At 41.8% G+C, this 121,896-nt stretch overlaps 2 protein-coding genes and 1 non-coding gene across 7 annotated transcripts; all 3 read left to right on the forward strand.

Annotated features, from left to right (window-relative positions):
* Window positions 1–18,796: 18,796 nt before the first annotated feature.
* Window positions 18,797–35,789, forward strand: nifk (nucleolar protein interacting with the FHA domain of MKI67). The gene is made up of 6 exons (XM_088383925.1): window positions 18,797–19,050; window positions 19,294–19,422; window positions 23,135–23,243; window positions 23,804–24,015; window positions 34,996–35,055; window positions 35,317–35,789. Exons 1-6 carry the CDS (start codon window positions 18,934–18,936, stop codon window positions 35,497–35,499), a joined length of 810 nt encoding a protein of 269 aa, XP_088240051.1. The 5' UTR covers window positions 18,797–18,933; the 3' UTR covers window positions 35,500–35,789.
* On the forward strand, window positions 35,093–35,224 carry LOC148394618 (small nucleolar RNA ACA64). Its single transcript, XR_015860129.1, has one exon. It is a non-coding gene; the product is annotated as a small nucleolar RNA ACA64 (small nucleolar RNA).
* Window positions 35,790–36,170: 381 nt separating the features above from the next.
* On the forward strand, window positions 36,171–115,938 carry clasp1a (cytoplasmic linker associated protein 1a). 5 transcript variants are annotated; one of them, XM_088383919.1, is made up of 44 exons: window positions 36,171–36,330; window positions 38,605–39,249; window positions 51,975–52,053; window positions 52,567–52,670; window positions 52,796–52,887; window positions 53,391–53,466; window positions 54,500–54,597; window positions 58,209–58,279; window positions 69,794–69,928; window positions 70,019–70,092; window positions 70,178–70,270; window positions 70,444–70,589; window positions 74,589–74,724; window positions 74,895–74,965; window positions 75,217–75,276; window positions 75,642–75,719; window positions 75,822–75,989; window positions 76,503–76,549; window positions 76,881–77,051; window positions 77,797–77,820; window positions 79,170–79,277; window positions 80,181–80,207; window positions 83,811–83,975; window positions 85,192–85,353; window positions 86,312–86,371; window positions 87,253–87,356; window positions 87,571–87,594; window positions 88,835–89,079; window positions 91,478–91,541; window positions 91,809–91,972; window positions 92,061–92,139; window positions 92,233–92,376; window positions 93,464–93,559; window positions 95,113–95,262; window positions 96,785–96,891; window positions 97,772–97,897; window positions 98,651–98,798; window positions 101,435–101,681; window positions 106,110–106,151; window positions 109,313–109,503; window positions 110,394–110,522; window positions 111,424–111,630; window positions 113,652–113,768; window positions 114,153–115,938. In XM_088383919.1, exons 2-44 carry the CDS (start codon window positions 39,055–39,057, stop codon window positions 114,237–114,239), a joined length of 4,911 nt encoding a protein of 1,636 aa, XP_088240045.1. In that variant the 5' UTR covers window positions 36,171–36,330; window positions 38,605–39,054; the 3' UTR covers window positions 114,240–115,938. The 5 variants fall into 5 exon arrangements, with proteins under 5 accessions (XP_088240045.1, XP_088240047.1, XP_088240048.1 ...); XM_088383921.1 differs by lacking the exon at window positions 93,464–93,559 and having other exon boundaries at window positions 36,174–36,330; XM_088383922.1 differs by lacking the exons at window positions 80,181–80,207; window positions 93,464–93,559 and having other exon boundaries at window positions 36,175–36,330; window positions 85,249–85,353.
* The last annotated feature ends 5,958 nt before the right edge of the window (window positions 115,939–121,896 follow it).

Below are 121,896 nucleotides of genomic sequence, written 5' to 3' on the forward strand. Positions count from 1 at the left end.
TGCCAAAGCTTTTCAGCCCAATTTCGAAGCTGGGATATGTACACGTGAATTTCATAATTTATACACAGCAACAGGGCGTTTTTTGAAAGATCTACCTCTTTGTATCGATCAACAGGATTTTAGTCAAGGCTACTCACTTTTTGTTTTTAATTTAAATCAGGCAGATGATTCTGGCGCATTAACACCCATAAACAATGGAGTTTTAAGACTAGATTTGCGTTTCCGTGCGCCGCTGCCACACACAGCAACACTCATCGTATACGCTGCATACGATTCGCTTATTGAGATTAATGCTAAGAGGGAAGTATTGATGGACTATTATTAACGCTATGAACGGTCGTGAATTGGACATGATTATGACTCGGATGCAGAGAACCTTATTTGGAGGTGTTTTCGCATCGGATGAGTTAGCTGACGTCAGAGACCCGCCTCCAAAATATTACATTGTCAACACCCATCCAAGACATTTACCCGGAGAGCATTGGCTCGCTTTGACTTTAGAATCGGACGGTTCGGCCACATTCTTCGATCCTTTTGGTCTGCCACCGGACAGCCCGTACTACCCATCGAGTATATACAAATTTTTAAAGAAGCATTCGAATCGGGTAGAATACCAGAACGGCCAACTGCAACACGAGCTGACAGACACCTGTGGTCAACACTGTGTGTATTATCTAAGTCAACGTGGGTGGGGGCTCACCTATCGTGAAGTGCTGACTCATTACAATTCCGATCCTCTCCATAACGACGCCATGGTTAGTGAGTTTGTCAAAAAATGTCGAAGGCCAGACCGGATGTGCGGCGGGCAAACATCATGTTCATTGCATAAATTTAAAAAATGTCATTGTCTGAAACCGTGTTAATGTTTTATAAAAATCTCTTTTATTCAATAAACATTGTTAAAGAGAGTTACAGAGTCATGCGTTTTTTCTTCACTAACAACAATAGAGTATCATCTAATAACTAACCCATTTTATAACCGGCGATGTCCTCTTTCTTTTTTTTTTCTTCATCACGCTTACATCTTCTACATAAGAAACATCCTCATCTTCACCTGTAGCGTATTTTAAACGTTTAAAATCTGCGCGAGCCAAGGGGTTGGAGATGATTGTTTCCGGTAAGTTTAACCGGGCTAGCGTCCGAAGAAATTCACTCCATCCTACCGGTTTCTCGTTGATTTTTTTCCCGCTCGCACACAAATGTCTCAACAAATCGCTCATATGGGAGCCTTTGATAGTTTTTCCTCTAAAAATAAATTCACTTAACGGCGTCCAGCTTACATCTTCTGCCGACAGTCTTTTCAGCACATAGTTGGCGTTGCGGCGGAAACGTGGACCAATGGCGTCCAAAATATCCTCATAGCGTCTACCTGTCACCTCAATTGTGGTCTCATCTGCGGTCTTTCTTTCACCCCCCTCATTGGCTTCGTTGCGAATCGTAATAGGAATTTGCTCGGAGTCTTTTTGTTTGACCAACCCCATGTAACGCTGCATTAAGGTTTGATAAATTTTGATCTTTTCATATTGATTTGAATTTTTATTATCCAAAACCTGTTTCATCTCTTCATCCAAAGAATGCTCTGCTGTATCACGGATGGTCGGAGTGGGTCGATTCAGCCTCTCGAGCTAATAAGGTGAAATCAGGAACATTTTCTGAGCCGTTTTCAAACTCATTTAAACTCATTCAAACTCATATAATTTGTTCATAAAGCCACTAATGACACTTCCGAGAACAGGTGCGAAAGCGGCCAGTAACGGCAATATAAAACCACCTTTCTGAACTAACACAGCTCTTTTCTTCTTCAAAGTATTTTTCTTATCAGCCAAAAAGCGGATATTTTTCTTTTGCTTTTTAAGTCTCTTGTAAAGTTTTGATTTTAAGGGTACATGTCCTTTAAGAAGATTTAGAGCAATCTCACATAATGCTTTCACCAAACTACTGGGGCCTCTGAGTAGCAAATGCTTACGTTTGGCCGGTTTGGATGTAAACAGAGATTCGAGTAACGGTGCGTTTGTTTTTAAAAGCTTCGTCATCGTTTTATTGTTTGGGTATATAAACGACAGGCCACTGGTTATGTAGTACACCTGTACGTAGTCTATATTGTTCTGGGCATGAAGGTGTCAAATCTACCAGTAAATACCCATGCGGCTCTCTTGTAGCATCTTCAAAGCATTCCAGGAAAAACTTCCGGTTGCTGGGAGAAATTTGATTTGCCAGGACACTCACCTGCAGGTTATCGTGGGGGTTTTTGAACAAAATCAAATAATTACTGTTTAAACTAATAGTACGGCTGAATTTGCCCTGATGGAATACATTCTGCGTTAGCATTATAACGCTTAAATTTTTATGATGTCTATATTGGGTGAATATTCGGACCACATCCGGGTTATCCGAAGCTTGGAAGATGATGTCATCCAAAATCAGTAGATGCTGCTGCTGTGGCGGGAACAGCTTCTCATCATCAAAAGATTCAGGCAGCCCCTTGATAAAAACAATGTCTTTATTCAGGTTTTTGAGCTCATCGTACATTGGTTGATATGAAGTATAAACCCAGACAATATTATCAGTTTTTTTTCTCATAACATGTTCAGGATTTTCCAATACATTTTTTACAAAGAAAGTCTTGCCACAACCTGAAGGCCCTGCTACTAGAGATGAAAAAGGAAGTTCTAATCTAGGGTCAAATTCAATCTGGTTTAAAGCCATTTCCACACACACACAGACACACGTATGGATAGATAGATAGAAATATCAGTAGCCAAACGGTTCAGTGGTGCCTCGCTCTAGCAGCCTTCTTTTATCGTACACCACACGAAGCCGCTTGGAAAATGACATGTTTCTGAGATGGAACCCTCTCTTATCGCGAACGATATTATGTTGAGGAGCGTATAGCACATCTGAGGTTGCACCTGCTGTATCGATGTACCCTTGAACCAAACTGAGCATGCTATCGAGATTGATGCTCTGACCGCTTTCGTGACTTTGTGTGATCCCCTTTACCTTCATGACAGTCTGAGATGATCGTCGTGTTTTGTAAGCGTATGTTTTGGGGCCGGCTGAGACAAATTCTAAAATGCTGTCATTCGAAAGCTCATCTTTCAAATCACCCAGATAATCCCCTAGAGGGAGAACACTTTCGCCCGGTTTAACCGTGTACACGAGGCTGTCTGTATCGGTGTAAAGGACACGCCTCTGTAAAATTTCTAAATAGCTGTACATTTTTAGGCGTGCATAGGCTGTTGTGAAACACGCTGCAGCCACGTTTGATGTTTTTGAGGCGGGGATCTCATTGTTTATGTTGATACAATACTGCACAATTGAAAGCTTCTCACTGATAAAATGGAAGAATTTCACATTGTGCAGACCTGAAAACAGAAGTTCAAAAAAATCCTCAGATTTTGTCACAATTTTTGTGTTTGCCATGTTGTCACATTGCGCGAGTTTTCCCCACAGATTGTTAAGACAGAGTTTTGACACTTGCCTTTTGCCGGGGTTTACAGCAATTTTGGAAGGGTCTAGTTGGATACCCTGATGAATGCCGTACTCCTGCATATATCTTTCTCTATCAGCCTGGTTGACCACGTGAGCCGGATAACCTGAAGATTCCTGTTTACCTTTTAGAAATGTTCGCATGTAATCACGGAAAATTGTGTCACTCGTTCTTGTGTAATGCCACACTTCTGTAATTTCTGCAACTGTGTACCCGAGATCAAGTGCATTAACAAATTCAGGGGTTGTCCAAACACCTGTTAACGATCTTTGCTCATCATTATGTGTACAAGCAGTTTGGTGGTTGTTACACTCGGCACATGTACGGCACAGTGTGAAGACGAGTTTACCTTTAGCTGTTTTGAAGGGTAGAACGGGAAAATACAAACCACGGGGTGGGTTGACTGTGGCACTGATGAAACCGAAATACGACCTAGGGTCTTTAAAATCACCGTGGATAATCGTTGGATGACCGATAGGGTAGGTGCCTGTACTGTTGATGAAAGGGTATAATGACGTCACATCAACATACAACACACGCTCGTTTGGCTCTGCTGTGTATCTTAAAACGAATGCGTTTGTTTGGCCCCCAAAAAGAGCCTGCCTCGGTTTGAGCGGTGTAGGAAATTTGTTTTTTTTAAGGAATTCCTTCACCTCTATGTCCATCTTTTTCATTTGCAACCATTCATGCTCCCACATAATTACAAGGTACACATCCTGTCTAAGCTGTAGATCCTGAATTTTCTTTTGTGTTTTATCAAACCTCTCCTGAAAAGGGCGTTTGGTTGTCGGGCATATTTTAGAGAGGTCGAAGCATTCTGCGCAGCCGTGGTGATAACAACCAAAATACTCAAACACTATTTTTACGCCCCCAATTTCAGAATAGCCGTCTACAGTGTAGTTGCCTAATATAACTTCGCCCCCGTTCAATGCAAGTGTAATTTGGATATTTTGGCTGTGCATGATCCATTGCATATACTGAATAGAATCATGCGAGAAAGCTTTGTGCTGACACATATAATTGTCTGATGGTGTAATGGCTAGTGTTTGTGGGGTTAGAAAATTAGTGCGAAAAACTTTCATGCACGCCGACGCAATTGTTACCGCATTGAATGGATCTGTTCCGGTGGCCTCAAAAAACTCGCTCCTGAATTTTTTACACCCTTGCATTAACAGATCAACATCATTCTCGCAGTAGGCTATTGCCTGTTTAGCAAAATCAAACACATTGTTAGCTTCTTTGGCATACCACTCGTCAAACTTTGATCGTTGGGAGGGTGACATTCGCTCTGTACCGTAGCACGCGGGGTCAGGGTGAGACCCTACGTAGTTTAGATGCTTTAAAGAGCTGAATTTGTGTGGGAAGTAACCCTTTGATTTGTCTTCAAACCCCAGGGCCTTAGGCATTGCACTTAGAGGCATCGTCAAGAATGAGAGAGAGTCTATGAATCGAGATTTTGTGTCTAAATCGACAAATGATAGAACTTTACTCCCTTGCATCAGAATCTCAAGTTTGAGACCTAATTCAAGCATTCTCCTTATCAGTATGTATGAATCAAAACCTCTCGCATTATGTGCAACAAACGTAGTTTGTTTAAACCGTGGCCTTCGAAAAAATCTGAGAAATTCGTCAACACAATCTGTGCCAAACCATTGCTTCGTCAGTCTATGTGATTTGCAACAGATGAGAAAAGGTGTGTGTAAACCGTCTGTATCTACATAGGTTTCGAAATCGTAGTAGACTACATTTTTGCACGGTGGTTGAGGCTTGATGGGCTGAATGTAGCACATGTGGGGGTTCAACAAGGCGTCATCTTGATTTAAGATCTCATCACACACTGTGCACTTTTTAACGGGGCAACGATGTTTAGCACCGGTACCATCAGCTTTCACATAATAGTGAAGACCACACTGCAAGCATTTTTTGTATGAAGCGCAGTTGCTCACACGATTCATTGATCGAAACTCTCTATGTTTGGTAAAGCATTCCTCATTATGACAAGTTTTGTTACAGTCGGGGCAGATGACAGGTTTAATCCGTCGCTGTTTACAGCATGGATCGAGACAAACGCTACAGTGTCCTTCACACTGATGCTGTTGCCAATTCTCGTGCCCTTTGTAACAAAGCCTGCAAAAGAATGCATGACCAACGAATGCCTCTATCGCTTTCACGCCGTAATAATGACCCTCGAGGTGTAAGACAAATAAAGTGTCGTTATCTGTTTTGGGATAACGCGTGTCGAAAAAGGTCATGGGGCGGCAGTCCTCTTTTCGATACATTACAGTTATTTTCCGTTTGAGAACTTTCTCAAATTTATGGACATCGCCCAGACTCACAGGTGTTTGACAATCCAATCCTACACTCTCATGTAAGAGCCGTGCCTGTGTTGTGGCCTGTTTTGTTGTGAGTCTGTCATTTAGCAGATAGGTTAGTGAGAGAGCGAAACACAAATTGTTGTCTTTATTACGAGGTATGTGTAGGTGTCGTTTTTTTCAACCTCAAAATCTCTCTGTTGGTAGTGTTCAACAGCCTGCGACGCATTCCACCACGCAATGGAGTGACTATTATTACAATGAGCTCTAAGCCCTCATCAGCCAGAAGCTCTGTATTTGATTGGGCTAAACGTTCAAGCATGTCTGATACATTATCTTTGACAGTGTTTATATCACTAGTTTGCTGGTAGATGTGAGCTCTATCGTTACCAGCCGCTAGCTTGATCTGATTGTGCCCTGCTAGCTACCTCTTGCATGACATCATCTATTTTATCTTCAATCTGGAGGTAGAAGGTTGCAAAATCATTAATGTTCTGTTGCGATGGCATATTTAGCTGTCGCCTTACCTCTACATTATTGAAATGCGGCCTATTGATTACAACAGAACCGCCGCGCTGATCAGCTAATACAGAACCGTTGTTAGATTGCTGGGGCGTGTGTTGAAATGCTGGTGTGTTGTCATCAATAACATCTATTTCGTGATCAATTATAACAGAGCAGTTGTTAGGCTGAAATATTGGCGGAACGTCGTCAATAGCAACCGGTGATGAATCGGCAGAGTTAGCGGTCAACGGGTCAACCAGAGGCTGTGTATTTAGATTTTGGATAATGTTTAGCAACTGGACAGGAATATCAGGACTGATACGCCCGTTGCTGTCATTAGCATGGTTGTTTAATTCTGCTATCATGTTTAGCAATTGTGACGGGATTTGTGTAGGACTCTGTCTCCCCTCATTCAGACTTTGATTGTTCAATTCATCTATGACAGCTTGTAAATGTGTAAGAATAGCAGGACTGTCTGGTCTTTCCCCCTCTAACAAAGCCGTGCTCACATTGTTGAGCAAATCTGTTACTTGACGCGTAGACGTATTGTTAACGTTTGATAAATCTAGCTCTGGTGTGTCACTTCTTTGGCTTGTTTCGCTAAATGGTAGCAAATCTATTTCATCAATGTTTGCTAAGAAATCGGACTCCGTTGACGTAAGGTTTGAATGATACCATTATATTTTCTTTTACAAAACACAACAGAAACAACACAAACCTATTTTGATTCGGCTAAATCTGTAAGGACACGAACAATCTTAAAACATTCTTGTAACCGTCTTTTGTAGATACAGTTACCACGGCACTTTACAGGCCCCCTGCTGGTTGAGTGGCGCGTGTTGTAGAAGGGCTGCCCCCTCCTCCTCCTCCTCTTCCTCTCTCTCTGTGCCTCCGTGTCACGATGTTCACCTGCAAGTTAATCCTATATAATACCGAAAATAGCAAGTCGGATGATAGCACACAAAGAGAGAAAAAATAGGAATACCTCCAACTTTGTTTGTCGACTCTTGATGGTGATGGTTTAAACCAGGGGTCACCAACCTTTCTTAAACCAAGAGCTACTTCCTGGGTACTGATTAAGGCAAAGGGCTACCAGTTTGACACACACTTCTGAAATAGCCAATTTGCTCAATTTGGCTTTCACTGTGTTATTATTGTCATTTCCAGTTCACATGTGTGACAGTCAAACCTTGGTTTTTGACCACAATCCGTTCCAGAAGGCGGTTCGAGAAGCGAATCGGTCGAATTCCGAATCTACTTTTCCCATTACAAATAATGGAAAAAATGTTATCCGTTTCAAGACAAACCCACCCCCGCCTTTTTTAAGCATTATTTCATTTGCGCATATTTGTCCGATCGCGCAACTTCAGCGCACCGCCGAACGCGCAACCGTAGCGCGTCGCCCACCGCGCAACTGCACCGCGCTGGTCGCATTATTGTGACAGAGCCGTCGCTAAAATTTAGAAAATATCTTTAAAGTCCTTATGTACTTTCCAAAATTTAAGTGGACCTAAGTGCGCAGGGAGCTTAATTTTGTCCGATCGCGCAACTGCAGCGCACCGCCGAACGCGCAACAGTCGCAAGTCGCCAACCGCGCAACTGCACCGCGCTGGTCGCATTATTGTGACAGATCCGTCGCTAAAATTTAGAAAATATTTTTAAAGTCCTGATGTACTTTCCAAAATTTAAGTGGACCTCAGTGCGCAGGGAGCTTAATTTCGTCCGATCGCGCAACAGCAGCGCGCTGGGCGCTCACTGTCGCATTGCTTTAAGAGCGTCTTTGTGTTTTAGGATGGCTGCTCCCACTTGCTTTCTTTGGAGGCATGATTAATACAATCCTCAAAGTAACGAAAATACAATAACAACGGAGTCAGTCGGCATTCGGGCCGTGCGGTCGGGTTTTCTCGGGTCCTCCCGGCTCCTCTCGCGAGGTTCGACCTCCGAATTTTGTTCGACAACCGAAGCAAAAAAATCTCGAATTTTTTGTTCGAATTCCGATTTGTTCGAGAACCGGGACGTTCGAAAACCGAGGTTTGACTTTAAAATAAATAGATGCAGCTCACTGACAAGTGCCGCTATTTGAGCTAATTTTAGAACAGTCCTGCGGGCGACTCATGCGGTCCTCACGGGCGACCTGGTGCCCACGGGCACCGTGTTGGTGACCCCTGGTTTAAACCCTCGTAAGTAGATAGAGCTTCAACTAGCTCCGAGTCCGTCGCTGCTTCCGGCTGAGTGGTGTGGGTTGAGAGTGGATTGGTTTCAACAGTAGCACGTGACTCTGATGTTGCTGGTCTCGCTGGCTCTGTCGTTTCGACTGCTCCAATATGGCGGTCGAAGGCAGCTTGTGTCGGCTGATTGTTTTTCCTAGCGGCCGCGGCCACGAGATCTGTTACATACATAAAATAAAATCAGCAACGAATACCCTCTATATTAACTATCTTAGATGCGTGATTGACTCACCGTAGTCTGATTGTGTTAGGTAAACGTCGCTAAAATCGTCGTCAAAAGATGCGTGGACATCGGCAAAAACGATGATGTCTGCAAATATTATATAAACATTACATCTTGTTTTATAACATAACCTATTATTATTATTATTTGTTATTATTACTATTATTTGTTATTATTATTATTATCATTATTATTGTGAGAAATGTAGTAAAATGACTTACCTTTAACCATTCTCGAAACAGCTTTTTGACGTGCTTCGACTCCGTTGCTCAGAGCGATGGCTTGTCTTGTCTTGTCTTCTCCAAAATGATGCTCGTCCACACAAAACTTTAAATTCGGTGGGCATAAGACCACGCCTATGGGATCACGTGTCGCGGGAAATCGGATAACTTTGGCCGTATGTTGATGACGCATCAAAGGCTCTACCTCATATCTTTGGCACCAATAATACCGACTCCACTATTGTTTATCAAATTACATTTCAGATAACTTTGGTGCCATGCTGACGACATATTTTCTCAACAAAACCCCCTTGATCCTCTAAACTAATGTTTGCCAAATTATATGAGTCTCTCTCTCTCTCTCTCTCTCTCTCTCTTTCAGATAGCGTTGGCTAAACTATTGTTTCACAAATTACATGCGACTCTCTTCCAGACAAGTTTGACACCAATAATGATGACCCCCCCACATTGACACATTGACACAAACCCCCTCCCCTTCGCCTTCTCAACAAAACGGGCCCCTTCAACCCACACGTACGGGCTGGTAGCAAAGCTAGCTCAGAGGGCTGGTAGCAAAGCTAGCTCAGATGCACCTGTTTTGATTCATAAAAAAAAATACATGCCCATACATATCCACATCTAAAAATGGCGCCAGCAAACCGAAATGGCGACAGTCAAAGATGGCGCCGTCACAACTGGCGCCATCTTGATGCCCCCAACCCCGCCCCACCCCAAATAAAAACGTCATAAATCTTAACATCAATGGATCATAAGATTTTATAACCCCTCAAATAAAAAATACCATAAATCTTAACATAAAAGGACTAAAGAATTTATGACCCCCAATAAAAACTACCATAAATCTTAACATAAAAGGACTAAAGAATTTATGACCTCCAATAAAAAAACGCCATAAATCCTAACATCAATGGATCATAAAATTTTATGACCCCTAACTCATTTGCATATGAATAGACATCAAATTCTTATACATTGATCATCTCTCTCTTTTGTTCTACTGCACCAACCTGTAAATACTTAGCTAGTCATATCCGTACTCGTCCCTCATGTATATTATCCCGCGTAGTATGACTCTCCTCATATTTACCTGATTGCACTGTACCTACTGCTCAGTATTACTTTTTACTCTGCACTTTACTGCTTTTCGCACTTCTGCTTGGATGTCAAATTTCTTTTCGCTGTACTGTACTTGTGCTGTACATTGACAATAAATTTGAATCTAATGTAATCTAATTTGGTACGAACCTTTTGCGGTCTTTGTCATTTTTTCCTTCCTCCTCTATTTTCCGTGTGTTTGCAAATTGCACGTAGCATTCTCTGAGCTAACCTGCATTAGCTAGCACATCTGGAATCAGGCTGTTAACGGTTAAGTTGGATGTTTTAACAGCAAATTGTGCTATTGCACTCTCTGGGACATCAAAATTAGCCCACTGCAATGTACAATTAATAAATTTGAACCAACTTGTCTCTGAAAATTGAATTGTTTTTGTGGGCTCTTTATATGAATGGCACACATGCATGCAGCACCCCATCTTCAATCTTTCCCACTGTAAATACATAAATAAATAAATACGCCACCTAGTAATGTTACAAGCACAAACGTTAGCCATCTAGGTTAATTGCAAGCAAGCTCGGTAACGTCAGTATGGCTGAATACAGTTTGCGAAATACAAGAGGAAATATGCCAGGGTTCAACTATCTTAGTAAAATTTAATGAAAACACTACAGAAGTTGGATCAGTCTTGAAAGTTTTATCAGAATTATATTTACTGTCTTCCGATGCAATGGAGACGGCATGCAGTTCCATCTTGTTTACATTTGGGGGGGGGGGTCCTTAATCCCCGTATGCGAATTGTCAATGGTTTATCAGCTAGAGGTGTCCAACGATAGGCATGAGAAAACATTTCATTAAAATGTAAGATTGTGAAAAAGGATGACCAAAAATAAGCTCCCAACAAATTGTTTTTGACTTAATATGATAACAAGATATCACACACAAAGAATTGTATACTCCCTCGATGCAGATCAATTAAGTTCACTTAAATCGCGTTCGGCCCGCTGTCTAGATGGAAAAAGCTGTTGCTCAATCTTGAAGTTCTCGATTTGAGAAAGTGGTACCTTTTACCAGAGGGGAGTGGGAAGAACAGGGTATGACCGGGATGTGTGGAATCAGTACTGATGTTTTTGTCTTTCTTATTGAGTCGACCAGTGTAGGTGTCTTCGAGGGAGGGCAATGTAGTCCCGATTATCCTGTCTGCCGTCCTCACCATCCGCTGCAGGTCCTTCCTGTCCTTTGCAATGCAGCTGGTGAACCACACTGACAGCAGTAGGTCAGGACTCGATGGATGCTCTATAAAAGTTAACCAGCAGGGGGTGGGGAATATGATGTTGTTTCAGCTTCCTGAGGAAGTAAAGCCTCTGTTGTGCCTTCTTCACCTGTTTCAAGTGGATGGACCAGGTGAGATGTGAATTCCCAGGAACTTGAAGCTCTCCACACACTCAACCTCCTCACCTCTAATAGGGAGGGTGGGGGGCACAGTCCTTTTGGCTTTCCTAAAATCCACAATTATTTATTTTGTCTTGGTTATGTTAAGTTACACGTTGTTCTGAGAGGACCAGTCAGATGTTTGACCTCCTCCTTGTAGGCTGACTCATCGTTGTTCTTCATCAGTCCTACAGTGGTGGTGTCATCAGCGAACTTAACGATGGTGTTTGTGGGATGGATGGGGAAATAGTCATGCGTGAAGAAAGAGAAGAGAAGCGGGCTGAGGACACACCCCTGTGGTGTTCCAGTGTTCAATATGAGTGTTGTCTCCCATCCTGATGCGCTGTGGTCTGTTACTGAGGAAGTCTCATATCAATGCACACAGTGAACTGTCTAAGCCAGTGGTTCTTAACCTTTTTGGAGGTACCGAACCCCTCTTTGGTGGGGGGGGGGGGGGGGGGGACGACATACCAGTAAATCAGTGTGACTTCTGCTGTTGCCTTTGCAAGACCAGTTCAGATATGCGTTATCTCGAATTTACACGACATTCAAGTGTGTTTGGCCATCGGAGGGGGGGGGGGATGACATACCAGCTCTGCCGAACCCCTGAAGCTGACTCACCGAACCCAGGTTAAGAACCACTGGTCTAAGCCCAGGTTGTGCAGCTTTGTGACCAGCTTTTGGGGAATGACCATGTTAAATGCTGAGCTGATGTCTACAAATAGCATTCTCACATAGATGTTTCTCTGAAGGGCGGCTCGGTGGCGCACTGGGTAGCACGTCCGCCTCACAGTTAGGAGGGTGCGGGTTCGATTCCACCTCCGGCCCTCCCTGTGTGGAGTTTGCATGTTCTCCCCGGGCCCGCGTGGGTTTTCTCCGGGCACTCCGGTTTCCTCCCACATCCCAAAAACATGCTTGGTAGGCCGATTGAGCACTCCAAATTGTCCCTAGGTGTGAGTGCGAGTGCGGATGGTTGTTTGTCTCTGTGTGCCCTGCGATTGGCTGGCAACCGGTTCAGGGTGTCCCCCGCCTACTGCCCGTCGATGGCTGGGATAGGCTCCAGCGCGCCCGCGACCCCCGTGGGGACTAAGCGGTTCAGAAAATGGATGGATGGATGGATGGATGTTTCTCTGATCCAGGTGAGTGAGGGCTGTGTGGCGCGCCATCATTACTGCATCCTTCGTTGACCTGTTTGCTCGGTAGGCAAACTGGTACTGGTCGATGTTGGCTGGGATGGCGGACTTGATGGAGGGGAGGATGAGTCTCTCAAAGCATTTAGTGATAATAGGTGTAAGGGCAACTGGGCGATAGTTATTCAGGTAGTTCACTGTGTTCTTCTTGGTTATAGGGACAATGATGGCAGATTCAAGACAGGTGGGAACCACGGCCTGCTGGAGTGAGAGGTTAAAGATGGTTGTGAATACCTCTGTGAGCTGGTCTGCGCAGACTCTAAGTACCCATCCCGGGACACCATCTGGGCCAGGTGGCTTCCTCGCGTCGACTTTCCTCAGGGTGTCTCTGACTTGTGGCTGCAGCTGAAGCTGGCTGTCATCCTCTGGTGGAGCAAGGATGGGGTTTTCCCTGCTGTGATGGTCGAAGCGGGCGAAGAACTGGTTCAGTGCGTCTGGGAGGGTGCTATCTGATGGTACTGTGGCTGTGGTGTTGTTATGATAGCCAGTCAGGGCCTTAATCACCTGCCACATACCTCTGGAGTTATTGTTTGTGAAGGGTGTCTCGATATGCTCTTGGTAGCTGTGCTTGGCCTTCTTAATGCCCCTCCGCAGGTTTGTCCGTGCTTCCTTGTAGCTTAGCAGGTCCCCTGTCCTGCGCTTTGAGCAAGGTCCTCACTTCACTATTGAGCCACGGTTTCTGGTTAGGGAACACTTTGATGGTTTTAGTCTCTGTCACATTCTCAGTACAAAAGTTGATATAATCCAGTACTGCAGATGTGTGATTCTCCAGATCTGTCCGCTGTGCAAAAAAACCCCAGTCTGTGACCTCAAAACAGTCCTGTAGAGTTAAGGTGGTTTCCTCAGTCCAAATTCTGACTGTTTTAGTGGTTGTTTTTTTGACAACCACAGACAATAAATACCTAGAATATAGTTACAAAATATTTGATTGTAAAAATAAATAGCTCATGCAACTATAACTACACTAAGAATAAAACAACAAATAATCTCGGGGATTTCCTAAGAAAAGTCTCAAACCATATAACAGATGATGAACGTTGTGCTTCTCCTTCTCCCGACGTTCTTTGGTGGAGCTGAACACAAACTAGCGTACATTAAACCAGTGTTCCCCAACCACTGTGCCGCGGTACACTGGTGTGCCGTGAGAGACGTTCAGCTGTGCCGTGGGATTGTCCAATATTAATTACGGAGCGCATTGTAAACAGGATCGCCAAACCACTGGTCAGTTCGCGCAAGGCCTAGTCAGCCACTTGCTAATCGTGCATGTGTGGAGAATCGGAGAATCTTGAGATTTCATATTGTGTCGATCTGATTGTATTGCATCGGCACATATTCGGTTTATGTGTGTGTTGCTGTGTGCTTTTGCCAGCAGTGACAGACACTATGACGGTTGTGGTGCGTTTGGGGTCCAATGGAAATCAGAGCATGCAGTCGAACCGGAGAACCTGGATTGGTTATTTTTCACATACGTAAAATAAGCAGTCAAGTCGAGATTCCTCGACTGTGATAGCCACTCAGCTGCTGTCAGAACAGCAGAGCGTCTTTAAAAGTGACTTTGTTCTTATTGTTGCAATATTTATAGACCTAGTCTAAAACAGTAAACAAAATCACGTTGATTCTTTTATTTTAATCACAATCACTTTAAATAGTTTATTTCTTACACCGTCTAAAACATTTTTAAAAAACTTTTATTTATTCACTTTTATTTAAAAAAAGGAATACAATTTAAAGAATATTTAGTATTTATTTCTATTAAATTATTCGACTCTCCATACATATATAGGAATAGGACTGTACGTGTTTCGTTGTCATATAACTGATTTTAATATAGGAGCTTAACAGATTTTTGTTGGCGGTGTGCCGCGAGATTTTTTCCAATGAAAAGGTGTGCCGTGATTGAAAAAAGGTTGGGAAACACTGGTCAAGACGACTCTGGCCGTGTCCATGATTTAGAGAAAAAACATCAGGCATGCATTACACAGTTCCTTAAGGGTCATTAAGCTATTTAGGCAATATATCAAAAGTCATTTGTTATTTCAAAGTGCTCAGAAATATATATCAGATCATAAAGTTATAAAAACCTTTCTCATTACCATTTATCAAAAATGTCTAGTTATGTCTTCTTTATTGATTTGGTGTGTAGGTATAATTATAAGCTTAAAGTGTTTCTTTTATTGATTTAATATGTGAATATACTTTTCTGCTTATGTACTTTATTCAATGAGGTTTGAGCATATCTGTTTTTGTAGCTAGGTAGGACTTTTTATATGCCGACCCCATTCCTTCACTCCCTCTGTTGACCTCAGTTTAACTGAGGTCACCAAAATCGTTGATGCCACCAGGGTCCCTCTGTTGGCACACCACGTCCCTCTGTGGAGCCGCTTCAAGTCCCTCTGTGGGGCCGCCAATGGGTGAGAAAAATAAATATAGATAAAATTCATACCCAGACATTTGTAAAAGATGGAGAGTGGAAAGGCAATTGGCCTAGACGACATTCCAGTGACAGCATGGAACTATCAAGGAGAGATGGCAGGGGAGATTCTTAAAAAGCGAGAAGATTCCCGGAAAGGTGTTGACTTCTATTTTTTATTTCAGACCACGGCGATGCGCAGAGCTGTAGTAGCTACAGGGGTGTTGTTATGTTGATTAAGCAAAGCATGAAGTTATCGGAAAGAATGTTAGAAGCGAGGCTTGGAAATCTCTACTGGCCAAAATAATAGAGAGTGTGGCAGAGATGAAGATGTTGCAGGACATGCAGATGGTTGGTGTGACCGCACAGAAAGATATGGAAACGATTACTCTGCAGTCGCGGCCCCTAACAGGAGCAGCCGAAAGAAGTGGAAGATGAGAAAGAAAATGTGAAAGAAAAATACATAAACAAATAACGAAATACATACCGTATTTGCCGGTGTATTGGTCGACCTTTTTCGATCCAAAATCGACCGAAAAAAATCGACCTCGACTTATACACCGAGTCATAAAATTTAACTTCGTATTCATCGCTTCAAATGTGATGGTAACCAAGGCCGTTTCTCATGCATCTCATTGTGCGTTGCACTTAGAAAATTTGAACCGGGCGGCGTGCGCGAGTGCGCGGCCCGCTGGAAGTCGAATGAGGCGCCGCGACCACCTCCGCGGTGCTTATAAACAGCCGATCCGCTCGGCGGGGGCTATTTTCGGCCACTTGGCTCGTGCGCACGGCCTCCCGGATGTGCCGGGCGGGTGCGCGAGCTCGCCGGCCGCTGGAAGTCGAATGAGGCGCCGCGACCACCTCCGCGGTGCTTATAAACAGCTGATCCGCTCGGCGGGGGCTATTTTCGGCCACTTGGCTCATGCGCACGGCCTCCCGGATGTGCCGGGCGGGTGCGCGAGCTCGCCGGCCGCTGGAAGTCCAATGAGGCGCCGCGACCACCTCCGCGGTGCTTATAAACAGCCGATCCGCTCGGCGGGGGCTATTTTCGGCCACTTGGCTCGTGCGCACGGCCTCCCGGATGTGCCGGGCGGGTGCGCGAGCTCGCCGGCCGCTGGAAGTCCAATGAGGCGCCGCGACCACCTCCGCGGTGCTTATAAACAGCCGATCCGCTCGGCGGGGGCTATTTTCGGCCACTTGGCTCGTGCGCACGGCCTCCCGGATGTGCCGGGCGGGTGCGCGAGCTCGCCGGCCGCTGGAAGTCCAATGAGGCGCCGCGATCTCCTCCGCGGTGCTTATAAAGTGCCGATCCGCTCGGCTTGGAGCTATTTCCGGCCTCTCGTTGGTGCCGGGCGGCGTGCGCGAGCTCGCCGGCCGCGATCTCCTCCGCGGCGCTTATAAACAGCCGCATGCGCACGGCCTCCCGGAATTTGAACACATTTCGTCAATAAATTTCGCATATTGAATTTTGAAGTTTAATATAATGCAACAATTGAGCTCGACTTATACAAAGGATATATCATAAAATCGTAAATTTCCGTCGAATTTTAGGGGGTCGACTTATACACCGAGTCGACCTGTACACCGGCAAATACGGTACATACATATATAGTACATACATATAGACAGACAGACATCGAACGATTGCCCATTCGGTCACTCAGTCATTCAGTCAGTCACTAGATGAATCACTCAATGAATCACTCAATGAATCACTCAATGAATCAATGAATCAATCAATCAATCAATCAATCAATCAATCAATCAATCAATCAATCAATCACACAGGTGTTAACTAATTTGTAATTGTATTGCAAGCAATTTAAACTCTAATGGAATATGTGGATGTCCATATCTGTTTTATCAAATTCTAATCCTACTTTACCTTTGTATAAGGCACAGGTGTCAAACTCAAGGCCTGGGGGCCAGATGCAGCCCGCCACATGATTTTATGCGGCCCGCGAAGACAAATTGTGCTTCATATTCATGTGTCATTACTCGAATTGCAAATTGTCTTCACTTTTAATAATATTTTATTTTTAAATATTAGACCAGTTTGTATTTGTCTGATTTGAAAGCGAGTTACTTGTCAGTTTGTTTTGTAGCTTTTACTGTATATAATATGAGGTGCTCACACATTTATTTGGGTATGACAGTCATACCGGTCCTCCGAAAGAAGCTATGACTACACTGCGGCCCGTGAACAAATGAGTTTGACCCCCCTGGTACAAGGGATAGCCTTCCCATTGATCAATCACGTATCTTAAATCATGCTTTTCCTCCTTTGAAGCGACTATGTACTTCAAACCCAGACAGCACCATTTTATGGGGAAAAAAATTGTTGAATCTATTTGTTTTCGACATAATACTTCCGCAATCATCTTAAATTTGTTCAGTTTATCAATCCCTTCCATTGTTTATCCTGCAAATGAATCACGTGAATAATGTGTTATTCAAACTTTAACGTTCATAATCCACCTGTTCCCAATTTGTTTGGAGTCTGTATGTTATTGTTCTAATTTTTTACATTTAATACTCTCCCACCTATTTGATCCTATCTTGCGAAGGTCTACAGTTCATTATAAGCTATTTTGAAACTCTTCGCACTTGTTACCAGGCTTTGGCGCCATCTCATGATGTTGTCTCCCATTCACTTCATTTCTGCCGAGCTGGTTCTTGTCCTCCGTCTAGCATGTTGAAGACTTAAAAACCCTCAAATCTGAAAACACTTAAAATCTCACAATTCCCCCCTTTGTTTTTTTTCCACCTCCCCCTTTTGACACATTCTAATAAATGTGTCACCATGTCCAGAATGCTTGTGTATAACTCAAAACCGATCAAGCAGTCTCCGTAACAGGAGTTGTGCTTTCCAGGATGATCCAAATTCAAACGTATGCAACAAGGCCGTAACAGCAGTTAATGAGGCCGACCCAATAGTTAGGATAGATAGATGTTATGAGATAGATATAAAGCGATCGATCGATAGACAGACGGACTGGGCGTTCAGGCAGAGAGAGAGCGAGAGAAGAAAGTGCGAGAGAGAGCGAGAGAGAGCGAGAGTGAGAGAGAGAGAGAGAGAGAGAGAGGTAGGTAGGTAGGTAGGTAGGTAGGTAGGTAGGTAGGTAGGTAGGTAGGTAGGTAGGTAGGTAGGTAGGTAGGTAGGTAGGTAGGTAGGTAGGTAGGTAGGTGGGCGGGCAGGTAGGTAGGTAGGTAGGTAGGTAGGTAGGTAGGTAGGTAGGTAGGTAGGTAGGTAGGTAGGTAGGTAGGTAGGTAGGTAGGTAGGTAGGTAGGTAGGTAGGTAGGTAGGCGGGCGGGCAGGCAGGCAGGCAGGCAGATAAAGTAAATAAACAATAAGCAGAAGCGCCAAACCACAGAAAACACACAATGTCAGTGAAATACCAGCAGGAGGTGTTGCTGTAGAGCCGACATGGCATCACCAGCAAGCCCACCAGAAAGTTAGAGGAGCACAAGCCTGGTGTTTCCCAACCACTTTTAAGCAGCAGAACTCCCAAAACACAGACCAGTTGCTGCTGTGTTCGATGGCGTGGTTTCAACATGGATGGCAAGTCTATGACGTAGGTTTTCAACATTTCGTGCACTTCAGAGGGGGGTGGGGTGTAAATCAAGAATTTGGACATGGCCCCTCCCAACTCTTCTGTAGTCTCACGCCATACCGATCGAGGGCGCTGCAAATTATTTCAGCCACACCACAAACGTGTAACTTGTTACTCGTTGACCTTGCGTCACCACATGGTCAACCGGATGTTGAGATCAACGTGGTATCAGTAGAAGTAGAAGGTTTATTTTTCTTATTCCACAATTAATGCCACTCAGTGATCACTAACCGACATGACTGAAAGTAAAGGAAAAGCGAGTTCTATGCCCGGAAAACAGTTACTGTCGTTGAATCCTGAGCAAGAAAATGAGTTCAAAAAGAAGGTAAAGGAGATGAAGAAGTTCAACAAGGTGGGTTAATGTTCATCATAAATCATAACCAAAACGACATTTAAAATACATAGTACGGACCGGGGAGGACTGCGTATTAAAGTTACCGTCCGTGGCATACGCTATGGTATTTCTAATTTGCTAATTTGACGGGTGTGTGTGTCAGGGTACGTTAAAATGTCCAGTTTGGATATAAAAAAATCTGTACGTTATTGTACTATATATGCGCGGATTGAACCTGAAAATGTGTGTTCTGTTTTACAGGGCAACCGTTTGATACCTGGCGTGGTATATGTCGGCCATTTGCCACTTGGGCTCTTTGAGCCACAGCTCCGAGACTACTTCGAACAGTTTGGAACAGTTTTACGGCTACGACTATCCAGGAGTAAAAAGGTAAGGAAACGTCTCATTTTAACGGAATCATGATAGACGTGAGCAATGTTCCTTCAAAATTTTCAAGTGTCTGGGCATACACAAAAGGTCCTTGAGCACACTGGGGACCACTGATCAAAACCTTTGATCATAGCATGTTACATGGCTTATTAAAAGAATCAAATCACAGTAGCAGTTTTCATTACTTTTAATATGAGTGATTTGGCTCACTTTAAATGAAAAACACAATCTTGTTGGTGTATATAAGATATTTTGTGTGTTTTATGTGTGTTAGCGTCCTGCTTTGGCCATGGTAAAAGTCATTCTTTGGCCTGGGTGTGGAAGAAATGAGTTCTATACACCTTTACTGACAACATTTTGTTCACGTTAAAACATTCACATTTTCCAAAATGACGTGCTGAAGCATGTGATACAGTGTAAATTCCTGTAACTCTTTGTCTGTAAAATATCTAATTACACAGTTTATTTATTTATTTATTTTTAAATAAATGTCAAAGGTACTGGTTAACACGTCAGCCTCAAAGTTCAGAGGGTGCAGGCTTGAATCCGCCTCCGGCCCTCCCTGTGTGGAGTTTGCATGTTCTCCCCATGCCCGCGTGGGTTCTCTCTCACATCCCAAAAACATGCTTGGTAGGCTAATTGAGCACTCCAAATTGCCCATAGGTGTGAGTGCGAGTGCAGATGGTTGTTAGTCTCTGTGTGCCCTGCAATTGGCAATCGGTTCAGGGTGTCCCCCACCTACTGCCCGATGACTGGTAGGATAGGCTCCAGCACGCCTGCGACGCCCGTGTGGGCAAGCAGAACAAAAAATGGATGGATGCATGAATGTCACTAGAATATGTACAAATTTAACTTTAATTTGTTTACTTATTTGTCACATCTGTCCTCACTTCACCAATGGCTGTACACTTTGGCTTTGCTGTGTATTTTGCAGAGTAGACCTTTTTCACTCATACCAGCTCTGCCGAACCCCTGAAGCCGACTCACCGAACCCCTAGGGTTCGATCGAACCCAGGTTAAGAACCGCTGGTTTAGATGGAATATTGGACCTGAGAGAATGTAAAGTTTAATTTAGCCATTTAAAGTTTATAAACGATGTGGCGTCATTTTGGGGTGTGGCGTTATCTGGAGGCAAAAAGATGTAGCACGCTTGCTTGAACATCCATCCATCCATCCATCCATCCATCCATCCATCCATCCATCCATCCATCCATCCATCCATCCATCCATCCATCCATCCATCCATCCATCCATCCATCCATCCATCCATCCATCCATCCATCCATCCATCCATCCATCCATCCATCCATCCATCCATCCATCCATCCATCTTCTTCCGCTTATCCGGGGTCGGGTCGCGGGGGCAGCAGCTTTAGGACGGACTCCCAGACTTCCCTCTCCCCAGCCACTTCATCCAGCTCATCCCGGGGGATCCCAAGGCGTTCCCAGGCCAGCTGAGAGACATAGTCTCTCCAGCGCGTCCTGGGTCGTCCCCGGGGTCTCCTACCGGTGGGACATGCCCGGAACACCTCCCCAGGGAGGCGTCCAGGAGGCATCCTGATAAGATGCCCGAGCCACCTCATCTGGCTCCTCTCAACGTCTACTCCGAGTCTCTCCCGGATGACCGAGCTTCTCACCCTATCTCTAAGGGAGAGCCCGGACATCCTGCGGAGAAAACTCATTTCGGCCGCTTGTATCCGAGATCTCGTTCTTTCGGTCACGACCCATAGCTCGTGACCATAGGTGAGGGTAGGAGCGTAAATCGACCGGTAAATTGAGAGCTTTGCCTTTTGGCTCAGCTCTCTTCACAACAACGGACCGGTACAGGGTCCGCATTACTGCCGACGCTGCACCGATCCGCCTGTCGATCTCACGCTCCATCCTCCCCTCACTTGTGAACAAGACTCCAAGATACTTGAACTCCTCCACTTGGGGCAGGATCTCATCCCTGATCCGGGATGCTTGGCCATCCGGTACCTGTCAGCTGCCTCCGGAGTCCCGCAGGCCAAAACGGCCCGATAGGACTCCTTCTTCAGCTTGACGGCATCCCTTACCGCCGGTGTCCACCAGCGGGTTCGGGGATTGCCGCCACGACAGGCACCAACGACCTTACGGCCACAGCTCCGGTCGGCCGCCTCAACAATGGAGGCGCGGAACATGGTCCACTCAGACTCAATGTCCCCCGCCTCCCCCGGGACGTGGGAAAAGCTCTGCCGGAGGTGGGAGTTGAAGCTCTTCCTGACAGGAGATTCTGCCAGACGTTCCCAGCAGACCCTCACAGAGCGTTTGGGTCTGCCAGGTCGGACCGGCATCTTCCCCCACCATCGGAGCCAACCCACCACCAGGTGGTGATCAGTTGACAGCTCCGCCCCTCTCTTCACCCGAGTGTCCAAAACATGCGGCCGCAAATCCGATGACACGACTACAAAGTCGATCATCGAACTGCGGCCTAGGGTGTCCTGGTGCCAAGTGCATACATGGACACCCTTATGTTTGAACATGGTGTTCATTATTGAAAATCCGTGTCGAGCACAGAAGTCCAACAATAGAACACCGCTCGGGTTCAGATCAGGGGGGCCGTTCCTCCCAATCACGCCCTTCCAGGTCTCACTGTCATTGCCCACGTGAGCATTGAAGTCACCCAGTAGAACGATAGAGTCCCCAGAAGGAGCGCTCTCCAGCACTTCCTCCAGGGACCCCAAGAAGGGTGGGTACTCTGAGCTGCTGTTTGGTGCATAGACACAAACAACAGTCAGGACCCGTCCCCCCACCCGAAGGCGGAGGGAGGCTACCCTCTCGTTCACCGGGGTGAACCCCAATGTGCAGGCGCCCAGCCGGGGGGCAATAAGTATACCCACACCTGCTCGACGCCTCTCACCGTGGGCAACTCCAGAGTGGAAGAGAGTCCAGCCCCTCTCGAGAGGGCTTGTACCGGAACCCAAACTGTGTGTGGAGGCTAGTCCGACTATATCTAGTCGGAATTTTTCTGCCTCGCACACCAGCTCGGGCTCCTTTCCAGCCAGAGAGGTGACATTCCATGTCCCAAGAGCCAGCTTCTGCAGCCGGGGATCAGACCGCCAAGGTCCCTGCCTTTGGCTGCTGCCCAGCTCACATTGCACCCGACCCCTACGGCCCCTCCCACAGGTGGTGAGCCCATGGGAAGGGGGACCCACGTTTCCATTTCGGGCTATGCCCGGCCGGGCCCCATGGGCGAAGGCCCGGCCACCAGACGCTCACCTTCGAGCCCCGCCTCCAGGCCTGGCTCCAGAGGGAGGCCCCGGTGACCCGCGTCCGGGCGAGGGAAAACAAAGTCCATTTGTGTTTTTCGTCATAAGGGGCTTTGGGTGAGCCGTGCTTTGTCTGACCCCTCACCTAGGACCCGTTTGGCATGGGTGACCCTACCAGGGGCATGAAGCCCCCGACAACATGGCTCCTAGGATCATAGGGGCACGCAAACCCCTCCACCACGATAAGGTGACGACTCACGGAGGGGGCTTGCTTGAACACGCAGGTTAAAATATCTCAACAGTGTGTTTGCCTAAGAAAGAATGTGAAAAATGACCAGTTCAGTGAACATGTGACGAAACTCACTCTCCTCCATCGTAAGTGTTAAAATATAAGTACTTGAATGATGACGTTTGGTGGTGTGGTCACAAGTGCTGTTATGATTCTTTTCTCTTATATAATTCTTTTAATATGCTACTGTTTTCAGACGGGTGGAAGCAAAGGCTACGCATTCGTGGAGTTTGATTGTGATGAAGTCGCCAAAATTGTAGCTGAGACTATGAACAACTACCTGATGGGAGAGAGACTCATTAAATGTGAGTATTGTGTAGGGTGTGCCTCCGATATCACTAAGATTAAGTCTCAAATTTAAACAAGAACTGGTTTGATCATACTAGGCCCTCTATGTACCAGTACCGTACCAGAAAGGAAAGCGACACTAGTATTGATTAGCAGAAAGAAGCACAGTGACACAGTTTCCATGTTGCATAAGAATGTAAAAAAACAACCATAATAATTGCAATATATCAGCCAGCCTGATTTAGCCGATCGGATGCGTGGAAAGTCCACAAAGAGCACGTAATGCTCGTGCATGTGCCTTGAAATTGATATCAGACATGTTGAATAAAGTGCCAATGACTTTCCATGGTGCCCAGTTTTGTTTGATTTGTATGCATTGGATTTGTGAGCTATTGTCTCAAAAGAATCATCTTATCTAAATCAGCATTCATTCATTTAAGTCATTCATTTGAAGTGTGGATAAAGTCGGTTCCGTAAATGTTTACTTTTTATTCATTCTAATTGTGTTGTAATGTAAGCTGATTTATAAAATGCACATGCAAATATTCTCAACCTACTGCGCATCCCCTTTTTGTAGGTCATGTAATTCCACCAGAGAAATTGCACGAGAAGCTGTTTGCCGGCTCCCAGAGGACTTTCAAAAAGCCTTCTAAGCCAGCTGTTGCCCGCTACAACATGGAGCGAACAAGTGACCAAGCTTCCAAAATGACCAACAAGCTCTTACACAAAGAGAGAAAGCTCCGCAAGAGGCTTGCAGCACAAGGCATTGATTATGACTTCCCAGGATTTGTAAGTGTTTCCCTATTTCCTAGTGCTCATTTATGAAGGGGAATTATACACCAACAAAAACAATACTTACTTTTCCTTTTTGTACCGATGTGTTTTATTGCCCTCACAATGTCCTGCATTGTCGCATTTTGGGGGGAAATTTATTTGACAAAAATCGAGACCCAGAACAGTAGAGCTCTGACTTGCACTCAAAATCCCTGTCTGTTAAGAAATATGGTCAGAGCGTGCGCTGTTTCACTCTTATTGTTAGGAAACTCAGAGCATTGTTCAAACGTGCCGTTCTAGGGCTAGGCGATATGGTTGAAAAGTACAGCATGATATACAGTATCTCACAAAAGTGAGTACACCCCTCTCATTTCTGCAATGTTTTAATTATATCTTGTCATGGGACAACACTGAAGAAATGACAGTTTGATCCAATGTTAAGTAGTCACTGTAGAGCTTGGATAGCAAACTAAATTTATTGTTACTTCAAAGTGACTCAAAATACAACAATGAATGTGTAAAATGCTGGCAACAAAAGTGAGTACACCCCAACTGAAAATCTCAAAATTAAGCCAAAATTGGGACCAATTAGGCGTTTTTCCTCCCTGTGGAATGCGACTAGTTAGTGTACTGAGGTGTTAGGTGTGATTGGCAATTAGGTGTATTAAATTAGGTATTTTCACTCTCATACTGGTCACAGGAAGTTCAACATGGCACCTCATGGTAAAGAACTCTGAGGATCTAAAAAAAAGAATTATTGCTCTACATAAAGATGGCCTAAGCTATAAGAAGATTGCCAACACACTGAAACTGAGCTGTAGCACGGTGGCTAAGACCATACAGCGGTTTAAGAGGACAATCTCTGTTAGAGATTTGCTCACTCCAACTTATTTTGCAAGAACCACATTGGAGACAAGCAAGTTCTTTTAGACACCTGCAGGTGGAGAGTTCACACGTTGAAGGAGTGAAGTCTGAACCCTTGTTCCTGCGAGGGGATATTTATTAAGAGAAACAGAGTGGGGGTTTGGGTAAACTGGCTAAAGCCCTTGTCCTCTAGTCTAAACATGTCAGGGGATGTTTTACGACCTTGTAATAAGGAGGACAAGGTAAGGTATTTATTACCTGTTGCATTCCAACATAATCCTATGATAAAGATAACCTGGAAAACCCTAACATCTCCCTCCTGTTTTATCATATGATTATGCTACCCCAAATAACAAAGACAAGTAAGAAAAAAAACACATATATATGTATAATGAAGAAAGAAGAATAGGAAAAATAATAAACAACAAACAATGATAGCAACACTTTCCAGTGAAGATGAGGCATTACCTTAATACCCCAGATCAAACTTATTGTGTAAGCGAAAAACCTGCTGGCCAGATGTTATTAGCAGGAAAATTCTTACACGGTCCCTTTGGCCTAGGCGACCAGAATGCTATCAATAAAAAAGAAAAAGAAAAACACAGAAACAGTACATCAATGTATCCATCACGTGCGAAGCATATTTGATGGTCAAATCAACAAGTTTCCGTAACACATGCTCAACAGAACAGCATCTACGCAATCCACGTCTCATTATCATCATCACATCTGTCACGTCTAAGAAGTTGTATATGTGCTCGTGTTTTCATCAGCTGATGATCTAGTCTGTAGGTGAGGTCTGGCGCACACACTCGTGTCCAGTTGGCGGGCAGCATCGGATAAACCTTGTGACCACAGAGCCACCAGCCATTCTGTATGAAGTATGTTCCGTTCGATGGTGTAGCCATGTTGGTTGGAGAGCCCTTACACCTTGAAAACGGCTCTCTCATCCTGGCACACAGCGGTGATGTCCAAAGCTCCCATCCAGTTTCCTCCTGGAGAGCAGTCGTCGTTAATGCATTTGTGGGTTCTGCAACCTTGGATGCAACATGTGTAGTCAGCAAGACTTGGAATGGTCCCTCCCGTCGTGGCTGGCCCAGTTCCTTCGTTTGACGACCTCGATGTAGACCCAGTCTCCTGGATTGATGGGGTTGTCGACCTGTGAGGAAGAAAGATCAGGCGGCAGTAAGTTTGTCTTTGACACAGTTTGAGCGTCCTGATCATACAATCCGCCAAGGACTGCTCCTCATCCGCTGCCCGCAACTCCCGTAGTCAACTGCAGTACCCATTCAACTGGCAAACAGGAGTGTCCGCGGGAAGAGCCCGAACACCTCCCAATGATTCCCCTCAACCAAAAACTATCCATGACAGGGGCGTTCCCACCCACTGCCTCCTGGTCCAACAGAGATTGTCTTAACCATGCCTTCCTTCTCCCCACACGCTCACACCTACACACACACACACACACACACACACACACACACACACACACACACACACACACACACACACACACACACACACACACACACACACACACACACACACACACACACACACACAGACACACAGACACACAGACACACAGACACACAGACACACAGACACAGACAGACACAGACACAGACACAGACACAGACACAGACAGACAGACAGACTCCAATCCATCTCTCATGCAGCCTCCCCTGATAGAATCTCCCACTGGCAACTGCACAGCAGACGCTTCAGCAGACAATCCCATACTCTGCTCCCTCACCTCCACCCCTTCATGTCGGCGCAGTCGTAGGTGGCCCCCCCTGCAGTCATCGACCCGCCAACTGTCGCCTTGTGACTCCCATGCATGACCGCGTGAATGTCAAAAACCGAACGCACCCAACTCTCTGACCATCCAACCTCCACTGTGGCACAAAAAACCCCACCACTGTACTGAGCAGGTACATCGAGCAACCTAGCCTCCTCCTGACTGCCAAATGTCCCGCTCCAAAATCCATAAAACTCGACCTCTACGTCCCAAGCTTGACGAGCCAAAATACCAGACATTGCTCTTGTTTCCTACCGTTTTAGCCTATTTGTTTTATCCAAATCCGTTCAATCTCTGATTATAATGCTTTTCTCTGTAGCCCTACGTATTTTTCAAATTTTTATTTATTTATTTATCAAATCTCCTCAGTTCTGTCAAACTCAGTGCACAATGGACCTCCCTTCCACTTTGAACCAAGCTTCACCAAATTTGGTAACGCCGTACCAAGGAGTGCGATTTGGTTGTCGGACACTCCAAGTCCATATCTTTTTGCCGCACTTCACCCTCTCAAGTTGGTGTTCTTTTGTTGTTGCTTCTGAGCGACCCCATCCATCTCTCTTGAATGAGTCCATTGTTCAAATGAGTCAATTTTCATCATTGTGAGTTCCTCCGCTTTTCACTGTCTTTTCTCGTCCCCGAGGATGTTGTCTGTCCTCCGGAGTGTACTTGTCCCCCTCCAAGCACAGGAGTCTTTTCTTGTCCTTTGCCAAAGGTCAAAGGTGCTTCAGAGCCAGGCACCATTTTGTAGTTGTTCACGGCTGCAGGCGAAGTCTCGGATTGGGTTTCAGGGACCCTGACAACTGAGAATGACAGGCTGGGACGTCAAACTTGTAAGACTATCTCCAAATGTAGCTGCTTCCATCAATTTGCTGGTAACATTTATTTACCAAACTTCAAATTCTCCTAATAACAGCGGTCTCGTTTTTATATCGTAAATCCTGCAACTCATCCTATTTTTTGAGCTACATTTTATCTATAGTTCCAATTTAATCGGACAGTATGTTATCTTCAGTATCATTATTGAAAATCAACTCATCGAGGTCTGCGTTCCACATCAAGCCCTGATCTGTATGTCTTGACCTCTCACATGTTATTGTCATGCTTGCTCAAAAATGTGACTCACACCACCACATTGGTCCCAACTCATCCAAGCTCTCCACACAACACCCATACATCACCCTCAACTCATGTTTCCCGGCAGAACAATCCACCAGTCCAAAAAAAACCCAACTAAAACAAGCAACTGGCAAACCAATCTGAATTTTCTTCCTCGTTTTCAAACTTGAAGAACTCAATCTCTCAGATCCAGCCCGCATCTAGAACCCTGCACAATCCTATAACACAACCAATCAATTATTCCCATCAAATGCAGCACTGCAAAATCCCAAATTCACAATCTAGCGTCTTCCAATTCCTGAAAGCATGTTCTGTCGTTTTTTTTTTTTTTTTTTTCTCTCTTCTTCGAATTTCTCATGTGAGCTCGACACTCAACATGCACCAGTGCGGATCAGTTTCTGCTCGCAAACAGATCTCTCTCCCCTCCTCTCATCCCCATCCGTCAAAATTGTTTCCGCTCTGCGGCGCAAACCGAACAGACAACAGTCTAGCAAATCTCCCCACACTAAAAGTTTAGCCAATCCTCATCAACCTGGGACCCCAACTCCAACACACACGCACACACATGCACAGCTCTCGCGTGCGGAAGGCAGGCCCCAGCAACAATGATTCGCCACAGGCTGGCCACCTCCTGCGGTCGATCACAAGCTGGTCCCTCCCATGCACACGAGGACAGCACATTCCAACCCCATCCATCTATCCTCTAGAAGCAAGCTGCACCTCTCCATCACTTGATCTGCACACCCCAACTCCAGTGTAACACAAACTGATCTCCAGTCATCCGTAATTTGCCACATTATTATTATTATTATTATTATTATTATTATTATTATTATTATTATTATTATTATTATTATTATTATTATCATTAAACTCCTCTTGCCCCTCGCCTGAGCCGCGGCCCGAGCTGCGGCCCTGCACCCGCTCACAGGGGCCCCACTGTCTCCTGGTCCGACAAACACCCGTGACCTCATCAGTCTTCATCCCTCCAGCCCCTGTCTCCTGAGTTCGTTCCCACCTCCCCGCGAAGATCTCAACCACACCCCAGCACCTCCACCACTTCTTCCACATTTCAAATTTCCTTGTATTCCATACATATTCTTCCACTTCAACACGTATCGCACACAACCAAGAAATCCACCCGCCATGAGCCTCCCATCCCAAAGAAGAGCAGAGCAAGAGACCCACCGTTCCCACTTCCCATCTCAACCTTAGCAGTTCAAGGCTTTACAATTCTTTTTCAAATTTTTTTCTTTGAGGATCCTCAATGCAGGTTCAAATTGACCCCTCAACAGATCACTAGCCCGTTCTACTGCCGTGGATCAACGCCAGAACTGCCCCTCAGTCACTCCATCCCACCAGCCACACACTCAACCACACCAACTCCAGCGCTCCTTCAGGCCTATCCAGGGATGGGTGTAAAACCCTCCCAAACAGCTTTGGAAAAACGGACAAAAGAAAAAATCTACGCCCTTCTTCAATTAAGAAAAAGAAGCTCTGTTTTTCTTAGCCCGTTTCTTCCACTGGGACTTGAACCCAAGCTATTCTTTGGCTTGGAAAAACATACAAAGAAAAATCTACGCCCTTCTTTGATTAACAAAAAAGAAGCTCTGTGTTTCTTAGCACGTTCCTTCCACTGGGACTCTAACCCAAGCCAGATCCCTCAGCTCGGAAAAACAGACAAAGAAGAGTCTACACACTTCTTCGATGAACGAAAAAGAAGCTCTGCTTTTCTTAGCCTGTTTCTTCCACTGGGACTCAAACCCAAGCTGGCTCTCGTGCACCTCTACGTGTTACGCGTTTAACAACACAACACAACTTCAGGCCTTTAACTTACTTGTCCCCTGGTTCGTTGCACTGCCGGGTCCCGTCAATCCACCTCTGTCAGACGAAGGCAGACCTAAGATGCTGGCCCAGCGAAGAATTCTCTTCCCAGGACTTTCTTCTCCAGGTCCTCCTAATGGACACTGGCTTGTCGACAATGCAGCACGTCCTCCTTCGTCAGCCAGATAGCGGGTATGAGGGATCCCGGGTTTCGGCACCAAAATGTTAGAGATTTGCTCACTCCAACTTATTTTGCAAGAACCACATGGGAGACAAGCAAATTCTTTTAGACACCTGCAGGTGGAGAGTTCACACGTTGAAGGAGTGAAGTCTGAACCCTCGTTCCTGCGAGGGGATATTTATTAAGAGAAACAGAGTGGGGGTTTGGGTAAACTGGCTAAAGCCCTTGTCCTCTAGTCTAAACATGTCAGGGGATGTTTTACGACCTTGTGATAAGGAGGACAAGGTAAGGTATTTATTACCTGTTGCATTCCAACATAATCCTATGATAAAGATAACCTGGAAAACCCTAACAATCTCCATTCAAAACAGGCCTCGCCATAGTTGACCAAAGAAGTTGAGTGCGCGCGCTCAGCATCATATTCAGAGGTTGGCTTTGGAAAACAGGCGTATGAGTGCTGAGCATTGCTGTAGAGGTTGAAGGGGTGGGGGGTCAGTCTGTCAGTACTCAGACCATACGCCGCACACTGCATTCAATTGGTCTGCATGGCTGTCGTCCCAGGAAAAAGCCTCTTCTAAAAAAGATTTTGTTGAAGACAAGCAGACTAAGGATATGGGTTACTGGAACCATGTCCTGTGTCTGATGAGACCAAGATAAACATTTGGTTCAGATGCTGTCCAGCACGTGTGGCGGCAACCAGGTGAAGAGTACAAAGACAAGTGTGTCTTGCCTACAGTCAAGCATGGTGGTGGGAGCGTCATGGTCTGGGGCTGTATGAGTGCTGCTAGCACTGGGGAGCTATAGTTCATTGAGGGAACAATGAATGCCAACATGTACTGTGGAATACTGAAGCAGAGAATGATCCCCTCCCTCCGTAAACTGGACCGCGGAGCAGTATTCTAACACGATAATGACCCCAAACACACCTCCAAGACGACCACTGCCTTCCTAAAGAAGCTGAGGGTGAAGGTGATGGACTGGCCAAGCATGTCCCCAGACCTAAACATCCGTGGGGCATCCTCAAATGCAAGGTGGAGGAGCGCAAGGTCTCCAACATCCACCAGCTCTGTGATGTCATCATGGAAGAGTGAAGATTATTTGGTGCTTCCGTTCTGAGACATGCATGCGCAACCCAACTGTGATGCCCCTGCCCCCATGTGTGGAGAGTGGAGATCCAGGCCATATTTTACAGGCAGTATTATAGTTTAACGCGTTCAATGAACGAAGGTTTATGAACTCGTTCATATTTTGGACGAATGTGAATTGTGCGTAGCACATATTTTCTCCATGGACGTTTTTGTGAACGTGCTCATTTTGGGACGATTAAATGGTTTTGAACGGCAGTTTACTTACATTCAAGAATGCCAGGTTTTCTCTTCTGAGACGTCAAAATAAAATCCCGCAAAACACACTGTAAACAAGTCTTAAATAGGCAGGGTGAAAAGATTTGGCAACCTTGGTCACAAACAGTCGCATGGCGTGATGATGGACCCTCTATTCGATGAAAACTCGTGTCATGCAACAGGCAGCCCTGCCCCCACTCGCACTTAAGTGTTGAATGTGAGGAGTGTTTTTTTTTTAAACATGTTCAATAAATGGTTTTCCAATTTCAAAAACATGATCGTGTAAAATGTAAATGATTGAGATTTCAATATTGAACAGAATAATCGTGATAATGATTTTTACCCATAATCGAACAGCCCTGATATATATTGAATATTTTTAGTTTTTTTACTGAATGAGACAAGTGCGCTTTGACTCCACTCACGCGCACAAAGAGTGATGTTAGGCCATTAGAGTGAATTTCCAACACACCCTATGCTGATGACAGCGAACAAGTTCCAGTTTCATTTTTAATTTTGGCTTCTAACTACAGAAAGGTTTTTCTTTTTTAGTTTAAAATTGTTTAGCTTAACTACAATCCTGCCTTGGTTTAAAGGTGTTTAGCTCTTGCATCTGTAAACCCTTGCTGTGGCATAAGGAAGGTGCATGTTGAATGAGCGATATGTCACAGATTTGTTGCCATCTGTCTATGACTGGTACTACTACTTCTGCTTCCATTTCCTCTACTTCAGGGGTGTCCAAACTTTTTTTAGTGAGGGGCAAATACAGAAAAATAAACAAAGGGCCGGGCCACACACTAGAGGTGACATACTGACACATGAATACTGTGTATTGTGAAGAACATTGCACTCAGTGGGAGCAGTGATGCTGTCCTTTGGATCGAAGGATGGCTGACATGTCAGGAGAAAGTTTGGTGGTTGAGACACGAAGGACTTCACAAAGATGGCTATCAGTTATTCTGGTTCTCAGTCTGCTTTTGTTCTGATTGAACAGAGAAAATGTTTGTTCACATATGTATGTCGAGCCGAACAGGCTCATCATTCTTTTTGCGTGGCGTCTCATCAGAGGAAACTTGGCATTATCCAAACTCTGATAGAATTCGGGGAGGGGGAGAAGCTGATGCTGACTCTTCAGAGAATCATCACATTGAATTTCAATCAGCTCTAACTGCAGACTCTCTTCCACTTCTTCTGCATCCACCAGGAAGGGGGTCGAGAACAGCTTGATTTGTTTTTCAATGGCAGAAAAATCTTGGAAACGCTGGTTGAATTCCGTCATGAGAGAGGAAATCACAGACACATATTTCTCCTTTTTAGCAGAAAGGTCGGCGTTTGGAAAAGCAGACTTGATTTCAGACAGCGCAGGGAAGTGTGCAGCATTAAAGCCTCGTAGTTGTGTCTCAAACAGGCGGAGCTTTACGCAGAAGGCTTTCATGTGCGCATGCAGTTGTGGCACCAGCTGTTCTTTGCCTTGTAGGTTCTTGTTCAGTGTATTCAGATGATGCGTAAGATCAACTAAAAATGCCAGATTTGCCAGCCACAGAGGGTCACTTAACTCATGAAGAGGTCGGCCCTTCTCTTTTAAAAACTGGTCGATTTCTGATCTCAGCGAAAAAAACCGCTGCAGCACAGAGCCGCGACTGAGCCAGCGCACATCAGAGTGGTAGAGTACATCCCCGTATTCAGCATCCACATCAGATAGGAAAGCCTGAAATTCTCTGTGGTACAGTCCTCTCGCTCAGATTACGTTGACAGTTTTTACGACAATGTTCATCACGTCGCCCAGCTGGACAGTCTTGGCACACAGTGCTTCTTGGTGGATTATACAGTGCATCCTAACAGCCTCACCTCCGCTCTCTTTTACCTTGGCGCACACCAAAGATGCCATTCCTTTGCGCTCGCCAGTCATGGCCGGAGCTCCGTCCGTTGTTACTCCACAGAGCTTGTCCCATTTAAGCCCCATCTTTTCAACTGCCTCTGACACAGCTTCAAAAATATCTTTTCCCGTCGTTGTGCCTTTTAGGCTCATCATATCAAGCAGCTCCTCCGTACAGCAAAAATTATCATCTACTCCCCGCAAAAAAATTAACAGTTGCGCGGTGTCTGTGTCATCTGTGCTCTCATCGCATGCTATTGAGTAAAAATCAAAAGCACAAGCCTTGTCTCTCAGCTGGAGTTTCACGTTCACTGACAAGTCCTCAATTCTCCACACCACTGTGTTTCTGGATAAGCTCACGTTGTTGAAATCCAGCACTTTTTCTGGGCACATTACTTCCATGACTTTGAGGCACTGCTTTATGAAATCACCGTCTGAAAACGGTTTGCCGCGCTGGGCAATAAGTTTAGCGACTTCATAACTTGCTCTTGTGGAGTTTTCCTGTGTTTTGTTGGCACGAAAAAAAAAAACTGCTGTTGAGCTTGCAGGCTAATTGCCATTTGCTTAACTTTCTGTGCTTGTTCAGCACCGGTGTACGATGTGTAACTCTGATGTTTGGTCTCATAGTGCCGACGGACATTATACTCTTTCATCACAGCAACATCTTCATTACAAATCAAACAGACACACTTTCCGTTGATTTCTTTGAAGAAATACTCATTTTCCCACCGTGTTTGAAATCTTCCACACTCACTCGTGATTTTGCGTTTCTTAGGTGCAGCCATTTCTGGTGACTAGCGGTAAAAGTTTTTCTTCGCTTGATTTCGTTTGTTTGGCGGGCTCCATCTAGTGTTGAAACTGAGAAGTGCAACAGAGTTGAGCTCAAGCTTCTTGTGCGGGCCATATTCAATTATGTTTTCAGAATTTGCTGCGGCCCAATAAAAACTGCGGCCCGCAGGCCGTAGTTTGGACACCCCTGCTGTACTTGCTTTTAGACAGGAGGCAAATACATTTGGTACATTACCACCACCTAATCATCACTGTCAGTACTGCACCAAAATGTATTTGCCAACCACGAAAATGAAGTCAACATGATTATGGAATGGAGATTTTGGGTGCTAGTCGAAGGTCTTTTTTTAGTATGTACACAAGTCCTACTGTAGTATAAGTCACAAGACCGGCCAAACTATTAAAATTGTGTTGCCTATAGTCTTTAAAAAATCTGGTAATTCTCAATGTATTTCAAGGTCAAAGTCATGTATTTATAATGTTTCAGGGATGAAGTCAATCTGTTTTCAGGGATATTGATCAACCTCTGATTTGTTGAAATTTTTATGGAATACAATCATGCATCACTGTGATGTCATTGTTAATATCCAGTAATCTAAAAATGAGTGTACGTAGATTAAAGGACATGCACAGTAGTTGAAGTGGAATTTGATACTGATCTGCAAATTAAATTCACTTCAAATAATATTCTACATCAGGGGTGTCAAACTCATTTTTTTCATGGGCCGCATTGTAATCATAGCTTCTTTCGGAGGGACATTGACTGTCAACCCAAATAAATGTACGAGCACCTGATATTATATACAGTATAAGCTACAAAACAAATTGAGAAATAACTCCTTTTCAAATCAGATGAGTAAAAACTGGTCAAATATTTAAAAAAAAAAAAAATTAAAAGTGAAGACAATTTGCAATTCTAGGAATGACACAAATTTGATGCACAATTTGTCTTCGCGGGCCACATAAAATGAAGTGGTGGGCTGTATCTAGCCCCCGGGCCTTGAGTTTGATGCCTGTGTTCTGCATAAATCACCGTGCTTAGTTAGACCAAAAGGCTGCAAATAACTTTGATGACTTAAAAGCACTTGTTTTCCCAAATTTGGTGGTAGAATTTCTAATTGTACAATCTTACAGCCATTCAACTATGTATGCATGTGTGTTTGAATAACTACAGCATTTTCACCCTGTGTTTTTCTTATAGGCTAGCCATGTACCCCAGAAGAAGAAGCCTGATTCCATGAATGAGTCTGCATGCAGTGATGTAAGAAGCGTAATTATCTTCCTACTGTTGGTGTGGCGCAGACTGAAAATGATCCCAGATGTGTCAGTGGTCTGGGGTCAGATAAATGTGCCTAAAGTAATGCGGTGCATTAAACTTGGCATGTTTGTCTCATAGTGACGAATGTGATAAACATTATGCACCAACATGTAGCTCCGATGTCACAGTACTCAAAAGCAAAGTTAAAACTGATAGGTTTTACTTAGTTCTACTGCCTTAACAAGTCCATCTCTTCTCCTTTAGGACACCACACCACTGTGCACGCCTTCTTTCCTGGAGCGAAGGAAGTCCATGGTCTGTGATGATGAGGATGAGATTGTTGTCAAGATGCCGTCTGTAGACAAAGACGAGTTCTCCTCAGAGGAAGAAGAAGAGGGGGAGGAAGAGACAGAGAAGGCCGGTGTGAAGGGTAGTGATTCTGAGTGACGAAACCTGTGGCACTATTGAGACATTTATATAGAGATGCGTAACCAGAATCTTGTTTTCTGGTGGACTCCTTTCTCTTGGTTTCAGAGCTGTTAGTGCATACTGTTCTGATGCAAGTTTTATTCATACAAATGTCACATCCTTCATCAAAAAGATCATATCATCAATGTCATTAATTGTGTTTGCAAAAAACTGAGCTGAAAATATGTATCATGTTGCATTTTTCAAAAAGTGTAATTACAACCGCATTTTTTTTCATTGTTTCAAATAAATGTTAATGTCCTCTTAAATCATGTTGGACAATATTTGGCTGCAGAAATATGTCCCTATTATGTGCCGTAGTTTTGATAGCTCAGGATTTGGATATGATTCCCTCAGCCTCAGTGGTTTTGTGCTGTTGTCACGGGACATCCGGGCCAGTGCGACTGCCTATATGGCAGACTTGTGTTTTTGTATATACTACTGAATTATACATCATACAAAAATGTCAAATTGTGATATATATGGTCATATACCAGCTATGAGACTCGCCGCACATGATTCTTTCGAGGAGGTAACTTCAAGTCAACGGTGTTTCGAAATTTAGTTTGTATGTATTACCGTCGTCCAGCAGATGTCACCATAGGATCTTCAGCAGTTCCGATTGGCCATGCGACAGTTCTCCAAGTGCCATCATCCTTCTACCTTCTGCGCATGCGCGCGACGATCCCATTCTTGTGCTGCAGGCAGCATTCCGGGTGGGGAGGGAAAAACACGATTCTTAGGCCATATACCGAAACAACACCAAGAGATGATTTGCCAAGACCATCAACAGTCTTCAAACTGATTATGGTAGGCATTTTAATAGTTTATCCTCACTGCTCGCTTCCTTTATTGTCATATTTGCTTCGTGCTGTGCCAGTTCCCTGACGTCTCATTGAAAGGGAGCGCTTCGCCACAATACAAGCTTTAGTTTTAATTCCTCATGCACAGTCTGACTATTATAAACAGGGCAGCTGTTTCCTCCTGGAAGCGGTGCATGTAAAGAATTATTTCTTGAGATTTTGATGCAGGTAGATTCTTTTGTGTCAAAAGTGTTGAGGCTGACAAGGTGTTTCTACTTGATTTGCTAGCAGTGATCGTCTGTCTGCGAGCTAGCAGGAGCGCAGCTAACACTGCACAAAAGCACACAAACTGGGTGGCAGCACAAATAATGTCAGACTGCCATATCAAGGGCACTTTAGGTATGAATGTCACATGATGTCGTCACGTAATTCCGTAGTACGCCGCGTGTGGTTGACGTTCCCCCTGTGTAATAATTAATAGGAATTGTTATAGATTAACGCTTTGGTGCAATATTGAGACGACTTTTACCGGTTCTAAACTCGTGGACACACTTGAACGTGCAGGAAACACTGTTTATCTGTCGATACCAAGAACCCATCAAGTGTGGTGATTGTAAATTGTATGTGGTAACTTGTTTGTAATCTTCTCTTTAACAGTTTTGCTGTCGCAGTAAAGGTATTGTCTCAAACAAATGTATAAAACCCACACTGGAAAAGGACACACTAATTTTTAAATATTTGAAAAACATCTGTATTGCTCATAAGATCGGGCCCATTTATCAGTTCAATAGAGCTCCAAGAAGCACGTTATTTCATATCGTCGGAAATTGTTTTCAAGAATTGGAAGTCAAAATACAGAGTGTGTTTGTGCGTGTGTGTGTATGAATGTGTACTGTCAATACAGTGGATAAACACGCCTGTGTCATATTTATGTGAAGTTGAGTGCCCAGCCCTCACAGGTATTTCCATGACAGTAGTCGGTCATGCAGCTGATCATGTGAGGCTCTCCTTAGAAGAGGGACATGTTTGAAAAGGATATACAGTATAGAATATACACTAATCCCTCGTTTTTTGCTGGGGTTACGTTCTGAAAAGAACCCGTGATTGGTGAAATCCGTGTAGTAGAAACGTTTTTTTTAACATTAATATACAGGTAATAACATTGAAACCAAAGGACAAAACTTGTTTTCAGGTCCAAGCATTTGTTTAACAAAGAGAAGTAAACACTTTCTTCCTGATAACTACAGTGAAATAATAATTTTAATCATCAGTACATACCTCTGCGGCCTTACTTCGCTGTGTAGTGTCTTTTTCATCTGAAGCCATAACACAATTCACTGTGAAAAAAATCTGTGAAGCAGCGAGGCCGTGAAAGGTGAACCGTGATATAGCGAGGGATGACTGTACCGTCTTTTCCGGACTACAAGTTGCTCCGGAGTACAAGTCGCACCAGCCATAAAATGTATAATAAAGATGTAAAAAACATATATAAGTCACACCGGAGTACAAGTCGCATTTTTGGGGGAACTTTATTTTACAAAATCCATCACCAAGAACAGGACATGAATCGGCAACAACAGGCTAAACTATACGATTGCTAACGTTACATAAACACAAATGAGTAACTGAGAACGTGCCTGACATAATATATGAACAATTATTGAAATAACTATAACATAAAGAACACGTTTATCAAACCGTCTGTGTCACTCCAAATCACTAAATCCATCAAAATCTTCGTCTTTTGTGTCACTTGTAAACAACGCCACTGTTGACCTGGAAGAACATGCGGCGCTGACGTCAGACTCATCGTCAGTTGCGGCTCCAATATTTCCAGACCTATATAGTAACTGTATATAAACTATACACCAAATAACTATAACATAAATAACAATTATATCGAACCATCCGTGCCACTTCAAATCACTAAATCCATCGAAATCTTCTTATAAACACCACTGCTGACTCCGGAAGTACATGCGGCGCTGAGGTCAGACTCATTGTCAGTTGTGGTTCCAATTATTCCACAGGCCAAGAGCGCTTTCATGTGGTTCAAAGTGAAAATAACATGTGAAGTGATCAACTATAATACGAAGTAAGTAATGTGTTAATGATCAAGTAATAATGTGTTAATAATTTCACATATAAGTCACTCCTGATTATAAGTCGCACCCACGGCCAAACTATGAAAAAACTGCGACTTATAGTCCGGAAAATACGGTAATAACATCTCGAGCCTTTTCTATTAGTGTTTAATCTCATGTGTTTTCTGCCTTTTCAGGGCTTTCCAGGGAAGATCCCAGGAATACACGTGGAGATGTGATCTGGCCTTCATCCTTCACCATTTGCCACTTTGATTGTTGCTCTCCAAAACCACCGTTGCAAACACTGCAGCAGTGGTTTGGCTCCAAGTAAAACCCCAAGTTAGAGGCACTAGTAAACTTTCCCCAGCTGCTGCCTTGATACACATGGTGCATTGCTGCCATTCCCAAAGCCCGACTACATCAGTCTCGAGGGCCCAGCCACTAGCTTGCTGGTGTGCTTACAGTAGCCACAAAAAGGAGGAGGGTCCTTTTGGATAATTGTTTACCCAGTCACCAATATATATTCAAGTGTTGGGGTTTACAGAAACTTCCTGAGGCTTTGAGCTCTCAGGATATTTTGTAATCATCCAATCAAAATCTGGGAAGACTGACAAACACAGGGAAGGTGATTATTTTAGCCCAGGTTGATGGAGTACAACATGGAGAGTTGTCTAGCTCAGGTCCTGCAGAAAGATGTGGGCCGTCGTCTTCAGGTGGGCCAAGAGATCATCGATTACATCGTGGATAAAGAGAAGTCTCATGATCTGGAACAGGATCAGACTGCACTTGATAAGATGGTTGATGGCATTGCCAGCTCCTGGGTCAATTCCAGCAACTTCAAGGTAAACTCCATTGATGGGGCTGGGAACTCTGATGTGGGTTCTTTCAGCATGCATTTTGATTGCATGCTACAAGTGATGACGCTAATTGAAATTATTTTGTAATTCAAGATGGTCATCAGAGCATTAAAAAATAAAAAAACGCATGGTATCCTATCAGATCAGAATTAGGCCTCTTCCAAATAATTTTGGATTAAAATACTGAGTGGCATGATACGGGTAACTTACAATTCAATATTGTGATAATATATGGCCCACAATTCAACAATATGATGATACATAATATTTACCTCTGTCTCCCAGCCTTTTGAATTTTAAGTTCATATCATGAATACTAATTACACGTTACCACAATACTGATCCCTCTCAGCCCATCCTCATAGAAGAAAAGAAAAAAAACATTGAGCAACCATGTGAGGGAAAGCAAAGTACCTATTGACAAGACATGAATATGAAAGATGAGTCGTTAGGACACGTGACTGAGCCGCTTGCCTGTGGTGTGCTAATGGGGACAAAGTGTCAGCACATTTTACGTTTGTGGATGACGCAAAAAACAAATTAACAAGGATGTCTGCACATGGGACAGCATACAGACTGCACGCAGCGACAGAATCACAACAAGAGTGGACAGTAAATATAAACATGCAGTGAATTGAACAGAATTGATATTCTGATGTCTCAAGTCTTAGTCATGTTGGGGCTGCTCAATTAATCACATTTTAATCATGATCATAATTTTGGCTCCAGACAATCTCATAATTCATATAATCGAGTAAAAATGATTTAGTGTTTCCGTTCTAAATCTAATTGTGTCTCAACAATATCATGATGCGGATGATGTTGAAAATCATTGTTTAACTTTGGTTTTGTAAGATAAGATTTGACTGTTAGTGAGACTCAGAAATCTGAGTGTGGCAACAGTAAAAAAAAAAAAAGAAGAGTTTTGGTACTTTTGGTACTGTCTGTGTGTAAGGTGAATGCTGCTGGTTGGGAGAAAAGCTACTTGGATTTTGGATGATCACTAAATTCTTTGAAAAACAAACCTTTAGCGGCGTCATCAAAAATCTTTGTCTTTGATCAAGCTGTCACGTGGTTCCTTTTAAACAATACACAATTAAAATTTTCAATCAAGAGTTTAAATTGATTTTCACTCAATTTCACTCAAACAAGCTGATCACATGAAAACTAATGTGCAAGCTCTTGAGTTTGGGATAGTAAGTGATAGAAAGGATGACAGATTAATTTGCCTTCCATGAATAGTTGGAGGGAATGCCTTTAAATCGTCTAATGCTACATGTGGATCTGCTCCAACCTCCCCATTGCATTCTAATGGACTTTAATTACAAACACATTTTTGCTATTTGTGGGCAGGCAGAGCACCTATTTCCCACAAATAACGGGTATCAACTGTACTTACTGTATTGTAATGACTTGGAAGCGTTTGGCAAGTGGCTGTGCCTCACTGGTTTATGTGCATTTTGATTAGCTATAATTTGCAACATTGTGGAAGTGCAAGTCAGATTTTGAATCATCACAAGTCTAGTGGCTGAGGCTTGGCCACTCGTGAGATCTTGTGGCAGAACCCTGCTTACTTGTGTTCATTGGCGTTCTGCTTCATCCCACGGTGTGCCCAAATTATGTCACTTATAATGTCTAAAAACTATTCATTTTTAGAACAACCTTCAACGGAGAAAACAATGGGAAACGGCTGGCGGGATTCTCTAATTGTCATCAGGCTCATAAATGTTAAATCTAGAAGTGGATGTTCCTAAATATGCTAAAAACCGCCAGAGAACAACAAAGAACTTTCCAGAGTGTTTTTTCATTGGGTTGGGGGTACTTGCAGGCATCATTTTTAAGTCCAACAATAAAATAAGTGTGAATGTTTGCCCCATGATCAGTGTTCCCTGTAATTTTTCAAGTGTCTGTGCAAACACACAAGCTCCCTGTGCTCACTGTGGACCACTGTGTGCAACACTAGATTAAGTAAATAAACTAATGAATGAATAAATAAATAAATAAATAAATAGTCAATGAGAACTTTAACTTGCTCGGGGTCGGATTTTGTTTCGTGTGACAGCTCGTTACTTATCTGTCGATCTTTTGCGCTGTCTCGCAATAATGTACCGATCCCCTGTCCCATCTTGAGTCTTTGTACAATTCCAACAGTTTTCAAATAACATTTCTGCTGAATGTGACGCTTGAGGTAGTCCAACTTCCATTCGTTCCATATTTTTCCCTCAGTAAACTCGCCCGCCACTTTGGCTTCACTGCATGTTTTGCAGAGGAGACCTTTCTCATTGGAAAAAGAGAAAATCTCACCCAGTTTCACTGTTTCCTCTTGTAGTTGCACACACTCCGACAGCCATCCAATCTTAAAAGCACTGCCGCATCTCTTATTTATTTTGTCTTGGCGAGTGGATGTGTCGTCGCTCATTCATTTCCCCATAATTAGCTAATTTAGCATTCGCATCGCTTGACTCCGCCGCACTGTCGTTAGCTAGCTAACCTGCGCGGCACGGATGTGCAGGACACATATGTGACATATATATATGTAGCGTAAGTGAACCATATCATATCATTGGCTGTACACCTGTCAATTACTGATTTACACCACAAAAAGGCACAGAAAGAAAATCATTCGTCCACGTAATTAGATTAGATTACATCTAACATTAGATATTAATCAATCAGTTCATGCTGACACACAATTTTATTTTGTGCGCAGCATGGAGTTTCTTGTGCGCAAAGACTGCGCGACCAGTGCGCAATTGCGCAGCTGCGCAGCTTAGAGGGAACACTGCCCATGACAGTCCCTTTTAAGATTTGACTTCTCAAATTTACTGGCTCAAATGACCAAAATGATCCCGATCATTAGTGAGTAACTCAAGATTAGTTCTACTACATCCATAAACCGAACCAAGTTTACAACCACTAATGCCAATAATTTAGCTTTTTATGTAGCTTAAAATTTAAAACCAATGGAGCAATCAATCAAGTAGAGCCAATGACCACATTTCCAAAGTCTAAACTTCAAGCCAACAAGTTGACATGTGGGTTTTAGTGCATTGACTTCAACCAGTCAACAACAACCAAACAGGTAATGAAAATTGCATTCATGCAGAATAAATTTCAATTTTGTGACCACGTGCTTGTCAGTGATCCACACCCTTACCGAGATGAACGTTGTCTAAAACGTAAACAAAAATAATTAATTTCCAAATCTTTTTGAACCTATATTTAATTCACAATAGCAGACCCATGACCCCCGTGAGAATCACCAGTTTGTAAAAGGAAGATGTATATTGAGTCCTTTTGAATTTGATACCAAAGGCATATTCTAAAAACTGTGGCAGGGGCATGTTTACCACTGTGATCCATCACCTTTCTTTTAAACCAGGGGTCACCAAAACGTTGCCCGCGGGCACCAGGTCGCCCGTGAGGACCGCATGAGTCGCCCGCAGGACTGTTCTAAAATTAGCTCAAATAGCGGCACTTAGTGAGCTGCATCTATTTATTTTACAGTCAAACCTCGGTTTTCGAACGTCCTGGTTCTCGAACAAATCGGAATTCTAATACAAAATTCTAGATTTTTTGCTTCGGTTATCAAACAAAATTCGGAGGTCGAACCTCGCGAGATGAGCCGAGAGGACCCGAGAAAACCCGACCGCGCGGCCCGGATGCCGACTGACTCCGTTGTTATTGTATTTTCGTTACTTTGAGGATTGTATTAACCCCTAATCATGCCTCCAAAGAAAGCAAGTGGGAGCAGTAAAGCCATCCTAAAACACAAAGACGCTCTTAAAGCAATGAGACAGTGAGCGCCCGGCGCCCTGCGGTTGCGTGATTGGACCAAATTAAGCTCCCTGCGCACTGAGGTCGACTTAAATTTCGGAAAGTACATCAGGACTTGAAAAATATTTTCTAAATTTCAGCGATGGCTCTGTCACAATAATGCGCGGTGGGCGACACGTTACGGTTGCGCGTTCGGCGGTGCGCTGCAGTTGCTCAATCGGACAAATATGTGCAAATGAAAAAATGCTTCTAAAAGGCGGGGGGTTTTGTCTTGAAACTGATTAATTTTTTTCCCATTATTTGTAATGGGAAAAATAGATTCGGGATTCGACCGATTCGCTTCTCGAACTGCCTTCTGGAACGGATTGTGGTCAAAAACAAAAGTTTGACTGTATTTTTGCTATTCTTCAAATCACACTTACATGTGAACTGGAAATGACAATAATAACACAGTGAAAGCCAAATTGAGCAAATTGGCTATTTCAGAAGTCTGTGTCAAACTGGTAGCCCTTTGCCTTAATCAGTACCCAGGAAGTAGCTCTCGGTTTAAGAAAGGTTGGTGACCCCTGTTTTAAACACTTCACTAACCATTTGGGAGTGGAACAACGATGCTTTTGTCTGAATTCCTCGTTTTGATACCATCACAGCTTGCTTGCTTGTCAAAATACTTGTCAAGTAATTTAATAATCAATTACTTGAAGATTAATTTGTCTATTCTGGGGCAGGCATGGGGAAACTATGGTCTGTTGGCCTGTATATGCCTCGCTGACCTTTTCCAATCAACAAAACAAATAATTACATTTTTTGTTTGTTTTATTTTGGCAAGCCACACCAAATGTCTTTTTGCACAAAAGAAATCGGTCTTGTAAGCCCGCCTTCGACAAATAAGGAATGAGCGGCTTGTGGCTACCTCGACGCTCATGGTGAGCTGAAGGGTTCGCTAATATTATTTATTTTCTACTCTTAGCTTCAATGTCTTGCTCAAAGACACTTTGACATGGTCACAATGGATGGGGATCAAATCCCCAACCACTGGGTTGGAAGATGACCACTCTGCCACGCCGTTTCCAAACTTTGTGTTTGTGTCCCAGTTTGAGCTTATTTTAAACATATCATATGACAAGATTGATCATCTGGTTGAGTTTTTCCAGGCCACTCTACACTATTCCACAAAGTTGCCATGATACGTGCAAGTTCTTTAACAGTTAAGTTCTTGTTCATATTTGCTGTGGAGTTTTATCTCACAATGAAGACACTCATTCATGTTTTCTTGTGAGCTGTTCTCGACACGGTAATTTACTACATGATTATTTTTTTATCTTGAAATATCTTCAGACTAATCTTGTGTTTAAGAGAATTTTTTATTTTACGTGCCCAAAATTTAGCTGCAGCCTCTCTCCAAATAATATTTTTAATATACTTGAATGTTTCATTGTACTGCAGTCATATTTGAGTGTCGCAAGTTTGATTTATGCATATTTAGTTGAGTGTTTTGTGGGTGCTAGTGGAGGTTTGGTTGGGGTAGGTGTGGGTGTTCCTCAGATAAACGCTGGTTCTGTTAATTGTCAATGTTATTTCTGATACCAAGGCTGTTTATAGTCCTTGCCTGTAGCAAACAGGACTTATCACTAACGTCACACTCCATCCCGTGGTTGCCGTCTGATAGGCCACGTCGCTGCCTTTAAGCACACATGGCTGTTGTTGGCTGAATCAAATCTGTTTTTGAACAAATACTGTATATTGTTAAAAAAAAGTTCAAGGCAAAACCTTTCTGAGAGTACAAAGTTGAGTTCCTTAATGAAGAGGCTATTAACTGCAGGCAGGAGCTATACAGTAGGCGGATTATTTCAGTGTAGTTGTATGACTAAATTTCACTGGAGATCCAAGTGTGCTCATACTGGGAAATCATCAGGGTTATTGTACTTAATACTGGGGATATGGGCACATTTACTGTATTTTTAATCATACAATTATGTTTTAAGATCTTAGAGAAAAAGCTGCAGCTTTTATTAATTTCTGGCTTTCCTTGAATTGTTGACCAAGTACTGTGGCGGTATGTTTTTTTTCCCCTCCATGCAGTTTTACAGAACCTAACAGTCCTGTGCCGAAGTGCGAGAGGACCAGTACTATGACATTTGATAACCTTTTTTACAACAGTCAATTGTCTTGGTGAATGAGTACAAGGATGAGAATTTTCCACGGATCCGCGGATTTCCGTGTTTTTTTCTGTCGAAAGTATCATTTTCGTGAATCGTGTAAATCCGTCGAGAAAATGTTGTTTATATATCGGGGGGGGGGGGGGGTGTAGGGAAGCGGCCAACGTTAGCCTCGGCACTCGCGAGCACTCGCAAGCACTCGCAAGCATTCCCTCGCCCGCCGCGACGTTATCTTACGAAAATCGGCTTGCCTCTGTAAACCTAACTAACTGGCAGCACTGATGCGACAACATCCGCCTTATCATCGGCAGCATTTTGCCGCTACTTTCGTCACATCATATCTCCTTGTTAACTTAACTTATACGGAGAGTGTTTTTACACCGCCACAATTGGGTTTTCATCACTTGTAGACGAGTCATTTTTCACATTTGCCATTTTCATCCCTGACGAGTACCATGTTTTCCGGACTGTAAGTCGCTCCGGAGTACAAGTTGCACCAGCCATAAAATGCATAAGTCGCATTTTTTGAGGAAATCTATTCCATAAAATCCAACACCAAGAACAGGAATGTCATCTTGAACGGCAATTTAAAATAAAAATAGAATAGAGGCAACAACAGGCTGATAATTGTATGGTATGCTAACTTTACATGACACATAAACAACGAACTGAGAACTTGCCTGGTATGTTAACATAACATATTTAGAGCTATTCAAATAACCAGCATAAGTAACATGCTAACAAGTTTACCAAACCATTCATGTCACTCCAAATCACTAAATCCAATGAAATCTTCATCCTCTATGTCACTTTTAAACAACTCTGCTAAGTCCGGAAGTAGAAGACACGGCGCTTCCTCTTCTATGTTGCTTATGTCAGTTGCAGAAATTGTCAGCACAGTTCTAGAGCGCCCTCTTGCGGTTTAGTGTGAACATAACATGTGAAATGACAAAATGTGTTAAAAATTTCACACGTAAGTCGCTCCTGAGTATAAGTTTCACCCCCACCCAAACTATGAAAAAACTGTGATTTATTGTCCGGAAAATACGGTATACTGTACTACAGGTTAGCCAGGCACTGGTGCAGTAATTGCAATGCTTTCAATTAGGGTTCCATTAAGATTGGCACATGCTACTCATGTAAATCCTATAATTTTAACTTGTTGCTCTTTCAGCCAATATTACTACGAACACTCATATAGCCTTCCCTTTCCTAATTCCCTTATCATATTTTTTATCTGAACGCTTATCTGAAGGTTTTTTTAAGCTCTATTCACAACTTTGGTTTTCTTTCGTCTGTGTTCCTCTTGTTTTCTCTGTTTGTGTTGTCTGCTTCTGTTTACCCTGTTGTAAGCATTTACATCAAGATTGTCCAAAGGCTGGCCCGCAGGCCAAATGCGGCCCGTGTCTAAATTTAAACTGGCCCGAAGCATTGTGTCATAAAATCAATAATAAGTGGCCCGCTGGCACTGTCGAAGGGACCTGCACGCCCCAGAGCGAGCCACAGAAATGAAACTTGTCCTTGCGCTCATGATCAGTTGCGACCGTGTCTCCTACGTCCCTTCCCAGTTCACGTGCACACAAGTGTCTGTATGCAATAATCAGTGACACAGACACTTCCTCATTCAAATGTCCACACACCAAGGACTAAGGCGACGCTAAAATCAGAGATGCTGCAAGTGACGCTGCACAGGGAAAAAAAAAACAAAAAAAAAACACGGACTACTGGTGAGAGCTGTCTACTTCGTACTAACTCTACACACTACTACGCGTCCGCGCCGCCCACTCTCAGTGACCGCAAACAACAAAAAGACTATGGATTATTATTTTGTGATTATGAATTAATTTGTTGCGTATGAAGTAGAAATAAAAAAGATCAAATGGAGAATGATTTAATTTGGATTAAAAATCTGACATGATGCAACCTGGCCTGTTTACTGCAGTCACAAACACCAATATCACACTTCTTATTAATACAACAATTACCGTATTGGCCCGAATATAAGGCGACCCTGATTATAAGATGACCCCCTCTTTTTCGAGACTCAAGTTGGAAAAAATACTTTTTGAACACCAAATTTAATTTTTATACAGAAAACAATTACAGTACATCTGAAACAAATGATTATAACAATATATTTAAGAGAAAATGTATGTTATTTTGCCTCTTTCAAATCATGCAAAAGCTGTCAATCACATCTTAATATTTGAACATTTAAATATGTAAACTAAAGTGCAATCACATTTGTAAATGAATGGCTTCCAGTTTTTGAAATGTAAATAAACTAATCTACTGTGATAAAACAACAAAACTGCAATAACTGCATTAACCATCAAAGTAAAGTCTAACTGTAACTGTAGTCTTGAAACAGATCTGAATAAGGAAAAACATTGCAACAAAATAATGCAAATTGCTACAGCTATTTTTATTTTTCTTCTTCGTGACAGGGGTTCGCTTTGTTCTAGGGAGTTAAGTTCAGCATTCGCTTTGAAGATATCTGGCGCCATCTAGCATTGTGAATGGCTATAATGTCTAAACCCCGAATGTAAGACGACCCCCACTTTTCAATGCAAAAAACACCATCTTAGTATATTCGGGCCAATACGGTACAATAATAAAACAAACTTAATACAGCTAATAAAATATTCATTCAACGTTCATAAAATTGTTCATTTGTATTTAATTTATTATTTTAATCTTTAACTTTTCTGGTAGTGCAAATGACAACAGATCCTCATTTACAAGATCAACCCATCTGCAGACAGCAAAGGATGTAGTTAAAAATTTACAAGTTCATTTACAGTAGTAATGGTTCAATGAATGTCGGTGCGAATGGTCGGCCCTCTCTTCATCAAACCAAATCTGGCCCGCTTTGCAAAAAGTTTGGACACCCCCAATGTACGTACTACTTTACTGCTTTGAGATGAAACTAATTTCAACCGTCATGTTGGTTGAATTGTTATTGTCAAGCCATTGTGCAGTCTGTGAAACATTCCTCTTCAGCAGGGGTGCCCAAACATTTTCAGCTCGCGAGCTACTTTTGAAATGACCAAGTCACAAAGATCTACCCACTAAAAGAATAATTATATATATATATATATATATATATATATATATATATATATATATATATATATATATATATATATATATATATGTGTGTGTGTGTGTGTGTGTGTGTCCTCCTCCCATTCCCTATGAAAGTGATACTTTTTAAAAAATCTTTTTACTATGTCCAGCTGCCCCCCACATTTTTTTTACCCTTTCTTAAGTTTAAGAGAAAAAACAGGGTTCTGACAATTGGAGGGAACTCGCGAGCTAACGTGTTAGTGTTGTGTTGTCAGTGCCGTTGTTTGCGCACGCGTCAAGTGCGAAAAAAACCCCAAAAACATTTTAATGTCACGCGATCAACCAGTAGTGGCCAGGCAATCGACCGGTCGATCGCGATCAACGTATTGGGCACCCCTGCCCTTCAGTGTTTTATATGCTTGGCAACAAGATGGATCAGTTGGGTCTATACATCCACATCAGATGAACTATTTCAACATTCTGAAATGTCGAATTCCACATTTCTATCAGAACTGTTTATAAAGGATGTAATCCGTCTTTCAGTCTAAAATGCATCAATGATATTTGCAAAGATCATCATTTAATATTTCCGGTTTTTGAAATGCCAGATTAGCTGCGCTCATTAAATGACAAACTATAGCTCGGATTATTAATTTATTTCGTTTCGTGAGTCAAGTTGTGAACTGTTTCTCATTGAAATGAAGGGAACTAAATCTGTTCCGGCCCCCGAAAGAAGCTATGTTTATCTTATTATTTTTAATATACATACTGTATTTATTCTAATTATCGCCCATATTCTAATAATCGCCCAGTGTGTGTTAGCAATGACATAAATAAAAAACGTTGATACCTCTAATTATCGCCCATGCTGCTAAAAATTCCCCCCAAAACTTACGTTTTCCTCCGCGACCGCATGCCGACGTCATTGCGCAAGTTTAAATATGACTGATTTGACTGCACGTCGAATGCCCCTTTTAAATTGGTTTTCTCCGTAAACTATGATACAATTACACTCGTCACTCCGCTACAATAGCCTCATACAATTACAATATCGGGGCGTGCGCTCGAAAAAGACGATCGCAATAACATGACGTGCGCAAGACGTGGTGTGGGACGGTAACGTGTCGCATCGATGGAGCGTCAATTGACGCATTCCGCTGTTAGAGTTAGATCATAACAGCCGCTGTTGTAGTATAAAAGGCCCAGAGACACCGGTATATGTATAAATCGGTTTAAATATAAACCGCTTATAAATATAAATTGACGATCGAAACAACGAAAAGGAAGCTGTAGCTCTGAAAAATATAATTTAAATTTGTCGCGCAGACGAGTTTGACTGCACCGAGCCGCCAGCCGGAAGTGACGTCTCATGACGTCTCAAGTTGTACGCGTTTAGCTTCAGTGAATGTAAACAAAAAGAGAAGAGGGGCCAGCGCGGAGACCATCGGGCCAGGTTTGCGGCCAACCCAGCTCGCCTAGCCGTGCCTTCCATTCTCCTGGCGTACGTTCGTTCGCGGGACGACAAGATGGGTTGCGTTCGCCTGATAGGATCCACGAACCGGACAGTGCGTGCCTGCTGTGTGCTCGTGTTCACAGTGGCCTGGTTGACTGTCATCTTTCCGGACTCTGCTGTGCATCGGGAGCGGCTAGCGTGCTATCACTCTTATTGTTCATCTTCTTGTTTTAATTTTCCTGTGTTGTTTACTTGTATGTGCGTTGTGAACTCTGTCTTGTCACCCTGGGATAGTGAGAAACGTAATTTCGATCTCTTTGTGTGTCTTGACATGCGGAGGAATTGACAATAAAGGAGACTTTGAGACTTTGACTTTGTCAAGTATGTCGAAGCGTGACGGGAGGGGCACAATTCAGAAAACGTGCTCAGCTCGTCGAAAAAATGCGATTTAAGCAATAAAATTAAAAATGCGCCTAAAACCTAAACCAAACGCTGCAGATGTTCATTTCTCCATGCGCAGTGGTCAACTCGGCACTCTAAAGCCCCCTGAGAACTTTTTACTATGCCAACCTAACGACAGTGACGGGAGAGGCACAATTCAGAAAAGGTGCTCAGCTCGTCGAGAAAATGCGATTTAAGCAATAAAATTAAAAATGCTTATAAAACCTAAACCAAACGTTGCAGGTGGTCATGTCTTCATGTGCCGAGATCAACTCGGCGCTCTAAAGCCCCCAAGAGCACTTTTTACTATGCCAACCTAACCAGAGTGACGGGAGGGGCACAATTCAGAAAATGTGCTCAGCTCATCCCAAGTGAACTGCTAGATTCATCATATTCTGCGTCAAAAGAGGTTTCTGAATCAGATAAAATGATGCTAATATTGCCGCTAGAAACGGAGCTGTCGCTATCACCTGCCATGTTGTTTGGGTTTGTTGACATCCAGATGTACAACTTAATGGCGTAATGGCGCCGCCGGTGTGGCTTCGTGCGGGACCCGATCGATAAACTGGCATTTCATTTTAGCTTTATTCTTAGTAATTGGTGTCCATTTTTAATTTCCAATGCGGCAAATGTGTTCACTTTATACATTCTAGCAAATTCCGTTCTAATTGAAAAAAAAAGGGATGTCTCTAGGCCAAATACCAGTGAGATGCTGGTATTGCATACTACATAAGGAAAATATACATATTATCGCCCATTTCAGTGCCCCTTGGCGATCGGACAAAAAGTGTTCTCTATTAATCGCCCAACCCCACTGTTGGACATAAACCTTCTCTAATTATCGCCCTGGGCGATAATTAGAATAAATATGTTACCTATTTAAATGTTCAGATATTAAGATATGATCGTTTTTGCATGATTTGAATGAGGATTTAGAATAAATACGGCATATATTTTTACTCAGTGTGTGGTTAACACACACTGTGCTCACTCTAGCAAACATAGCAACTTTGCCTTTTTTGATATATTACTGTTTATATTCACGATGGATCCCCAGTCCCCGATAAGAGAAAGGTTTCGGGACCCCTGCCCCACACGCTGAGAACCAGATTTCCTTATTTTCTCCATGTCACTTGACGTCGTGCTTTGCGTGCATGCGTGTAACATTTTTCTTCTTTATATTGTTGTAAAAGGTTTAACTAGTTCGGTGAAAGTGAAACGAGAAAGATTCAATAAAAAAAATACCAATCTGTGTTCTAAAAATTGTTTTTCTTTTTTCCAAAAATATTGCAAAATTATTTTTGATGACAATTATGCTGTTTTAGGCCAAAACCCTATAAGTTACACATTGGTGAATTTCTATTCTTTAGTCTGCATGTGTGGGTGTCAACTGATTATTGACCAATTGAAAGTATTTATTATTGCTCGCTCTCTTTCCCAATGCAATGCTAATGGTTGCACACACTTGCCATTTTTTAGGTATATTTTGATGGTACAAGGTTTTAGTCCGATGCCACCAATATATATGTGTATATGTGGTTTTTATTGGTGTCTTTCGAATTTTGCATATGGTCATAATGTCAGAATTAAAAAAAAAATCTCTGTGCATGGTGTCTCAATTATTAAATTACATTTTTTATTTGCCCTTTATTTGCTCTGCTTGTTCTTTGTATCAATTGGTCAGTGCTAATTTAGTGTTCCACAAAAAGTTTTTTCAATGCAATTGAATGGCTAGTGAATAAAAAAAATATGTCACTGACAGATGAGACCAAAAAGAAGCACATTTAAAATTAATAGTTGTTTGTCCCCACTAGGTGGCTCTGCTAGGGTTGGATCTCCTCTCTGCTTTAGTGACGAGATTACAGGAGAGATTTAGGGCTCATGTTGGAACAGGTATGTTTCAACTATTACATCATTATGTGGTATTAAAATTGATGAACTGTCAATTGTCTGGCATCTGGAAAAAAAACATTTTAACTGATTTTTAATACTTGTCTGTTAAAAATGCAGCCCTATTATATTACTATATGCATTTACCTTTTTGTGCTATGTAGTTTAAAATTTAAATTCATCTACTGAAATTAAGACTTAACAAGAATTGTATTCCTCTTCTTTACTTATTTTCCTTACATCCCATGCTGTTTTTCTGACGATTGGACCAACATTTAATGGCGTGATGACTGTTCTTTGCATTTAAATGCAGCCAATGTCTGGTATCTGGAAAAAAATATTTTAAATAACTTTTATTACTTGTCTGATGAAATTGACAGTTGAATCTGTGTTTTTATGTGAAATCCCTGAATACTGCCCAAAGAGTGAACTTGGGTGGAAGCTTCTGTGTAACTCACATGTGAATGGAGTTTTCCACTTTTTCTTCTTCTTATTGTTTTGTTTTTATTTATTCAGCTCTACCTAGTCTTATTGATCGATTGGGAGATGCCAAAGACCAAGTAAGAGAACAAGACCAAGCACTATTGCTTAAGATCATGGAACAAGCTGCATCTCCACAGGTATAATATATATTGTACATTATAGTACACTTTGTTATTGATATATTACTTGTATATGTAAGCAACTTGATTAATTAAGTCATAATTTATGTAAATCTTAGTTTTGTTATCTTGTGTTGTATTAGTACGTGTGGGATCGAATGCTTGGAGGCTTCAAACATAAGAACAACAGGACCAGGGAAGGAGTCTGCCTTTGCCTTATTGCCACATTGACCATGTGAGATTCCTCCTTTCTTCCAATTTCAATTTTTAGTTCCGTGTTTTTCGGACTATAAGTCATGTCAGTAATAAAATAATTACCTTATTGGGTGGGGAAACTTATTTTATAAAAACTGAGAAAATGAAGCTTCAAATTTGCTTTTATTTTATTTAACTCCGCTAGATAGCATGCTTTGTTCAATATTGGCTCAAAGTACACTGACGTGGCATTTCTTAAACGCCTTTATTTAAACCAACAGTACCATCAAGAGGAGTAAAAAAAAAAAAATACAACTGGTTTATGAAGCAGTAAGCGAGACACTAACACCATGAGCAGGACACTGAATCCCCAGTTGCTCCTGATGGTACGTCATCAATAGGTGAATGAGGAAGATGTGTGAAGTGCTTTGAGTAATCACAGTAGAAAAGTGATATGCAAGTGACAGCCCATTTACAATTAAAAAATAACATCTCTCCATGCTTATTTGTTAATTTCACTCAATTTCCCTTTTTGTCCTTCAGGTATGGAGCTCAAGGCTTGACTCTCAGTAAGATTGTACCCCACATATGTAACTTGTTGGGGGATCCCACAAGCCAGGTATAGTTAATCATATCCACATTTTTGTCGTTTAGTATTTTGAATTGGTAAATGTACTTTGAGCAATGAACTAGAAACATTGTAATAGTAAAGTGATTCTGCAACAATTAAATGGTATGAGTATTAACAACTCTGTGTACTGCAATAATGCTGTCTGTAATAATTAAATTAATGATTGAAGGTAAGATTCAGTTGCGATTCTATAAGCGCACGAGTTATTTATAAAGAAAGACAGTACACAAAAAGCCTTTTTGCCTCAGGATGAGAATGACGTTGGTGATGGTGGATTTTTTCACACTGTTCCACGCTGTCAGGATCCACTGGCAGACTTGTGCGAAAGTTGCTCTTCGCATGCGTCCAGTTTTTGTAAACGATTTTTCGCCACTGGGTATCCAAGCCTCCCATTCAAGTCGGAGGGCCACTTTAAATCAATTCATTTATTCCAAGTTGACGTGCAACCGCTCTGTTCCCTTCTTTATCAGCCAGCTCAATGGCTTTTAACTTGAAAGCTGCGTCATACGCATGCCTTCCAGTGTCTTCCATCATTGGGCTCTGTTTACGCTAACTTTCCTCATGCACAAAGCGCCACTACTGTTTTCCTCGATGCATATATTCCACGTCTCTCACTCTTACCTTTTCTGCTTGAGCCCCCCCGGATGGCCGTCAGAAAAAATGCATATAAAGTCGCCGCATGATTACGTAAGGTTTTTAATCTTTAATTACCATTTGTAAGAGAATATACACAAAGATGATTGTCAGGAAAGAGATGATTATTTAGAGACGCATAACCTTTATTAACATAACAGCACAACAGCGATCCACAGCCTTTTTATGAGTGTATAAGTGTATTAGTCATGAAAAAAATCACAGAAAAAAAACTATATAAACCGCACCGGACTTTAAGCCACAGGCTTCAAAATTTGAGAAAAAAGTAGCGGCTTATAGTCCGAAATTTACGGTATATTAACTTGAAAAAACAACAACAACACAATACAGCAGACTAAGGTATTAGTCATCTTGTGTTGACACTTAGGTACGAGACGGGGCTATGAGTTGTTTGGTGGAGATCTACCGCCATGTGGGTGAGAGAGTGAGGATGGATCTCAGCAAGAAGGGCTTGCCTCAGTCACGGTACTTCCATCTCGGTTTCTGCTTCTTTTTTTGTTTCGGGATTTTGCTTTGTTTGTTCACATTTGCACTTATTATCTTGCGAATAAAACTTCAAGCTCTAGGTTACCCAAAAGTAATCAATGACCTGGTAAGATAGTTGCAAAGGTTTGCTTTTATGTCCACTAATATGCTGTTATTTTTTAATTCCTCTGTAGCTCATAACTGCATACCTAAGCATATTTTTATTCCTTTTATCACAAAATCGGACCTATGAATCAGGCGCATGGTTTTAGGGGCTCTTTGATCATAGCAGCAAATCATTTCCCCCCTTGTTTTTTAATTTTATTGTTCACAATCTTCTGGACAAACATGTCAACTGCATATAATTTGGTCAGTAATGGTAAATATTGAATTGAATTTTCATTTGTAAACCAATAACTTTTACTCATTGAGTATTTGAATTATTGTTATTCAAACAAGTATTTTTTAATCAGAAAAATAATAATATTCAATATTATAAACTAATATTTTTCAAACTTTGAATGCAAAACCTTTATGTTTCCCAAATAAGTTTTCATGATTTGCTTTCTGAGGATGCTAATTCCGTTTTGGGATACACAATCGGGTCCCTGATGTTGTCGTGATACACTTGGCTTGACTTTTGTGCAGGCAGCATAAATTAATTTTCCACTCTGTATGTTTACTATATGTGAGTGTAAATGGTTGTTTGTCTCTATTATGCTCCCTGCAACTAACTGGCGACCAGTTCAGTTGCAGTACTTAAGTATGGCATGCTCAGTCATTACAACCCCTCAACAGCAACACGCAGTAAAATGCAATACAGTTCGTTTCACTATCGTATCAAATCTGTTTTTATCGCCTGCTCACCGTAACACAGCACTGGATTTTGTATCTTAGGTTACCAAATAGCAGAAATGTCCATGGCTGAAATTGTAATTAATTGACAGTCCATTATTACCATGTTTCTGACTATCTTCAACAGTAAACATACTATGTTCAACAGGATTAATAAAACCTTTATTTTTTCATCATGCTAATAAAATGTTATACTTATCATTGAGCATTAATATAGACACAGAACTTGATCAAATATATGTATAAATACTGTGCTATATGCAAGCACAGTATTTATACATATATTGATTAATCCTGCATCATGGTTTTAAGATTAGTCAAAAATAATCCTATTTTCCATCGTCTCTAAGCATGTGGGGCCCACAAAGGGAGTTTAACAGTGAAAAAAGAATGCTTAAATAAGTCACTAATCATGTTAATGACATAAGTATTCACTAAAAAAAAAAATTGTTCACTGTCGAACTCTCAACCGTGACAGTCTGCAGACCTCCTTGGCTCTATGCACAGGCCTTCCCTCAGATTTAAAGAGAAAAGTCAAGTCAAATATTTTATTTATACTACGTTGATTGAATCCCCACTGGTCTAAACACAATATTCAGTTTGTTGAATACAAATTAAGCAGAAAAATCCACCCATTTTTATCCATCTCAGGGTGCTACCATTTTGTTTTGAGGGCTCAAGTTTTTGGATTGGGTCATGTGACCTTTAAAGTCGAAGAACATTTTGGACTTGACTCTTCACGGTTTAAAATGTGCTAAATTTCCCTCTCTTTTCTCTCTCTTTACTTCAGAAACAATAAAAAAAAAAAAGAAGGTTTTTTTCACCATTATACACTTTTGTCTTTACCATGATGCAAGAAATGTATTTGTGGGCCACCACCGCTTGCTCTTTCAATAAGGATTACCTTAATTATGTATGCCTGAAATTTTAAAACATCAGTAACATTTTGAAAGTAGCCTGGCTATTTCATTTCACACATTTACACATAATAAAAGTTACTAACTTACAATTTATCATTATTTTTATTTTTACAAATATCTTTACCCTTATTGATCAAGTGATATGAAAATGTCCCTTATTCAAGTAAAATAAAATAATTCCATGTCACATTGCCTGGTCTTATACTTTTAACTACATACAGTGGATAGATGGATAGATAATGTTGATCAGCGGTGCCCAAAGCGGGGTCCCTGAGAGCCACAACCCAGCCTGATTTAGTTGTCCCTCTCGTCCAACACACTTGATTAAAATAATCAGGATTGCTTCTGCAAAGCTTGCTACTGAGCTACCGTATTTTTCGCACCATAAGGCGCACTGGATTATAAAGCACACCCTCATTGATTTTTTTATTTGAGAAATTATTTCATATATAGGGCGCACCGGATTAAAAGGCGCATAAAATAGAAGCTATACTACAACAAACTGAGGTTGACTAGGGTTGCGGTATGCATCCACTAGCCAATAACCAATGAGCCCTCAGTAAATAATCACGTTTCTCAAACTATCACCTATAAAAGTGATCGGAACCGACTAAAGTTCGATCTAACATATTGGTACTGCTTACTGCTATGTACTGCTTCCATATCGATCCGTAAATTTACTCGAAACATTAATGGAGCAGCCTATTTTGAAATGAAGTAGCCTCGTGCGTATAGCAGTTATCATTATAGCATTAGCCACCCGCAAACTCCCATGAGCCTTAGCTCGCAGACTCCCATGAGCCTCAGCAAAGTATCATGGCGGCCCCCTGCAAACAATTACGTTTCTCAAACTTGCTCACATAAAAGTGATCGGAACCGACTAAAGACTGATTTAACACATTGGTGCTGCTTATTTACGATTCCGTTGGATATTGATCCGTAAACGTACTCGAAAACATTAACGGAACAACCTATTTTGAAATGAAATAACCTCGCCGGTACAACAGCTATTCAATGATGCCCCCTGACCACGGTTGCCGTAATGCTGGGAAGCGATGCGACCCTGTAATTTACTAGTTTTACTAAAACGTACTGAAACATATTGGCAGAGCGCCTTGTACAATCAGTATGGATCAACAAATTCATCAATTGATCCATATATAAGGCGCTCTGCATTATAAGGCGCACTGTGTTTGTTTGAATAAATTTTAAGTTTTTAAATGCGCCTAATAGTGCGGAAAATACGGTAATCATTTGAATCACATATGTTGGACGAGAAAGACATCTAAACCTGGCTGGTTAGGGGTTTTCAAGAACCAAACTTGGACACCCTTGCTTAGGCAAGAGCTAGATGGATACTTCATCACTTAAGGGAATTTTACTACACACAACAAACAAGTTCTGTCATGGAGAAGTTTTGCAGCTTCCTGCCTAAAGTGTGTCTTTGTACGTGCACAAAATGCCTCCTCCCTCTTTACAACGATGACACTTTTAAAGCATAATGCAGATCAAGAATGTATACAGCGTTGAGGTTTACGTTTAATTATAGTCCAGATGCCACACGTTAATTACTACATTATTTGGTGGCCATTGGGTTAGTAGTGCAAACCCTTGTCAGACATTTGCTTTATGCAGTAAATGCCAACTGAGCCCTCCAGTGTAAATTCTATTGTTACCATAAATGATAGTATAATGTCTTATTTCTCCTTTTACTTTTAAATTTCTTGTATTGTGTAACGTGTATCTTTGGTCATTATGTGTTTGCTACACATCAGTTGGATTTTTTGCCATATTTTTTTTTTTCTCAGCAATTCTTGTCCTGTGCTTGCATTACAGATTGAATGTAATCTTCAGCAAATTTGATGAAGTTCAGAGATCTGGAAACATGATCCCCTCTTCAGGCTCAGGTGAGTTTACAGCCTTGGTGACATTCAGTAACAATAATAATATTGTTGCCATTCACTAAAAATAACGTTTGGGAGGTTTTAACCATCGACATCTGTCCTTTTTTCCTCGCCATTAAGATCTCAATGGGAAATAGATGAGATGAATTTCATGAATTTTGAGGTTTACTGTACTGTAACCTGGTATCATTTGGAGGCAGTTTGTATCGTTAGTATAGATGAGCCAATCTCAAGAAGTTCAGTATAGTTGAGAAATGAAAAAATTTCACTCGCCTTGTATTGCCACGCTGTCATCAAGATGGGCATGTCACAAAAATGTCGATATTTATGATGAATATATATTACGATAATGAGAGATGAGTGTCAACATTATTCACCTAACTACATCCCTGTTGTCATGTGTTTATACATATACCGTATTTTTCGGACTAAAAGTCACTCCGTAATATAGGTCGCATCAGCCAATGCACAATAACGTGAAAAAAAACATAAATAAGTCGCTCCGGAGTATGAGTAGCATTTTGGGGGAAATATATTCGACAAAATCCAACACCAAGTACAGACATGAACGAGCAACAACAGGCTAAACGATAGGTATGCTAATGAGTTATTCAAATAACCATTACATAAATAACACGTTTATAAAACCATCTGTGTCACTCCAAATCATTAAATCTATCGATCGTCCTTTATGTTAACAATACCGTCCGGCTGCGCGGTGCTGACGGCGCTTGCGCTTCAAAATATCCCACAGGCCCATATAACGATATATAAATTATATATAAAATGACTATTATATAAGCAATAATATGATCAAATGATCTGTGTTACTCCAAATCATTAAATCCATCGATCAAATTCCTCGTTCTTTGTCAACAACGCCGCGCGTGCGCCCTGACGTCAGCCTCGTCGTTCTATATAACTGTATTGTTGCATTAACAAAGTACAAGGAAAGACGTGGGTTTGGTAAACCCTCTTTATTTAACAAAACAAACTTCCAGGCATGGAACTGAACTGTAACGATAAAAACATATACAAGTTGCTACACGAAATAAAATATATCAAATATAACTATAACATAAATAGTTCACCGTCACACGACCCCAAGCACCGGTGTGGACTTCCATCCCCGGAGGTGGAAGAGAGCTCCATAGAATGGGACCGGGCGTGAGTAAAAGCCATGTCCGAGTCCCCTCCACCGTCCCTGGACAGCTACTCGGCTGAGCGCCGGCCCCCGAATTCCATCCACGGAGGTGACAGAGAGTAGTCACCTTCTGTGTCACTCCAAATCATTAAATCCTTCAAACGCTTCGTCCTCCGTGTCACTTACGAACAAAGCCGCTAATGATGCCGGTAGTACGTGGGGCCCTTCGTCATCTTCGTCATCCCGTGATCAAATCTTTGTCCTTTATGTAAACAACCGCCGCGCGCTGACCTCACTTTAAATTCAAATTACAGTAATCCCTTGCTACATCGCGGTTCGTTCATCGCGGTTTCCCTTTTTTTTTTTTTTTTTTTTATTTTGAAAATTTGTGACAAAATTCACATATAAGTCGCTCCTCTGTATAAGTCGCCACCCCACCCATACTATAAAAAAAAACGCAACTTATAGCCCGAAAATTACGGTACATTTGGGATCATTTAGGGACCTGAAAAACACGAGAAATCACAAATATATTTGTGGATCCGAAAAACCTGAAAACACAGATGTCGTCGTGTGACTAATTTAGACGAAAATCTCTCCCTTGCAAATAAAATGACAGCTTAAGACCGACACATAAGGTTTGTGCAAAACAAAAATGGAACTGAATAACAGTCAAGAGGTTCACAATAGGAATTTTAACTCAGGCCCATCTGTGCGGTGTTTGCATGTTCTCATACTTGCTTGGGTTTTCCTCTGGTATTCCAATTTCCTATCACAGACAGTAATGTGTGAAAATACATAGTAAGTTTAATGAAGACTTTACATGTCACAGTCTGAGTGCTAAAGGTTGTTTAATAATTGATCACAATAATTTATGTGACGACACTGACTAAGGTCATTAACGGGCTTCTGCAAAGCTTGCTGATGATCTGATAATTTGAATCAGGTGTGTTGGAGGAGGGGAAACAAACAATTCTTCTCAAAGACCGGAGTTGGTGACTCCTGCTGGAGAGCTTTTCTAAATATGCAAAGATACTAAAAAATTATTTGTACAAAAATATTTACTAAAATAAAACATTTGGTCTTGTATTTGTTCTGAATGTGGGGATAGGATTCTGCTGTCCTTGAATGCAGTGATGGCTCTAGTCTAGTGGGATAAAGTGCTGTTGGCCACGCCAAAATCTTGAAAAATCATTCACCAATTGCCCCGAGTACGTATTTCCATCAATTAAAGCTGAATTTTAAAATGGCCCTTGTGTCCTCTCATCTGTTATGTATGTGGTCTTCAAATATAAAAGTTTGGATACACCTCTGATTTAGTCTTTAAATCCACTAGCTTGATTGCAACGCTATTTAGCATCTGTGTTATTTAAGTTTAATGTATTTTCTACTTCACTTGTAAGTGTATCAGAAAAAAACAAATCTCCTATGATACTTTATTCAACTGTTGTATGAATTTAGATGTTAATGTTCTATGTTACTCTTGCACTGCAATGAGGATGAAATAACGAATTGGGGAGGGCTGCTGAAACTGAGTGGAGAGATCATAGGGAAAGGCGTGAGGGAGGGCTGTTGAGCAAAACAAAGCAGCCATTTCTCTAGTGCTGAACAATGCGTGAGAGCTGGAGAACCCAGAGGGAAGGGTAAGTGGCAGTGGCTTTGGCATAGCTGCACCATGACAGCAGGAGAAGGTAAGACTCAAAAGAACATGAAATTTGACATTCTGTTCACTGTACTGTGGTCAGATTGCAGACATATTAAGATAAATGTCCTACAGTACAGGAATGTTGAAACTGCTTTTGTTATATAATTTGCACAAGTACGCAGCTGCAAATGGCCATCCTGTCATGCAAAGATGCTGCTTGGTAAATAAAACGTGAATGTACCTTGGTTTAAATGAGGAATAGTCGTTGATGCAATTTGTTCTAACCCTGAGTAAATATGGTAGATGGTTTTGACCTGTATTGCTGTAAAGCTGCACCACTTAAAATAGGCTCAATATACAAAACCATCCATGTTAGGATAACGTTAATACTGGTGATGAGTCCAAGGTGAATGGGCTTCATCTCACTAATGGTGACAAGCCATACACAAAAATATTTTGGGGGTGTTTGTGCAAGAGATTCAGAGCCTGATTTACCCAAGGTTTGTAATGTTAAAACAGGTGCAGACTTGATTACTCAGGCAAGCAGATATGGGAACTCTTACAGCTCACCTGTTTTCTTGGTTTGGTCGCGGCTTACCTGCTTTCTGTGTTTGGTCATGTAAAATTTCAATCGCCAGCAGTGTAGTTATACTACATAAATACTTTTTATGTAGCACGCTCTTCTAGAGATCTATAGTAAATCAGTTTTTTTTTTGTAATTTGTTAATTTTGGTTTTATTAGATTAGATTAGATTTGAATAAAGACAACAGTTATACTACATAAATACTTTTTTACAACAGTCGTTTCCTTGTTCTTGCCTACGGTATACTGTAAATTGAGTGATGAAAAATGTAAACTGTGCATACCTTTGATGCTTGTGTGCTGCAAGCCAAAGACCTCCTTGACATTTACCTTTGGAATTCCGATAGCAAAAATTAAACATAGTACAACACACTTGGTTAATGGTCTTCTGTGACTGCATGCAATGGTCATCCAGTTAGGTTTCAGAATCCTGTCAATGCATAATGCAAATTATGGACTCTCTTTATAATCTAAAAATAGCTGGTTAGCCAGAATCTGTAAACTGCGTACTTTGCTGCCACGGCAGCCACTTTCAGTTCTTCTAATGAAGTCATTTGATCTGCACACGACATAGCTTTCTGAAGGATTAAAATGATGTATGTATTTGTGTGGGTGTATGCCTGTTCATCTGCTACTATTGGCTGCTGGAATGAGCGGAGGAGAGATTTAGTTTGAATCCGGTTATACAACGTTTTCAGCCATTTTAAATGCCAAAAGAATGCTTTTTCTCTGTACTTTGAAAATATGTCAAATTCTTATGCATAGAGTATTCAAAAGCCTTTAGGATGAGGCCCAAGCGAGGAGAAGCAGTGTAGTGTATGTATGTGTGATCCGTCAAGTAACACTACCAGCTACTTGCATGATTTACATTTTTCTATACTGATTTTAGCATGCAGGTATTGCTTTGACAATGTAGGTATGTAATCACATAATGTTTTTTTGCACGAGCATGGACTTTCTTCTGTGTGCCCTTCTGTCTCACTACATTATGGAGTGTGAGGAAAAATACATTTCATTATTATGTTTGGGGCTCAGTGTCTCTGCTGTCAATGAACACTTTCATGACTGAGCTTTTCTTTTTATTTGCATGTTTGCACAAGTTATGATGATATTTGGAGCTCAGTGTGTCTGCTGATTATGAACACCTTCATGACTGAGCTTTTCTTTTCATTTGCATGTTCGCACAAGTTATGATTATCAGCCTTTTTACATTGCAGAATTTGTTTGGGGTATCAGAGCAGCTGTCTAAAGAGCTGACATTGGTCACTCGCAGTATTGAACCAGCATTAATTTTTTTTTTTTTATTATTATTATTATCCATCCATCTTCTATACCGCTTGTCCCCACGGGGGTCGCGGGCGTGCTGGAGCCTGTCCCAGCAGTCATCGGGCAATAGGCGGGGGACACCCTGAACCGGTTGCCAGCCAATCGCAAGGCACACAGAGACGAACAACCATCCGCACTCACACTTAGGCCTACCAAACATGTTTTTGGGATGTGAGAGGAAACCAGAGTGCCCGGAGAAAACCGACCGGGTCACAGGGAGAACATGCAAACTCTACACAGGTTGGGCCAGCGGTGGAATCGAACCCGCACCCTCCTAACTGTGAGGCGAACGTGCTAACTAGTGTTCCACCGTGACACCAATTATTATTCTCAATATTATTATTTTTGATGGTTGCTAAGTATCTGTCAAAGTCAGTCATTGTAATTACATGGGCCTTTGAGTCTTGAGTATGAGTCAGTGCTTGTTAGAACAGGTCAGACATTAGCTTTAGAAACTTGCATAGGTAAGTGAGATTTTTTTTTTTGTATAGTAAAATGAGTGCTCAGACTACCGACAAACTACTTAGACGGAAGTGAAGTGCAATACTGTCGAGTATATTAGATCAGTGTTTCCCAACCAGTGTGCCGCGGCACACCGGTGTCAGGTGAGCGATGTTTCGTGGGAAATTGTCCAACATTAAATACCGAGCGAATTGTAAACAGGATTACCAAACCACAAGTCAGTTTCCGCAAGGCTAATCGTGCATGCGTGGCAAATCGGAGAATTTTGAGATTTCATGTTGTGGCATCGGCACATACTCAATTTATGTGTGTGTTGCTGTTAGTGTTGGCTCGTGAGTGAACGATTCGTTCAAAAAAGGTTGGGAAACACTGTATTAGATCATTCATTACCTTTGCTTTATTGTGAAACAACGGGAAAGTAATGTGTCACTTGTCTTGGTCAGTACTAAAGTGTGCACAGTCTAGTTCATTTTGAAATACAGCACGTGATAATATATTTAATGCTCAGTTGAAATGACCCCTTAATTAGCAAGATATATGTGTGGTGATCTTACTATAACACTGATCACCTTGTCATCTGTCCTTATTATGTAGCCTCTGCAGCTGGTTGCTACATCACATGTGGTCCAAAGATCGCTCACGAAGGAATATTGGGGTAAAAAGACCTTTGAAATTTGGCTACAGCAAAATAGTATAGAAATGTGTGTGTTGAGAACAGGGCATATATAATTGCTGTAGTTTATACTTTAAAGTGTACCCTGATTCCTAGTGGACATCTCTGCGAACAGTGTCTTCGGTCCCTATGCATCATTATCATGCCCCTGCAGCTTTTTCATCATTGGTCAAAGTGAGGTTTGGGAAACCAATATGATTGCTGCTGTTTTAAGGAAAAGAGTAAACATGATAATTCATTGAGGGGTGCCATGCAGCTTCTTTTGTCCACAAATGCTTTGTAACACAAATGACAAAATGGTGATCTCACATTAAGAGCTCTTCTCACTACTATGCGTCAACCATCGTAAGTCACACAAACGCACACATACACCATCACACACTTTTACACACATATTGATAACCTTAGAGAGGCAGGCTTTAAGGGTTGGGCACTGAGAGAGCCAGCCGAATGCAGAACGGGCACGCATATAGCCACACAGTTACTGTGGGAAAGAATCATATTACAGTATTTAGTCCAAAGCAGAGATGCTGAGGAAGCGAGTGTGCAAGAAGATCTGCTCTAGTAAGAATGATGTCCTTTTATATTGTTCTCTTATTATTTGGCTGTTGTTTTCTGTCTCCTCTTCCTGTGTTTTATCTTGTCCTGCTGTCCATTACTGTCAGCTTTTTTGCCAAACCATCACTTTTTCTCTCCTGCTGTATCTCATTCTCTTCTAAGTGGACCTGTTGCCTTATGCACTACTTTTTTCCTTTTTAAATGTTTGGGAATGGCAGCCCAGAAACGTGTTTTGCTTATTTATGTTCATAAATCAGACTATTGAGCTCTGGATTCTATATGTGTACTGTGATGTTATGTGCTTCATGAACAATGAGAAATATATCGTATTTTCCGGACTATAAGTCGCTCCGGAGTATAAGTCGCACCAGCCATAAAATGCCCCAAAAAGTGAAAAAAAACATATATAAGTCGCTCCGGAATGTAAATCGCATTTTGGGGGCAATTTATTCGACAAAATCCCACACCAAAAACAGTCATGAACGAGCAACAACAGGCTAAACGATAGCAACAACAGGCTAAACGATAGGTATGCTAACGTGACAAACACAAACAAAGAGCTGAGAACGGGCCTGACATAACATATAGAGTGATTAAGGACAACTATTACATGAATAACATGTTTATAAAACCGTCAGTGTCACTCCAATTCATTAAATAGCAACAACAGGCTAAACGATAGGTATGCTAACGTGACAAACTCAAAGAGCTGAGAACGGGCCTGACGTAACATATAGAGTGATTGAGGACAACTATTACATGAATAACATGTTTATAAAACCATCGGTGTCACTCCAATTCATTAAATAGCAACAACAGGCTAATCGATAGGTATGCTAACGTGACAAACTCAAACAAAGAGCTGAAAACGGGCCTGACGTAACATATAGAGTGATTAAGGACAACTATTACATGAATAACATGTTTATAAAACCATCGGTGTCACTCCAATTCATTAAATAGCAACAACAGGCTAAACGATAGGTATGCTAACGTGACAAACACAAACAAAGAGCTGAGAACGGGCCTGACGTAACACAGAGTGATCAAGGACAACTATTACATGAATAACATGTTTATAAAACCATCAGTGTCACTCCAATTCATTAAATCCATCGATCGTTCTTTGTCAACAATGGGTGCGCACGGCTGAGGGCGCTTGCACTTCAAAATATTCCACAGGCTCATATAACGATAGATAAACTATATTTCAAATAACTATAATACAAGCCAATAGTATTATCAAACCATCCGTGCACTTTAATTCCATTAAATCCATCGATCAAATTCCTCGTCCTTGTCAAAATCGCCGCGTGTGCGCCCTGACGTCAGCCTCGTCTTTATTCCACAGATCTACTATATAACTATATTGTAGCGTTAACAAAGTACAAGGATAGACGTGGGTTTGGTAAACGGCTCTTTATTAAACAAAACAAACTTCCAAGCGTGTGGCGGCGTGAACTTCCAGACAGACCGGGCGTGCGTAATGGCCATGTCCGAGCCCCGCGCACCGTTCACGGACAACCACTCGGCCGAGTGCCGGCCCCCGACTCAGTAGAGTAGGACCGGGCGTGCGCAAAAGCCATAATAGTTTTTCAAACCTTCTATGTCACTCCAAATCCTTAATTCCTTCAAAGTCTTTGTCCTCCGTGTCACTTAGAAATGATCACCGCTAATGATGCCGGTAGTCCTTATGTGGGCACGTTTGTATGTAAACAACCGCCGCGCCGCGCTACTGACGTCACTTGAAATAGTAATCCATTGGTACATCACGGTTCTCCAAACTTTCTTTCTGCTGCTCGATTACTGTTTTCAGCTGCATATTTTACAACTTGAAGTTTGTAACCTGCAAAATATGAGTTTCTTTTTGGTGCCATTTTTCTTAAGCCCACCCAGTTGATGAGTCACGGCCAACGGTGAAATTTAGAGCGCCCTCATCCAGTTTCGTCTGAAAATATAATTTTTTTTAGTTGTTTTATCAAAGTCAAAGTCTGCTTTATCGTCGATTTTTTTTTTTTATATATACTAAGACACACAAAGAGATTGAAATTACGTTTCCACTATTCCTCGGTGAGATAGTACACATATGCATACAAGCAACACAAAAAAAACCCAAGAAGGCACAAACAATGAATAAATAAGAGTGTTGAATAAATGATAAATAAACAAATAAGAATAAATAAGAATAATAAATATAAGAGGAGCAAAAATGGAGCAAGTGTACATACAGCAGACAGTGGACTTGGATACAGTGCTTAATATTTGTTCACATATCAATTGATTCAAGTTGTGAGCATTTTCTTCTTTCAGGTTTTCTCACTACTTTGTTGTTACCGTATTTTCCGGACTATAAGTCACTCCGGAATATAAGTCGCACCAGCCATAAAATGCCCCAAAAAGTGAAAAAAAAGATATATAAGTCGCTCCGGAGTATAAGTCGCATTTTGGGGGCAATTTATTCGACAAAATCCCACACCAAAAACAGTCATGAACGAGCAACAACAGGCTAAACGATAGCAACAACAGGCTAAACGATAGGTATGCTAACGTGACAAACACAAACAAAGAGCTGAGAACGGGCCTGACGTAACATATAGAGTGATTAAGGACAACTATTACATAAATAACATGTTTATAAAACCATCAGTGTCACTCCAATTCATTAAATAGCAACAACAGGCTAAACGATAGGTATGCTAACGTGACAAACTCAAACAAAGAGCTGAGAACGGGCCTGACGTAACATATAGAGTGATTAAGGAGAACTATTACATGAATAACATGTTTATAAAACCATCGGTGTCACTCCAATTCATTAAATAGCAACAACAGGCTAAACGATAGGTATGCTAACGTGACAAACTCAAACAAAGAGCTGAGAACGGGCCTGACGTAACATATAGAGTGATTAAGGACAACTGTTACATGAATAACATGTTTATAAAACCATCGGTGTCACTCCAATTCATTGAATAGCAACAACAGGCTAAACGATAGGTGTGCTAACGTGACAAACACAAACAAAGAGCTGAGAACGGGCCTGACGTAACATATAGAGTGATTAAGGACAACTATTACATGAATAACATGTTTATAAAACCATCGGTGTCACTTCAATTCATTAAATCCATCGATCGTTCTTTGTCAACAATGGGTGCGCACGGCTGAGGACGCTTGCATTTCAAAATATTCCACATATTCCACAGGCTCATATAGCGATAGATAAACTATATTTCAAATAACTATAATACAAGCCAATAATATTATCAAACCATCCGTGCATTTTAATTCCATTAAATCCATCGATCAAATTCCTCGTCCTTTGTCAACATCGCCGCGCGTGCGCCCTGACGTCAGCCTCGTCTTTATTCCACAGATCTACTATATAACTATATTGTAGCGTTAACAAAGTACAAGGATAGACGTGGGTTTGGTAAACGGCTCTTTATTAAACAAAACAAACTTCCAAGCGTGTGGCGGCGTGGACTTCCAGACAGACCGGGCGTGCGTAATGGCCATGTCCGAGCCCCGCACACTGTTCGCGGACAACCACTCGGCCGAGCGCCGGCCCCCGACTCAGTAGAGTAGGACCGGGCGTGCGTAAAAGCCATAATAGTTTTTCAAACCTTCTATGTCACTCCAAACCCTTAATTCCTTCAAACTCTTTGTCCTCCGTGTCACTTAGAAATGATCACCGCTAATGATGTCCTTGTGTGGGCACGTTTGTATATAGACAACCGCCGCGCCGCGCTACTGACGTCACTTGAAATAGTAATCCATTGGTACATCACGGTTCTCCAAACTTTCTTTCTGCTGCTCGATTACTGTTTTCAGCTGCATATTTTACAACTTGAAGTTTGGAACGTGCAAAATATGAGTTTCTTTTTGGTGCCATTTTTCTTAAGCCCACCCAGTTGATGAGTCACGGCCAACGGTGAAATTTAGAGCGCCCTCATCCAGTTTCGTCTGAAAATATAATTTTTTTGGGTTGTTTTATCAAAGTCAAAGTCTGCTTTATCGTTGATTTTTTTTTTTTTTATATACTAAGACACGCAAAGAGATTGAAATTACGTTTCCACTATCCCTTGGTGAGATAGTACACATGTGCATACAAGCAACACAAAAAAAACAAGAGCGCACAACCAATGAATAAATAAGAGTGTTGAATAAATGATAAATAAACATATAATAATAAATAATAATAATAAATATAATAGGAGCAAAAATGGAGCAAGTGTACATACAGCAGACAGTGGACTTGGATATGGTGCTTTAAAGTGTTAATTGCTTTATTTGATGTTTTCTCTATTTTTTATGTTTTGAATATGTTCAAGATAAAGATATAAAAGCATGTGAAGTGATCAACTATACTAAAAATAACATGGGAAGTGGTCAACTATACTTGTAAGTGATGTCTTAATGATCAAGTAAAAATTTGTGAAAAAAAACATATATAAGTCGCTCCTGAGTATAAGTCGCCCCCCCACCCAAACTATGAAAAAAAACGCGATTTATAGTCCGGAAATTACGGTACTGTGCAAAGGGGTGGAGCTCAATCAGAAACAACACTTTTCTCTCAATAATTTATTGTTGCTAAAGGGCATTGTTAAAAAATGCATTGCGAAAAAACGCATTTTTACTAATGAACTTTCAATTGTGTTTTGAGAAAAAAAATGATTCTTTCTCCCAGCCACTATACGCTATCATATCTGCTTGAAGCTAATAAAGCTAATCCCTGTGTGAATAGTCATGTAGCTGATAGGGCTGTGTATTTATGCACGTCTACCATACTCGATTAAGGTCAGCTGGATGGTTAGATACTAAATCCTAAATAGACGCATGCACACGGCCTGACAAACCGATTCAGGAACACCCTTTCGTGGATTGTACTACAATGTTTTATCGTGTTTATATTTTACTACAATGCAGAGCTGAGTCACTGAGCTAATAAATGAGGAGCGTTGTGATGCATTTCAGCATGAAAACCATTCCAAGTAAAAAAAGCATTGTGTGAAAATGTCTATTCTTTGTGTAAAACAATGAGTGATAAATTGTTTATTGTCTATACTAAACACACAAAATTGTATTTGTAAAAATTTTGAACTCTTAAAATGTTTGTTTTACAGATAAGAATTTTGAAGATGAAGACTCAGTTGATGGAGGCCGGTCCTCCTCTTCCTCATCCTCCAAAACACCTAGTGTCAGGCGGACTGTAATGACTGCTAGAAGACCCAGCTCAGCAACCTCAGCTAAGGCCACAGGTAAGTGTGAAAGTGCGTGTTGGTGTATGTGCGCGCATGACCTGTCAATTATGTCAGACGTGTCTATATGTTTTCTTGTAATATTTAAAGGTAAAGAAGCAGCTGCCGGTGCCGTTGATGAAGAGGATTTCATCAAATCTTTTGAAGATGTGCCCTCTGTCCAGGTATTTGAAGATATGACAGCATCATTCAGACCACAAATGGTTCGAATAGTAAAAACAGAACTAACCCTAACCCTCCTATCACCAGATTTACTCTAACAGAGAGCTGGAAGACCAATTGATGAAGATTAGAGAAATTCTGTCAGATGACAAGCATGACTGGGAGCACAGAGTGGTAGCGGTAAGTCAAACACGCGCACGCGCAACACTTGCTACCTGCATACTTTTCCAATTCAAATTAATCCGAATGTGAGTACCAGACACCTACAAATACACACAAACACGTTTGAGGTGAGGTGAGAGCAAAATAAGGTAAACATTGTCTCATATCCGTTTATTGTGGTTCCCTTTTAGCTGAAAAAGGTTCGCTCACTTATGCTGGCTGGCGCAGCAGAATATGAAGGCTTTCCTCAGCAACTGCGTCTGTTGGAGGCACCACTCAAATTGTCAGCTAAAGATCTACGCTCACAGGTGGTCCGCGAGGCCTGCATCACTCTAGGGTATGTTGAAAAAGTGCAATTCGATCTGATGAGTTCCTATTTTTTTAAGGACAGTTTTTTCACCAAGCACGACTTGTTAACCTCTCCAGTGGTTAACCTTGTCCTAAAATGTCATACCAAGATTGTATAAAGGAGGGTTTCCAAATTAAGAATAATAATGCATTGACGTGTACTTTTAAGTTTATGACCAACATGGGCATAGGAAGAAGTTAACCTTACCCCTTGACTCTGACATATATAGAAAATTACATGTTTTGGGTTCCTATCAAAGTTAGAAAAAGGTTGCTATAAAGTAAAACTGTAATGTCATCATTAATTTCATTTATCAGCCAGTACTCTTACTAATTACAATTTCTTTTAATAATATACAGAGGTATCAAATCCATGTCCAGAAAGTAGGAACCCTGTCCCAGTTTGGCTTTAGCCACAGGCTCTTCGACTCACCCCTCAGATAAAAGAGCTCCTGGGAAGCCGGTTAAATAATTAAAGCTAAACTATGGTAGTGTTGTTGTTTTATTCATTTATTTTTTCTGAACCTAGACTTGCCACTTCTCATTCTGAGTGTATTTCAAGTTACTTGGGTAAACTCCAGGTGCAACATTTGAGCACTTACAATGTCTCATCCTTTGTGGTCACCAGCCTGACTAAATTTATTATCCCTCATTCATTCAGTTTGGACGAGTGTCCAACTCTAGTATGGTCCTGGTGGTTTTGAACTTCTATTTATAAAAGCCATTGTTCTCATTAGGACCTTAAAAAGAGCAGAAAATGTTCTCTACCCATTCCCAGATTAGTGCCTTTCCTAATAATGTCCAATCAATGGACTCCAATTAAGATGTAGAAACGTACTAGGATGATCAGTGGAAAATTGATGCACCTGAAATAAATTTTCAGCTATATATCAGAATCAGAATCAATCTTTATTTGCCAAGTTTGAGCATGCCAAACAAGGAGTTTGACTCCGGTACATCTCGGCCTCTGTCCAACATTTAGGTGGCTAACAACATTCAGGACGACGTGCAAAAATTGACAATTATTCTCAAACATCCCCTGATCTTAAACTCCCAGGAGGGCAAGGAAAAACGCAAAACTCTTACTAGGGGAAATGAGAAACCTTGAGAAGAGACCACAGATGGGAGGTTCCCTCTTCCAGGATGACCAGGCTGCAATAGATGCAAAGAGTACACATAGTACACATAATATGGACAATCCAAAGGTAAAGCATCGAGAGCAGGATGTTATTGCGCAGTAATGACTCTGAGACTCTATGAGTCGTGTGAGTTTATCAGAGCGACACCCTGGGGGAAGAAGCTGTGTCTGTGTCTGCTGGTTTTGGCGTACAGTGCTCTGTCACGCCGTCCGGAGGGGAGTAGTTCGAACAGACTGAGACCTGGGTGAGAAGGGTCTGTAGAGATGTTACTTGCACGTTTCCTGGTCCTGGACAGGTACAAGTCCTGGATAGATGAGAGGTTGGTCCCGATTATCTTTTCTGCAGTCCTGATTGTCCGTTACAGTCTGTGCTTGTCTTGTTTGGTGGCCGATCCAAACCAGATAGTGATGGAGGTGCAGAGGATAGACTGGATGATGGCAGTATAGAAGGTCTTCAGCAGAACCTGAGGCAGGTTGAACTTCCTGAGCTATCTCAGAAAATACAGCCTCTGCTGGGCCTTCTTCCAGACAGAGTATATGTGTCTGGTCCATTTCAGGTCCCGAGAGATTGTGGATCCCAGGAACTTGAAGGTGTCTGTGGAGAGAATAGTATTACTGTGGATAGTGAGGGGTGGGAATGGTTAAGGGTCACTCCTGAAGTCCACTGTCACCTCCACCAGTGGACCAGCCGCTCCACCTCCTGTCTGTACGCAGTCTCGTCACCGCCCCGGATCAGTCCGATAAGAGTGGTGTCGTCTGCATACTTCAGGAACTTCACAGAAGAGTCGCCCGAGGAGCAATCGCTAGTGTAGAGAGAGAAGAGCAGTGGGGAGAGGACGCACCCCTGGGGGGCTCCAGTATTGGTGGTCCGGGTATCGGATGTGATAGTCCCCAGACTCACATGCTGCCTCCTGTTGGTCAGGAAGCTGGTGATCCACTGACAGGTGGAGGCAGGCACCGCGAGCTGAATGAACTTCTGGTGAAGGATGTCAGGAGCGATGGTAATGAACGCCGAGCTGAAGTCCACAAACAGGATCTTGGCATACTTCCCTGGGGTGTCCAGGTGGTGCAGAATGTAGTGCAGTCCCATGTTGACCGCATCGTCCACCGACCTGTTTGTTCGGTAGGCAAACTGCAGGGGGTTGAGCAGGAGGCCCGTGATGACCTTCAGGTGGTTCATCACTAACCTCTCGAAGGATTTCATGACCACAGATGTCAGGGCGACAGGTCTATAGTCATTCAAACCTGTGATGGCGGGCTTCTTGGCCACCAGTACGATGATGGAGCTCTTGAAGCACGAGGGCACCTCACACAGCTCCAGGGAAAGGTTGAAGATCCGTGCAAAGGTGGGTGCCAGTTGTTCAGCACAGACTCTCAGGCAGGAGGGTCACACGCCGTCTGGGCCTGGTGCCTTCCTGACCTATTGTCTCTGGAACATCTGACACTCCTCCTCCTCGCGAATCTGAAGTGCGGGCGCGGCTTCTGTAAGAGAGCGAGAGACTAGGTGATAACGATGATGGAGGTGTGGACAGGGGGGTTATTGGGGGAGGTGTGTATGGTGTGTATGTCTATCGTGATGCAGGAGGTCCTGTTGTGTGAGTGGACCGTTCAAACCTGCAGTAAAACCTATTTAGCTGGTTTGCAAGCCTTGGGTTCTACACAGCACGGGGTTGGTTTCTTGTAGCCCGTGATGCTCTGTAGACCTTTCCACACTGTTGAGGTATCCGGATTGGCAGAAAGGTGTCTCTTCAGGCTCTCCCCATAACACCTCTTGGCTTTCCTGATCTCTCGGTTCAGTGTGTTCCTGGTCTGCCTGAAAAATCCCCCAATCGGTCCAGTCAAAGCAGACTTGGAGGTCCTGCTTTGACTCCACTGTCCACTTCCTCACAGTCCTCACCACAGGCTTAGAAGTTTTTAATTTCTGCCTATACGTATATTATACAGTTATTAAACTGTTGACCTCAAATGGGAAACTACTTTACAAAATAGTTAAATTCCAATGAATTGGGCTAATGAAGATATGAATTGCTCTGGTGTGAAATAAGCAGCAAGCCTGACCAAAATCATTATTCATTTACATTTTATTACAACCCTGATGTAATGGAACATACTTTAAATGAAAAACGCTATGAGTAAATGAATGGACCGTAGATGTGGATGGACTTAACGATTTATAACTGTTTGGACCCCAAAGTAGGGCCAATGTATCATGGAATGTAACAAACAGTTTTGTATCAAGTAATAAATGAAAACATCATCCATCGTATAAAGAACAAGTAAAGGAAAAGATAAGCCAAACAAAAGTGCTCCCGATGAGCAGGGAAAAAAAGGTAAAAATGCTGTCTCACGAACTGAAAGAATTAATCCAAAACTACAGCGCTTACAACAAGTAATCACCACGGCAAAAATGGGAACACAATGAAAAAAATAGTAAGTGGAGGGTTGTAGGCAAGACTTCAAAAACAAAATGGATCTCTATTCTTCTTGCATCGTGTCTCCCAATTTCACTCTCATGTTCAGATGACAACCCCGTTCAGAGCCTGAAAATGCGAAGTCTCAGACTCAATTGATGCTTCCAATCAAATACAATATTCTTAGGATCACTTGTGTCATTCTGTTAAATGTTTTAATAGCCTAGTTGCAGACCTAATATTAGGATGGGTTGACAAAAACATTCTTTCAAACAACGTTTTGGCATTTTTGGCCATGATGAATTTTAAGATAAAAGGGATGTTGCACAAAATTGCTACAGGAAAACTGTTTCATTCCTTGCATTATCTGATAGACTCTACAAAGAAGAAAGCCACAGGTTCTAATCACACAATCTCCCCCCTCCCTCCTGTCATTCAGATATTTATCATCGCTGCTGGGTAACAAGTTTGACCATGGAGCTGAGAGCGCCATGCCTATACTCCTGAACCTTGTGCCCAACAGTGCCAAAGTCATGGCCACATCTGGAATGGCTGCTATCCGCCTCATTCTCAGGGTGAGCTGTCACGACATGGGAAATACTGTGTTCATTATCATATCGTATGTATTGCATGATTAAGTCATATCAGCAGGCACAGATCTCAAATAATTTTCCCCTCCTGGGAAAACCAAATTAAAAACTCATTTGTCTGTTTTGATAAGAGTTTTAATTCTTTTGTCTTACAGCATACACACTACCCACGTCTTATCCCCATCATTACAAGTAACTGCACCTCCAAATCAGTTGCAGTCAGGCGGTAAGCTGACCTTTTTAGCATTCTAGGGAAATAAGCTTCCTTGAATTAAAATGATCTGCCTTATTTTAAAATCTTCAATATTTATTTTTTGATGAATAATTTTTTAATTAGGAAAATTGAAATAGTTTTGAATACACTGTTGTGAAATGAACAATGTTTTTAATGGCATTCCTAACCCCAGGTATTTGGTTTTATTATATTTTTGTATAGTATCAAGGTGTTATTTATTCAAAACTTTGGTTCCATTCCAGACGTTGTTATGAATTTTTAGAACTGATGCTCCAAGAGTGGCACACTAGTACATTGGAAAGGTAAGCAACACGGTTTCTTGAATACAGTATATCCACTATGTCCTTTACAAAACAAATATTCATAAAATTGCTGGCTGAGTTTTTCTCCTCTTCCCGCTCACGTCATTGCTTTTGGGTTCATTAGCAGTTGACGAGGTTGGGTGCGCCACTCATGATGGCCATTAAATTGATAAATTCTGCAAATTTTAATCACCAAATTAGAAAAAAACATTGGTCCCTCTCGTTAATTATCATGAAACCACCTCTGGGACTTTAAAAGGCGTGTGATAACCAGTCCCATTCCTTGTCGACAACCAGAGGAAAAGTCTGGAGACTGACGACAAGGAAGCAATACAACTACTCACCATGTTCCCTTGCTGTCGTAGGCATGTAGCTGTTTTGACTGAGACCATCAAGAAAGGCATACATGATGCCGACTCAGAGGCCAGATCCATTGCAAGAAAGTAAGTATTAAATGAGAGTTTTGGCTAAGCTCTGACAATTTTTTAGGACACGTGAAAATTTTTGACTCTTGTCAAAATGATTTTGCTTGTCCTTGTCATTAGGTGTTATTGGGGTTTCCATGGCCACTATAGCCGGGAAGCAGAGCATCTCTTCCAAGCGCTGGAGTCCACATATCAAAAAGCACTTCAGACTCATTTGAAGAGCTCTGACAGCATTGTGTCATTACCCCAGTCGGATCGTTCCTCGTCATCTTCCCAGGAGAGTCTGAAGTAAGAAGAAGTTTCCTGTAATTTTAGCCAGATTTTTCTGTAGGTTTTGCCAGGCAAATTTTTATTTTTCTTCTGATTTTTGGGAGAATAGCACAGGAGTGTAAATATAAATTTTAAATCACCATCTGATGAATTTGAGGACTTGGATTTTTTTGTATGTCAATGTTTTTGTGCCTGTGTGTGTGTGTGTGTGTGTGTGTGTGTGTGTGTGTGTGTGTGTGTGTGTGTGTGTGTGTGCATGTGTGTGCGTGTGTGTGTGTGCGTGTGTGTGTGTGTGTGTGTGTGTGTGTGTGTGTGTGTGTGTGTGTGTGTGTGCGCGTGTGTGTGCGTGTTCATGTGTGTGTGTGCATGTGTGTGTGTGTGTGCGTGCATGTGTGCGTGCGTGTGTGCTTGTTAGTTCATGCACAATCAAGAAAATATTGTTATTTTTTTGTGTCCAATTTGTTGTCATGTTCACACATTCATTTGTCCAGCAAGGATCCTTCACAATGTTGCTATTTATTTTCATTTCAGCCGACCCCTCTCTGTGAAGACTGTCATTGGAGGCAGCATAGCGAGAAGTAAGCACTTTTGCCTCTTGAGTTACTAGTGTCCTAATTAATTATTGACTATCCTATGTCACCTGCATTGATAAAAAAATTGGAATCAGCATTGTTTTTCAGTACAGAATTGATAATTTCCGCAGAAAATGTGTACAAATATAAAGCACAAAGCGTACATTCTTGATGTGCAGAAGGAATGAGTCTACTGTTGTTTTAGAATGCTTACTGATACTGTAAACCTGCAAACAAACCGTTGTCTGAAACAGTGTAGGAGTTTGTAAAAGAATAAGTTTAACAATGAGTTTATATTTCTCTGAAGCTGAAGCGATTATCTTCTCTCTTGTCTCAGCTAAACTCGTTAGTACGCGGATGCCCATTACATCGGGTTCCCTCCAGCGTTCGCGTAGCGACGTCGATGTAAATGCTGCGTCCAGCGCCAAGTCAAGAGTGTCTACTGTTCCTGCGTCTCCGGCATTCAGCTCAGCAGCTGCCCTTCCACCTGGATCCTATGCATCATTAGGTAATCCATTAGTTCTCTCCATTAACTTTCCAAAGATAAACTAATACTTTAGCATACCTGATCCATTAGTAATCCATTAGTTCTCTCCATTAATTTTCCAAAGTTAAACTATTACTTTAGCATGCCTGCATGGCAACTTTTGTTTAATGTTAATTAAAATTAAATTAGTAACCAGTCAAACAGTATTGTATAAAATGCTCTCATTTTTTTCTATTTTTTCTTATAATGTTCCACTACTTTGCTATCTCATACAAACAGAAGACACAATAAATAACTAAAAAATTGTAAATTATCCCCTGTATTAATTTATTGACAAAAAGAGCTTCCAAATACCATAACCATGTTTTTTTTTTTTTTTTTTTTTTTTTTTTTTTTTCTTTTTAAGTCCCACAAGGAGTATTAACAGCTATGAAATTTCCAGTTAGACTGTTCAGTGAGCAGGAATGGCTTTAATCAAATGTTAACACTTGACAACGGCTATAGTAAGCACTCCTTCAGTTTAATAAAAAACAAAAACACTTGACTAACATTACAAGCTTGTATAGGTTGTGTTTAACATCTCCCAGGCCGAGACGGTGTCCTGCGTGAAAAATCCTTGCCCGTCCTGCTTCACTCCAGAGGGTCCATAATAGCAGATATTAACAACTTTCCTTGCCCACTCAATTCTTTCCCGCGTAAACTAACATTTTCCTCTTTACCGCTTCTCCCACTCGTTGCTGCCTTGCCGTTCCTAAATGCCAAAAAGACGGCACCCCTGGTAAAAGTGATGGTAAGACTTATGTGTTTATCCATGTTAGTGTTTGCAGTTTTGCAAATTGTACTGACAATTTTGTATGTCTTCTAGTAAGCTGTCTGTTTACGTCCTTACATCCTTTTCGTCGTCTCTTCTCCTCATTCCTTCCAAGTGATCGTAGGTTGTGTGGAACTGCATGGACTATCTCTGCATGGACTTTCCGTAACCCAGACAATAATAGCTTCAGTTTCCTACAAAAATGTGTAATTGTATTTAATCCCCTTGTGTCTGTTGTCATTTTCCCTATTTGTCTCAATACTCAAAATTTTGGAGACAAAAATTAACAGCGTTCTAAAAGCCTCACTGTGCTACCCTTTAAATGAAAAATATCTCTAGAATAAGTTACTTAATACAAGTTAACTAGTAATAACTTAATTAGTTAATATTACATCATAAAGCAACATTTTGACCCTATGAGCTCAAAAACAACAGTTGCATCAATTTTTGTGCCTTTACGATAGTCAATAATCATTCTCATTCTTGCTTTCGTTTGCGTTGGTGTCAGAACTGGCTCAGTGAGATAAAGCTCTGTTGATTACATCATTTTTGTACATAGGAAAACCAAATAGGAGCCCCTCTTACAGCCTCTTATTTTAAGTTACACTTTTCAATTATATCCATCCATCCATTTTCTGTACATCTTGTCCCCACGGGGGTCACGGGCAAGCTAGAGCCTATCCCAGCAGTCATCGGGCAGCAGGCAGGGGACACCCTGAACTGGTTGCCAGCCAATCACAGCTTTTCAATTATAGTAATCATAAAATCTAAGTATAAAGTACGTTGAGATAAATGCCTCATCATGTTTCCAACCTTCATGTGGATGTCATGTCTGCATCACTATCAAAAGTCTGAGTTTGAGTCTCGGCTCCGACCTGCGTGTATTTTCCATGTTCTCCCTATGCCTATTTCTTTGGTTCTTTGGTTCTATTTCTTTCTTTTCTTTGGTTTCTATGGGCACAGTTTTGCCCCACATTCTAAAAACAAAAATGTGTGGTAAATTAAAGCCACAAGATTTGCTCCTGAGTATGACTATGAGTGTAAATAGTAATTTGTCTGTAATCAAATGTGTACTCAAGCTCACCCATCACCAGTGAACAATCTACAAAAAAAAGATGGAAAGATGGATAGTCTGAAAATGAACCTAATGAACCCGGTTTATTTGTCCTCCAAGTTTGGATTTCTTTCAGGACTAATTCATCCTCTTCAATAAGACTCCCCAATGTTGTCTTTTTCACGTTTAGTCCAAGGGTTGAATCAGCCATCTAAATGGCATCTTCTGACGACATCTTTTTCTCCTGGACTCTGGTGCCTCCCATGTCATTCAGGTCGTGTTCGTACCAGAAGGCAAAGTTCTGGGAGTGCAAGCGGAGCCAGTCCTTCAGTGGTAGACAGTCGAGGTCGGAGCCGGGCCAAAGTGGTTTCTCAGTCTCAGCGTATGTATACACTGAATTTAATTCTCGCAAAAGTTGTATCATCATTAGTCTTGAAATTCATTCATTCATTTTGTGATCCACACAGTGTATATTGATAAAGTGTGAACGTTTTCTTAGCTCTGTCATTATGTATGCGCCACCACTCTCTAACAAGTGTGTGTGTGCGTGTGCGTGTGTGTGTGTGTGTGTGCGTGCGTGCGTGTGTGTGTGTGCATGTCTTTACAATATGTATGCTTGCATTTTGAGTTGAATTATGGTTTTGTTTTGTACAGATATATTCTTTTTCATATTCTGTCATTGGAACCAAATCCACTCATCCAATCATTTAAAGTGGTGCCCTATGATTTCTGTGATGCAGTATAATAGTACAGAAAAAATCTGATTGATCATCAAGGATTAACATACAAAAACGACTTTATCACTAGCAAGTTGCAAAGAAATTAGCTAAAATACAGTCTTCTATTGCTTAACAGTTGAGTTTCAGTTACTGTATCTCAAACTTTAATATGTGTCAGTCAGATGGTTATAAAAAACAACAACAGTGTTTTATCTGTTAATGGTTAGGAGAAAATAAAGGTCCATTGCCGATCATTTGTTATCACTTGTTCAATCAATCAACCAATACATGAATACATATAAAAACTCACAAATATTAGGGATATTGGGATGCTAACAGTATGCATTTGTTTCTAGTTAGAGTAGAAACAATAGCAGTTGATTACTGAATTAATTGTCAAAATCCCAATCAGCCACAGGTCATGTCACTGACAAAACTTAAATCATATACAGCTTCTAGATTTCATAGGGCCCTAGGAGTGCATGCTGCATAAAATCAATAAACATAACCCTTTGTCTCATTTTGACCAATCTCCAATTGTCCTGCCTATTGCTTCCATCATTCAGGATCCAGATCAGCCAATCCCATCAGTGGTAAGGCTTCATCCAATCACAAGCTGGATGGCTAAAGCACTATCCCCTGATCCTACACAACTTTACACTGCTCGATCCTTTAGACCTTTACTTTCAGTTCACCACTGTGCTGCATGCTTTATTTATGAACGTTGGTGTGTTGAGAAGATGGCGAGAACCTCAAAATTGCCCATGCCAATTGTCTTGCTTTTTATGTTTGTCTGGTAGCCCTTGTCACATTTCCATCCCTACTTAGAGCTCATACCCCATCTGTGTCAGCAGTGATTTATGTGAATCGATTCAGTTCATTTTCTGTTTGTCTCACATTTACTTGTTGCTGAAATCACAGCGTATCAAGCTCCTTTGCATTTCAAGAAGACATGGACAGTATATTACATTCACTTTACGAATGGAATACATGCATATCTATTTCTCATATTAGTTGGTACATGTTATTGACAAATTCTAGTTAAGGTAATAATACTTGGTAGTAAAATGTGGTCTGAACTTCATCTAAATCACAGGAATAAACAAAGCATTGTAGTCTGAACAGTCACAAAGCACATGAAGTCTGATTTTTGCCACGCTGCAATACCACTTATGCGGTACTGAATTCTTTACCAAACATTTCTGTTCATACAATTGTTTTTTATAATAAGTAAACCATTGTGTTAGGGATATGTTGTACTGGCATATACGTACAACTATTCAAGTTATGGATTGCACTAAATGTGTACATCCCTCCAATAATGTGATTTGATACGTATCTCGATACATTATATGCAATGATTAGATTCAGTTCGATTCCGTATGGTTTTGATTCGATATGGTGCGGCTCAGTTCAAGTTAAAAAAAAGTATAGAATAAACGCAAGATTTTGTTGTTCCACAAAATTAATTAACTTGTCAGTGCTGTAAATGTAACATTTCCTTCCAAGCGATACGTATTTCGAAGCCGAAGAAATGCTCAGTATTATTTGGAGCTTTTGTCATGTTTAATAACATGTGACAGCACGTAGTAAACATGTTCCAAAGCCCAAACTATTAAAGTTACGTAAATTCAAAGAAACAATATCATTAGCAGCATCAAACCTATTTTTTTATGTTTTTCCTTCATAATTTTTGACCAGTAGAAGCTATTGTATATAGAGATAGATTCATCTTTTTTGTGTACGGATTCACTCACACCTTTTTAAATCAAAACATGGTTTTCCCTCCAAGTCATTGGCACCGGCTTTATTTGTTATTTATAATCGGTTTAATGCAAAATACTTATTTTTTTCAATATTTGTTCACATATCAATTGATTCAAGTTGTGAGCATTTTCTTCTTTCAGGTTTTCTCACTACTTTGTTGTTACCGTATTTTCCGGACTATAAGTCACTCCGGAGTATAAGTCGCACCAGCCATAAAATGCCCCAAAAAGTGAAAAAAAAGATATATAAGTCGCTCCGGAGTATAAGTCGCATTTTGGGGGCAATTTATTCGACAAAATCCCACACCAAAAACAGTCATGAACGAGCAACAACAGGCTAAACGATAGCAACAACAGGCTAAACGATAGGTATGCTAACGTGACAAACACAAACAAAGAGCTGAGAACGGGCCTGACGTAACATATAGAGTGATTAAGGACAACTATTACATAAATAACATGTTTATAAAACCATCAGTGTCACTCCAATTCATTAAATAGCAACAACAGGCTAAACGATAGATATGCTAACGTGACAAACTCAAACAAAGAGCTGAGAACGGGCCTGACGTAACATATAGAGTGATTAAGGACAACTATTACATGAATAACATGTTTATAAAACCATCGGTGTCACTCCAATTCATTAAATAGCAACAACAGGCTAAACGATAGGTATGCTAACGTGACAAACTCAAACAAAGAGCTGAGAACGGGCCTGACGTAACATATAGAGTGATTAAGGACAACTGTTACATGAATAACATGTTTATAAAACCATCGGTGTCACTCCAATTCATTAAATAGCAACAACAGGCTAAACGATAGGTGTGCTAACGTGACAAACACAAACAAAGAGCTGAGAACGGGCCTGACGTAACATATAGAGTGATTAAGGACAACTATTACATGAATAACATGTTTATAAAACCATCGGTGTCACTTCAATTCATTAAATCCATCGATCGTTCTTTGTCAACAATGGGTGCGCACGGCTGAGGACGCTTGCATTTCAAAATATTCCACATATTCCACAGGCTCATATAGCGATAGATAAACTATATTTCAAATAACTATAATACAAGCCAATAATATTATCAAACCATCCGTGCATTTTAATTCCATTAAATCCATCGATCAAATTCCTCGTCCTTTGTCAACATCGCCGCGCGTGCGCCCTGACGTCAGCCTCGTCTTTATTCCACAGATCTACTATATAACTATATTGTAGCGTTAACAAAGTACAAGGATAGACGTGGGTTTGGTAAACGGCTCTTTATTAAACAAAACAAACTTCCAAGCGTGTGGCGGCGTGGACTTCCAGACAGACCGGGCGTGCGTAATGGCCATGTCCGAGCCCCGCACACCGTTCGCGGACAACCACTCGGCCGAGCGCCGGCCCCCGACTCAGTAGAGTAGGACCGGGCGTGCGTAAAAGCCATAATAGTTTTTCAAACCTTCTATGTCACTCCAAACCCTTAATTCCTTCAAACTCTTTGTCCTCCGTGTCACTTAGAAATGATCACCGCTAATGATGTCCTTGTGTGGGCACGTTTGTATATAGACAACCGCCGCGCCGCGCTACTGACGTCACTTGAAATAGTAATCCATTGGTACATCACGGTTCTCCAAACTTTCTTTCTGCTGCTCGATTACTGTTTTCAGCTGCATATTTTACAACTTGAAGTTTGGAACGTGCAAAATATGAGTTTCTTTTTGGTGCCATTTTTCTTAAGCCCACCCAGTTGATGAGTCACGGCCAACGGTGAAATTTAGAGCGCCCTCATCCAGTTTCGTCTGAAAATATAATTTTTTTGGGTTGTTTTATCAAAGTCAAAGTCTGCTTTATCGTTGATTTTTTTTTTTTTTATATACTAAGACACGCAAAGAGATTGAAATTACGTTTCCACTATCCCTTGGTGAGATAGTACACATGTGCATACAAGCAACACAAAAAAAACAATAGCGCACAACCAATGAATAAATAAGAGTGTTGAATAAATGATAAATAAACATATAATAATAAATAATAATAATAAATATAATAGGAGCAAAAATGGAGCAAGTGTACATACAGCAGACAGTGGACTTGGATATGGTGCTTTAAAGTGTTAATTGCTTTATTTGATGTTTTCTCTATTTTTTATGTTTTGAATATGTTCAAGATAAAGATATAAAAGCATGTGAAGTGATCAACTATACTAAAAATAACATGGGAAGTGGTCAACTATACTTGTAAGTGATGTCTTAATGATCAAGTAAAAATTTGTGAAAAAAAACATATATAAGTCGCTCCTGAGTATAAGTCGCCCCCCCACCCAAACTATGAAAAAAAACGCAACTTATAGTCCGGAAATTACGGTAATTATTGTTCATGCTTTTTGTATATTGTAGATACCTGTATGTTTATGCCTGTGTATTTGTCAACAGCTGGCAGTCGCTCCAGCTCCCCAGGCAAACTGCTTGGACACGGCAGCTACGGTCGAATCCCTCGGGCAACAGTTTCTGCCTCTAACACACCAGCTGACAAACGCAGTAGGATTCCTCGCAGCCAAGGATGCAGTCGAGAGACCAGCCCAAGTCGAATGGGCTTAGGTATGCTCGGACACTTATGCACACAAGTTGTATAGCCTGCTGTTTTCCCTTACTTGGACTGCATTATGATTCTGCAAAACTAACTTTTGTGGTAAACAAGAAAAGTCAGAACCTGAACCTATTACGACATACATTGGTTACAACAGAGCATGTTTATCAACAATGTGTAGCTGACATAAAGTAAGATGGATTGATCCTTTCCAGGGCTGTGGACTCGGACTCGGGGACTCGGACTCGGTCGGACTCGGTCATTTTTGCCGGACTCGGACTCGGTGCTGATTTTGACCGAGTCCACCGAGTCCGACAATAAAAAAAATACGTTCAATTTTATTTCCATCATGCTGCTGAGAATGCGCATAGGAATACTGTCCACAGCCCTGCTTACGATCAATGCGGCCACGTTGAGTTGCACTTAGGCTAATGTTTACATTATGTACCAATATCAAGGACGATTATGTCACCCATCTTATATCATTATTTAGATTTTGATCTAAATTAGCCTTGAATAAAGACTAAGCAGTCACATGAATTAACAGAAAAAATGGACAGCCGGACTCGGACTCGGTGGTCAAGAAGCCGGACTCGGACTCGGTGCAAAAATCCGACCGAGTCCACAGCCCTGATCCTTTCTTATGGTTATTTTGAGAGATTTTGTCGATTAACTTTGGTCATGAATGTTTTGAAGGGGTAGTGCAAATTAAATTTTGATGCTGCAGCTAAATGGGTTGGAAATGAATTTTGTCTGTGAACTAAAGCAATTTTTTGATTGTTGGGCAACAAGTTATATATTTGATGCGTTTATTCTATACTTTTTTGTTTTGACACAGGGCAACTTTTTTGGGCTTGCATTTGTAACTGTACACGCAATATAACCTTTTAACGTTTGGTTTGCTGTGTATCAATTTACTCTTCTATCAGGCTTACTATTTTTTTGTTATAACCCCGAAATGTCTTTGCATTGCTAATTTGCCATGCTTTCTTGTTCCATGCAAATTGTGTTGCGATTCATGTAGGAAAGAACAGATCATCTTGAACACATTTTATTGTTACTATCAGTGTTACAATTAGAACACAGCAGCAGCATCATACACCGCACCCATATTTCCATTCAGTACAAAAAGCTGTTTGAGTTTATCTCTTATTCCTCATCTCCGCCTGTCTAACATTTCTTCATGAATGCATACTGACACTTGCACCTAACTTGTTGTCCTCACAGCCAGCTTGTGTGGTAAAAAACCTCTTCTCCCTGCTGCTCTTCCCTACCGCACGCTAGCCCGGAGCCGCATACCCCGCCCCAGCATGAGTCAGGGTTGCAGTCGCGACACTAGTCGCGAGAGCAGCCGCGACACAAGCCCAGCTCGTGGCTTTACTCCTCTGGGTAAGTATCTGTGTGCTACCAACTGTCCAGGAACAACTGGTGCAGCCCAGATGTCCCAAAGAAATGGTCTTCCACAAAATGCCACATGCTATTAATGATTTTGTCTGAGGTCAAAAACATACCCAACTGTCTGCACATTCTTGCACTGTGTGGGTCCTCTCTATGCATGCTCTAAGTTGGATTCTTTTGATCGAGCAAATAACTGATTGAAAAGTAAACTAACAACTTGAACTTTTTAACTGGTATATGGAGGTATATGGGACCATCTTGAGTCATTTCAGGATTGGCTTCAATACTCACAATCCATGGTTTTAGCGTCATGGAATTTGCTTTCATTTTGTCTCCCACATGATGGCCAGACCAGTTCTAATTTGTTTGCGATGAAATTTAATGAACCCAAAATAAGGATTAGTAATAATCAATCATCATCGAATCATTATTTCACAGAAATGAATCATTTCTGTGGTGATATAGACATATATATATATATATATATATATATATATATATATATATATATATATATATATATATATATATATATATATATATAGATAGATATCATTTAGTTCAAATACGTTTACTGCTAGATAATTCACTGTTTTTAAATATGAAAAGAAATAAGAACGAATCTGGCTAATGAGAGACAATGAAGCAGTATGAAAAGGCAGATGAAAGTCATAGCCCACAGTCATAGTCAATTTTAACATGAACGGTTACTTTTTTGACACATACATTTTTACTTTTTCTTTCGGTCACTTAATCACCATCCCAGTTCGAATTAGTACACAATGTGGATGTAATGTTACATTACAAAAAGCAAGCATTTTTAAATGACTATAGTCCCGCCCTCCAAAACAAAGGAAATCTGGATATAAACTAAAATAGATTGAGCGACACTAAAATATGTGACTTGTCACCCTGTCCCCATATTGCCAACCTTTCCTGGACCTCGCAGCTTCCCGACGGCATTCCCGTTCAACAAGTGCTCTCACAGCTGACCCTCATGGCCAGTCAGGTGACCTGCATGAACAGATGTCCCAACCCACCAGCCCCTCTTAGTTTTCCCCCAAAACCCTGTGTCATATCCGCCCGTTGTCTGTTGTACTTGCATGCTTTGTGATAACTGCGGGCAAGACTTGGAAGATTTTATTCTTAAATTTTAGTTGGAAAAATAAGAATGATGAGATCGGCATGTTATGATAAACAGGTAAATTATTAGAGTCCTTCTGAGACGAGAAGACTCAGCATAATTATTGTTGTGATGTTTTTGATCATTTAACGGGTTATAGGCTGCTGTTGTTGACATGGGCCTATGTTGTGATGTTGTTCGTTGTTTTAATTTGGAACAGATTTATGATGGTTTTCCATCTTTAGTGCATTTTTGGTGTGTCATCTTTTTGGGAAATCAGGGTTTAGAGTGTATACTTTTGTTTAGTACAAAATATTTGTTATTTCTCCAGAACACTGTTTCAATCTGAAAGGTTGACATAATTCCAATCTTGATCATAATCGCCTTCAATTAATGTTTTCAGTGTTCGTTTTTTTTTTTTCAAATCTTATTATGAACATACTATAATACAAATTGTAGGTTTCCCATCTCGATCTGATACATATTGATCTTATGGCAGCTTTTGTTAAAACTAGGGCTATCAGTAAATCAAAATGTAATTACATGATTTACAAAGTTGACTCGGGATGATATTTTTACTCATCTATAAATGTTGTTGTGTTACAACTACAGTACATAATTCTAAGTACTAAGTTGTGTGTCAAATTAAGATGTAAAAACATGACTAGAAAAATTCATGTTTGTATGCCAAACACAAATGTGCCAAATGTATTTCATCATGTTCTATTCCCCCCCACCCCCCCACCCCCAATCTAACCCATCTACAGAGCGTTATGGTTTGATTCACCAAGCTAGAATCTCAGCGTCAGTCAATGCGATGAGGGTTCTTAATACTGGCACGGAGGTGGAGGCAGCAGTTGCTGATGCTCTGGTAAATTCAGTTGAATTTTGAGAGAGCATTTTTTTTTTGTCATATTACTTGTTATTGACACAATATAACTGAAAGCACATTACGTTAATAACCAGTAGAGTTGAAATATTATATGCCAAATAAGTAATGAAATCCTCTTTTGTATAGCCAGGAATGTTCTTGTTCTTTAAACTTTCTCCCTCTCCTCTTTCTTTATTGTTGTTCTTCATTTCAGCTGTTGGGAGACTCCAGGAATAAGGTAGTCAGTTAGACTAAACAGTGCACTGTTATATGTATTTTCATGTAATTATGCACTAATAAAGCATAGAAATATGCACTATAGCTTCAAAACTGTTGCTTCCCTTTTGTTATCGAAAGAAAAACCCTGAATGATCACTAAAATTTACAAACCGTGAAGTGAAATGACAATATGGAAATTCACCAAGACAAACCACTTAGTGAGAATGTCCTTTTGACGGATGTGACAAGATTGAAATGTTTTCTCTTGAAAGTTGCAACAATTGGCGTTCCTACAATATTAAAGTCTGTAGCTTTGATAGAAAGTGGAGTCACAGTCACACCGGTTAGCACGTTATTTCACAGTTCAGAAGTACAGGGTTTGATTCCGGCTCCAGTCTTTCTGTGTAGAGTTTGAATGTTCTCCCCATGCCTGCGTAGAGTTCTTTCAGGTGCTCCGTTTTCCCGACAAATTACCAAAAACATACATGGTAGGCCAATTGACCACATCAAAATTTTCTGTAAGTGTGATTGTGAGTGTGGTTGCTTGTTTGTGCCCTGCAATTGGCTGGTGACCAGTTTGGCCTACTGCCCAAAGAGTGCTACGATAGGTTCCAGCACGCCCCCGTCACTTGTGAGGAAAAGCGATGATTGAATGAATGAATAATTGTCTTCAATCACAATCTAAGAGCAAAGTAAATTTTAATTTGGTCATTGTCTGTCCATTTTTATTGTAACATTTGTAATTTGCAAGGGTTTTCTTTCTTTATTGGGAAAGTAACATTTTTGTCCACAACCTGTAGTATCCCTTGTTTTGGTTTTTGCTCTATATATAACACATCCCAAATGCGTGCAGCAATATTACACATAACAGTATTATTTAGTTGTATTCTCTTTGATTATCAGTTTAAGTATTTTCGTCTGTGAATTTCACCCCACCACATTGTATTTGTTGTCATGATCTCTGCCTATCGAGGTGAACTGCTTGATCCTGCCTGGCTTTTGATGTTTAGTCAGAAAAAAATGTACATTTTAATTAGGGGTTTAAAAAATGTGACATATTGCATGTCTGCATCTGAATTTTGAAAATATTTCTTTAGTTAAAAGTATCTTGACCCAAGAAAAACATACAAAGCATAATGCCTGCCTGATGATAGTGGTAACCATCTGTTCATATGAAAGTTCGTTTGCACACAGAGGAGCATCATGAGTATATAAATGTTATATTGGCTCATTCGTCCTTCTCTTTTTGTCATCTTCAGAGGAAGCCAATGAGGCGGAGGTACGAATCCCCAGGGATGTACTCCGATGACGATGCCAACAGCGATGCATCCAGTGCCTGCTCAGAACGCTCGTATGGTTCAAGAAATGGCGGCATTCCCCATTATCTTCGCCAGACTGAGGACGTGGCGGAAGTCCTGAACCACTGTGCCAGCTCTAATTGGTCAGAGCGCAAGGAGGGCCTTCTGGGATTGCAGAATCTCCTCAAAGGTCAACGAATACTGAGGTAAATAATGAAGACGTCGGTGTTTTATGTCTTTTCCTATATAAATGCGTAACTATTGTCAGCTGTTTTGAACAGTTTTACAGCCCGCAAACTACAGTGATCCCTTGCCACACCTTTTGCGAATGTGCTACTTAGCGGGTTTATAAGTGACGTGAGAACGTCATTAAAATACACGCCGATAGCGCGAGGCGTGCGTCTGAGCAATGTGCGTCACTGCGAACAAGCACGGGAAGCGCGGCAGCCAGCCAGTCACGAACGAGGCAGGACAACTGTTTATTTAGGGCATGTGAAAAAGGGAAAAGGGAAAAGGGAGGCTGGAATGCCATCAACTAACGGTCAGCGAGCTCAAGTTATGCGTCGTGATGGCATCTCTTTACATAGAGGATCAGGCAAACGGTAATCAGATGGTAGGCGTACGTGTGTCAAGGCAGACAACCAGCCAGGCGTACCGCGACACAGCGGATTAGGCAAACGGGAATCAAGTGGCAGGTGTGTGTGTCAAAGCAGACGAAAGGGCGAGGACTGACTGGCGAAGGGCGTCTATGTACACGCCCTAATCAGCGGGTAACACGGGACGCGTGGTGGCGATCAGCGCCAATTAGCATGTGCAATTTCGTATTGGCGACGTGCGTCCCTGAGGTCTAGAACAGAGGGCAGGGCAAGAGCGGAGATGTGACAAAGCTGCGCACATAGGAAAAATGCACCGCTGTGCAGAAAGAGTCGCGACAGCAGCAATGAGCACTCATAGCACGGGGCGTGCCTGTGAACAATGTGCGTCACTGCGGACGTGACTGAGTTCAAGCGCAGGAGGCGGCAGCCGGCCACGCATGAGGCACTAACCATTGCAAAAGGAATCAGGACACATAACAATATCATGTTTGTTCTTTTATTGACTGTAAATGTACAATACATGCACAGAACAGTGTGGAAATGGTTATTAAGGGATTGGGAATGGTTTATGTCCCATAAAAGTATTGAGGAGGGTTTAAAAAGCTTTAATATTGTGTCCTGGACCAAAATGCAACAGGAGATTCATGCGCAACCGTGACTCACTTTGGTTATATATGCATGATGTCCCTAGGTTAGTGTTAAGTGGTGATTCTGAAGGTGGACATGCATTGCTTGGCAAGAAAAAACACTCTTCTAATTGACTTGCATTACAGCCATGCCCCCCAATCAGCCAAATAGAAACACTACGTGTTGGAAATTTCAATACAATACAACAATTTAAATTTCTTAATAATACATATGCTGTTTCTACTTCGCGGATTTTTGTTTTTCACCAGTGACTCTGGAACGCATCTCCCGCGATGAACAAAGGATTATTGTATTGTATGTAGGACCTCGACCAAAAACTTTGTTTCGCTGTAGCATCCCTTTAGATTGAATAAATGGGCCACACTGGAAATTTAATTAGATCCTAATCGGGGTTTGACATTGACATCCACTAACCAACTCAAAGAGGGCAAATTTCATCAGTGGCAGGTAACTGTCACTCCACTGTCAGCCACCTCAGGTTGAATTTTATGCATATACGTATTTATTTGTAGTTTTCTCAAACCATATTTGCAATAAACTGATTACAATGTGTGACTAAAACACTTCAATGCCGATGTCTACTGCCTGCACATAGTGTTTGCTAATTGATCCATTTTAGAACCGTTTTGCCGACGTCACCACTAAAAGGGGTAACAACGAAACGGCGGTGATAAGATGAAGTTGGTGCATTTTTGTGGTCGGGATAATGAACTTAAATACTGAAACAGTTAAGGACCATGAAGTTTCCCTTAGTCATAAAGGGTGCACCGTGACTAAACAGGCAAAGACGATTGGTTCGAATAAACTGTCCGTTTCTGGCCTGTTTAATAATGCAGCGGTGAACTATCTGGCTTCCATGAAGCCGAACTCAGCAGTCTGATAAGATGAGGATGCATATCTCAAAACATGTACGACATTAGTTGGGGAAGAAAACTCGACCTTTTACAGACTAGCGTGGATTTTCAAAAATTATGTTATTTGTAACATTGCTTTTGTTAATTAACAGAAGTAGTCTGGAAGTGTTGGAAGACAAAAAACAGTGTCGACATTTAATATTCCCACAGTTGCTTTGTCCTAGTGTGACTAGTGAAAATGCTGAGTGGCTCGTAACTCTGGTAAACCACTCGTCATAGTGGCTCGTGAGCTCTAATTGAAATTCTGAGAGAAATAAAAGCACAAACGTTTTAAAATTAATTCATTAAGAAGTGTTTCTTTGTCTTGATACTTCTTTTAACAATAGTTAGACTACCATCATTTTTGTTCTGTATGGCCACTCTCAAAAGGCGATGGAAGATTAAATGTTAGCAAATGTAGATTTTGTTTGACTTGGATGCCTTCTTGTTTTGTTTTTCATATTTAGCCGAGTGGAGCTGAAGAGACTTTGTGAAATCTTCACAAGGATGTTTGCAGATCCACACAGCAAGGTGAAATTATCTGTTTAAAGTGCAATTGCAGCATACATGATGTTCTTTGTCTTACTGTATTCTGTTTTTTTTATTTTCTGACACAATGTTACTCATGAAACTAAATACTATATTGTATGTCTCTTTTGCATGGCCCACTTTGCTGTGGATTTGATAACAGAGAGTAAGTTTGTTCTAACCCATTAACACAAAATTGGCTAAATATGACTATTGTTGTCAGAGTAATCAATAGTGTTGTTAATTCTTCAATATTATATATGGCGTTAGGTGTTCAGCATGTTCCTCGAGACCCTAGTGGATTTCATCACAGTACATCGAGAGGACTTGCAGGACTGGCTGTTCGTCCTTCTCACCCAATTGCTTAAAAAGATGGGGGCAGACCTGCTCGGCTCAGTCCAAGCCAAAGTCCAAAAGGCCTTAGATATCACAAGGTCTGCATGTTTTGCAAGCCAGACCTAAAATCTGTCTTAAAAATCTTCTAAGTAGAGTGGACAACATTTATATTCATTTTTTTTTCAGGGAGTCCTTCCCATTTGACCAACAGTTCAATATTTTGATGAGATTCATTGTTGATCAGACACAGACGCCAAACCTCAAGGTATTGTTGAAAAGTAGAAAATTAAGAATTCTGGTTGTCCATTAGTACAGTTCACTTAGCCCCACTGCTTAATTTATTGTTGTGACCTCATAGGTAAAGGTGGCTATTTTGAAATATATTGAGTCTTTGGCACGACAAATGGACCCAACTGACTTTATCAACTCCAGTGAGACTCGCCTGGCTGTATCACGCATTATCACTTGGACCACTGAACCCAAAAGTTCTGATGTCAGGAAGGTAAGACTGCTTTCCATATTGTAAATGTCCTCATAGGATGAAAATTAAGAATTGTCTTCAGTAACGACAGTAATAAATGTCTTTATTAAATGTCTTTATTTTGATAATGTGAGATGCATTGGAAACTAAGAATAGCACAGCAAACAGTAAGAGAAAGTTTTATTTTTATTTTGTAGTAGGTACTATATGTCATCAAAGTGAAGTAAATATCAATACTCCATTTTTCTTTTTAGTATAAAAAACCCCAATCCTCTCCTTACCAAACATTATTTACTCTGCCAAAACTATTGATTCTTCGAGTTCCCATGTGTATTATAAACATGCTTTGATGTGCTTTTGTCATGCAAAGGATCATCAGTAAAGCATGTTTCTCACCATGTTTAAAGGTTCCATGCCATTTAAATCCAATTTCTTCCAGGTTTCATGCATAGCATCAAATATAAATGAGTGTGTGACAAATGTTTAGTTAGGTTTTAGAGGAAATTTGATTTTGACGTCATTGTGATGGACATTTGTCACTCATCAGTCAAAATCTGACCACTGCATGCTTGCTACAAGCCAAATCAATTCAGAAAAACAAAGCAGCTGTATCTTGTGTAAAGTTAAAACTTTACATTTGCTGCCTGCCAGCATCAGAGGAGTTGAGAAATAAACCAAGAGATGGAATGTCAGTCACCAACGGATGGCCATTTTGTGGATGAAGAACGAGAAAGTTCAAAAAACGACACGCTCAGGACGGGTGAAAGTGGCCGTCTCTCTAATAGTCACTAAACCGGTGTGTGCCGACAGACCGTCATTGACGGACACCCATTTCACTGATGACTGGCAGGAATGCATCTGTCTTGCCTGTCTTGTGTGTTTATGCTACCTTCACCCGGGTGGCGACATCGACTGTGAATGCAGAGTTGTGTTCCTCTCAAGATGTGTCAAAGGTTTCTTAAAATTTCTAGGCAAGGTTGATTTAACCTTTATTTCATGTCTTTATAAAAAAAAAAAAGAAAAAAAGATACAACCTTGCATCCAAATATGATGGCGAAAGACTGTTGTCTTTCTGTAATGCCCATTCTGCCTTGCCGCTGTGCCCCAGACCCTACATAACTGGGTGAGTGAGGAACTAGGTGGTGGAGTCATTACTACAGCCTTACTGTCCAGTGAGGGCAACCCAGAAGAGAGGTGTAAGCAGGTAGAACCAGCTCCAACACATGACAAGTATCCAGTGCCTCGCCTGCCTCGTACCTAACCAGCACTTTCAAGACTGTATGAAACAGCAAGTGGCATATCTTATTTACTTCTGCCATTATACTTTAACTGGTATGCTCTAATAACACACTTAGAATTTGAGTCTGTGCTTTGTAAATTGTTAACTCACCAAACATTTTTTATGTAACCAGGGAATGAATAATACAAAAAAAGCCTTCGCTTTTCATGAATTAGCTTTGAGGTCATCAGAATTATCGCACAAAATTGCTTGGGAGTGCCAGTGTAGGATCTGACTAACTGCACCTTTTTGCCTGTCGTACACTCTAACAACCTTAAATGTCTGCATTGTGTTGACTTGAGTGTGATATGGACATACTCAACCTACGTTAAGGCATTAACATGAACGTTTCAAGTGGCCTTGCATAAAGACTTCCTGCAATGCACATTCATTTCTTTCTACAGTATTATTGTCATGGATTTGTTGTTGACATTATATTGAATAGCTTAGACAGAGATGCATGTACCCAATGTTCGACCGAGTGGCGAATTTGCCCAAGAGACAAAACCAACTCTGCGTTGTGTTTCTTAATTGTGGCAAGCTGTGATAGCCAGGGATACAATTTTGTTTTATCACTGTTTACTTATCGACTTGGCCATACTAAAATACTAAATAGTCCTGACCAACATCATTAGTACTCATATAAAAGTCTGGACAACCTACAAAAGAGACAAAAAAACCTAGATATTCTTATTTTGTTAGGAGTAATTTTGTATTTTAAAATGTTCATCTGTGATGTTCTTATAGCAACGGAAAGGAGTCAAGTTAAGTATAGTGGTATATTGATTGCCATATTGTGTAGCTGTTTTGACCCCTCAGATAAAGCAATCATGAAATTAGAGGATAAAGTGCTTTTAAAGTAGATTTTGAAGATAACGGGTTCTTCAGAACATTAAAAACATAGCTATTCAGCTGACATGCAAAATTGTTGCCATCGTAAAAGTTTAATGTTTTGATCCGGCCACCGGAGTGCTGATGTCATAGAGCAAGCACAAAATATTAATCTATCATATATTTATATTCTCCATATTCTGAACAAGCAACTGTAAAATTTGTCAAAACTGTACCAAGTGTTATGCACATTAAAAATACCTCAGCAGTTCTTGTACCATTTTGACTACTTTAAATATGGACATGTTATTCTTCAATACTCAACTAAAGGACCAATAAATTCCTTTGAATATTGAGTACATATTAATTACATTTAAACAAAAAAACTGTTAATAATTAAATTTTTTTGTTCTCTCTGATTTTACGCTTTTAACAGTTGTTCTTTACAGACATCGCTTTAATAGTTGGTAGTGAAAATGTTGCCTGCCTTGATTTCAAATTAGCTTTGACGTTCGTGGTGTGTTGGTTTCTAAATAATTTTGGTCCTCTGTCTCAAAAGCAATTCCTGGTCAGTGCTTTTTTGAGTCAATATACTTCAAGATCATGAAATGCATGTGCATCTCCTCTGTGTGTCCCACTGCCCTCAGGCTGCCCAGGTGGTGCTTATATCATTGTTTGAGCTCAACACACCAGAGTTTACTATGCTGCTAGGAGCTCTGCCCAAGACCTTTCAGGATGGCGCCACCAAATTATTGCACAACCACCTGAAGAACTCCAGCAATGCAAGTAGCGGTGTGGTAAGTTGAGTGAACACTGGTAATGCAACGATATGTAAAATCTGTCAGTGTTAAGGCCACGTAACAGTTTACTGCGGTGGGGTAAGAAAAGAAAAAAAAAATGTAAGTTAAGTTTTATCATTCACAGGCGACATCATTGTCAGGTGACATCACATTGTACATCACATCACATTGTAGTCCGTCTGTGAATTCGGGCTCCTTTTTTCTCCCCAACTTCACAACTCAGACCTTCCCGTTCAATGGAGTGTTCTCGTGCACATTTCCTAGTTTGAAGTCGGTGAAGTCTGACTTTCCACTTTCCTCAAATGCAGCACTAGCCCATTCATATTGAGCCCTCGAGTAGAATTCCTTGCGGCGCGGCTTTCATGTTGTTAGTAGAGGGCAGTGTTTCACTTCTTAGACCAGTGGTTTTTATCCTTGTTGGAGGTACCGAACCCCACCAGTTTCATATGCGCATTCACCGAACCCCTCATTAGTGAAAAATATTTTTCTTAAATTCAATACATATGTAGATGTTTCTTACTGGTGCACAAAATGAGCCGTGCATGAACATCACCTTGTTCAAAGCACAAAACCAACACAATGCATGAACTCACAACAAATTACATACTGGCAAATCAGAATTTACACAATAAATCAGGTTTTTTGGACCTCCTCAGTAGAGGCTCTGTCGAACCCCTGAGACCAACTCACTGAACCCCTAGGGTTCGATCGAACCCAGGTTAAGAACCACTCTCTTAGACTGTTGGCCACACAGTACACCACTATGGATGGATACCTAAAGATACTGCATTATTCCAAACACTTTGAAATCGAGATACTATAATATTTACTTGTAAATCAGAATAAAAGGAACTCACATTTAAGGTCATTAAGAACATCAAAATGAATTATTTACTAAATTTAGGGCAAATTTTAACTTTTATGAGTATGTTGTCACAAGCATGCTGGGCCAAAAGGTGACATGATTTATTGTAATTCATACAGCCATTATCTGTACCGGAAATTAAATTTACTCTGCTGTGTATATTTTGAGTTGCCAACTTTCCACCACACATAACCAAATTGCACACACAAAAAGAACAAGATGGTAGTCTTATCAGTCCATCCATTTTCTATACCGCTTGTCCCCACGGGGGTCGCGGGGGGGCTGGAACATATCCCAGCAGTCATCGAGCAGTAGGCCAGCCAATCACAGGGCACACAGAGAGGAACAACCATCCGCACTCACACTCACACCTAGGGGCAATTTGGAGTGCTCAATCGGCCTACCAAGCATGTTTTTGGGATGTGGGAGGAAACAGAGTGCCCGGAGAAAACCCACGCGGGCACAGGGAGAACATGCAAACTCCACACAGAGAGGAGGGCAGGAGGTGGAATCGAACCCACACCCTCCTAACTCTGAGGCGGACGTGCTAACCAGTGCGTCACCAAGCCACCTCAGTCTTGTCAATTTTTAACTTAATTTTTTGGAGAGCAGAAAACGTTTTTTAACTAACTTTCTGAGGGCATTACCTTTTAGGGTTCTCCAAGTAACACCATTGGTCGTATGACACCTCGCAACACAGCCAGTCGAACCAGCCCACTGACCTCTCCAACCAACTGCTCACACGGAGGAATGTCTCCAAGGTACAGTAATTTGCCTCTGCTGCAGCTCACTCCTTGTTCTAGTGGAAGTTTGGTAATTAGCCATGTGAATGCAGCTTCAGTGTGTTAAGTATAACAAAAGCGCTGCAAGTATGCTACTGAGTGAGTTGCTCAAACTGATTTGAGCACATCCCCTTTTTCAACTGTTTCATTCAACACAGGGAAAGCTTCTCTCTAACTATTGACTGATCAAAAGTAAATGAATCAATGAGCATCTCTTATGTTGAATAACTGGGTTGTCAACTGAAAAAATCTGAAATCTGTCAGTCATCTGCTGATGACATCATCACCAATGCATGTTGTAGAAGCCAATAGAGCCTAACTTACCTGTGCCCTCTGCTGATAAAAATTCATCATACTTCCTTAGCTTTAAAATCAAGCATTTACACGAAATGATCTTTGCATCGAATTAAGCCCATACAACAATATGCATTATGAGTACTGTATCTGTAGAGCATACAATATTTTGCCTGTGCAATGATGCAAGTTTGCAGTTCATTCAAGTGAAGCATTAAAATATTCTTTAAAAGCAAGTAGCCAACAACAGTACTTTATCATCTGGCTCTGAGTATTGTAGTTAGAAATTAATAATTGTTTTTTTTCATGTGAGCTTTCTAATGTTTTATCTGTAATGTTTTATAAAATCTTAGAACTCGAGTCGTAGATCTCAAGACTGGTTTCGTTTTTGACTTCTCTTTCTGTACACTTTTCTTTCTCTTTCTCCCACTAACACCACCACACCACCCTCCCACCTTGTCTTGTCTTGTTTTGTCTTGCGGTCTTCTCCTGTTGTTTGATTCCATCCTTCATTCTTTTACCACTGTCTGTCCGTCCTTCCCTCCTGACCGCGCTATGACAACAGTCGGTTATGGGGTTGGGGTGTCGAAGGACTGTCAAAGCAACCCCCTGCCCCTACTCCTCTTCCTCCGCCTAACTCCACCTCTGCTGCCCCTTCTTTCAGGGCCCTGCGTAGAACACATTCACCCAGGTAATGAGATGGAATGAGAAAAAAAAGAGATGAACCCAGATTCTAGCATTTCCGTTTTTTGCTGATTGTAGATTACATATTACCACTGACTGTGACACAAAGACTTCATCATACTTCATGTATGTAGCTCATTTATCTCTGTGAATAACACATTTTATGAGCCCGAGTGACTAATATCCCAAATAGCGGGCGATTAATTACATGTCCGCCTCTGATTGCACAAGCTGTTGCTGGTAGTGATGCATGTGATTTTACTAAAATCACAAATTCCATATTCCCTCACTGTAACAGCCTGCGGGCTACTAAACTAACAGTGAATATGATACGAGAGTTAATAGTTTAAATCTTCTCAACAAACTACACCAATTAGCTTTGTCATTCTCTCTTTTTTTTTTCCTTCCTTGGTGGACCTGGTTACACCTGCCTTTCGTCTCGTGTTTGCTAAATCCCATTGTTCATTATCAAATCAACTTCATATACTTTTCCTACAATGCACAAAATGAACTGCTCAGAATCCCGGTTGTGCCCGGTTAACAGATCAGTTTGCACGTCTGTGTACGTGCGCAGCCAAGTCTATGCTTCTGTTTACGTTCGCAAACATTTCCTAAATCAGGCCCTCCACACTATTACTAACCCACGACACTTTTGGAAAATTAACAATGTTCAGACTTCACTATCATTATTTGTATGGTAACAAAACATCAAAGGATTACCTGTCATTTTAATGTATTTTCTGTTTGATTTTTGTGTTAGCGTGATGGAGTATGACACTGAGAACATGAACTCAGAGGACATTTATAGCTCACTCCGTGGTGTCACTGAGGCCATCCAAAGCTTTAGCTATCGCAGCCAGGAGGACCTGAATGAGTCAATCAGACGAGAGGGCAAGCAAGATGATGCAGTAAGTTATTGTGTTTGGAATAGGAAAATCACTTTTCATTCATTTTTGAGAGTTAGCAAACACAGCACAACGATTACGTTTTTATGCACTACAGATTTTTTTTTTCTTAATTATTGCTGTGATCAAAGCCAGTAAAGATGATGAAATCTCATAATCTTTAATGGCTCACATGGCTAATCTCAATCTTTAATTACAGTTTGGTAACCATCAAAAGACTGCCACCCATTTAATTGGCATTTATTACTCTTTTCACTACTCATGCTTAATGTTTGAGGTTTTTGAGTGGCAAAATCTGTAAAATAGTAAAAGTAACTATACCAAAATGTTTTTTTTTTTAATATATTTTATGTGTGTTCTTTTAATATATGAGCATTTAAATAATAATATGGTGCGGGATGATTTCCGTTAGGACTGTGGGTTGCGATACCATGAATGCCAAAAGGCAGTAAAGAGAAAATGAAGCTTCAAGATGATTCATGAACCAGTTGCTGTGTTTGTTGAGTCCTCTCGATGAGACTTTGTGTTGACCATAGGGCTGAAAGCACACTTTCTTGCCATTTCTTAAATCCCTTTCTTTAAATTATCAAAATGTACCTTACCATGATGCAAGATTAAATCTGGCCAATTAATTGTGTTTGGGCAATTGTAGAATGTTTCATTTCTATGCACAATAAGACCCTTACACAGTGTATCGTGTTTGTGCCATGTGTAGCTGAATGCCCTCTACCCCAAAGTTGGATAGTTAGTATGAGTGGTTGTGAAATTCTGGTATTGAAGTGTTTTTTTTAAAAAAAGGTATTACCGTATTTGCCGGTGTACAGGTCGACTCGGTGTATAAGTCGACCCCCTAAAATTCGACGGAAATTTACGATTTTATGATATATCCTTTGTATAAGTCGAGCTCAATTGTTGCATTATATTAAACTTCAAAATTCAATATGCGAAATTTATTGACGAAATGTGTTCAAATTCGGGGAGGCCGTGCGCATGCGGCTGTTTATAAGCACCGCGGAGGAGATCGCGGCCGGCGAGCTCGCGCACGCCACCCGGCACCAACGGGAGGCCGGAAATAGCTCCAAGCCGAGCGGATCGGCACTTTATAAGCACCGCGGAGGAGATCGCGGCGCCTCATTGGACTTCCAGCGGCCGGCGAGCTCGCGCACCCGCCCGGCACATCCGGGAGTCCGTGCGCACGAGCCAAGTGGCCGAAAATAGCCCCCGCCGAGCGGATCGGCTGTTTATAAGCACCGCGGAGGTGGTCGCGGCGTCTCATTCGACTTCCAGCGGCCGGCGAGCTCGCGCACCCGCCCGGCACATCCGGGAGGCCGTGCGCACGAGCCAAGTGGCCGAAAATAGCCCCCGCCGAGCGGATCGGCTGTTTATAAGCACCGCGGAGGTGGTGGCGGCGCCTCATTCGACTTCCAGCGGCCGGCGAGCTCGCGCACCCGCCCGGCACATCCGGGAGGCCGTGCGCACGAGCCAAGTGGCCGAAAATAGCCCCCGCCGAGCGGATCGGCTGTTTATAAGCACCGCGGAGGTGGTGGCGGCGCCTCATTCGACTTCCAGCGGCCGGCGAGCTCGCGCACCCGCCCGGCACATCCGGGAGGCCGTGCGCACGAGCCAAGTGGCCGAAAATAGCCCCCGCCGAGCGGATCGGCTGTTTATAAGCACCGCGGAGGTGGTGGCGGCGCCTCATTCGACTTCCAGCGGCCGGCGAGCTCGCGCACCCGCCCGGCACATCCGGGAGGCCGTGCGCACGAGCCAAGTGGCCGAAAATAGCCCCCGCCGAGCGGATCGGCTGTTTATAAGCACCGCGGAGGTGGTGGCGGCGCCTCATTCGACTTCCAGCGGCCGGCGAGCTCGCGCACCCGCCCGGCACATCCGGGAGGCCGTGCGCACGAGCCAAGTGGCCGAAAATAGCCCCCGCCGAGCGGATCGGCTGTTTATAAGCACCGCGGAGGTGGTGGCGGCGCCTCATTCGACTTCCAGCGGCCGGCGAGCTCGCGCACCCGCCCGGCACATCCGGGAGGCCGTGCGCACGAGCCAAGTGGCCGAAAATAGCCCCCGCCGAGCGGATCGGCTGTTTATAAGCACCGCGGAGGTGGTGGCGGCGCCTCATTCGACTTCCAGCGGGCCGCGCACTCGCGCACGCCGCCCGGTTCAAATTTTCTAAGTGCAATGCACAATGAGATGCATGAGAAACGGCCTTGGTTACCATCACATTTGAAGCGATGAATACGAAGTTAAATTTTATGACTCGGTGTATAAGTCGAGGTCGATTTTTTTCGGTCGATTTTGGATCGAAAAAGGTCGACCAATACACCGGCAAATACGGTACTTACTTTGTTACTTCCATTACCCTGTGTACCCCTTGTTATATACACTAAACTGTATGTTAAATTACAATTATTACATTTTTAACTCTACAGACTGAGTTGCACATTCATGTGACAATTTTTTTCCTCCATGTTTTCATATAAATCTTATGCACAGTTACCGTCAATGGAAGATAGTAAGAGTATAGTTGGGTGAACTGATTTGACTAACAATGAAGAAATTTATGTGTATAAAAAGCTGATGTTACATTATTTTTTAACATGCTCTCTGTCATCACTCCTCGTGTGGTGCTTTTATAGGCCGGGAGAGAAGGAATAGCTTCAACGCCTGGTTCAGACGCTCGCTTGGGCTTGGATGTACCAGAAGGGGGTCGTACTGCTTTGGACAACAAAACTTCACTGCTCAATACGCCATCACCGCGTTCTTTCTCTGGGCCAAGAAGTCGGGAGTTTGCTCCTTACGGCCATGGTGAAACAATCTGCACCTACGACAAGAGTGCCCTAAAGGAGGCTGTTTTTGATGATGACGTGGAACAGTTTCGTGACTGTGAGTTTGATTTTTTATATTTCATATAACGTACCAAACAAGGTTTTACACCACCAAAATCTTTGTTGTTTTACTCATCTTTTTAAAATGTTGTTGAGGCTCTGGATAAAGAAACATTGCTGCTTCCAGAATAATAACATTTCTTTTAGTCATCCTCCATAGCCTGCTAACTAAGTCCTGCAATAAGTGTTGCATTTACGTTGTTTTTATAACAACAAATTTTGTAGTTTGTACATTTAATTTTTAACGAGGGAAACTGAAGTCACAGTAAATGCTGTGGAAGGCATAACACCACGACCTGTCATGGAAGAGCTTGATGAACCGCCCACTATTCAGGAGCTGTATAAAGCTGTCGATTCCCTATCCAGCGGTAAAGTCCCAGGAAATGACAGCATCCCCCCAGAGGTCATCAAAGCAGCCAAACAAACCAGCCTCCTCGTGCATCTCCACAAGCTACTCTTACAGTGCTGGGATGAAGGAAACGTGCCTCAAGACATGCGAGATGCCAAGATCATCACACTATACAAGAACAAAGGCGATAGAAGTGTTTGCAACAACTATCGCGGAATATCCCTACTCTCTCTCGTGGGAAAGACATTTGCCCGAGTTATACTAAACAGACTCTATCCACTGGCTGAACGGATTTATCCAGAATCCCAGTGTGGCTTTAGAACAGGGAGATCCACCATCGACATGATCTTCTCATTAAGGCAACTGCAAGAGAAGTGTCGTGAGCAACAGCGACCACTGTACATCGCCTTCATAGACCTAACAAAAGCCTTTGATTTGGTCAGTAGAACGGGACTGTTCACACTCCTGCACAGAATTGGCTGTCCTCCTAAATTGCTGAGACTGATTGTCTCCTTTCACAAGGATATGAAAGGTACTGTACAGTGCAATGGATTAAAATCTGAACCCTTCCCAATTACAAGTGGGGTAAAGCAAGGCTGCGTCCTTGCCCCAACTCTCTTTGGCATCTTTTTTTCACTATTGCTTCGATATGCCTTCGAGACATCCGAAGAAGGGGTGTACTTGCACACCCGAAGTGATGGCAGCCTATTTAACCTTACCCGCCTTCGAGCAAAAACACGCGTGCGCAAAGTTCTCATTCGTGAAATGCTGTTCGCGGATGATGCGGCACTGACATCACATACCGAAGCCGGCCTTCAAGACCTTATAAATGCCTTCGCCCATGCTTGTAGAGAGTTCGGTCTGACAATCAGCATAAAGAAGACGAACATCTTAGCCCAAGGTGTCAGCTCTACCCCTCACATCTCAATTGACGACTGTTGCCTCGATGTGGTCGAAGATCTCACCTACCTTGGCTCCAACATCTCTAACAGTCTCAGCCTCGTCAAAGAGATCGATGTCAGAATCGGCAAGGCCTCATCGGTGCTAGCCCGCCTAGCAAAGAGGGTGTGGGAAAATAGCTCGCTCGCCATCAAAACCAAGATCTCAGTGTATCAGGCCTGCGTGCTGAATACACTTCGATATGGGAGCGAGAGCTGGACGCTGTATAGTCATCAGGCACGCAAGTTGAACAGTTTTCACCAGCGCTGTCTAAGGAGAATCCTCAACATCCCATGGCAGGATCACGTTTCCGACAAAGAGGTCTTGACCAGAGCAGGAATTTCCAGCATGTTTGCCATCCTTACAAACAGACGTCTGCGGTGGATTGGCCATGTATCCCGTATGCAAGATGGTCGACTTCCCAAAGACATATTGTATGGTGAGCTCGCCTCTGGCTCTAGACCACTCGGAAGACCACTTCTCCGCTTCAAAGATGTTTGTAAACGGAGCTTGAAGGAGGGCAACATCGCACCAGCACAATTTGAGACACTGGCCGCAGATCGCTCAGGGTGGAAAGCCGTTACCAAATCAGTCATCAAGAAAACCGAAGAGAACCGAGAGAAGAAAATGGAAGAGAAAAGGGCTCAAAGACACAGAAGAGATGCTCAGCTACCCCGAAACTCTACTGCCTTTAGCTGTGACATCTGCAACAGGGCATGCGGCTCCAGAATTGGACTCTTCAGTCACAGAAGGAACTGCAGGTCCAGCAACCAATGACCACCAAGGCACATAATCCATAGTCTCTCGAGACTGACGGAAGCCAACAACAACATTTAATATACATATAAATATTCAAATAAATAAGTTGCCGTATCTATTAATTAATTTTAATAAACTTATATTAATAAAATTAACGTGTTTTTCAGACTAAAAGTCGCTCTGGAATATAGGTTGCATTAGCCATAAAATGCACAATAACGTGAAAAAAAAACATATATAAGTCGCTCCAGAGTATAAGTCGCATTTTGGGGGAAATTTATCCGACAAAATCCAACACCAAGAACAGACATGAACGAGCAACAACAGGCTAAACAATAGGTATGCTAACGTGACATAAACAAACGAAGAGCTGAGAACGGGCCTGACGTAACATTCAGCGTTATTCAAAAAACTATTACATAAATAACACGTTTATAAAACCATCTGTGTCACTCCAATTCATTAAATCCATCGATCGTCCTTTGTCAACAATGGGTGCGCGCCGCTGACGGCGCTTGCACTTCAAAATATTCCACAGGCCCATATGACGATATATAAATTATATATCAAATAACTATTATATAACCAATAATATTATCAAACCATCTGTGTCACTCTAAATCATTAAATCCATCGATCAAATTCCTCATCCTTTGTCAACAACGCCGCACGTGCGCCCTGACGTCAGCCTCGTGGTTATTCCACAGATCTAGTATATAACTATATTGTAGCGCTCTTTATTTAACAAAACAAGAGTTCAACAAGCCAACAACTACTGAACTGTAACGATAAAAACATACATATACAAGTTGCTACACAAAATAAATATATCAAATAACTATAACATAAATAGTTAACCACCACACGGCCCCAAGCACCGACGTCGACTTCCATCCCCGGAGGTGGCACTTCCAGCCACGGAGGTGGAAGAAAGCTCCATAGGATAGGACCGGGCGTGCGTAGTCCGAGCCCCATCCACCGTCCTCAGACAGCCACCCGGCCGAGCGCCGGCCCCAGACTTCCATCCATGGAGGAGAGAGAGCTCCGTAGAGTAGGACCGGGCGTGCGTAAAAGCCATAATAGTTTTTCAAACCTTCTGTGTCACTCCAAATCATTAAATCCTTCAAACTCTTTCTCCTCCGTGTCACTTACAAACAAAGTCGCTAATGATGCCGGTAGTACGTGGGGCCCTTCGTCATCTTCGTCATCCCGTGATAAGTCTTTGTCCTTTTTGTAAAAAACCGCCGCGCTGCGCTGCTGACGTCACTTGAAATTCAAATTACAGTAATCCCTTGCTACATCGCGGTTCGTTTATCGCAGTTTCACTTTTTTTTGTGTATTTGAAAATTTTTGAAAAAATTCACATATAAGTTGCTCCTCAGTATAAATCGACCCCCCACCCAAACTATGGAAAAAAACGCAATTTATAATCTGAAAATTACGGTAATTTGAACTATTTTTCCAAGTAATTTGATATTAATTTTAGTTTAATACGTGTACATTGGTTCCTGCTGCTAATATTATTGAGTACGTTCTTTTTTTTTTTTTGCAAAGTTTTCCCCTGCTGATTAAAATTAAGAGGCTTCTGCTCAAACATGTTCTACTTCATAAACTCTTATTATATTAGTTGGGTGTCATTTTTTTCTGGAATTGCAGCAATATGCTGATTGGACAGTGTTATAAGAGAAACGGTTGGAATGTAAACCCTCACAACATGTTTAGGTCTGACAAGCCAGACAGCCGTCCTCCCTCACTATCTTCCTATCCTTTGCTCATTTTCTCACCCCCTAAATCTTTCTCATCGTATGACCCCGCTCATCTCAAAACACATCTAATAGGCCTCCATTATGACAACTAAACTTAACTTTTTCCCTCTTTGCTTTTAAATGTCTGATTATTTGGGTTGAGAATGAGTTTCATATTTTATTTTTAATTATGTGAGGCACATTGTGTATAAAATTTACCTTTGCCTGGACCTTGCGTTGGCCTAAAGCCTCTGGCAACTTTCCTCAGAGGAACAGTAAGGGATAAACTCATCCACCGCGATAAGCTCAAGAGGTTTATGGAATTTGAATTCTGTTCGTTGGAATAAAAAAACAACAAAACACATGTAGATATTTTCCAGAAAAAGTTTCTTTTTTTTTTTTGCAAATGTAGGGCGTGGATGCGGCGTGTGTGTGATTGTTCAGAAGCGTACCAGTTTTGCATTAATTTGAGCCATGACAAACCCTTAATGTGTAATAACAATCACTACATGTGATTGTTATTACAATCACTACCCCGTTGTTGTCACATACAATCAAACATGTGTGTCTATTGTCACCAGAATCTGTTTCCCATCCTTCACCCTCATGTCTCCTCCACTCCTCTCCCCTTTAGGCCGGCGCAAAGAAAGTGGCGAAAATACAATGATGCTCTCTGGTAAAGATTCCGTCGCTGTATGACTCTTTGCTGAGTGTTTGGAAAATTTCACTGCTCGATGACAAGACAACTATTCTAATTCCTTTTGGTTTTTGTGTGTTTGCCCATGCTCATCTTCCTCAACTGGCACCCTTTACTTTATCTCTGCTCGTGACATTATGACTCTGTCCTTATTTTACTTATGGTCAGAGTCGTCTCGCCTATTAGACAATACAGGGCAAATGCAGCGGCCAATGTGGTCTCCAGGAGAGGCCCCAAAATTAGGGGTAAGGGGTGGAGTATTAACTACTAATAACTACTTAACAACTAGGTATAAAATAATAAATGTTGGAAAACCTTATTCTCTTGAAAAAGTTCCATAATGATGTGCTCAAGTTCTAAAATAAAGATTGGTCATGATGCTTTACAACTTAAATCATTACAAAATATTTTTAAAGACAAAAAAAAGGTTTATTTTTGCAACAATTTGTGTTCATTTTGGTTCGTTTTGTGCATAGGCAACGATTTAGTTTAGTTATTGTTTTTCAAAACACATTTCCAATTTTTATTTCATCAATAAATGCGTTTATTTACTTAGTTTTCGTTAATTTGTTCATTGTCATTGACAATTACCTTTGTAGTCAGTATAACGGGCCATGTACTCATCAATTTTTTTTCCCGGAATTTATGTTATGGAGGATTTTAGAGGCATTTGAAGTGCTCACTCCATTTTATTTTTTTGAAAATTCTGCCAAGATAGCAACCCTTTGTCACATTGCAACCCTTAGACAGCACATCACAATTGCCATGATCTATCACAATATATTGATTTATCGTGACATATATGGATTATTCCGTTTTAAATATACAATTAAAATACCGTATTTGCCGGTGTATTGGTCGACCTTTTTCGATCCAAAATCGACCGAAAAAAATCGACCTCGACTTATACACCGAGTCATAAAATTTAACTTTGTATTCATCGCTTCAAATGTGATGGTAACCAAGGCCGTTTCTCATGCATCTCATTGTGCGTTGCACTTAGAAAATTTGAACCGGGCGGCGTGCGCGAGTGCGCGGCCCGCTGGAAGTCGAATGAGGCGCCGCGATCACCTCCGCGGTGCTTATAAACAGCCGATCCGCTCGGCGGGGGCTATTTTCGGCCACTTGGCTCGTGCGCACGGCCTCCCGGATGTGCCGGGCGGGTGCGCGAGCTCGCCGGCCGCTGGAAGTCGAATGAGGTGCTGCGACCACCTCCGCGGTGCTTATAAACAGCCGATCCGCTCGGCGGGGGCTATTTTCGGCCACTTGGCTCGTGCGCACGGCCTCCCGGATGTGCCGGGCGGGTGCGCGAGCTCGCCGGCCGCTGGAAGTCCAATGAGGCGCCGCGACCACCTCCGCGGTGCTTATAAACAGCCGATCCGCTCGGCGGGGGCTATTTTCGGCCACTTGGCTCGTGCGCACGGCCTCCCGGATGTGCCGGGCGGGTGCGCGAGCTCGCCGGCCACTGGAAGTCGAATGAGGTGCCGCGACCACCTCCGCGGTGCTTATAAACAGCCGATCCGCTCGGCGGGGGCTATTTTCGGCCACTTGGCTCGTGCGCACGGCCTCCCGGATGTGCCGGGCGGGTGCGTGAGCTCGCCGGCCGCTGGAAGTCCAATGAGGCGCCGCGACCACCTCCGCGGTGCTTATAAACAGCCGATCCGCTCGGCGGGGGCTATTTTCGGCCACTTTGCTCGTGCGCACGGCCTCCCGGATGTGCCGGGCGGGTGCGCGAGCTCGCCGGCCGCTGGAAGTCCAATGAGGCGCCGCGATCTCCTCCGCGGTGCTTATAAAGTGCCGATCCGCTCGGCTTGGAGCTATTTCCGGCCTCCCGTTGGTGCCGGGCGGCGTGCGCGAGCTCGCCGGCCGCGATCTCCTCCGCGGTGCTTATAAACAGCCGCATGCGCACGGCCTCCCGGAATTTGAACACATTTCGTCAATAAATTTCGCATATTGAATTTTGAAGTTTAATATAATGCAACAATTGAGCTCGACTTATACAAAGGATATATCATAAAATCGTAAATTTCCGTCGAATTTTAGGGGGTCGACTTATACACCGAGTCGACCTGTACACCGGCAAATACGGTACATGTAATAAAATTAAAAGTGTACATTGTTTTCCCTCATACACATATTGTATCTTTTAGTTCATTGATACAGTAATTTTATAGTAATTCATAGTTGTTGAGGTTAAAATATGTATTACTTCACTATATAGTTAGTTATAGTATGTAGTTATAGTTTTTCTGCCACTAGGTGGCATTTTTGTTTTATATTGGTGACAATTACAGTACATCTTTTCAAAAATTAATAGTTTAATTAGAACATGAAACAGTCCATCGACTCATGCCCAATTTGTTACTTGAAAATTACAACTAGTCACCATTCCCGACAAATATGTTTATTATTTTTATATTTCATATTGCAAAATTGTGTTACAATGATGCCTTGGTACAACATTGTATGCTTTCATTTTAAGTTTTATGCAGCTTGTCATTAGTGACATAGGTTTTCTGCAAGCAAGCTTTCCACCTTCTGGAGTTACTGAATAAAATACACCACACATCGAGAAAAAAAAAGTGACTCAGTGACAAGACGGGCATCAGCTCAGTTCTGGGCGTACCCATGCATACCCCTTGGAGAGCTGTTGCACCCTTTCTCACTGCACGTTCCCCTCTCAAAGCAGGGAAAAGGTGGTGGTACCTCACAGTCCAAATGACTCCTCATCTGTTCTCCTTAAACATTGTATGCAGTGTGTATAAAGGCTGCAGTGTATTAAATGAGAGTAATTTATACAAGGAAGTATCTGCTGAATTACTCATGTATATGGCTTTTCAAAAAAGGGACGTGAATTAATCGGTTTAAAAAAAATTGCTGCGCTTAAAAGTAATTAAATGTATTACTTTTGACATTCCTAATACATACGTGAATGTGTGTGTGTGTGTGTGTGTGTGTGTGTGTGTGTGTGTGTGTGTGTGTGTGTGTGTGTGTGTGTGTGTGTGTGTGTGTGTGTGTGTGTGTGTGTGTGTGTGTGTGTGTGTGCGCGCGCGTGTGTGCGTATGCATGCGTGCATTTTAAGGTACAAGTCTTGAGATAAAAACGGTTTTGCTGCAATTCTTTCTTCTTTTGGTGAACAGCTGGTCAGGACAACTCTGATATGGTCGCCGACCTGCTTAAGGAATTGTCCAATCACAATGAACGCTCGGAGGAACGTAAAGGTGCCCTGGTGGAGCTTCTGAAGATCACGCGAGAAGACAGCCTGGCTGTGTGGGATGAACATTTTAAAACTATCCTTCTCCTTTTGCTCGAAACACTGGGTGATAAAGATGTAAGTAGCCTAATATCTTATTCTTATGGTGCAATTTTGAGGACACTTAGCAGCTATTATCCTGCCTTAAACCCCACAGCTCAGGGTCCGTATATATGTACAGGGTCTGGCAAAATGATCCGACACATTTGTAGCTTTAATAAAATGCAAATAAATTAAAGAAACAAAATAGGGTTTTTTTTCAGAAAAGTACCGTATTTATTCTAATTATCGCCCAGTGTGTGTTAGCGGTGACATAAATAAAAAACATTGATACCTCTAATTATCGCCCATGCTGCTAAAAATGCCCCCCAAAACTTACGTTTTCCTCCGCGACCGCATGCCGACGTCATTGCCCAAGTTTAAATGACTGATTTGACAGCACGTCGAATGTCCCTTTTAAATTGTTTTTCTCCATAAAATATGATACAATTACACTCGTCACACGCTACAATATCCTCACACAATTACGTTATCGGGGCACGCGCTCGAACAACACGATCGCGATAACATGACGTACGCAACATGTAATGTGCGGCGGTGACGTGTCGCATCGATGGAGCGTCAATTGACGCACCCCGCTGTTAGAGGTAGATCATAACAGCCGCTGTTCTAGTGTTAAGAACACCAGTGAGATGCAGGTATTGCATACTACATAAGGAAAATATACATATTATCGCCCATTTCAGGACAAAAAGTGTTCTCTATTTAATCTCTTTAATGTCTATTTCTTAGACTGTTGCTTTAAGCATTGGTTTTGAAACAAGCACCCAGAATTAGCTTTAGGGTCAATAAAGTGTCCAACTAAAGACTCAGCTATTGTTTTTAATATACTGTAAGTCAGTCTTATTAATACTGTCCTGTGGAATGTGGACTTTTTGAAAATGATAAATATTTCCTATTTCTGCTAGCATACTATCCGAGCCTTGGCGCTGCGTGTGCTGAAAGAAATACTCAAGAACCAACCAGCTCGGTTCAAGAATTATGCAGAGCTTACCATCATGAAGACCCTGGAGTCCCACAAAGATTCTCACAAAGAGGTGTACTGTTGCTCCACACAGAATGTATAAATTAATATGTATTAGCGATAGCCTTATTTTTTTTCTTTTTTTTTTTTTTTTAAATATTTAGACAAACTCAGTTACTCTAGTTTGATGTGCATTTAAATAGAAAAAAGAAAACACCTTTGTGGAAAGAATACCACTGCAACGCACAGTTATTATTATTATTATCCATCCATCCATTTTCCGTACCGCTTTATCCCCGGGGCTCGTGGGCGTGCTGGAGCCTATCCCAGCAGTCATCGGGCAGGAGGCGGGGGACACCCTGAACCGGTTGCCAGCCAATCACAGGGCACACAAAGACGAACAACCATCCGCACTCACACTCACACCTAGGGGCAATTTGGAGTGCTCAATCGGCCTACCAAGCATGTTTTTGGGATGTGGGAGGAAACCGGAGTGCCCAGAGAAAACCCACGCAGGCACACTCCACACAGGGAGGGTCGAAGGTGGAATCTAACCCGCACCCTCCTAACTGTGAGGCGGACGTGCTAACCAGTGCCCCACCGAGCCGCCTATATATATGATCTCCCCATTTTATATAAATAGCTATATACATATTAGAGGACTTTTTTTTCAGGAATTCCTTGGATCGCGGTAATCCTGTGGGACTTGTTTATTCATTTATTTATTTGTTTGTTTGCTTGTTTATTCATTCATCTGTTTATCCATTCATTTATTTTGTTGTTTGTTTGTAGCCTAACATTATTTCATGATGCCTGGTTTGGAGAATAAAATGTGTTAAAAACAAGAGGACAATGATGCATTTAGCATCATGCCGTGGGAAAGGAGCTAATATTAGGTCCCCTTCAAACGTGTGTTGTGCTTAAAGGACAAAGTTGATGTATTCTTATCTGGTTCTCTTCATGTAATTTTTTAGGTGGTGCGTGCAGCTGAGGAAGCTGCATCAACATTGGCTGGGTCCATCCATCCAGAACAGTGTGTCAAGGTGCTGTGTCCAATTGTGCAGACAGCCGATTACCCAATCAACCTGGCTGCCATCAAGATGGAAACCAAAGTCATTGAACGCATTCCCAAGGACTCACTAATACAACTGCTGGTGGACATCATCCCGGGACTCTTGCAGGTTTGCGAATGTTTTTAGCCTCTTACCCATCTAAGTCAGTGTTAGAGTTGTGCACACTCCAACTTATTTTGCAAGAACCAAACAGGAGACAAGTAAGTCCTTTTAAGCACCTGCACGTGGAGAGTCCATTCGTCGCTGTGTACACAGCGATGATCGAATGCAGTCTGACTCAGGCCTCTTGCAGGAGCATTTTATTGAGAGAAACAGAGTGGGGGTTGAGAGTCGGGGTCAGAGTAGACAAATGGCCGAAGCCCCTGGCCTGCTGATCAAAGCACAGCAGGGGGGCTTTCACGATGTTGTGTGAACAAAACAACTTTGATTGCTTCCCCTGCAGCTAGTTAATCAGTGCAAAAGATCTTAGCACTTTGTTCTACTACTTTTGTTAAGACAGGACAAGCGAGTTTAATTATTACAGGTTACATTCCAACATAAGCATAGGATCAAACTAATCTATCAACCCTAACAGTCAGCCTTTTTCATGGCTTGCTTTGTTTTTTTTATCAAAAGGCTATCATAGCCAATAATATAAGGAATTTTCTTGCTGTCCTCAACATAAATTTAACGATGGCAACTTCTTTCTGAAAGGCACATGAATTTAGACTGTACTGTCAGCCATTGATTCACTGGTTTACCAGGAAATGCAGTTTGAAAAATGGCATTTACTCAGTCAAGACACATTGTGAACTCGCCATAGACCTCACATTTTTGTCATGCGATTTTGCTCAACTTGCTTAACTTTTTTGAAAATGATTCTAGCAAAAAGTTGATTTTCATACAACGTCAAACATACAGTAGATGTTCAGCATTGACAGCTTCAAATCACTTGAATTACCTTCGTATGAATTGTGGAAGGATGATAATAATTTGAATGTGTAAATGCATAAAAACTAACAAAATGTCAAGTTAAGAAATCCCTTTTATGATATTTTATTAATAATGTTATTATTATTATTAGTAGTAGTAGTAGTAGTAGTATTACTACTGCTACTACTATTTGGGATAGGCTCCAGAATAGCCGTGAACCTTGTGAGAATAAAGCGGTTTGGCTAATGGATGGAGGTACCATAGCAAGCTCCAAGTATTTTGACAGCATTGGAGAGGCCCATTTAATAATAATAATAATAATTCATTAAATTTGTATAGCGCTTTTCAAAAACCCAAAGACGCTTACAGGGAACATGGGAAAGACATACAGGGGGGGAGGGAGACGGCGAAGAGACAATGGGATAAAGTTAAGAAGAGGACACCAGGGGAGGTCATAGGCTTGAGAAAAGAGGTAAGTTTTTAGACAGGACTTAAATATGGGGAGTGAGAGTGAGTCACAGACAGATTGAGGGAGAGAGTTCCAGAGTCAGGGTGCTGTGCAGGAGAAGGCTCTGTCACCGAAGGATTTGAGTTTAGATTTTGGCACTGTCAGACGTGAAGTATTGGAGGATCAGAGGGGACAGTTGGGGCGGTAGGGGATCAGGAGGTCGGATAGGTAAGGGGGAGCCAGGTGGTGAAGGGCTTTGACATTTTGATTTGAAGAATCCATCTATACATTTTCTGAACCGCTTAGTCCCCACGGGGGTCGCGCGTATGCTGGAGCCTATCCTAGCCGTCAACGGGCAGTAGGCAAGGGACACCCTGAACCAGTTGCCAGCCAATCGCAGGGCACACAGAGACAAACAACCATTTGCACTTGCACTCACACCTAGGGACAATTTGGAGTGCTCAATCAGCCTACCACTGGATGTGGGAGGAAGCCGGAGTGCCCGGAGAAAACCCACGCGGGCCCGGGTAGAACATGCAAACTCCACACAGGGAGGGCCGGAGGTGAAATCGAACCCGCACCCTCCTAACTGTGAGGCGGACGTGCTGCCCAGTGCGTCACCGAACCGCCCTGATTTGAGGAATGATTTGTCTTATTTTTCTCAAGCAATATTTGTCATCTGCTACTTCGCACACTCCTTGTTTTCCTTGCTCACCTGTATGTGCATTATTGTATGGCGGCACTGCGTGATACCTGTGTCTCATTGCAGGGCTATGACAACACAGAGAGCAGCGTTCGCAAAGCCAGCGTGTTCTGTCTGGTGGCTATATACTCGGTAATTGGTGAGGAGCTCAAACCCCACCTGGCACAGCTCACCGGCAGCAAGGTACTGAACACTACAAAACATTGTTTAGCTGCATGTCAGTGACGGGCACTACATTTCGAACCTGGGCCTTCAAATGTTCCCACTTAAGTGACCTAATCCACCTCTATCAAGTCCTTTTACAAAATAAATGTTTTATATTAATTCATGGCTAATTCTACAAAACTAAAAGTATGTCTAAGAAATTGAATATTGTTTATTGCAACACAGATTTATTTATTACTTGTGTCTGTTAAAAAAAAAACTTGGAAAGAGGCCCCAATCAAAGCACAATTACCTTTCAAACTCAAGTCCCTTTTCACCATTAAAATTCAAATCTAAGAACACTCCACAAGTGCAACTTGTTGAGTTTCTGTATGAATGTGTTGTGTCCTTGTTTGTTTGCAGATGAAATTACTGAATCTGTACATCAAGCGGGCCCAGACCACAAACAGCAATAGCAGCAGTTCCTCAGATGTCTCCTGTCACAGTTAATGGAGAAATGTTTAGCTGGAAATCATGCAAATGAACGTCGCCATCCATCCCGTGGGCCCAATGACTTAAAATATCACATCCTCCTCTTGAAATCACTTTTTTCTTTTTTTCCCGTTTTTTTTAGCACGCTTGTTCTGAAAACATTGGAATGTAGTTTGGATATGGAGCTATCTCTTTTCTACCTTTGTAGATCCCGTACCAATCATTATTGTATTCACTGTTATGTTTCGCCTTTATTTAGCGATTTAGCTAGTAAATAAAACTTGTTGGTAAAATAAAATGAATGAAAAACAAATACTGTATATATAAAAATGATTTAAATCAAATGAGAAAAAAGCATTAGTACTGTATTCTAATTTCAGGTAGTATTTTAAGTATAGCGGCGCACAGAGATGCCTCTGCGTTGAATGTTTTTTTTTTAATATATAATTTTAAATGGCAAGTGGCTTCAATTGATTGAATCCCCTCTGTGTAGAAAGTACAGTGTAATGTAAAATGTGTTTTTCTCAAGATCGAGTTGTGTGTGAGACTGCTGTTCCAACTTGAGTGAAAAGAGATTTTGTAAATATTGCAATAGTCTTTTCTAGCTGGGAGTTGGGAGAGACCAACAATATGACGCTGCAGCCTTGCTCATGTCATGCACACAGTAAGCTTCTTCACGGCGACTGCAGCAACTGACTGGCATGTACAAAACTGTAAACTATCAGCTTCTGAAAACTGTGAATCTATTGCGGGTGGGGGTGGATACTGACCCTTGTAAAGATGCAAGCAGTTTTCTCCAGTGTGTAACGACAGCCTCTACGATAATGAGATGCATTTGTTTGGACACCTTTAGACCTCTGCTTTGCAGCATTTTTGTTAAATCTAAGTTGCCTGTGTCAGATTTTTCCATGTTAGCCTGCATTTAACTTGCGGCACATTGTCTGTGTGAAGGGCCCAGGTTATTGGCTGTTCAAGTGCACTTGCAACATTGTATTACTCACTTCATTACTTCAATATGCGTTTGGTCGACATACCATTCGGACAGATTGTTTTAATTTTAGCATCTAATTTACAGTAAGGTATGATAAAGCTTTAAATGTTTGGAAAGTCAACTACTTTTCTCGGGTTAACTTAAATGTGATAATATAGAATACAATCTACTTTTTGAAATTCAGCTGCTGTACAACGCCTCTCTACTTGATGTGATGAGTGATGTGACAGAGAATCCCAGGCAAATAGGCCCGTTCTTCTGACTCAAGTAAAATGAATGTATATAACTTTGTTTTATGTTTGTTTGTTTGTTTGTTTGTTTGTTTGTCTTTTAAGAATATCACATTAGAGGTACCGAAAGTGACGTGTAGCCCTCACACAGGCTATTGTTTTACACTTCTTTAATTTGGCATCTTTTGAGGGTTTAAATAATTGCCAAGCCTGTTTGCTGTCAAATGAAAAATAATTTTGTCTGACTTTTACTCTGTGTACAGGGGAGTCGATTATTACTCTGTCCATACACAGGTGAGGCAGTATTCTAATTTCAAACCATTATTTTTTGTTTTATTTTATTTTACCATGCAAAATGTGTATTTATTTGTACTTAATATTTTCTTTTATTTCTTTACATTGTACATAAAGATGTTTTTGTTAAAAACCACCCTTGATAGACTTGCAACAATTGAAATTGTTTGCTTGCATAATAAACAAACTCGATGATATGGAATTCTCTGGCTGGTCATTTCCCATTGGTCTACTTGCAAACATGTTTCTAATTACACTAGGACACCTGCAGCGGTACTGTCAGCATAGGCATTTGCAAGAACATGTACCTAGCCTGTGATTACATTAGGAGGAGTCTTACTGTTATGGCGCCAACCTTGAACAACAGTGAAAAGTATATAGACTGAACAGAATCAGTGGTGGTGAGAATGAAGGAGTGGATCTTCGAATGATTGCACCTGTACCTGATGATTTCATGTGGTTTCTGATTATTACTGGTGACATAAATGAAAATAAAGAACCCCCCGCCCTTTACTATTATTAGCATTATTATCATTATTATTATTATTGCATTGACGTGTGTACTATTACCGTGTTCCGAAAGTCTGTAACAATTCAGGTCATACTTGTATTGTCCATATGAGGGTGCGCAAGGCACAGCTGCTACTGAAACAACACTACTGCTGTTTGAGCGCAGGCCTTAAAGGCCTAGAGACGCCGGTATATGTATAAATCGGTTTTAGTTAGCTTATGGGCTTATAAATATAAATTGACGCTCGAAACAACGAAAAGGAAGCTGTTGCTCTGAAAATTTTAATTTAAATTTGCCGCACAGACGAGTTTGACTGCACCGAGCCGCCAGCCGGAAGTGACGTCTCATGACGTCTCAAGTTGTACGCGTTTAGCTTCAGTGAATGTAAACAAAAAGAGAAGAGGGGCCAGCGCGGAGACGTCGGGCCAGGTTTGCGGCCAACCCAGCTCGTCTAGCCGTGCCTTCCATTATCCTGGCGTACGTTCGTGGGACGACAAGATGGGTTGCGTTCGCCTGATAGGATCCACGAACCGGACAGTGCTTGCCTGCTGTGTGCTCGTGTTCACAGTGGCCTGGTTGACTGTCATCTTTCCGGACTCTGCTGTGCATCGCGAGCGGCTAGCGTGCTATCACTCTTATTGTTCATCTTCTTGTTTTATTTTTCCTGTGTTGTTTACTTGTATGGGCGTTGTGAACTCTGTCTTATCTTTCCGGACTCTGCTGTGCATCGGGAGCGGCTAGCGTGCTATCACTCTTATTGTTCATCTTCTTGTTTTAATTTTCCTGTGTTGTTTACTTGTATGTGCGTTGTGAACTCTGTCTTGTCACCCTGGGATAGTGAGAAACGTAATTTCGATCTCTTTGTGTGTCTTGACATGCGGAGGAATTGACAATAAAGGAGACTTCGAGACTTTGACTTTGAAAAGTATGTCGAAGCGTGACGGGAGGGGCACAATTCAGAAAACGTGCTCAGCTCGTCGAAAAAATGCGATTTAAGAAATAAAATTAAAAATGCGCCTAAAACCTAAACCAAACGCTGCAGATGTTCATTTCTCCATGCGTAGTGGTCAACTCGGCACTCTACTCTTTTTACTATGCCAACCTAACCACAGTGACGGGAGAGGCACAATTCAGAAAACGTGCTCAGCTCGTCGAGAAAATGCGATTTAAGCAATAAAATTAAAAATGCTTATAAAACCTAAACCAAACGTTGCAGGTGGTCATGTCTTCATGTGCCGAGATCAACTCGGCGCTCTAAAGCCCCCAAGAGCACTTTTTACTATGCCAACCTAACCAGAGTGACGGGAGGGGCACAATTCAGAAAATGTGCTCAGCTCAGCCCAAGTGAACTGCTAGATTCATCATATTCTGCGTCAAAAGAGGTTTCTAAATCGGATAAAATGATGCTAATATAGAAACGGAGCTGTCGCCATCATCTGCCATGTTGTTTGGGTTTGTTGACATCCAGATGTACAACTTGTGACGTCACAGTAATGGCGCCGCCAGTTTGGCTTCGTGCGGGACCCGATCGATAAACTGGCATTTCATTTCAGCTTTATTCTTAGTAATCGGTGTCCATTTTTAATTTCCAATGCGGCAAATGTGTTCACTTTATACATTCTATCAAATTCCGTTCTAATAAAAAGAAAAAAAGGATGTCTCTAGCCCTTTAAAGCAGTGATTCTTAACCTGGGTTCATCATTATCATGTCACGCACCAACATGATAATGACAGAAATTGACTCCTACAGTACTAAGACCTGTTTGGTTACGGATTCTAGTTATTGATCTGACTCCAAATTGCGATCAACACTTAACTCATAAATTGCTATGTCCTAATCCACACACTGGCGCACCTAACAATTTTGCGAGTTCGTTCTGTCAAAGAGAAGACCAGTAGATCAATTAGACCAAATTTACCAATTATTTATTCCTGACAAAGCGCACTAATACAGGCCTGGGTCCCGGGTCCCTCACACTAAAACTCGTGCGTTTTTGTGACCACCAAAAGACGACACATTCTTCCGGGTTGCCCAGTTTTAAAGAAACACAATATGAATATTAAAGCATGCAAAATATTGTGAGATGATTGGTGGAGGTGGATGGCCATCTCCTCCCCGTCCAGGTGTCGCTGAGGTCAGGCGGTTGGGTTTTCCCCTCGATGCCCAGTCCCATAGATGTGCTGTTGTTCTCCTTTCTCACCGACCTTGAGATTATCTCGTCCGGTACTCCCTGTCTGGGCCTATACACAACACTTCCAAGAAAACAAGTTCATGCAGTTTGCCTGCACATTCCTCGGCCCCCACCAATCCACACGAGCACTTCAATACTAGATATTAATATGATTATAAGTTTAACACAACCTTAAAATATGTTTGCAAACTCCCAAAAACACATTTTCCTGTAGACCACAGGCCAGTCATTTTCAGTAATGAACATTGTGTGCACTGTCACACACACACAAACTCTCAGTTCAACAAAGTCCACAAACAAAACCATAATAATTTACAATAGCGTTTTTTCACTTACTATGCATGTTGCATAGTGCATTCCTTGCCTTGAACAATCGTCTTCAAATCTGACTTGTATTCCGTTGTTGCATCTCGAAGCTGTCACGTCTCGTCCCCTGCCGTTCCACTACGTGTCTGTTGTCATGGTTTCTGTCTGTGTGCTCGCTCCTCCCCTCCTGTGTTTCCATGATTAGTTTGATTATTCTCACCTGCCTCTTTGATTATTCTCACCTGCCTCTTGTTACCTGTCGTGTATATATGTCCTGTCTGCCCTCCACGCCCCATCGGATCATTGTTGTTGTCTTAATGTCTTCATGTGTTTTTTGTTGCACATCTGTCGGTCAGTCCTATTGTTGGTTTTGTTTGTTAAGTCATGTCAGTTTGCCGAGTCTGTTAGTTTGTGTTCTCCAATAAACCCTTGTCCAAGCTGCATTTGGTCGCCCTGCTCCATCCAATCGGTGACAGAAGCAATTCTTCTTGTTGGATGTCTGATACCATTCGTTTTAGTTTATCGTTTTCAGGAGACAAGATTTCAACACCGTCACTGAGGCATATTTAACGAACTCCCCTTCATTGTATGGCTTTTTAGCCCGTGCAATGTTCCAAGCCAGTTGATGCGATGTAAGCGTGACAGTCTCTGAATGCTTCGTAATTTTTGGGAAAAACTGCACCTGTTTTTCTGCCTGACTTTTCAAAGTGTCCAACTTGCGTTTGCGAAATTCAGTCCCATTTGGAAAGTCCTTATCGATATTAGCATGAAGTGAGTTGAAGTGGCGCTGAAGACTTGAAGCGTTGAAATGCGCTAATGACGTCTGACATTTCAGGCAGAATGGCTTGCCATTGCGTTCAACAAAAAAATGTAAAATGTCCCACTCTGTTAAAAACGTCTTGTGTTCATCTTCATATTTTCCTTTAGCTGTGTATTTTCTCCCTGCCATTTTGAAAGCGAAATTGACACTATTTGATTCCTAACCTGCGTGAAGCTGGCCTCTTTCACCGAATGGGTTTGCCCCTCCTTTGCGGGATTTCACCTCATGCGCATATGCATTTGACGGAAGTACTTGATTTGACTTCATTAATTCATGCTTGAAGTGGAGCCGAAAAAAAAGGCCCGACTGAAGAAAGAGCAGAACTTTACAATAACAGTAAAATATTAAATGTTTACAAACATGTTTTTCAAGGCAGCGGAGCATGGAAAAAGTTCTGGGCATGGAAAAGGTATCAGTTTTGGTGGACATGCTGTTTTGCTTGTCTAAATAATGGCATTACACCAGGGGTGTCAAAACTTTTTGCAAGGAAGGCCAGATTTGATAAAGTGAAGGGGCCCGGGGGCCAATACTTTTTTCAGGCATTTTTCAACTACAGAAATTTCATGCAAATACATACTGTTATGAAACAAATTTCATCGTCCCAATTGTCTTTATTTTTTAAATGACAAAATAACCAAATATAAGCCACTCGGGCAGATGTGAACAACTTTAAAAACACAAATTCTGCCTTTCATTCATATCTGAAGAGTCAGATAACATTGAACAAACTGTATGAAATAATTTAATTTACAAGAGTTTAAAATTATTTTTGCCTCATGAATATTTTAAACAGGAGTTATAAGTAATGCAAAGTTGTCTGTTATTATTAAAACTTAAAACGAGTAAATTTTGGTCTTGTCATTTACAATATTTTTCAGAAAGTAGTAGTTTGTCACGTCTACAGGTTCATAACTTAGACAGTATTCACATGGCCATAGCTTTGTATTATTTTGAATCAAAATTGCTGAATTTTTGTAGTTATTTTAAAACCAAAGACGATTCTCTCGGAGGAGCCAACTTCCTGTCAAGCCTCCGCTGAGGATTGCGTAATCACACGGCTGCCTATGTTGACAGACTATGCAGTTAGACAGAACTGCTCTCTGTCTTTATGTCCCTGTTTAAGTGTTCAAACACTGTGGCTATATTAACTAATTTCCGTAGTTAAACTGACGTATATAATATATTGTGTTTTTTGTTATCTGTCTGTACCGTCGTGTTTCTTCAGATGAACAAAACGGCTTTGAAAAGATACCTTACGGAGGCCACGAAAAAATGTTCTCCAGCCTTATGGCAGGGAGTGCTAGTGATCCCGGGATGCTTCATGCGCCTACCTGTAGAATAAGAGAGCTCCAGTTCAAATTTACTGTGAGCAACTGAGGAACTGTTGTCCATTTATTTCGTTTTACATTCATTTTTTTTCTTCCCGTTTTTACATTTCGTTTTACAATGGAGGATTACATATCCAAACGATTTTCAACTATGGATTTTCGGTCGAAGCAGGAGGTCATCAGTTAAGGAAGAGTAATTCCGGAGTTAAAACGTTTGATTTGGACAACGGGACTTTGGAATGGAGTGGATTTTGATTCCATGTGCTTTATTAAGTGTTTTTATGTGTGAAGACTGCTGATATGAGATCTTAATTAAAATAGTTCAAATTAATGAATGAATAAGCCACACTAGAGCAGCATTCCCCAACCTTTTTTGTGACACGGTTAGGTGCCGTACAAATTTTACCAGGGAGGGGGACACGTCAGTGCTTCCCCAGTCATGAACCTCACCGCACGTCACTGGTAGGCGGAACGTCTCCAGCACCTGCAAACCTTCCGCAAGCCTTCTATTTTTTTGGGACGCCGCATGCGGATTTTCATGAAGCTGAAGAAATTACCGTATTTTCCACACCATAAGGCGCAATTGCGGGGGCTTTTCTGGATTCCAGCCACATGGGGCGCACCTCATTATAGGACACATGCATGCCATGACTTATGGAAAAACAAACAAACAAAAAAAACATCACAGGAGCAAGACAGTGAGTGTGGTTGTACTTTATTCCAGTATTTAAAATAGTATGTAGTCTGCTGGACTCACATTCTTACAATATTCATACGCAAATCCACCAAAGTCCTCACTTTCTGTATCCGAATTAAACAGTTGGGCAAGTTTCCCATTGAACATGACAAGTCCCGCTTGTCATTGTCTTGTTGTTGTTCTGATGCTTCGCCTTCACACTGATAATAATAATAATAATTCATGTGTTTGTTATTCCAAATGAAAGTCGCTGATGGTGTAGGGGCACTTTCGCTAGACTTGTGTATGGCCAGCATGGGATCGATT

This window comes from Syngnathus floridae, chromosome 8, assembly GCF_059516105.1.
Source record: "Syngnathus floridae isolate MCC-2025c chromosome 8, RoL_Sflo_1.0, whole genome shotgun sequence".
Lineage (NCBI taxonomy): Eukaryota > Metazoa > Chordata > Actinopteri > Syngnathiformes > Syngnathidae > Syngnathus > Syngnathus floridae.

What these genes read in the sequence shown, in the direction of transcription:
- nifk (XM_088383925.1), top strand. Translation starts at nt 18,934, where the DNA reads ATGACTGAAAGTAAAGGAAAAGCGAGTTCTATGCCCGGAAAACAGTTA. An exon ending in GGGAGAGAGACTCATTAAAT is followed by an intron (nt 23,244 to 23,803) that starts GTGAGTATTGTG and finishes CCCTTTTTGTAG; the next exon opens with GTCATGTAATTCCACCAGAG. An exon ending in ATGAGTCTGCATGCAGTGAT is followed by an intron (nt 35,056 to 35,316) that starts GTAAGAAGCGTA and finishes CTTCTCCTTTAG; the next exon opens with GACACCACACCACTGTGCAC.
- clasp1a (XM_088383919.1), top strand. Translation starts at nt 39,055, where the DNA reads ATGGAGTACAACATGGAGAGTTGTCTAGCTCAGGTCCTGCAGAAAGAT. An exon ending in TCGTGGCTTTACTCCTCTGG is followed by an intron (nt 85,354 to 86,311) that starts GTAAGTATCTGT and finishes TGGACCTCGCAG; the next exon opens with CTTCCCGACGGCATTCCCGT. An exon ending in CGTAGAACACATTCACCCAG is followed by an intron (nt 97,898 to 98,650) that starts GTAATGAGATGG and finishes TTTTTGTGTTAG; the next exon opens with CGTGATGGAGTATGACACTG.